The sequence below is a fragment of the Mustela erminea genome, chromosome 21, assembly GCF_009829155.1.
Source record: "Mustela erminea isolate mMusErm1 chromosome 21, mMusErm1.Pri, whole genome shotgun sequence".
Lineage (NCBI taxonomy): Eukaryota > Metazoa > Chordata > Mammalia > Carnivora > Mustelidae > Mustela > Mustela erminea.
In genome coordinates this window covers 22,211,352-22,355,530 of record NC_045634.1, presented here as the reverse complement: position 1 = coordinate 22,355,530, position 144,179 = coordinate 22,211,352, and the positions used below count along the sequence as shown (strand labels likewise).

At 44.3% G+C, this 144,179-nt stretch overlaps 1 protein-coding gene and 1 non-coding gene across 3 annotated transcripts; one reads left to right on the top strand and one right to left on the bottom strand.

Moving 5' to 3' along the window:
• Positions 1–46,544: 46,544 nt before the first annotated feature.
• On the top strand, positions 46,545–143,694 carry MFHAS1 (malignant fibrous histiocytoma amplified sequence 1). 2 transcript variants are annotated; one of them, XR_004282143.1, is made up of 4 exons: positions 46,545–49,707; positions 130,000–130,126; positions 136,194–136,304; positions 140,971–143,694. XR_004282143.1 is itself a non-coding variant. In XM_032328800.1 (3 exons), the coding sequence occupies exons 1-3, from the start codon at positions 46,710–46,712 to the stop codon at positions 141,002–141,004; spliced, it is 3,159 nt and encodes a 1,052-aa protein (XP_032184691.1). In that variant the 5' UTR covers positions 46,547–46,709; the 3' UTR covers positions 141,005–143,694. The 2 variants fall into 2 exon arrangements, 1 of the variants encoding a protein (XP_032184691.1); XM_032328800.1 differs by lacking the exon at positions 136,194–136,304 and having other exon boundaries at positions 46,547–49,707.
• LOC116582067 lies at positions 120,250–120,353 on the bottom strand. Its single transcript, XR_004282366.1, has one exon. It is a non-coding gene; the product is annotated as a U6 spliceosomal RNA (small nuclear RNA).
• Positions 143,695–144,179: the final 485 nt, after the last annotated feature.

Here is a 144,179-nt window from a genome sequence, read left to right as displayed (position 1 = left end):
AGCCACATCCTGGGCTCCAAAGCAGAATGCCTGTGCCTTGAGGCTCCCCAGTTCATTCTAGAACAGCTTCTATCTCTAACCCATTTAACCACGGGGTTTCAAAACTGGCCTGGGAACTGTGAAGAGAACCAAACCAGGCCAGCCCCCTCTATCGTCTTAACTTGTTCCCCTGGATTCTGTACCAAAAGACTGCCTAACTGCTTACTTCAGCTAAACCTGAGAAGCAAACATGGCCATTTACTTGAATAGTAATCCAAAGTGAGGAAGGAGATGGCTAGGTCCTTCCCCAGAGTCCTGCTTAGACTCGGCCAGAATGATCTGGTTCCAGGGAGCTCCGGCTGTCCATTAGCATTCACAGTATTTTTTCTCTTGTACAGAGAACTGACCCAATGACTGTTATTGATTAATATTCCTCGATGTAGTCCAGAACAATCTGTCAGAATGTGACAGACATCCCAGCAGTCAGGAAGTCAGCGTGGGCTGTTGGGCTGCAGGGGAGTGGGATGAGGGAGGGACTGGGTGCTTGGAGCAGAGCAGCCGCAGGGGGGTGGGGTGGGGGGTGGAAATACTTCCTCTACAGCCCTCAGGGTATGAGAGAGAGAGACAGAAAGACAGAGAGAACGTGTGAGAGACCTATAGAGCTGAACTGTGTCCTCCAAAAGAATGTGCTCAAGATCTACTCCCTGCTACATGCAACTGTGACCTTCCTCGAAAATAGGGTCTTTGCAGATAGAGTCAAGTTAAGACGAGGTCATGCTGGATCAGGGTGGGCCCTCAGTCCAATAACTAGTATCTTTATAAAAGAGAGGAGAAAGATGGGGTGCCTGGGTGTCTCAGTGGGTTAAAGCTCTGACTTCGGCTCGGGTCATGATCCCAGGGTCCTGAGATAGAGCCCCACATTGGGCTCTCCCCTCAGCGGGGAGCCTGCTTCCCCCCCCCCCTCTCTCTGCCTGCCTCTCTGCCTACTTGTGATCTCTTCTCTCCCTGTCAAATAAATAAATAAACAAATCTTTTAAAAAAAGAGAGAGTGAGAGAGGAGAAGGAAATTTGGATACAGGAATACAGACACACGGAATAGAAGCCCATGTGATGAAAGGCAGAATTTGGAGTGATACAGCTACAAGGCAAGGAAGATCAAGGGTTGCTGGCAGCTCCCAGAGGCTAGGAGAGAGGCATGCAACTGATTCTCCTCAGAGTCCCCAGAAAGAACCATCTCTGCCAAGCCCTTGATTTCATACCTCAGTCCTCCTGAATTGAAGAGGAACACACTTTTATTGTTCTAAGCTCCCTGCCCCCCAATCCGTTTGTAGTAATCTTGTTATGGAAGCCTGAGGAAACTAATATAAGACCCACGGGAGAAGGTTTACTCAGAGCAAGTTTGTAGAGAAGGCTTTACTTTGGTTTGCTATTGTCTTAGGAAAGATGTGAGTTTAGTGACCATTGAAGATTTTTTTTCAGCTTGGGTCCCCAGAAAGTTCTGCACAGACTTCGTGACGCAACTATAGGACGTTAAGGAATAAATTCGTGTGTGTTCATCTCTTTTCTCTTGCTCTGATTCTGAAATGTTAGTGTATTTCTCTGTTATGTTTTTTATTTATTTGGTACAAACTCTTTTTTATTTTTTTGGACAAAGGGGAGAAAAAAGTAGTAACTGGATAAACCTGTCTTTCTCCTCCTTCCCCAGGGAAAAGAGCTATTATTAGCCCAGATTATTAGCTCTGAAAGAAGCTAGACTAATGACCTTCTCATTTCAGACCTGAGAAAATGGAAGCCTAAGGTTATATGAGTACTTAGTAGATGTCACCATCTGTGTCTTTGATTAGTCAAAACACTTTGTCAGTTGGGTATCAGGTGTCTGACAGGGAGACAGCAGTAACTGGACCTGTACATAGTGTATAGACGAATGATGCCAATTGAAATTATTTATGTTGTTGAATATTAATAGTAAATATTTTATCCCTTAGCAAAGTCAGGTGGCTACTCACCTACATTTTTACTGTCAGATTCTCAAAGCAAAACAAACAAACAAGAAACTGAGTTATTCAACTTTTTGTTAATTACAAAATTATAAACTTCTAGCAGAAGATATGTTTCTAGAAATGGAGGGCTGGATTATTTGGATCACCTTTTTAAAAATGGGAAGTTGAAAAGCATTGACAAGTGGTGACTGACTAGATTTTTAAAAGGCTGTTTTCAGGATAATATATAAAATGTGGGAAGGGAAAGGAGGGGCCATCAAAGCTCAGATGCCCTAAGGGAACTGAAGGCAACACCCACTTGGCTAAATTGATTTGCCCAGTGAGTAAGGGGGACAGAAGTCTAAGTCCAGCGTAGTTCTAGAAGACTGTCCCTATAGCAAAGTGGAACATCTTCAGTGTAAGAGTTAAACAGAGTTAGAGGTGCCTGGCAGGCTCAGTCAGTAGAGCGTGTGACTATTGATCTCAGGGTTGTGAGTTCAAGCCCCACATTGGGTGCAGAGATCACTTTTTAAAAATCTTAAAAAAAAACCCAAAAAACCACCAAAACACCAGACAGTTAAACAGAATTAAACATGCTCTTCCACCTCACAACCACAAGAGACTAAAAAATGTTACCTTGGAGCTGAATAGAATAGGGGAAAACAAGAGAAAGAAAAAAGAGGTCTTATGGAAAATTGGCCGCAGATCCGTCCTCACATGCATTTTCATTCTGGGTACCTATAGTCTGAAGGAGCCGCACACCTTAAATGTGATTTGAGGTTGTTCCCAAATAGTAGATGGTGAAGAGAACAAAGGCAAAAGGAACGTAGATAAAATTAAATTTCCTTACAACTTGCAGCCCAATGACAAGTACTTGAAACAGGCAGAGTGACCTTCCTCAAGGAACTCAACGGCCTTAATGTTAATGCTTTTCTGGAGGCAAAAAGCAACCTTAGCTTAACATTAGCCTGACAATCCAGATTTGTAAATCTTCTTTAATATAAGAAAATCACTTTGAAAACTTACTTTATCTCAAACCCCACCCCACCCCCACCAAGATGTATGTTAGCAATCATCCTTCAAACATATGGCCCACGGATACACATCTGAAGGGTCTCATGACTAAGGTTATACTAGACAGTAGTGAATACCCTTACCTTAACAGCAGCTAGCCCCTCAAGGTTCTGGAAGGCTTGCTTCCAAATTCCTTAAAAATTTATGCTGTCACTAACCCCCACTAGCTAAAAAGTATATAATCAGCCACTCCTCATAATCCTAGCGCTGCTCTTTGTGCCCAGGGGTCCTGCCCTGTGCTTTAATAAAACTACCCTTTTAGAACCAAAGACATCTCTCTCAAGAATTCTTTCCAGCCATCCGCACCTGGACCTCATGTCACCCCCAGCATCACATCAGTGGTCCTGCTGATGACATCTGATGACAGCAATCTGATGACAGCAAATTCAAAGACTCGCAGGAGAAGACATACTCAGCCTAGACGTTAAGAAAACCTCACAAGCAGTTATCAAGTTCCAACACGCAGTTACAGGTAACCAGGTGCACAAGAGAGCAAGACTATGCAAGGGAGAACCAGCAGAAATAACATTGGGAAAGGGCTGCCCAGACTTCAGGCATCATTTTAAGGCTATTATAAAACTCATTATAAAACTACTTCACTTCAGTTTAAATAAATAAATGACAAAATTGAAAATACTTGCAGGAGACTGTAAAAATAACATGGATTGGTTAAGGGAACAAACAGAATGTGTATGTATATATTATATGTATTATAAAATCTATGTATTTATTATAAATCATATTCATAAATGTCTAGGTGAGCATCTTTGACAGTAGGTTGGATACAACAGAAGATTAGTGAACTAAAAGTAGCTCAGGATATATTATCAAGAATTTAGAACAGGGGCGCCTGGGTGGCTCAGTGGGTTAAGCCTCTGCTCTCAGCTCAGGTCACGGTCCCAGAGTCCTGGGATCGAGTCCCGCATCGGGCTCTCTGCTCAGCGGGGAGCCTGCTTCCTCCTCCCTCTCTCTCTGCCTGCCTCTCTGCCTACTTGTGATCTCTATCTGTCAAATAAAAATAAATTTAAAAAAAAAGAATTTAGAACAGAAAGTCAAAAGTACGGACAACACAAAGCAGAGGAAAGAGACCTGGAAGAGACAGAAGATCCAACACACATTTGAAAATCGTATATCTTTGGGCGCCTGGGTGACTCAATTGATTAAGCCTCTGGCTCTTGAGCTCAGCTCAGATCTCAATCTCAGGGTTTTGAGTTCAAGTCGCACCCCCCCCCCCCCCCGCAACTGCATGCCAGGTGCAAAGCCTACTTAAACAAAAAAAGTGTTGAAAAAAAAAATTGTACGCCTTCCCTTTCCTGAAGATGGCGCCGAAAGCAAAGAAAGCCCCTGCCCCTCCCAAAGCCGAAGCAAAAGCCGAAGCCTTGAAGACAAGGCAGGGTGCTGAACGGTGTCCACAGTCACAAAAATTTTAAAAAAAGAAAGAAAGAAAAAGAAAAAGATCAACACATCACCTACCTTCCAAAATCCCAACACACTGTGTCTCCAAAGGCAGCCCAAATATCCTTGAAAGAGCGCCCCCAGAAGAAACAAGCTTGACTTCCATGCCATCATTAAGATCCCCCCAACTCACTACTGAGTCAGCCATGACGAAACTAGAAGACAGCACACTTGTGTTCATTGTGGACCTCAAAGCTAACAAGCACGGGATCAAAGGCTTTGAAGAAGCTAGATGACATTGACAAGGCCAAGGTCAACACTCTCATCAAACTCGATGGAGAGAAGTCACGTATGCTGGACTGGCTCCTGACTATGATGCTTCAGATGTTGCCAACAAAATTGGGGTCATCAAAACTGAGTTCAGCTGGCTATACCTCAATATAAAATTTTTCATCAAAAAAATAATTATGTCTTTTAACCATAAGGACTCTTAAAACAAAATAACCACAACATCATTATTACACCTAAAAATGTATAATAATCCCTTAATATTATCAAACATCTAGCGACCATATGTTGGATCAAAATCCTAAAAGGAGAGGAAAGAGAGAAGAAGAGAGATGCAGTATTTGAAGAAATAATGATTTAGATGTTTCCACAACTAGTGAAAGACACTGTTTCCAGACTCACTAATCCTGTTATATCAAGAAGGATAATTTAAAAATCCATGCCTAGATAGGGCAGAGTGAAACTGAAGAAAACTGAAGACAGAGTGGTGATTAGGGGGAAGGAGAATGGCCAGAGGAAACGTCAGATTACCTTTGTAGAAAGTGCGTTTGGACCTTGACTTGATTTCTGAGCAGCCAGAGCGGTAGCCAGAGAGCAGCAGTGTGATATTTTCAAGACGCTAACAGGAAACGACTGCCCGTCAAGTCTTACATCCGTACCTCCGAGATGCAATCTGCACAAGAGACAGAGGGAAGATCTAACACACAATCGCATTTTGCGATTCTGAAGTTTTGTATTTTATAAAATCACCTACAAAATTATGCACAGATGCATGTGACTTGAATCAGTTTGGTTTATATTACCATCAGTAGGACTAAGAATCAAGTTGAAAGAATCATGTGGCTAAAATGGTCCCATTGAAACTTTCTCATCTATGTGCTTTGAAATAGAAAAAAATGAGTTCTATGTTTACAAGCATGTTGTGAAGGTGTGCTCTCAAAATTACTACTTGCTAGGACCTTTTGGGAAAGCAGTTTGGTAGCATGTACTGAGAATTTCAAAGTTCTCATTTTCCTTTGGTCTGGTGATTTCACTTCCGGGACATGCATTTAAGAGAAGGTAAAATGCACAGTATACATAAAATACACAGCAACACAATATGAGTCTTTATGCAAAAGATATGCATCAGAATAAGTTTATAATAATGAAAAATTGAAAGTAATTTATAAGTCCAACAGTTTAGGGAACAGTTTAGGAGACAGTTTAAAATTTATGAGTCAGAGGCACTTGGGTGGCTCAGTCCCTTCAACGTCTGCCTTCAGCTCAGGTCATGATCCCAGGGTCCTGAGATCCAGCCCACTGGACTCCCTGCTTAGTGAGAAGCCTGCTTCTCCCTCTGTCTGCCCTTCCCCCTGCTTGTGCTTTCTCTCTCTCTCTCTCCTGCTCTCTCAAACAAATAAATAAAATCTTAAAAAGGAAAAAAAAAACCCAGAAAATTCATGAAAAAAATAGGAAGTTTAGACTCAGTCATACAATGGGATATTTTGCAGCTATTAAAATAGATGTCTACAACAGTAGTAATAGAAGAAAATACCTATGATTCAATATTAAGAATAAAAGGCAAGATACAAAGCTGTTTCTATAATATGATTTTCTGCAGAAAAATATTTGATGGAAGCATATAAAAGTAGTATGTTGGTTGCTGTTGGGTAATAATATCATAGATGAATTTTCTTCTTCCTAATCCTTTCCTATCCATTCTGAAATATCTGCAACAAATATGTATTATTTTACATTCCAAAAATTACTTTGGAATCTAATTGGTATTTCTTAAGTAGGATGGGGAGACTCAGATGGTCATTTTGTCATTTACTTTTATTCCTACATTTGTCTATCATATTTATGTGATATAACAATTAACAACAATATGAACAGATGAGTGGCAAAGTTAACCACATATAATATTACTTAGAAGTCAAGAATCAAAAGATACGAGGTGCCTGGGTGGTTCAGGAGGTTAAACGGCTGCCTTCAGCTCAGGTCATGATCCTGGGGGCCCTGGGATGGAGCCCCGGGTTGGGCACCCTGCTCAGCAAGGAGTCTACTTCTCCCTCTCCCCCTCTTGCCCCTCATGCTCTCACGTTCTCTTGCTTGCTCTCCCTCTCTCTCAAATAAATAAATCTTTAAAAAAAATTAAAAGATGCCGCATCCCTTATTTTGATTATTCACAGAGACTATAACTCACGACTACTAAAAACTAAAATGGAATAAAGAGAAATGTATCATTTGTAAATCAAATATTAATTTAATAAATAATTTAATTTAATAAATTAAATTAATAAATTAATTCAATAAAATAAACTAATTTAATAACTAAAATAAATTGATTTAATAAATAAGAACTCATTTATGTGCCAGATTAAGAATACATCCAAATTATGTATTTAAATAAAAATAATCTCGTGTTATAGTTTAATGACAAGCAATAGACTTAATAAAAGAAAAAGTTTATCTCCTTTAGTGGTGAAGGAAATATTATCTTCTCTGAAATAAAACCACTTTCCTAGATTATAATTTCAATATTATTGCAATTATATACACACACACAAACACACATATACATATACATGTACTTAACAAGAATTTCAGGGAGCCAAAAAAATGAAAAATATAAAGCAGAGAGAAAAGACCTGGAAGATACAGCGAGAAGGTCTAATATACATTTTGAAATAACATGTATTATTTAAAATGTATACATATGTAATGTACGCATAGGTATACACATATGTATTCTAACTTAGAATTTCATTCTAACTTACGTAATTTCAAAATCATACAAATGTGGCTCAAATTAATATGACAGTATGGATGTGACTTGAACGTTTCCTGACTAGGTGGTCCCAGAGAGGGTCAAGGGTGATTAACGAGATGGCCGTGGGAAAAAGATCTTATTAAAAGCCGATTCCTAGCCACGTGGGTGTCTTCTGTTTTCTCCTCTCCACCCAGCCTGCTCCTGCTCTGTATTCTTTATCACTAAGAGTAACCCTAGTCCATCTTTCATCTCCTCCATCCAACTACCAAGTCCTGCTGATTTTACCTTATACACATTTCTCGAATATGTTCCCTCTGCCCTATCCTGCTCTCATTTGCCATACTGAGGTCTCATTCCCTGCCTGGAATATCACATGAGCCTCATGACTGGTTTTCCTCACAGCTCCCACACAGCCACCAAAGTGATTTTTTTTTTTAAGATTTATTTATTTATTTGACAGACAGAGATCACAAGTAGGCAGAGAGGCAGGCAGGGAGAGAGAGAGGAGGAAGCAGGCTCCCTGCCAAGCAGAGAGCCCGACGCGGGGCTCGATCCCAGGACCCTGGGACCATGACCTGAGCCGAAGGCAGAGGCTTTAACCCACTGAGCCACCCAGGTGGCCCACCACCAAAGTGATTTATATGACATCCGTATCTAATGGCATTATTGCCAGGTGTTCGTTCTATTCTACACACATTTATTTAGTACTGCTTAGGTACCAAACACTGTATTAGGCACTGAAGATACATCAGTGAACAAGACAGATTAGGTTCCTACACTCAAGGAACTTATATCCTAATACAAATAAGCAATTCAAAGACATGCTTTGTTGCCCCTTCTAAACCCTGAGCCTATAGCTTTCACCATCCTGTGTGTAGCTGACCCTTAAACACAAAGGTCTGAACTGTGCGTGTCCACTGACATACAGATTCATTTTCGATAAATACAGTATATACTGTAGATGTATTTTCTCTTTCTTATGATTTTCTTACTAACATTTCCTTTTCTGTAGCTCACTTTATTGTTAGAATACAGTATATCAGACATCACACATTCTAGGTCCTTGTGAAAATTTGTGGGAACCAGGGAATGTGGATACTTTGATCTGGTCATAAGGAAATATAAGCCCGGTGCAAGTAAGGATGAGATGCTCCCGTCCAAATTTACATTTTTGTCTTACCTTCTGCTATTCTTTAAACTATCTGGCTGCTAGGTTCTTTAGCAAGTAATTAGGAAGCATTAAGTAATTAACCAGGAGCAGCAGAGAACCAGTGGTGATGATCTCCAATCCCTAAGTAGAGAGAAAATTGCAGCAAAATAAATAAATAAATAAATAAATAAATACAAAGACTTATTTTAGTCACGAATGAATGAAGAAAATAGGCAGAGCACCTAACCATGATTGCTAGCTAAGCTATTAACCAAACAGGATCCACTGTCCTTACGCTGGGTAACATTGAATGCCAGAGATAAACTGAATAAAATAAACAACAGCACAACCAAGAAGCCACAGGGCCATCATAAGATGGGGTGCAAATCAGGATCTGTATCAGCTCCCATGTTCTAAGTAGTAAGAGAAAAACCCAACCTAAACATGTTCACTCAACAAGAAGGATTTATGGGATAATGAAACAGAAGAATTAGAATAGAAGTAAGGAGGTGAGGGGGGCACCTAGGTGGCTTGGTGGGTTAAGCCTCTGCCTTCAGCTCAGGTCATGATCTCAGGGTTCTGGGATCGAGTCCCACATCAGGCTCTCTGCTCGGCAGGGAGCCTGCTCCCCCCCCACCTCTCTGCCTGCCTCTCTGCCTGCCTCTCTGCCTACTTGTGATCTCTCTCTGTCAAATAAATAAAATCTTAAAAAAAAAAAAAAAAGAAGTAAGGAGGTGAACCAATCAGGGAAGGTCAACACTCTCTTTTATAACTTCAGAATTCTGGTGACTTAACTCAGTATAAATTCGTTTCTCCGTGCAACTTTTCAGTCCAGGGTTCCTCAGCAAGCAATCGTCCTGGGAAGCCGTCCTCCAAGCGCTTACGCAGGCGCCTTCCCTCATGGTTCTCCACTCAGTGAGAACTTTGGAAAAGAAAATGGAAGATCAGGCTTGAAAAATGAGATGTCAACTTGGCCACATTCCATTGGCTAGAACTCGGTCATGTGGCCACACATGACTGGAAGGGAGCTAGGAAATGTCATTGAGCTGTATGGCCAGAAATAATGGTGAATGTTTCACTAGTTTTTGCCGGCTGCAGTGGGAGCTAAATGTTCTGTAGTTCGTATTCAATGAGAAACAGAGCAGCTCAGCCCCTGTCTTACAAGCATAAGACTGAGATTCACCTTGCTTGGCTTGCTGAGTCACAGGCACATCCCTGAGCAGATGAACTGACCGAAGGATTGCCACGGGCTGGTGGCCTTCAGCCCACCTGAGCCCACCTCTTGAGCTGTGAGTCGGGTCCACTTTCCTGAAATTTCAGGACTTCACAGGAAATAGGAAATATCAGAAAGACAATGTAAGTACTATTAGGAAATGAGAATAAGTTGGTGCTTCCACCAATGCCCACCAAGGGTCCTAGCTCCAGAAAAACTGGGAATATCAAAAGGAGATGCCCAGAGAGTTCAAGGATCTAGAGAAAGCTATGGGAGAGATGTGTGACCTGAGGACCAAATCTGTGCTTGGGGGTCACCTGGGTGGCTCAGTGGGTTAAAGCCTCTGCCTTCGACTCAGGTCATGATCCCAGGGTCCTGGGATTGAGCCTCACATCAGGCTCTCTGCTCAGCAGGGAGCCTGCTTCCCCCTCCTCTCTGCCTGCCTCTCTGCCTAATTGTGATCTCTGTTGGTCAAATGAATAAATAAAGTCTTAAAAAAAAAAAAAAAAGAAATCTGTGTGACTCCATAGGGAAGGGTGATTCCTACATGGCTGGAAATAAGAGAAAGTGATGGTGGAAAATATGCCATGCCACTATCTTTCATGAATCACATAGGGATTTATTCAAGGAAATGGGTTTACCGTTTTTTTGCACTACCACCACCAAAACTCTACACATTATTTAGGGTTGATAGATTTTAAACCTGTGGTTTCTTCTGCTGGTACTTTCAGTCTGTTTATTATTTCTAGAGAATGTCTCTAAAAACAAATGAACTAATTATGCATTTGAACCCCTCTAAACGCAACATATTCACTATCCATTCTACCACATATAGATAGAAACAGAACCTTATTTCTAGAGCCCCATGCTCCTTGATCTTGTGAAATTTCTATTCACTTTTAATATTCTTTGTTTTTCAAATTCACCACAGCTTAGTGTACTCAAGACCTTCAGATTGCCAGCCGTCTTTCAAGTTTTAGGTTTGGGACTTTGCCGTCCTTGATTCAGAGAATGAATGTCCAGGAAACTTCCCCCTCTTAAGTTAAAAGTGCTTTGAAACCTAGAGCACATTCCTGAAAGACCAACTTGTGCTCTGGCCAAACCTGTTTAGTGAGGTTTGCCATCCTTCACTAAGAGCTAGGCCGGGTGTTGACAGCTGGGGGAAGTGGGAGGGAAAAAGGCTCTACAGGAGAAGGACAGGGGAGGAACCAAAGAGTGAGGCTTTGTTCTCTCTGTCACAACTCCAGCCAGGGCTATCTTCAAAGTAGAGATCACCATCTTTTAACTCTGTCAAATTGGGAGACTATACAGCTCAGAACAATGCACCAATACGACAAACATTCCTTTAGGGCTTATCATACTCTGGGCTCTGCTCTGTAAAGCGTCCCCCATTCAAAGTGTGGAAATGATTTAAATATCTTTCAGTAAGAATATAATGGATATTGGGACAAGCACAAAGTTATTTTACAAGGTGAACTAGGATCATATGTATTGGCAGGGAAGGGTACCCAAGTTACGCAGTTGAGTGGAAACAAGTTTACAGAAGAGTCTGTAAATTACAGTCCCTGTTTATATTGTTTTTAAAACTATAAATAATGACCAGAGTTAGATTTACAGTGAAGCTAACAAAGTTTATGGCTCAGGAGCTCTCGCTTACACAAATCTCTTTCAAGACCCTGAAATTAATTTTGTATTTTTTGTAAACATGTTCTCCAAAACAACATAAGCGTGAGGTGCAAAACCTGAATAATTCCCTAATATTTATATATGACAAACATGGCCAACCATGGTTGTTTTGGACTGTTGGAGGGCGGAGACTCTATAATTTGCTATTATCCAAGAGAACCTACTAGTCCTTTATAGCCATCCTTTCCCTCACCCATAATCAGGGCAACCCCTGCATTTCTACACATTTTCTCTGACTGAGATCATTCATGGGCTTTGTAAACAGAAATCCATTATTCAAGTAGTAGACTTTTATGCCAGCCAGCCGATAGGACACACTCTACCATTATCTTCCTCCGAGTTCTACTCTTCCCACTCTTCCTACTGACTAGGGTCATGATCTTTCAGTTCTTTCCCTTTACGTTATATTCCCTTAGTTACCATGCTCTGTTTCTCTCCTACTCTGCTAATTTTCCAACAATAAGCAAAGACGAAAAAATGTGTTTCTAGGACGAGACTTTATTTCTTACTAGTGATGAAAATTGTCTAGCACAATAAATGTGCTGTTTAAAACTTAAGACAAATAAAAATAGCTCATAAAATCTATAAAACCAATAGTGATGCTTTTATCTTAAATAGATTATGGTGCTTTTTTGCCTAGCTTTTCCTTAGGAGTAATCTTTGGTGCCCAGAGAAGCTTAGGGCTATTGACTACTATCTAAAATTGACTTTCGATCAGCTATTGTTTTTTTTTTTTTAAAGGTTTTATTTACTTATTTGACAGAGATCACAAGTAGGTACAGAGGCAGGCACAGAGAGAGGAGGAAGTAGGCTCTCACCGAGCAGAGAGCCCAATGCAGGGCTCGATCCCAGGACCCTGAGATCATGACCTGAGTCGAATGTGAAGGCTTTAACCCACTGAGCCCCATAGGTGCCCCTCAGCTACTCTTTCTTAAGCATCTTAACCCTTCTTTTATTCTTCACTATAAATCAAAATACAACATTTAGTCAGCAGTCCAGTATAATTAGTAGGCAATAAATTATTTGATAATAATGGAATCAGTGCATTACTTATCTGTGATTAAATCTCATGCATGTGAATTGAATATGAGAGAAACATAATTTGGGGCGCCTGGGTGGTGTAGATGGTCAAGCATCAAGTTCAGTTTCAGTGTCCTGACATCGAGCCTGCATGGGGCTCCGGGCTCAGTATGGCGTCTGCTTGAGATTCTCTCTCCCTGTCCCTCTGCCCCTCCACTCATGCTCTCTCTCTCTTTAAAATAAATAAATCTCGAAAGAGAGAAAGAAAAAAAGAAAGAAAAAAAGGAAGGAAGGAAAGAAGGAAGGAAGGAGTGAGTATAATTTAATTATATCTTATATCAGTTCAAATTGGGTTCAGCTATGGGCACCTGGGTGGCTCAGTCGGTTTAGCATCTGACCCTTGATTTCAGCTCAGGTCATGATCTCAGGTTTGTGAAATCAAGCCTTGCATCAGGCTCACATGCTAAACATGGGGCCTGCTTAAGATTCTCTCCCTCTTCCTCTGCCCCTCCCCCTAAAAATGTTTTTAAAAATTAGGTTCAGCTAATGTAACAGTTTATATCTAGCATATAACAATGGCCACTTTCTCTTGCAAAGGGATTTTATAAGTAGGCAGTTTGGGGTTGGTGTGGCAAAGTGCTCCAAATTCATGAAGGACTCAGTCTCTTCTGGCTGTCAGGTGTACTGTCTCTAAGGTGTGGCCCTGTACTAATGGTCTAAAACAGTAACTGCTGCTCCAGCCATTTCATCTGCATTCCAGGCTGGCAACAGATGAGGACAAATAAACACATTAACACTTTATTTATAAGGAGATTCCCTCAGAAGTACATCTCTATGGTAACTATCAGTCACCTGACACAGTCAACTACAAATGAGACTAGAAATTATCATTTTTTTTAAACTGGACTTCAATGTACCAACTGAAAACTTGGGATCTGTTACTGAAGAGAAAGGAGAGATTCCACTGGAGGAAGATATTTATATTCTCTGCCATTTGTTAACAGAAATAACATCATGATGATGTAAGGATGCACTCTCTTTTCATGATATTTTGAATTCTATTTAAAGTTAAAGCACATAAAAATCTGATGAAGAAAAGAGTAAAACCTGTTTCGATCAGTATAGCATACCATAAGAGCTTAAATGGATTCATAGTATCAGCAGTGCACAGATGGGCTATATTTATGGAGAGGGTGCTTGGAAGAAGGATGCAGAATCTTCAAGAAGCAACCACTCTTCCCTGTCTGAACCATTTTGTGTACTGATATCTGAAAAATGCATATCAGCTCTGTGTGTCTGACTGCAGAATTCAGTGCCGGGGGATAGAGAGAACAGAAGGTTCTTGCCCCCCAAAGTCATTTCCATTTGGCCTTGGGAATAAGTTAAATAGATCCTTCAAATTTTCATGTATTCACTATATACAAGAATTCTCGATATAATGAAAGAAGACCATCCACAAGTCAGCGTGTGATTTTTTTTTTTTTTTCACAACCAGTGGCACAGAACAGAAGTGTTGTAACTGACTGCCTATGGTTTTAGTGATGGGCAGTAAGCGTGTAACTAAAGGAAGAAAGGCTTTCAAGAAGAGTGGGTAAGGAAATCCAGATGGCAGTTTGGGGAGCTAACATTTATTGAATGCTGCTATGGGTCAGGCGCTTTACCAAGTGCTTCCTATAAACTACAGGATAAATCCTGCTATCCCATTTTCAGATAAGGAAGGTGAAATTCTGATAAATACCTTCCCAAGGCTGAACAGGCAGCCAGGAGAGGGAGCAGAATTTGAATGCAGGTCTGTCCCCAAATCTATGCCCATCTCAGTACAGAATTGTCCATGAAGGGTGGTGTGACTACTGCATTGCAATCCCAGCCTCACCAGCTGGGAGCTTCTGGACGAGGTCCCATTGATATATTCGGCTTTCACTAGCTCTAAGTCCCTACTACCCATCTAAACATTCTACCCTGTGAATCCGTCTGCACTGCTGCCTTCCCTGGCCTTTTCCACCGGGGACAACTCAGCACCGCTGACCTTGACACCGCTGACCTTGACAGCTCTAGACAGACTCATCTCCCCGCTCCAGCACGATCCCCTTAGTCCTGAGTTCAGCAGCCTCCTTCACTGTCCGAAGACTGCTCCCCTCTTTCTAGATCATGCTCCGTTGGTCTAGGGCCACAGATTCGGAAGTGATCTGGTGATCTAGCAGGGTTGGTTGGTATATGTGTTTCATTAGCTCGAGTATTTATCGAGGGCCTCTGTAAGAAGGAGAGGGGAGCATGAGCTATGAACCTGGCTCTTACAGAGAAGGCGCTGTTGGTTTAGTGAGAGGAGGCAGACAATAAGCATGATAATTGCTAATTGCAGCAAATGCTATTAAGAAAATTAAACCGAGCGCTGTGATAGGAAATAATGACAGGTAATGGGAAAGGAGGTGGCTGGGATTTTTGCATTTAGGTGTTAGAACTTCTAATAAGATAGCTATTTCTTTTCACGAAAACAGCTTTTGGTTTTCTTTTTTTTTTTTTTTTTTTTAAGCTCCCCAGAGCAATCACTCACATCAGGGTAGCTGGGCAGATAGAAAATGGAGGCATAATCATGATGCCTTCCCTGACACCATTATTCCCCTCTAATGGCCACACACAGAGTCCACTTTCATCTAGTCATTTCTCTCATCCCTCCAGATCAGTGGCTCTGAAACCACGTTATCAGGATCACTAGATTTTAAGAATGCACATGCCTAGCCCCTGCTTCTAAGGACTAGAGTGAATGGATTTGGGCTGGGTCTTAGTCATGGTTTTTTTTTTTTTTTTTTTTAAAGATTTTATTTATTTATTTGACAGAGAGAGATCACAGGTAGGTAGAGAGGCTGGCAGAGAGAGAGAGAGGGAAGCAGGCTTCCTGCTGAGCAGAGAGCCCGATGTGGGACTCGATCCCAGGATTCTGAGATCATGACCTGAGCCGAAGGCAGCGGCTTAACCCACTGAGCCACCCAGGCGCCCCTTAGTCATGGTTTTTTAAAGCTCTCAGATGTTTCTTGTATGGGGGTGGGGGCACATCTCGTTTCTCTAGAGCGGTGGTCCTCAAGCTTAAGCACGCACCAGAATTGTCTAGCAGGATTGGTCGTGGCTCTGCAGGCTGCTTCCCATTGCCTTGCCCAAGTAAGGGGCCCAAGTAAGGGGCCTGGTTGTTTCAGTAAACTCACTGTGGCTCCTGATTTTATAACCTATGCTTCTCCTATGTAGGGCCGCGCTGCTCAGACTTTAATGGGCATATGAATCATGCGGGGATCCTGTGAAAATGCAGATTCTGGGTGGTTGCCAGAGGGAAACAGGGAGATGTTATTTTAATAGGTGTAGTGTTTTAGTTTTGCAAGAAGAAAAAAGAGTTTTGGAGATAGGTTGCATAACAACTTGAAGGCATTTAACACTACTGAAAGGCACAGTTAAAAATAGTGAAGATGGTTAAAAAAAAAAAAAAGTGAAGATGGGTATTTTAGCACCCCCCCCCTTTTTTTTTAATGTAGATTCAGTAGGTCTGGCGGGGCCTGAAGTTCTGCATTTCTTAAAAGCTTCCGAGTAATGCCAATGGTGCTTCCCAGGGCCTGTTTCCAAAGAAGCAAGGGTTCAGGGGGCATCAGGATCACCTGGAGAACTTGATTTAATGTCGCTTCTCCATGCCCATTTCAGAGATCTTGATTCAATGTGTCTGAGATGGGGCTCGGGGTAGCTGTTCAGAATTCCCCACATTAAGAGATAATGTAGAGATAACCCTCCATGGGCTTCACCTCCAAAATGAAGAAGATAATGTACAGGTACAAAACTGATTCTGGCATTTTATTTCAGGTCCGAAACAAAAGCTTCTGTGTTTTACAGCTCTATAAAATGCAGCGGCCTTCGCTAGTTCAGCGAGCTGGGAATGGAAAAGAATTTCCTCTTCCACTGGAAGAGGGAGTGGAGCCCCCCGAATCATATCAGCCAGCATCCCCTTTGGCGGGCTGTGGGTCATGGTTGTCCTGGAGCTCTTGGAAAATGGCAGACCTCGCCAATCACAGCTCAGGATTCCGTGTTGTGCCATACCTGACCGAGGACCCCCCCGCCTCCTGTCCCATGCCCACAATCCCCCACCCAGCCCACACCATCTCCAGTCCAGAGCCAGACCCAGTAACCCTCCAATCCACACCCACTCCCATGAAGTGGAAGGGGCCCAGGAGGCATGCGCACACATAGAATAGTTACTACTTCTGTGCACCTGCTGTCCAACAGCCTTCACCCCATCATTTCATTTAATCCTCTTACCAATTCCTGAGGACTCTACTGCTGTTATCACTATTTTATGAGTGAGAAAATAGAAGCTTGGGTAGTTTAACAACTTATCCCAAATCATAGAGCCAGGATGTGACAGAGCCAGGATTGAAAACTAGCTTTGTCTGGCAAGGATGCCCAGGCTCTTTACACTACAGAGGCTGGCTTTGCCTGGGCCAGGAATTGGGGCCAAGAGTGGTTTAATGCTCAAGGAGCACTAATTAGCATTGGAGCTGTGGCTCGGTTACCAGACAGGAGCCTTCCCATTCAAAGTGCGCTTCTCCACTGCTCTCTGTAAGAGGATTTTTATTTAGAGTAAATGGCACTTAGCCTCCCTAGCAAGTAACAAAGATTTTAAACAGTAACTTGTTAACCTAAATGGGTCCACGGTTGATAGAAAGTACAAGAGAAATTCATGGAACAGGGTGTTGGGTGGGATGTTGAGGGAATTTCCTTAGATAAGATTTTGAGACTGAAAGGAATTCTGGATCATCTGGTCCCATTTTACAAACATGGTTTACTATAAATTCCTCCCTGTCAGTTTACAACACTTTTTTTGTTTGTTGTTTTTTTTGTTTGTTGGTTTTTTTTTTTTTTTTTTCATTTAAAGCCCTCTTCCCCCACCTTGTTCTAAACAGGAACTGAATATGAGGTTATTGAAACACAGGTCTAAGTATGTGTTCAGGATTTATTGAACACTCCTTTGCCTGATTCTGGGCTTGAAATAAATAAATAAATAAATAAATATAAATAAAATGCATGACCCCAAGGAACCCAGTGTCCTGGGTATATTATTTTCTTGAGTGCTAGGCAGCTCTGAGGAGGAAGAAGTACAGAGCCCGGAAGAGACATTGTAGCTGATTCTTGAAGGATGGCAGGTGCACGCGTTTACCACGCCGACAGACAGGGCAAGAACCTTCTAGACAGAGAGAGCCAGGGAAGCGTAACTGCCGCCCACGGCAAATCATCTTCCAGGAGCTAAGGGTAGTGGGGAAAAGCAGCAGGATATACACTGAGAGCAGCAGGCAGGGTCAGAGAGGTTTTAGGGATGGACGAAAGCACGAGGGACTTTAGTGGAGGTGTGCTGACCAGACTAGCCAAGCTGCTTGGAGGGTTGACTGGGCCCCTGGGCTGGGGCTGGGTCGGTGAGTGGCAGAGGAAGAGGGGTGGGAAGGGAAGGCCCTGGCTCTGAGGCTTGGGAGACCTGGCGCTGGCTTTCACTCACGCAACTCTCATAGCAGTGCTTGGTAGGAGTTGATGCACCAGCCTGGGTCTCAGATTCAACAGCCAGGCTGGAGAAATACCGAAGGAAGACCTAAGTAACTGCTGGAATCTGAAAGGAATCTTAATGCCTTAACAACAAGTGGAAGTATTGCAGTTAATTGTTTTCAAGTCTCAATGAAGGGGAAGCGAAGTTCGCTTAAGTTAATGGGAATCTTCCCCTCCCTGAGTCATTCTACTGGCTCATCAAGGGATTTCTGAAAGCGCTAATACTGACCATAAGGCAGGTGTTAACTCGGCACCCCCTCGCCCCTTTACAGCTTTACCTCGCCCCTTTACAACTGCCCTCCTCCTGGCAGCTTCCTCTCTGCTCTGCCAAATGTGCTGTCTCAGCAGCCCTGGACGGACTTTGCAGGCTTCCTGGCAGTCTCTGTGGGACCACGAGGTCAGGGTGGCCTGATTCCTGTTTGCCCAAACACAGGAGAGCGTTGTGTTTTTTTTTTTTTTTTTTCAATCTGTTTTCAACTGCTGATGGGAAGAGAAGTGGAAATCTCTCTTCTCACCCACCCCTCCACCCATACCCACCCCCACACAAATGCAGTGCCCTAGAAGTAACACAAGATTTAGAAGCCTTTTCTTGGTCAGTTGGCCCCCAAAAGATTACTGCGTCCGGTGAGGAAAGGCCTTTGCTCCATACAGAGCCACAAAATGTTCGTTAGATTGAACTTCTGAATTGAAGAAACTAAAGCTCAAACAGGGTAAGTAACTTAGATCTGGTCATACAGCTAGTTAGTGGCAAATCTGAAACCATAAATCAATTCTAACTCTTGGCCAGGACGTGTCTGATAGCAGACAAGTCCCTCTCAAGTCATTAAAAAAAAAAAAAAAGAAATATCTAGAGAAACAAAATGAGCCCCGGAGAGCTAACCATTTAATGATCAATCACATTGGCCCCTTAATTAATGATGTAAGTATTCCCTTGCAACATCTCATAGGGAAAGTTTTTACTGAACTATATTAGTTTCATAGATATCTATTTCTCCTATGACTCTTACAGCCCTCCCTAAAGAAAGGGCCCAGAGGAAAGCAGAATTTCAATTCAAAAAAGAGTCTTTTAGGCAGAGAGAACTCTTGCCAATCTAAGCATTTAAGCCTCCAAAAATGGCATTGGATAATAGAGAGTAAAAGCATTTATATTCAGGAGTCTAGGAATCTGCATATATTTTATAAATATTAAGATAATATTTCCAGAAAATTGGAACAGAACCTGAAGTATATATTTTCATATTTTATATATGTACGGCACAGAATTCAGCTCCCTAACTTTAACCTAAAATCTGTGTAGCAAATCATCCTTTATCAAAATTACTTTGCTCTGAATCTGGGGGGAAAAAAAAAAAAGTAGAACTGGAAGAAAAAAAAAAAGGTGCCTGAATTCTTGATGGGAAGAAATTTATCCTCAAAAAATGAGGTCTCTTGTAAACAGAGGCTGCTAAAACTGGACAAGAAGGTTCCCAGGTCACGGTCTTGGCATTTCATTCTTATCCTGCCACATTCCACAAAGGATTTGTAGCGATTGGAAGTCATGTTCCAGGATCGGAGGAAATTTAATTATTTGAAAATTATGCTGATGTGGTTTTATATGTGCTGAGTCGTTATCGTCGCCAGGATTAGATTTAGTTTTTTAATTCATCTGAATTGCGGTGCATCATAATTAACTCGTTTTTTGGTTTTGAAGTTTTTTTTTTTTTTTTTTCCTGGACTAAGAAGATGTACATCATTTAAAGAAGAATGTTCCAACTACTTGGATCCAGTTATTCTGCTTCCAGGAATTCATCCTAAGGAAATATTTCAGAAGGGAAAAATGTTAATCATGCAGATATGTTTATAATCAACTTTATTTATGACGGCGAGGAAGCAAGAATGAGTAGCAACTGGACAACGGTTAAATAAACTATGACAGTAATTCAGTGAGAATAGTATGTGGTCATTAAAACTGATACCCGGGAAAGCATATAAGAGGCAATCACATGTGAGCATTATATCCCATAATTTTATACTTCAGAGTTTACAAATTGTGTTACTGTTACATTACCTCATTTATTCTTCACAATAACCTTGTGAAATAGAAGCGATTCCCTCCATTTGCTGATAAGAAAACAGACGAATGAAACTGAAGTGGTTTGTCTGAGGTCACTCATGAAATATTCAACCCAACGAGCACAATGGTTTAAAAACTATACGTACATAGATCAAGACTGGAAAGACTTTAACAAGTTGCCAATAGTTGTTCTCTTTAAACACTGAATACTTCCAGGATTATTTATCCTAATCATTGAAGCTATGTTCTTCAGCTTCTTTATGAAACATCAAAATCTTGAGATTACCTCTGACATAGGGTCTCTGCTTTTTGCAAATATACACAAACCATATTTATGTCCCGCATTCCCATGCAGACAGGAAAATTCTCCGGGATGGCCAAACAGTTGTCTTTCACATCTGCTTGCCTATTATTCCTTCTATTTCTTTCTTTCTTTCTTTCATTTTAAGTAGGCTCCAAACCCAGCATGGAGCCCCACACGGGGCTTGAACTCATAACTCCATGATCAAGACCTGAGCTGAGATCAGGATTCAGACACTTTGAGAACAGTCACCAGGAGTCCCATAAGCCCGCTATTTCAACATTGCTGTGGTCTCATGGGAGCCGTTCCCCACTCAGTCTGGCTTGAAGCATTTACTTATATACCCACTAAAGAGATTCCTCTCTGAAAATTAAGGCCTCAAGTCCTTCATGTTTCGAAGTTCTCAGAGGTGCTTTTGAAGAGAGGTGCCCTGTAGCAGCCAGAGCAATTTGATAGATAATATGTGCTAAGCTTTCAGTCTGTGCTGCTTCTTTAATATGACAAGTATCTCATCCCCAATATTTTGTTCGCACTGTTTCTCTTTGTTCTCACAGTCTTTTCTAGAATATAAGCATTCTCCATTGGGAACATTCATTCTGATTCAAACATCTCCAAAGCTGGAACAAGCAGCCTAAGGCTGGATCATGGGGTGCCTGGGTAGCTCAGTGGGTTAAGGCCACTGCCTTTGGCTCAGGTCATGATCCCGGTGTCCTGGGATCGAGCCCTGCTTTGGGCTTCCTGCTCAGCAGGGAGCCTGCTTTCTCCTCTCTCTCTGCCTGCCTCTCTGCCTACTTGTGATCTCTGCGGTCAAATAAATAAATAAATAAACATCTTTAAAAAAAAAAAAAAAAGACTGGATCATGACCCTCCTTGTCCACACAGAAACAGATGTTCACTGCCACGGACATCATCCCTTCTCTCATCAGGCACGAATACTTTCCGTTCAAAACGTATCTTTGAAGGGTTCCTGACTGGCTGCAACTTGGTTGTGAACGCAGGTATCACCAGAGGAACTGAAATCCTCAAACAGTTTTCATTTATAATCGGGCATCCAGCGGATATGGTGTGTGGGGGTTAATACTCTCAGATCTTAGGGACCAAGAGTACTCCCAGCAATCCCAGTTTGAAAAGCATTGCTCTAACTCCATAACTTTTTGGCTGGGGCCTTCTTTTTCTCCTCCCCTTCAGAATCAACCTTTTTGAAAGAATTGTCTACATGTATTGTCTTCCCTTCTTTCTCTGAAGCTTTCTGGTTTCAACCCCTAGCCCTCCACGAATACCAGCAGTCCTTCTAGCAACATCTTGGGAGAAATCAGCGGGGCGGGGTTCAGTACCTACAGCAACGCTGTGCCTCTTTTCGACTCTTTTGACCTTTCCTTGCTCCTCTCTAGTCTTCCTGACCTAATAGATAGTGTTCCTCCTAAAACTGTACGCCTTTGCATCCTCACGTACAGTGTCCCTGGACCAGTCTTCTGTCAATGACAGCTAGGAATTGGTGATAAAGACTAACTCCCCACATCTCAAGTGGGACTGCTCCAGTGCATACACTTCACCGTTGCTCCCAACAGATTAAACCTCAATTGTCCGTAAGGGTGACTTCCTTGATGGTACTGTCTGTTTTCTTCTCTTCCATGTTTCTCCCTCTCACTTCCATGCCACTCTTTCTTGGGATCACCTTCCAAATAAATTACTTGCATTCAAGTCCTTTTTCAAGATGTGCTTTTGAAAGATCCCAGAAAAAGACACCATATTTCTTCTGGGAAGTAGTTATCTCTTTGGGATTCTGGAGATGTGGAGTCACTAGTCTTTCCGTTGGCTGAACATACCCAGTAGTCAGGGAACCGAGATGACACAGTACAAGGTATTTCACATAAGTGAAATCATACAATATTTGTCCTTCTGTGTTTGTGGTTTATTTTACTTAGTATAAGGTCTTTAAGGTTTATCCCTGTTGGAGCATGCATCAGAATTTCATCTCTCTTTAAGGCTGAATACTATTCTATTTTTTATATATAGCACATTTGTTTGGCCATCATCTTCTAATGGACACTTCAGTTGTTCCAGCTTTTGGTTATTATGAATAATGCTGCTATGAACATTGGTGTACAAATATCTGAGTCCCTGTGAATTATTTTAAATATTTTAAAATATTTTATTGATTTATTTATTTGAGAGAGAGAGGGAGGGAGGGAATGAGCATGTGTGAGCCGGGGGAGGAGCAGAGGGAGTGGGAGGGAAAGAATCTTTTTTTTTTTTTTTTAAGATTTTATTTATTAATTTGACAGAGAGAGACAGCGAGAGAGGGAACACAAGCAGAGGGAGTGGGAGAGGGAGAAGCAGGCTTCCCACAGAGCAGGAAGCCTGATGCGGGGCTGGATCCTAGGACCCTGGGCCAAAGGCAGATGTTTAGCGACTGAGCCATCCAGGTGCCCCAAGGAGAAAGAATCTTAAACAGGCTTCCACGCTGAGCATGGAACCCTGTGTGAGGCTTGATCCCACGATCTTGAGATCATGACCTGAGCCGAAACCAAGAGTCAGATCCTTAACCAACTATGCTGCCCAGGTATCCCAAATTTTATTTTATTTTTTAAGATTTATTTATTTATTTATTTGACAGACAGAGATCACAGTAGGCAGAGAGGCAGGCAGAGAGAGAAGAGGAAGCAGGCTCTCTGCAGAGCAGAGAGCCCGATGCAGGGCTTGTTCCCAGAACCCTGGGATCATGACCTAAACCGAAGGCAGAGGCTTTAACCCACTGAGCCACCCAGGTACCCCCCAAATTTTATTTTTAATAGAAATTTCATTTCTAGCCCATATACATGTGTGATGTGTATTTAAACTCTATTGAAAGGCTTTCCTTTTGAGAGGTTAGAACCCCAAAGATGCCACAGAGTAATCATACAGATGAAGTATTTTTATGATTTTTGAAATATAGATAGAAAATAGGTATAAACAAGGAGAGGGGCTTAACACAAAGGAAATAAAGGTGCAGCTTAATGATGGAATATAATTATCAAATACCACCAGCCCTGAACTATAGCCTGCATTTCTGTTTTTATAGGTATTTGTCTTAGTTTCCTGGAACATAAATAGGTGAAAACTTGAGAGGCTAGGTTACAGTGTTCTTAGAATATGTAACAAAAAACTTCTAATTTAATACTGTTTAAACTCTTCAACCTTATTCTGTAAGTTTAAGGAAACCCAATTTTCTTACTTAAAAGTGGACTTTTAAAATTTTATTGATTTATTTTTAATCTATGTCTTCACAGAGCTGCCATTCCTGGCATCTAGGAACTTTAAAGAGATTTTGTTTTGGCTTCAAATGCTGTCAGATGTTATTCACACCATGAGTGGTTTCCTATAAACACAGAAAGCACATTCACCCTGTCAGAAGGTGAGACAGGACAAATAAAACAGATGGTCCGTTGTGCACCAGCCCATGTTACCCCAAAAGCTGTTTCTTGTTTTGAAAACCATGCAGACACAATGTTTAGGGGAGCAAGTCTGTAACTCAGCGAAGTTTTCCACTCTAAGTCACTGGCACTACTCCTTTTAGCACTGGCTCTAGCTGTTGCTAGGTAACCATTCTGAAATGGACACCGAGCAAACTACTAACTGCCATCTTCCTTTTCTGATCCATCATTCTTTGAACAGGCTTATAGTTCCCAAATCCAGTGGAACATCAAAGTCCAAGGGGAAGAGGGGAGAGAGAGATCTTAGACTCTTACTGCCTAACCTTTCGTTTTTAAAGGTGACATTTCTTGGCATTTCTCCCCCATTTCAGGAAGTATGTACATTTGATATAAAGGAAACAAGAGCTCAATGTATACTGTTCGGCCATTTAAATAACTCTTTTGTGAGGATGATGAGTTAATACAAATTATGCTCCTGACGATTGTTATTATTCCATGCAAGGGCACAGACTTTTTGGGAGCAAGAGTCCACTTTAGGCATCCCTTTCATCGGCTGGGATAGGCGCTTACTGATACTGCAGAATGGCTTACAAGAGAGTTATACCCTGAAAAGTTACGCATCCTCGTTTTTTTTAGGGATCCAGGAATTGGTGAAATGTTAAAAGGCAGGGAGGAAAAGGTACAAGTAAAATCTATATTAGTTGGGATTAGATTCATCTGGGACAGAAAATTCAAATTAAGAATGAGTTGGACAGGAGCGCCTGGGTGGCTCAATCGGTTAAGTGTCTGTCTTTGGCTGAGGTCATGATCCCAGGGTTCTGGAATCAAGCCCTGCGTCAGGCTCCTTGCTCACTGGGGAGCCTGCTTCTCCCTCTCTCCCTGGCACCCCGCTGCTCATGCTCTCTGTCTCTCAAATAAATAAAAAAGATCTTAAGAAAAAAGAGTGTGTTAAACAAGGCGGAAGTTTCTTTTTCATTCTACATAAATTCAGCTGGCATGGTGACTCCATAATCATGAAAAAAGATACGCTTCTTCTATCTTCTTGTCCCTCCTCAACGCTTGTCTTCCACCTCATGTCCAAGACGGATGTTCCCCCTGGGCCACGAGGACTATTCTACCCAGTAGGAAAGGAAAAAAGAGAGGAGAAGGGCACTACAGGAAGTTTCGCATTTCGCTTCCATCTAGAGCAGAGTGTGAACATACACTTTCTGTTGCCTGTAGCCTGCCACACTCCGTACATTTCCAGAGTTACTTAGGTTGATGCTTTTTCCCCTCACCTCCCACCCTGGGTGTGAGGTTGTTTCATACAAGTGTGAGACGGTTTTGTCTCATTCTGCATTCCATCCTGGGATCCCTCGACTTCCTAAAGGATTTGTAAATTTGCATGCATTAAGTTTCTCTCTTTGTGCTAAAAAATTCTACAGGGTTTGTCACACATCATTTTAAATATTAATAAAATACACCATTTTGATATTATTTTAAGGAATTATATTTAATATTTTATTATCATTTTAATATAAACGGCAGCAAATGATTTACTTAGGGTTGCACAGCTACTCTGTGGCAGAGCTAGGATTCAAACCCAGATGATCAAACCTCCAAAGCCCCATTCCTATGCGTCATTTTCTTTTTTCAAGAATCTTAATCTCTGAATCTTCACATGTGATAGGGAAAACGTCATATTTCCTTGTGTAGAGTTGCTTGTTCTTTCCCATATGTTGGCATAACAGTGCCTAGATATCAGGTCACGTTTGGAGAGTGGGTATGGAAGGGTTTGTTCTAGAACTGCCAACTGCCACTGGATGAAAATAGCACATTGACAACTGATTTTTTAAAAAATATTTTATTTATTTAATTGACAAGAGAGAGTCAACGAGAGAGAGGGCACACAAGCAGGGGGAGTGGGAGAGGAAGAAGCAGGCTCCTAGCAGAGCAGGGAGCCCAACATGGGACTTGATCTCAGGACACCAGGATCACGATCTGAGTCGAAAGCAGTTGCTTAAGGATTGAGCCACCCAGGCGCCCCACTACAGACTTGATAATAGATCAATGAAGGGGCACAGTTTAGTCAAAGTTGTGGATGGGGCCTCACTAACCGTCATTTGGAAAAGCCATTCCATCACCTATATTTCTTTCTCCTTGTCATAGGGTCAGTCAGCACCCATTTGCAAACTCTGCTGCCTTTGCCACCGGGCAACCAGGGGACACTTCCATTTATCCATCCCTCACCATCCCATTGTCCCTGCTGTGCCCTTTTACATCTCCCTTTATAATGTGCTCAGTAGGGTTGCTCTTCTTACATCTGTTAGCGATGGCTGATGGCTGTGGAAGCCGAAAGAAGATGGAATTGGTGTTGTGGCCAAGGAAAGAAATGAGTGTTGTGTCAAAAGGTTGCAGTCTGTAGAAGAAAACAATCGATTTTCTCATAGAGACTCAGCCAAAATTCACCATAAACCTGCTGTATTTTTCTCTTTTGTGACCTGTCACTTCAATGCATTGTATGGTGGAGACCATTGTGTTCCCTTATTGATTCTCCTGTTCTCCCCTAGTAACAGAACTGCTGTATGATACCAGGCTTATGGCATCCAGAAAAATGTCTTCCAGACTCTCTGGAAAACTTGTATGATATCACTTGTATGATAAAGTTGCCTTGCAGACTCTCTGGAAAACTTGTTGATAAAGATACATGTTAACAATCTGGGTACTTCTGTACATGTGTACTGAAATTGAATAATTAAATAAATGGACGGGGGATGGTAGGAGTCCAGTCCTGTTGGAGCAAAGGGAGGTGACTAGAGTGATCCATGTGGTAACAGATTGAAGTTGGAGACCGCTTTATGAACTCATGTTTGGCTTAATATAGATACAAATAGTTACATATAGAAATAGTCATGCAGGGGCGCCTGGGTGGCTCAGTGGGTTAAGCCTCTGCCTTCAGCTCAAGTCATGATCTCAGGGTCCTGGGATCAAGCCCCACATCAGGCTCTCTGCTCGGAGGCGAGCCTGCTTCTTCCTCTCTCTCTGCCTGCCTCTCTGCCTATTTGTGATCTCTCTCTGTCAAATAAATAAAATCTAAAAAAAAAAAAAGAAAGAAAGTAATGTATATGTGCAAATCTCTGGTTTAGTATATGCACATATAGTCCCTTTCCCTTTCACCGGAGAAACAAAGAAACTGCAATAACAATGAGCATACCTAGCATCGGGATCCTGATGTCTAATACCATTCTCTAGTAAAAGGAACCAGGGTTCCATAAGGAAATAATTGGTTCTAGGACTGGGATATGAAATATACAAGATGAACCGGGAACATCTTATAGACCCAGAAATTAAGGAAATGCTTCAAAAAACACAAACACACACACACGCAAACACACATACACACCCCACAGTGAAGGAGCATGTTAAAGGGACGAGAAACCAAATAAAAGAGCTCCCCGTGGGCAAAGCTGGAAAAATTTGATCAAGAAAATAAATAAACAAGGATTTGGAACACTATAACTCAAAGTAGTATTTTAAAAAGCCTTGAGTCCATTCTGATACAAATAAACGACTGAATTAATAGGAAGTTCAAATAATTTGTGCAGATAATCTGCCCTCAAACAGGTGGACCCTAACTTTCTACTCTTTAAGTATAAGCCACGCTTAGTGACTTCCTTCCAAAGAATATAGAATAAAAGGGGGAAGAAGAGGAGTTACTTGAAAGTTACTTGAAAGGTGTGGTGGAGAAATCTGACTAATACTACCTTGGCCAGATGATCAAAGTTAACATCAACAATATAAATCATGTAGATAGCATACACCCTTGACATCATGTTTTGCAAATGTCATTCTATCTCTATGGTCTTCCTCTCAAACACATTTAACCCCAATCTGATGAGAAGAAGATTAGACAAATCACGGTTAAGGGATGTTCAGCAAAATATCTGTCCAGTCCTCCTCAAAACTGTTAAGTTCATTAGGGGAAAAAAAAAAAAAAGGCTGAGAGTCTGTCATAGTCATGAAGAGCCTGAGAAGATATATGATCATTAAATGTAATGTTGCATTAGGGTTAGGATCTTGGAACGGGAAAAGAGCAATAGGTAAAAACTAAGGAAATAAAAATAAAGCAGAAATATTAGTTAATAATGTATCAGTTGATGAATTATTGATTTATTATCATCAATATATTATTATATTAATGTAACAAATATATCACACTTATATAAGATGCTAATAATAGGGAAGACTAGGTATGGGATATATGGAAATTCTACTGTCTGTAATTTTTCTGTAAACTGCCATTTTTTAAGAACCCTAAAATAAACCTTATTTTAGAACAACGATATATAAAAAGGGCTCTGCATGGTAATATTCATTATGAGTGCGTTCACCTGAACTAGTTGTATTATCAGTACAATTTCCCCAAATGAGGGAGCAAATGGCTTCCCCGCCCTGGCAATTCTGCATAGTGAGCTAGCACTCTGGGAATTTCTCCAAATTCCTGTGGAGTTAGTTCCACTCCCGCGAGGGAGTATAGAACATGTTTTAAGAATGAAAACAAACAGACTTTTTTTTTTTTTAAACATCTAGAGTCTGGAACAAATATAGACTTGAACATCAGAGGGTAGGGAGTGACATGGGAGCACAAAGCTCATGTTGAAACTGACTCACTTCACAGAAGATAGAGATGCAGTGAGCTGACTAATTAGTCACACCGCCCTGCTTTAATTGTGATTACAAAAGCCAAACTTTTTATGGGCAACACCCAATGAGCCAGACTAAACAGGAGGAATTAGGCGTGTGATTATACTGGGAGTGCTGAACGATGACACTTACTGCTTCAGAGAACCTACACCGAATGGGAAAGCCGGACAGCCTGGAGCAAAGGAGGGAAAAACAACTCTTTAAAGGGCTTAACTAATGAAGTGACAGATTGTCAAAGCCCCACAGCCTGTGAGGGAGGGAGGCAGGCAGGGGAACAAGGTTCCAGGAGCGCCCAATAAGAGGCCAACCGACAAGCCCCTGATCAAGGAAGGTTTCTACTTCTTGCTCTTACATAGCTGAGTTCCTGAGCTTTTTCCTGCTGATTTTTCCCCATTTTTCTTTTTTTAAAGTAGGCTCCAAACCCATCATGGAGCCCTATGTGGTGCTTGAACTCATGACCCTAAGATCAAGACCTGAGCTGAGACCAAGTGAGATGCTTAACTCGCTGACCTGTCCAGTCACCCCTCTTGCTGATTTAAAAAAAAAAAAAAAATTCTTTTTCAGTCATTCTTTCCTCATTTGTTGCTATTTTTTCTATGTCACCTTTGCTACCAATCACAACTAAGCAAGCAAGCAAACCACAGAAGTTCCAAGGGTAAGAACTTGATGGAAAACAAATGAAAACCATCTATGGGTCTGACTCTTCATAATGGTTTTGCTGTGGTTACGGGAAAGTAGTGGGTTACAACAGGGTTCTGGTTTCCTTTACGCTATAGGTTTTAGAGTTGGTAAAACTTCCAGATAGGCATAAAATATTAAATTCACTATCTTCCAAGTGCAAGTAATTGATGATGAAGGCACAAAGTCTCCCAAATAAACATGATCGGACATATTTTGAGTGAATTTTGTTTATTACTAAGAACCATTTTGAAGGCATTTTATAATAGACACGTTTATAATATATAAATGGCCTTTGGTTCTGTATGGCTTATGTAGTGTGTCAGCAGTTGGAAGAACATTAATTGTATCAAAATTTGTATAGCTTGCTATATTTTAATATTTTAAATTATTTTATTATATATTATATATTTTATTATATATTTCTAAATATTTTAATATTTCAAGGAGTGTTTTTAATATACATTATTCCAGTTGTTGTCATAAAATCCTTTTCATCTTAACCCAATTTAACTTAAGTCTTAGATAGTTGGGGAATAGGGTTGGTGCAGTCAGTTACGCAGCTGACTCTTGATTTTGGCTCAGGTCATGATCTCAGCATTGGGTGACTGAGGCCCTCATGGGGCTCCACAGTTAGCGTGGAGCCTGCTTGAAATTCTCTCTCTCTCTCCCTCAGCACCTCCCACTTATGCTCTCTCTCTCTGTAAAAATACATAAATCTTTAAAAAAACATATATCTTAGTAAAACCAGATCCAAGAAATAACCTCAGAGTGAAGAATGCAATAAGATACTAAAGATAATACAATAGTTTAAAATATCTGGAATTATAGACAAATCTAGAAAGCGTTATATTCACAGTCCTCTAGCTTTGCTTCTTTCCTGGATTTCATTCTTGGGTCATGTCAGGATATCCACAAAAGTCTCCATCTTGGCTATACTTCAGAAGCTTTTAAGAATCATAATGCCCAGATCGAGTAAATCAGTATCTCAGGGGGTGGAATCCAGGTATCAATATTGGTAAATTTTTCAGATAATTTCAAAATGCAACCAAATTTGGGAACCACTGTCCCTATTTAAAAAGGGACTTCTGAATAAAAAAACAAAACAAAACAAAAAACAAAGTTGTGTGATCCTCTGGTATACTGAATTTTGGGGTCAAATCACCTGCAGTAATGTTTGAGGAATCAAAAGTAAAATTAGACTTGAGACAATCTTTTACTGATACCACATAAAGAGTTTCCCTAATGTTTGCAATAGATTTGGAGTGGTAGAATTCATTTAAAATTAAATGGGAGACAAGCGCAATGAAACTAATTGGTTAATTACTTACAAACCATATGTTTCTGCTAAGACAGCACCTTACTTTGTGAATTACTTGATAGGGATTAAGGAACAAGTTCTTGAAAGAACATTTACAGTAACTGAGTCACCTGCTGTCACAACAAATCAGTTTCTTACCTGAGAGACTTTCAAATTCAGGAATAGTAAATGCTTTTAAATGAATTATAACAAGCACAAGCTATAGTTAAATGACTTTGGGAATCAGTTGTTCAAGACCAAATATCCAAAATTCTCTAAATCAAGCTCCAAAATTCTCTAAATCATGCATTGATCTTCAGGGATTTAATCTTCCCATCTATAAAACAGAGTACTTACATCTATTTCATGGAGGAATTAAAAGAATTAATTCTTTATAAGGTGCAAGGAAAGTGAAAAATACATGTAATGAAATTCCGTAAGAGTTTCTATGGAGGTTGCTGAAGATATGACTGAAATTCATTGTTCTAGCTGGAAGTTATTCTCCGTAAGCATATGTTCATTTTCAACTCTTTGTCCATTCATTGATTCAACAAGTAGTCACTTGTGACCCAATATGTATCACCGCTAGATGATTAAAAAAAAAAAATTTCCTGTCCTCATGAAATTGTAGTCTTGTATGGGAAAGAGACAACAAACACACACACAAACAAACATATACCAGGTAGTGATAAGTACTTAGGGAACAGATAGGAGGGGATAGGCAGAAGGATAGAGAGTTAAGCAGAGTGGTAGAGGGGATCCAGTTAAATGGGGGTGGTTATAGAGGGTCTCTAGGAGAGACTACAAGAAAAAGGGGAGAAGTTGTTCATGCAAACATTTTATTTTATTTTATAGATTTTATCTATTTATTTGACAGAGAAAGGCACAGCGAGAGGGGGAACACAAGCAGGGGGAGTGGGAGAGGGAGAAGGAGTCTTCCTGCATCGGGAGCCTGATGCCCGATTTGGGGCTCGATTCCAGGATCCTGGGACCATGACCCAAGCCAAAGGCAGATGCTTAACAACTGAGCCATCCAGGCACCCCTCATACAAACATTTTAGAAGAAAGATTTCTTTTTCATTTCTCTGTTTCCCTTTCTTTCTTTCTCATGCCCTCTTTCTTTCTTTCCTTCTTTCTTTTCTTTCTTTCATTCTTAAAAGAGAGATTTCTAAACAGAGGGAACCATAAGTGGAATGTGTTTAGGATCTTCAAGAAGAATACAAAGGCTACTGTATCTAGGTGAGGAGTGAGGTGGATTATTTTCAATTAATATTAGTATTAACCTAAGACCAAAATACCTAGATCAAAGGACCTACTGTTCCAAGTAGAGGGTAATGGTTTCTAGGTCAGCACAGCAATTCCAAAAAGGGAGCCTTGAGTATTCTTAATCAAATATTTAATAGTTTCCATTATATTCTAGATTTTAAAAACCTGCAAATGTTGTTCTCTGAAAAGTATATACTTTTGAGAATATATGTATAATTTCACCCTTAGTTTGGATGAGCAAACTCAACCACGTTAATATTAAAGTTATATTAGGATTTAGGCAAATCTATGGTGATGCTACATCATTTATTTTTAAACTAGCAAAGTTGCAAAGGAAAAATGACTCCTAAAAAGTAATGACACTGCAATGAGACTCTAAAGAAATAACATATTTTCTATATGCTCTCAAACACGTCACTACATTTATTGATTAAGCTGAAAGATCATTCAAAATAACACTGAATTCTTTCTAGAAGCTTAAATCTTACAAACTATCATACTGAAAAAAGAAAACATATTACGATATTTACAATCAAACTAGGAAGGAAAATTTTTAAAAGTATTAAATATGGAAGGTAAACCAAAAAGTACAGAAAATAGTATAGTGGACAATGCACTTTGATAAAAAAATATAATCTACATTTTTATCTCATTTAGCAGATTAACAGCAATGCCTGCTTATAGTTTTGCTCTTTTCTTCCTCTTTCTTTTTAAATTTAATCAACGCATGGCCAAAATTGTTTCATCTATACCCAAATGACAGGTGACACACCATTTTATCTGTAAATATTTTATTATGTATCTTTAAAAGGTTATCCTTAGGGGCACCTGGTTGGCTTAGTGGGTTAAGCTTCTGCCTTCAACTTGGGTCATGATCTCAGGGTCCTGGAATCGAGCCCCGTATTGGGCTCTCTGCTCAGCGGGGAGCCTGCTTCCCCCTCTCTCTCTGCCTGCCTCTCTGCCTACTTGTGATCTCTGTCTGTCAGATAAATAAGATCTTTAAAAAAAAAAAAAAAAAACCTACTTTGAAAATAAAACTCCACAGTTTGTGAAGCTGGCTACTTTTTTGTTTAGTGGGTATGATATCTGTCACATGATGAGACATCATTGCTGAGACTCCGCAACCAGCAAGGCTGGCTTTTCCTGCCCAGTTTGGTGGGTCAAGAAAAAGAACCAGGCTCTGGCATGTTGATTCAGCTCCCCTGGCAAAGATACAGCCTGTGTTCAATCCCAGACAGAATTTCCCAATACATCTGCGAGTCAGCTTGCCGAGCAAGGAGATGCCATGTGTCTGTACCACCATCAAGACACTTCCACTGTGAGCTCCTGAAAGAATAGAGAGCATCAGGGAAGCCGACGTGAATAGGTATTTTGCATTATTGATGTCAAGCAGGAAATTGAAACCTAGAGATCTGAATTCATTAACGTTAACTACATATTGATGGGCTTCGGGACTTAGAAATACAGTTCTATGACTTCTCCCAACTCTTTTCCAACCTATTCCTTAAAAATGTTATATATCTATCTATATATATATAGAGAGAGAGATATAGATATATTTTAAAGATTTTATTTATTTACTTGATGGACAGATATCACAAGTAGGCAGAGAGGCAGGCAGAGAAAGAGGATGAAGCAGGCTCCCTGCTGAGCAGAGAGCCCAATGCGGGGCTCGATCCCAGGACTCTGGGATCATGACCTGAGCCGAAGGCAGAGGCTTTAACCCACTGAGCCACCCAGGAGCCCTTAAAAATGTTATATTAAGATTAGCATCAGGATTCTATAGAGATAATACAATATAAAATCGCTCTTAAGATCCATTAATTTTAAAATATTTTAATTAATTAAATTACATTAGCAAATTGTGTCCAATTCCACGTAATTGCAGAGTTTCCGTCAGTGATGTGAAATATAATTGGTTAACTACTTTAATAAGTTTTTAACATTTTGTAGCTCTGTGTACCTAAACAAATCTCTCCTGTAGCAAAACTCCATGTACATGAGAGAGGAAAGAATAATATTTACCTTATATTCCAATATTATAGTTGGAACACACGATAATAGTCACCAACTTGAAGTGTCAGTAAACTGAACATAGTATAAAATACAGTTCTTTAATCACTAGTTAGTTCTCTAATGCCACTAAATAAAAGTGCTATCCAAAATATGCATAAATGGAGACTCATCAAATATAAACGGTGAATGGAATTTTAAGATTATGTAACTCAGGGGGCCATAATCACTTTGGATTCATGAAATGAGAATCTGAAAAAGTATGCATCTTTTCTCTCAAAAAATGCATATAGTTTTGCTTAAAATGTCATATGTTCCTGGACTGTCTGATGCCCTAATTAAGCATCTGAGTAATTCAATTCCTTCCTTTTATGGTTAATGGATCTGAGACTAGTTGCGGCTACGTGTCTCACTCACAGCTACAGAGTAAGGTAGCGTAGAGAACTCACTCTAGTTAAAAAGTGATTTTTTTTAAGGTTTTTTTTTTTTAAGATTTTTATTTATTTATTTATTTATTACATTTTTTTTTTAAGATTCTATTAATTTATTTATTTGTCAGAGAGGAAGAGACAGAGAGACAGCACACAAGCAGGCAGAGATGGAGGGAGAAGCAGGCTCCCTGCTGAACAAGGAGCCCGATGCGGGACTCGATCCCAGGACCCTGAGATCATGACCTGAGCTGACGGCAGCAGCTTAACCCACTGAGCCACCCAGGCGTCCCTAAGATTTTTATTTATTTAATTGACAGACACAGATCATAAGCAGGCAGAGATGCAGGCAGAAAGAGAGAGAAGGAAGCAGAGAGCCTGATGTGGGGCTCAATCCCAGGACCCTGAGACCATGACCTGAGCCGAAGGCAGAGGCTTCAACCCACTGAGCCACCCAGGCGCCCCTAAAAAGCGATTTTTGCTATCACTTGGTTATGAAATGTCTAAGCAAGAGTTCATCTAAACTTAAGCAATTGACAGGAGTGGCCCCATTGGCCTACATGTCCTGACCTCGCCTCTGACAGGGCCTCAAATTCTCACACGTGGGGTCTTCAGGTCGTGTGTTTGCATTACCATGGACATCCATTACCATGGACACTGTCCTCAGTTCAAATGGCTGAAGGCAAATCTGATAATGATCACTAGCCCAGACTCTCTTTCTCTCCTGCTGAATTCAGGCTTTGAGACTCTCGGCTTCCTTACCGGCTCCTGACCTTGCATCTTGACATATTTGCCTACTTTGTCTGTGGCACAAGGAGGAGGGGCTAGAGAATGTACCTGTGGGGGGAGGCAGAAAACTCTCTCGGGGCGCCTGGGTGGCTCAGTGGGTTAAAGCCTCTGCCTGCGGCTCAGGTCATGATCCCAGGGTTCTGGGATCGAGCCCCGCATCGGGCTCTCTGCTCAGCAGAGAGCCTGCTTCCTCCCCTCTCTCTGCCAGCTTCTCTGCCTACTTGTGATCTCTGTCAAATGAATAGATGAAATCAAAAGAAAAAGAAAAAGAAAACTCTCTTTACCCAGATTAAAATTAAGCAAGGGCAACATTTTCAAAAGCTTCCTGTGCTTCAGATATTATTTTGTAGCTAGAAGTGAGTGTTCTGGACATGTTTTATATTGTAATAGTGGGCAACCATATTCCCAATGCTATTGAAAGGTATTTTAAAATGCCCAGTTTTAAGAGTCGCACACAATTAACTCGGAGAAACTACACATGTTGCCTAACAGTTGTGTTAAGGCCAAGAAGGAAGCCTGGATTGATATTCCAGGTCAGAGGGGGATTTCCTTGTGAACATATTTGCTCTCAAATTATAAAATGAAATCTAGAAATATAACATAAACCCAACAAGTGCTTTTTCTGATTGCTTGAGCAAAACATATACTTTTTTGCATGACTTTCTTTTATTTTTATTTTTTGTTTAATTTTTTTAGAAGACTTTATTTGAGAGAGAGAGAGCACAGGGGGAGGGGGAGGGAGGAACAGAGGCAGAGGGACAAGCAGACTCCCCACTGAACCGAGTCTGCCAGGCTGATCCCAGGAACATGAGATCATGACCTGAGCCAAAGTCAGATGCCTAACAGACTGAGCCCCCCAGGCGCCCCTGCATGATTTTCTTTTAAAATATAACTTAATCTAATGCTACAGGTAATACCTGTTATAGGAAATTTAGAAAACAGAAAAAGGAAGAAAATAAAGTTGTAATCCAGCAGGCGGAGATAACAGCTACTGAGAATTTGCTACATATATTTTAGGCCTTTTTCTATTAACATGTATTTACACACACGTGTACATATTCATACATGTATGTACATTTGTTTACATCAAAGTCAGGTCATGCTTTAGATGAAGAACTTTCTATCATTCTTTTCTTTTCTTTTGAAGGTTTTATTCATTTATTTGAGAGAGAGAAAGTGTGCTGGAGAGAGGGAGAGCAGGAGCAGTGGGGAAGGGCAGAGCTGAGAGCGAGAAGCTGGAGAAGCAGGCTCCTGGCTGAGCAGGGAGCCAGGATTGATTGGCGACTCAATCCCAGGACACTAGGATGGGGAGCTGAGCTGAAGGCAGACCCTTAACCAACTGAGCCACCCAGGCGCCCTAGATCTTGGTATTTTCAACGAATGTAACAATGTAGGATTTTTAAAGTTGTTACATTTTCTTGGAGAACAATTTATTTCTTATTTATTTATTTAGAGAGCGCCTGGGGTGAGTGAAAAGGATGGGGTAGAGGGAGAGAATCTTAAGCAGGCTCCGCGCCCCGGGCAGAGTCCCATACCGGCTTGATCTAAGACCCGGAGAGATCATGACCTGAGCCAAATTCAAGAGTCAGTTGCTTAACCAACTGAGCCACCCAGGCACCCCTTGGAAAACAATTTCTAATGGCTACATGGATTTTTATGAAATAGGCATACCAGCATTTACTTAATCATTTACTCTATTATTGGAAATCCAGGGTGTTTTCAATTTTTCTCACTGAATATTATTTTATGCGGATCTTTGGGTATATCTCTTTTAGAACAAATCCCAGGCATAGAATATTTCTTTGGGATTTTGCTGCATATTATTACATACCCTACAAAAAGTTGTACCAATACACTCCCAGCTGTAAGTCAACCTGAGAAGTCTCTCTTCCCTTATTCTTCTATTTATATTGTTTGTTCAGTTTTTTTCTTTTTATTGTATTTGTATGAGATGACAGATATTAACTAAACCTACAGCGATAATCACTTTATAATACATGTAAGTCAAGCCATTATGTAGTATACTTTAGGCTTACACAGTGATGTATGTAAATTATATCTCTAAAATATTGGGAAAAAAATAAAGTTCAGTATATATATTTAAAAAAATGTATGGCAGCTTGATAGGCTAAATATGGCCTTCTATTTTAATATTATTTTGATTGCAATCAAAATTAAACCATTTTTCCTATATTTGTTATCTATTTGTGTTTTCTCTAATGCAAGCTGTTTGTACTTTTAATTATGACATTTGTCATTTGCAAACTGATTTGTAAAAAATTTGTAGGAATTCCCTATTTATCTTGAGTATAAACCCTATGCTTTATGTATTGAAAATATTTCCCATTTTTCATTTTCTTTAGCTTATGATGGCGCTTTTTTCCTCTAATGCGTCATGAAATGGCACCCGTAACTCCAGATTTGTTCGAGCTGAACTACTTTACAGTGGGGGCGGCCCTCATTGTATTTATCTGAGAGGACGAGTGGAGGGCACACACGGAGGGTTTGAGGAGTTAAAGGTGAGGGTTTGGAAGTCTTCAGCACCTCTGGTTTCCCATGGCTATTTCCATTCTAATTGCTGAGATTATACCTTTTTCTAGATCAACTCACAAATTATAGTTTCAAAAGCAATCACAACACAGAATCTGGTTGTATTGATCCATACGTTGTCTGTGTAAGTGCTGTTCAGGCTGACGTTGAGCAGGCTAGGTGGCTGGCTACAGTCAGAAGGCCTTCTGGTTCATAATTGTATTCTTACTCTGCTTTGTTCCAGACGTCCTGGCCCAAAGCCTATCTCCTTGCTCTCATTGTACTTCCTTGAAAAGCTGCAAGAACTAAACACACTTTAACATATTCTCCTTGTTTCCAGATTATTCACTTCTTACTCCTTCAGCTTTGACATGACTATTTTCTTCAATGGTTTGTAACTGGCCCACTCACCTCCAGATACAAATTTCTAGGGTGAGACGAGAAAGCAATTCAAGGTGCTCTAGCACAAGCTGGGGATTTATTATAAATAAGCCTTTAGGGCAGGAAAGATAGCTCAGACTCATGAATACCAAGCAAGAAACCAAACTGTTGTTGGAAATTCAAGATATTTTATCTTCTCTCTTGTATCTGCTATCATTTCGTGTCTGCCTTGTTCTTTCTTGACTGGCTTTTTTTTTTTCTAGACTGGAAAGATAGCTCAGACTCATGAATACCAAGCAAGAAACCAAACTGTTGTTGGAAATTCAAGAAATTTTATCTTCTCTCTTGTATCTGCTATCATTTCGTGTCTGCCTTGTTCTTTCTTGACTGGCTTTTTTTTTTCTAGACTGGCTTTCTTCTTCTCTCAAGTCCCTCCAATAGTCTAGGGATAGCTGCTCATGGTTTCCAGTTTACGACGGGGGTCCATGAAAAGACTCACTTTCTTCCTTTCAGTCTTGAATATTTCACTCAAGCACAAGGTTTATTTTGAGCTGAAGGCAACTAAGAGGCAGATAGAAGAAAAGCTTGTATCTTCTCCCGTTTGCCTAAAAAGCAGGACTTGAATTTACAAAGGTATCTCACTCTACCAGTAATTGTTACTCCCCAGGGACAACTTTAGAGAAGGCTCACTGATTTAAATGTGCATATCCAATCCCACTGCCTCTCACTGGCCTTCCCCCACCTCTTTCTTTGTCTTCAGCTGAAGATGTGATCTAAACCATAATTCTAAGTCACCCCTTTGAATCACTCATTTCCCCCTGGGTATCTCCCATTTATACATGAGGTACACATGTTAATAATCTTCCGTTAGTTTTCTCTTGTCAATCAGTCTTTTTTTTTTTTAAGAATTTATTTATTTATTTGACACAGAGAGAGACAGCTAGAGAGAGAGAGAGAGACAACACAAGCACAGGCAGAGGGAGAGGGAGAAGCAGGCCTCCCGCAGAGCAGGGAGCCCGAGGCGGAGCTCAATCTCAGGACCCTGGGATCATGACCTGAGTGGAAGGCAGACACTTAATGACTGAGCCCACCCAGGCACCCCCTCAATCTGTCTTTTACTACAGACACCTCAGCCAAGACCTCAGAAGGTTACAAGGAAAATTATTTTTCCTCCCTTACAAACCTAAACCCCTAGGATAAAGCTCCTCTAACTTTTCCAGTTAATCTTGAGCATGTATTATTATTTAATTTGTACATCATGTTAAACTTTTTTTTAAAAGGCTTATTTTAGAAAGTCAATGTAAAAAAAAAACAAACAGTAAATTTAATATTCTGTTCTAGAACAAACCCCAAACTCCTAACATATAAACTTCATATTCTTAGTTTTGAAAACGTAAATTAGATGTCAGTATCCTTGTACTCAAGAACCACAAAGACCAGGGAACAGTATTATCTTACAAAGGAAGGGAAAAGCTTCCTCAAATTGTTCTTTAACCTCTGAAGACCCACTGCTGTTTGGGAACAAAGGAACAAAAACTTAGGAGACTTCCCTCAAATCTGCTCTGAGAATTTTGAAAAGACACTAGCTTTTTAACTTCTCAGAGGACCACACTTTTGAAGGGTCTTGATCAACAGTAGACAATACTTGATTTTTTCCACCCTGATGAAGACAAGAGAGACCAAAGCCTTCTTAAGTGATCCTGTACTCAGGCACTCTGCACAGAGCCTTATGGAAATGTTTGTTGGGTGAATAATGAAGCCACAGCTAATGGCTTATGTTTGGACACACCATAGTTCCTTATATTTACATGGCCCCATTCCAAGACCTTTTACCATTTCGTGGGATGAGGTATGGTAAGTAGGGAATCGAGTTTCATTGTTCTATATTTTGGAAGAGGAAACAGAAACTCCTTTTTGCTACAGGAGTAATAAAATATCAGGAAGAACATAAATGGTAACTTTGGCTTCCCTGTTTTTTAATAAATACATGGTTTTATTACAATAATCATCAAAACTCTAGTTCTGTGGGAAGACTTCCCATTTTTGATGGTGCGCTGTGCTGTATGAGACGTGTTCTACTGTGTCGTCGTAGAGGACACTGGACTGTATTTTTTTAGAAATAGAATGTTTCACAAGGAGGTTGCAAGAGTCCCATGTCATTTATTGAAAAGCTAGCAGTTAACTGCATCTGATTTAAAAACGAAAAATATTTTTCAGAACTACGGAGACAAAGGCGAAGTCTCAAACCATTTGTCTCACTGTCGCCAGATCCCATGAAGAAACTTCTTTCAGACTAGTAACTGAAACTCCATGGCCAGAGCTAGGCACACCACCCTTGGAGGGAGGGCCCGGAAGCTGAAACCATCTGTCACTCACCACGCTAGGGAGCTGCTAAGTCGGCGGGAGTGGTGCCTTGTTCTACCATTCACAAAGGCACCCAGATTATAGTGTAAAACTATATAAACACACTAGAGAGTGTATATAGTGTATAGTGGCTCCCTGTTCATGGCTTAACTTTCAGCATTAGACAGAGAAAGGGTGGGAGACCTCCTCTCTGCTCCACATGTGCCTTATTCCCTCCTCCCCGACATGCTTCATCTCCAAGTGCCAAGTGTGCTCTGGTTAGGGCCATTTGTCATGACTAGTTCACAGATGTTTTTCATTTCTCTTTTTCTGGAATGACTTTCCTTCTTTTTCCCTGAAAGAGGCTGTTTACAACAGGATTGGCTTTGAGAATGATGGGTGGTAGGGTGAGGGGTTTAGGGGCACTGCTCCCTATAGAGACCCCCAGGGCAAGTTCTAGAATTCTGGGTGACATTGTGATCAATCCTTTGGCCTTCGGTTAAATTGTCTGGATCCTGCAGAATATCTTTGGCTGAAAGTACTTCCAACGGGTGCTAAAAATACACGGCAGTTTATTTTCCTCAGTAGGGAGCATATGTGTTCCCACTTGACCTGGAAACACAAAAAGAGCCAATGTTAAATTGAATGTTGCCCATTCCAAGATAAATTTGTTTTCTGTAGCTCAGGGGAAAGAAAAAACAACAGACATATTGGTGCAATTTTGCCTTTGCTCTCTGGGGGAGTCAGGGTCTTGAACACATTTTTTTTTTAACGCTCTGTTGGTAGTTAAGTGACCACTCAGCCTTCTTAGCCAATGCTGATATAAACCGGCTTGCATTCAAATAAGATGGTGAGTCCAAAGATGGATAAAACTTCAATTTTTTTAAATGTAAACAAAAGATGTCAGATTCCTTGTATCTAACCTTAGCTTGATAATTTAGTTTTTTACCATTTTCGTTTTTTTAAAAAATGTTTAATGTTTTTCCTAAAAGACAGATTCTGAAATGTCTTCTATTTGAAGTATAGGTTTTATGGACACTTGTATTAAATCCTTTCTCTCCAAATAGACAAACAAATCAAACACAACTTATCTACAAATGGCAGAGAAGTTCTCTTTCTCGCTGGAACATTTAAGAACAGATGTTAAAGCCATTTCTTGTAGTTTGGAGATACTGTTTGTTTCGAGCTTTCTGTTGTCCAGTATGACATTCTTCAATATTGTAAGAACAAAGTTCAATTTCTCCAGCTGGTACCACTTCTCTATAACTAAAAATACACAGTCTGCTGACAGTGAACAAGACCCATTCCCCTCCCAAGAAATAGCACAGTGATTAAAACATGAGCTTTGGACTCTGCCTCCTTTGGAGTCTGGATTGTACCACTCAAGGGTTCTGTCTTCATTTTTCTCCATCTCTAAAATGAAGAGAAAAATGGAGCCTGCTCTTCAAGGCTATTGTGAAGATCAAATGAAATCCTGCACAAAAAGCTTACGGCACAGTGCCTGAGCACATAGACAACCTTTAATGCACATTAGCTACTGATACAGGTGATTCATCTTCAATCTTGGTTAGTCATGCCCAGTAGTGAAGACATGACATGACTTCCAAGCTTCTCTGTGGCTAGACTGTCCTATGCCAATTCTCCTGGCTTTATTTCTAATCCTCTTCTTCAGGATGAGCCTAAAATGTTCTTTGCCTCTTTGTTTTTCCCTTGATTTCCTCCACTTCTGTCTCCAACAAAGAATACAGCTCGATTAAAATCATGGAGGTGACATGTTCTCTTACTTACCTTTATCCATGCACCAAGGAGCATTTTGTTGTTACTGGTTTTTTAAAGCAAAACATGAGCTGGATCTAAAATTATGAGGAAGGGCAGTGTGGGAAGCCCTTCCCTCTTTTTATGATAAGGGCTGCAAATACCAGCCTCTCCAGACTTCAAGGAGAGAACTAAGCAAATGTTGTAACCCACTTCTCTAGGTCTCATTTGCACTGAAGGCTTAAGGGATAGCCAAAGTTCCTTTTAAGACTAGACAGATAGTTTCCATACTCCAAAGTCAGTTAGAACCTCAAGCTTGTGACTGTCCTCGCTGATAAGTTAGTGAGCATTTATTTACTAAGTAAATCAGAACTATTTTGAAAGTCTGAAGCAGTGAAAGCAAGTAGAATGCTGCATTTCTGGAAAGCTGTGCTTTTTGAACTCCTGAAGGGTCAAGAGAAAGCAGGAAAATGGGCTCTCTTGAAAGATCCAGTAGGTTAACTAATTGCGCTAGCTTCCTGGGATTGGCCTGGATCTAGGTGGGGAATGTCTCCCACCCTGGGAAACCCCTCAGTCTTGGGCACACTGGAACATTTGGTCACCCTAAAATAAAGACTCGATTAAGCTGTGGTCGATAAAATTAAAATTCAGTGAAAGAGCTTATGTGACTTCCCAAATTAAGCATTTTTAATATAAATAGGATAGTATAAACATAAACAGGAAAAGCATAATGACTAAATATTTTCATAAGAAGTTGTCCATAGCTCCGTAAGTCCTAGCAGTCTTGTCCTTGTAGTTGCTGTAGTGGTTCATTTCATAGCACTTACTCTAACTGCAAACTTAATTCCTACAGGAAATAATCAGCCTTTAGAAGGCTCTTTTTGAATACCCCAAACTTAACGTGACACCAAATATCCCAAGGGACAAAGTTTCCAAAGGGAGTTGCACACCGTGTTTCACAATGGGAGGTCAAAGAAGGAGAAAGGGTGAGTTCAACTTTATGGAGCAATGTTGCTGGTGTAGAGGGGATGGAAGCCAGATTATGGGGCCCAAGGAGGGAACCAGTGGAAAGGAGCCTGACCACTGGCTCCAGATCACCTATATAAGATATATGACATGGCAAAGAAGTAAAGCAATGAGGCAATAGCTAGGGGGTTAGCAAGGTCAAGAGAAAAATCTGTCAAGATGGAGGAAAGTTGAGTATGTTGAAGACACAGTGAAAGAAACCAGAGCTTACCTGGAGTTTGTTTCTAGGCTTAGCAGGAGTAGGGTACCACTGTCCCCAGGGCCACTTAGGCCATTATTGGCAGATATTTAAGTGGAAGACTCTTGCTTGAGTGCCCAGGATTCTCTCCTCTAGCCAGCCACCTCTCTCAGGCCTGGCTTAAGACGAAGCCTCCTCAAGTGTGCCTTCCCATTCCCCCAGGTGATTGAAATGACTGGTACCCAAGCAGGGTCTGCACATAAGCCCATCTACATGGAATGTTATTACAATCATGACAGACCTTAAAATGAAAACAACCTCAGAGTAAGAAAAATAGGGTCAATGAGAAGATTTGCAAATTTTATAGATTAGGTCCATGACATTAAATATTGAAGGCAAAAAATTTCGAAAAATCAGGACACCTCTTTTCCAAACTGAGATGATTACTTTTTGCTTTTAGGAAAACCCTAACGTGTAGGGCCATCCCTAACTTTTGCAGGACCTGGAGCAAGAGAATAAATGGAGGTCCATATAATATATGCCTAAATATCTAAATATGTTACATTGGGCTCACAAGGGTGGCCCACCCACGCCCCCTCTCATCCTAACCTGGGTCCCCTCCAGCACAGGGGAGAGACTGTGGCATGCGGGGTTGGCTTGGGATATACATACACATCAGCAATTCTTGAATGACTGTGAAAGACTGCCCCCGCTTCCCACAGCGGGCATGAGGCTGTTTGTACAAGGAATTTAGGGTCCTTCATACCAAGTGTATTCTAGAAGGTTGAGGGGACATGTCCATCATTCTCCTTGGCCCATCAGGAACTTTTCCACAAGGCGTGGGTGGGGGTGGCAAGAGGAAGACAAGATATAGCAAGGTTGGATGCCCAGGGCAGGAATTTTCCTGCCTGGGTTTTAGAGCCATACTGGACACAATTTATTTTCCTGGAGTTTTATTTGATCTCCTGATTTGACTTTCTAGAGCCTCACACAGAGCTCTTTCTGAAGACCCTGTGATCATAACTGGAGCTGAAAATCAAGAACTGGTTATTGGATGCTCAACTGACTGAACCACCAAGACGCCCCTGGAAGGATAAGTTTCTGATAGCTTCTATCTATCTATTTAACAGAGAGACCCAGTGAGAGAGGGAACAAAAACAGGGGGAGTCAGAGAGGGAGAAGCAGGCTTCCCACTGAGCAGGGAACTGGATGCAGGGCTTGATCCCAGGACCCTGGGATCATTACCTGAGCAGAAGGCAGACGCTTAATGACTGAGCCACCCAGGCACCCCTTCTGATAGCTTCTAAAGAGGACCAGTTCAGCATAGTCATTTAGATCTAATCCAAACCACTTTAGGACTTCAGTTTAGACACTGAAAGTGGGGTAGGGAGCTGATGCCTTCTCCAATCTCTTTCCTCAGGTTGAGGTTCACATTTGGGTTGGAAGGAGCTAAAGGTAGAGAATTTAGGGTCTGACTTAAGAACACTACGAAGGTGAGGTACTCAAAGGAATAAACCACATGGGGAGTTAGCACACCTGGGTCTGCCCTTTACCTGGCTGGCCGATTGAGAAGTCACTTACGTGGGGCCTGTTTACTCTGCAAAATTAAAAGTTCAGCATGGGTAATCTAGAACTTTTGTTGGGGTGGGAGCCTGGGGGAATCCTTGAGCAATGTGATCTCCTTCAGGACACAGCTCAACTCTTCCCATCAACCACCCACATTTCACCTGTGGTATGGTAGCTTCTGGGACCAGTCTAGCCCCAGGAGCATTCTCCAGTTACAAGGTGTAGGACCAAGGCTGGCTAACCATCCCTGGGGCAGATTTCCAGACCAAGACGTCCAGTAGCGCTCTTTGAAGAAACAAACTATTTCTACTGAAATAACTGGACCAAATATGGGTCCCGGGAGGACAACAACCTCATGTGAAGGGAGAGCAACAGTGCTCGGTGGTGCATTCAACAAATCACATCTAGGCTCATGTCTCGGAAAGCTCTCTTCATTATTAACCAACTTAGAATCAGTGATGGAGGTGACATCCAGACACCTAATAGGCTTCCAGGTTCCAGTAAGTTCTGAAGACATTATTTATTTAGTGCGGATGTGAGCTGAAGGAAACGTCCTCACAGAGAAAAAATAAACCTTAAAATTGAGCACCCTTTCCTAGAACGAACAGTAACAGAACTGTGCAATGGGGGTATGGGATTTGTTTCAGGGCGGTGTTGGGAAGATAAATGGGCTAGCCCACATCGGAAAGGCTTTGCAGGGCCTGGCCCCCCACCCCTCTCCCCCACAGTGAAGCCAGCAAGAAACCTGCTCAAAGCCTTCCCCAAGGGAGTTGAGAACGTCTGTCTCAGCCGGTCTGGCACAAAATAGGGCCTCAATAAATATTTACCAGATGAATGAATGGTTGCCTGCTTTAGTCCTTTTGTTTGGTCACACTCTGGATCTAAGCTCCTCCGGTGGAACCCAGGCCCCTCAGTTCTGCCCTTTCCATTTCGGTGTGGACGCAGGGAAAGTGGAACGAGAAGACTGTGAGGATGAGGAAGGGAAGCCCCCGGATCCGACACGGGAGGGAAGAGAAAGAAATGCTCAGAGGCAGGGGGCCGACAAAGAGCCCGATGCAGGCGAGCCCCACCGGGACCACGCCGAAGCTCTGCGCAGCAGCCCGCCCCCGCTCCCCGCGCGCGTCCAGCCCGCCGCGGTCCAAGGTCCCGCGCCCGCCCCCGCCCCGGGCGCACTCTGCCCCGCAGCCGGCGCTCGCCCGCCGCTCCCGCCCCCGGGGCGGTGCCGGGAACACGCGGCGCCTCCGCCGGTCACGTGGGGGCCGCTCCGCCGGGCGGCGCTGCCGCTTCCCGATCGCGCCCTCCCAGCGCCGGGGACGCGGCGCCCGCGCTCCCGCCCGAGCCCGGGGAAGCGGAGACAAGGAGGCGCCGCCGCCCCCTCCTCCCCGGCTGCGCCCCGGCCCTGCGCCCGCAACATGCCGGCCGCCGAGCCGAGCGCCGCCCTCCTCCCGGGGCTCACGGAGGCGACGAGGCTGCCGGCCGCGGGGCCGCGGCGGCGAGGGTAGCGGGGCCGGAGTGGGCACCGAGGCGCCGCCGCGAGGCGGGGAGAGCGGGAGGAGGAGCCGCAGGCATCCTCCGCGGCGCGGCGGGCGGCGGCCCTGCTGCTGCCCCGGCGCGCCCATGGCCCGGGAGCAAGGAGAATGCGAGCTGCACTGCCCGCCGGCCGCCGCCGCCGCCGCCGCCTCCCTCCGCGCCGCGCGCCCGGCGCCCCCCGGAGCTGCTCGCGTCGCCGCCGCCCCCCAGCTGCGGGCGCCCGGCCGCTGGCTGCGCTAGGACCCCCGGCCGCCGCTCGCCGAGGGCCGGTGCGGAGAGAGGAGCGAGAGGGCCCGGGAGCCTGGCGCCCGGCCGGGCGCAGCGCGGCATGTAGCTGCGGGCGCCCGCGTGAGGCTGCCGGCCCGGGGCCCCTGCCATGGCTGCGAAGGACAGCGGGAACCTGAAGACGGTGAGGCTGTGGCGGGACGCCGCCCTGCGCGCCAGGAAGCTGCGGAGCAACCTGCGCCAGCTCACCCTCAGCGCGGCCGGGGGCTGCCCGGGGGCGGGCGCCGAGCAGCTCGACTCCCCCGACGCCCCCCAGCTCGTGCTGCCGGCCAACATCGGGGACATTGAGGTGCTGAACCTGGGCAACAACGGCCTGGAGGAGGTGCCCGACGGGCTGGGCTCGGCGCTGGGCAGCCTGCGCGTCCTGGTGCTGCGCAGAAACCGCTTCGCCCGGCTGCCCCCGGCCGTGGCCGAGCTGGGCCACCACCTCACCGAGCTGGACGTGAGCCACAACCGGCTGACCGCCCTGGGCGCGGAGGTGGTGAGCGCCCTGCGGGAGCTGCGCAAGCTCAACCTCAGCCACAACCAGCTGCCCGCCCTGCCCGCCCAGCTGGGGACCCTGGCCCACCTGGAGGAGCTGGATGTCAGCTTCAACCGGCTGGCACACCTGCCCGACTCCCTCTCCTGCCTCTTGCGCCTGCGCACCCTCGACGTGGACCACAACCAGCTCACGGCTTTCCCCCGGCAGCTGCTGCAGCTGGCGGCCCTGGAGGAGCTGGATGTGTCCAGCAACCGGCTGCGGGGCCTACCTGAGGATATCAGTGCCCTGCGCGCCCTCAAGATCCTCTGGCTGAGTGGGGCCGAGCTTGGCACCCTGCCCAGCGGCTTCTGCGAGCTGGCCGGCCTCGAGAGCCTCATGCTCGACAACAACGGGCTGCACGCTCTGCCCGCCCAGTTCAGCCGCCTGCAGCGGCTCAAAATGCTCAACCTCTCCTCCAACCTCTTCGAGGAGTTCCCTGCCGCGCTGCTGCCCCTGGCTGGGCTGGAGGAGCTCTACCTGAGCCGCAACCAGCTCACCTGCGTGCCGTCGCTCATCTCGGGCCTGGGCCGGCTTCTCACCCTCTGGCTGGATCATAACCGGATCCGCTACCTGCCCGACTCCATTGTGGAACTGACGGGTCTGGAGGAGCTCGTGCTGCAAGGGAACCAGATCGCCGTGCTGCCCGACAACTTCGGCCAGCTCTCCAGGGTGGGCCTGTGGAAGATCAAGGACAACCCGCTGATCCAGCCCCCCTACGAGGTCTGCATGAAGGGGATCCCCTACATTGCAGCCTACCAGAAGGAGCTAGCGCACTCCCAGCCCGCTGTGCAGCCCCGCCTCAAGCTGCTCCTGATGGGCCACAAGGCCGCGGGGAAGACCTTGCTCCGTCACTGTCTCACTGAGGACAGAGTGGAGGGAAACCAGGGAGGAGGGGACAAGGAAAAGAGCTGCCCTGCTGCAGCTCCTTCTGTGAGCAAAGGCATTGAGGTGACCAGCTGGACGGCGGACGCTTCCCGGGGGCTGCGGTTCATTGTGTATGACTTAGCGGGCGATGAAAGCTACGAGGTGATCCAGCCCTTCTTCCTCTCCCCGGGAGCCCTCTACGTGCTGGTGGTGAACCTGGCCACCTATGAGCCCCGCCGCTTTCCCGCCACAGTGGGTTCCTTCTTGCATCGGGTCGGGGCCCGGGTTCCCCATGCCGTGGTGTGCATCGTGGGCACGCACGCAGACTTGTGTGGGGAGCGGGAGCTGGAGGAGAAGTGCCTGGACATTCACCGCCAGATCGCCCTGCAGGAGAAGCACGACGCGGAAGGACTGAGCCGGTTGGCCCAGGTGGTGGACGAGGCCCTGACCCGGGACTTTGAGCTGCGCTCCGCCAGCCCCCACGCTGCCTACTATGGGGTTTCAGACAAGAACCTCCGGCGGCGCAAGGCCCATTTTCAGTACCTGCTCAACCACCGGCTGCAAATCCTGTCTCCGGTGTTGCCCGTCAGCTGCAGAGACCCTCGCCAGTTACAGCGCCTTCGGGACAAGCTGCTCTCCGTAGCTGAGCACCGGGAGATCTTCCCCAATTTACATAGAGTACTGCCTCGATCCTGGCAGGTGCTGGAGGAGCTGCATTTCCAGCCGCCCCAGGCACAGCGGCTGTGGCTCAGCTGGTGGGACTCGGCCCGCCTGGGCCTGCAGGCGGGTCTGACCGAGGACCGGCTACAGAGTGCTCTTTCGTACCTGCACGAGAGCGGCAAGCTGCTCTATTTCGAGGACAGCCCAGCCCTCAAGGAGCACGTCTTCCACAACCTCACCCGCCTCATCGACATCCTCAATGTCTTTTTCCAGAGGGATCCTTCCCTGCTGCTGCACAAGCTGCTCCTGGGCACCAGCGGCGAGGGCGAGGGTGAGGGCGACAGCTCCCCGCTGATGGCGACGCCCACCCCAGGCCAGGAACTTTTGCGGGCCACCCAGCTCCATCATTACGTGGAGGGCTTTCTGCTTCACGGGCTCTTGCCAGCCCATGTCATCCGGTTGCTGCTGAAGCCTCACGTCCAGGCCCAGCAGGACTTGCAGCTGCTGTTGGAGCTGCTGGAGAAGATGGGACTCTGTTACTGCCTCAATAAGCCCAAAGGCAAGCCTCTGAATGGGTCCACGGCTTGGTACAAGTTCCCGTGCTATGTGCAGAACGAGGTACCCCATGCAGAGGCCTGGATTAACGGGACCAACCTGGCCGGGCAGTCTTTCGTGGCCGAGCAGTTGCAGATTGAATACAGTTTCCCCTTCACCTTTCCACCCGGCCTGTTCGCGCGCTATAGCGTCCAGATCAACAGCCACGTGGTGCACAGATCCGACGGGAAACTTCAGATCTTTGCGTATCGGGGGAAGGTTCCGGTGGTGGTCAGTTACAGACCGGCCAAGGGGCTCCTGCAGCCAGACACTCTGTCCATTGCCAGCCACGCGTCGTTACCAAACATATGGACGGCATGGCAAGCCATAACCCCCTTGGTAGAGGAACTGAATGTCCTGCTTCAGGAATGGCCTGGACTGCACTATACCGTGCACATTCTCTGTTCTAAGTGCCTTAAGAGAGGGTCGCCCAATCCACACGCTTTCCCAGGTAAGTGGAGGGAGCGACGTGGCTCTTCTGTGGCAGTGGTTTAAGGTGTGTTCTGTTTTTTTTTTTGGTTTTTTTTTTTTAAGGTTCTTGTGGTTCATTTAATTGATTATTTGTTTAACCTCACAGGTTCCCTGGGAAAGTTCTTTAGGGTAAATTCAAGGTGGCTGAGGGGGTAAGCAAAAGACAGTACATACATGAGCGAGATTAAATTGTCCCCAGGATCACACTCTCCTAATAAAAACCCAGACTTCAAAAGTGGTTTCCGGTCCCACTTTTGGATTTTGGATCTCTTTTTCCCCAGTGAGCCAACCTTTCATGGAAGGAATTTCAGCTGGTTGAACAGAAGATGGGTCGTGTCTGACATGAGCCTCATGCCGAGCCCTGAGGTACTGTGCCTCTTAGACTCGTCTCCAAGGGGAGGCTTTCGGCTGGAGATGTCATTTTCACCATCTTTTGTTTGGATTCAGTGTAATCGTAACGTAAAGATTATTGCTCATTTTTTCTTAGGAAATTCTAGAGAAGAATGTTTTGTAATCAGGTGAATGTTGGATTAGGAAGGACCAGAATTTCAGTCTGAAATGCGTGACTAAGTGCTAAGATCACTGTTACCCAGCACACTGGCAGGCAGGGAGGACGGATTACTGAAATCTCCGAGGGGAGTTTTCTGGGTATTTCCTGCCAATTTCGTGCTTTATAGAGGTCTAAAGGTTTGCTTTTTTGCTGAGTCGTAGAGAGTGGAGCTCTTTGGTAATATTTGGTTGGAGATGGAAGGGACAAAAAGCTGACAAGAGGTGTGTGTGTGTGTGTGTGTGTGTGTATGTGTGTGTTTTCCTTTTTCTCTTTTGGGGAATGTTTTGCCACAGACTTTTTTTCTGTTTTACTTTCTTAAACCATGATAGGTGAGTGGAAGAACTCCAGGACTTGTAGTCTGGAATTTTCGGAGCTTGGTTAATTGATATCCTGAGTCTTTAGTTGGGAATGTGTCCATTTTTCACACTGGAGCATTCTTTAAACAACTCTGATTTTGTGGGTGTAGGCATCGTTAACAACATTCCAAGTGACCTGAGGACAAACCCGCATGATAGCATCATAGCCAGTTTCTCCCCTCAGTTCCCACCCTCAGGGAGCAGAGCCGTGCTGAAATGCAAGACTGCAGGCCACTCAGATCTTTGTCCTAGTCTGAATGCAACTCGTAATAGTATCAGGAAGCAACTGGACACCTGTATTTCCAAGGGTAACATCTTCCTGTTGCCCTAGATCTAGACGGGGTTTAATTCTCCAGCTTGAAAAAAGCCACCTTATTCAGTTACCAGTCCATTGAGCTGTCCTTTGTGAGTGATTATCTGGTGTCTTGTCATTGTCCCTGACACGGTAGACTCTTTAGTCTGTCTTATATTTGCCTTTGTATCTTTCTCACAGAAGCAAATACTTCTTTATTGTGTTACTAGATTGAATAAAGTGGTGAAGAGTTACATAGTCACAGAGTTGCTTAGTGAAGGAGCTACCTAAAGCTGATTCCTAATGTAAAGATGGAGCATTAATAAATCTGCTATTATCAACAAAGGGAAAGACCCAGATTATTGGACAAGTGAAGATCTGTGTAGGGGAATTCCAGGAACTTTGAGGAGTTAATCATGAGGCCGGATTTTTTTTCCCCTCTAAACTCATCTCTTTATTTTTTATTTTTAACAGTCATGAGTTTCACCAACAAGCATGTGCCATGCTATGGACCCTGAGAGTCCATTATCTTGCTATTGTTTTGCCTGTTTGCCTTTCAAAGGAGGCACACCTGGTTTGCAATCTAGGCTATAAGGAAAGGATGATTTTTCTCAATGTAGAAAAAAACCAACAAACCATAAATGGTTGAAAATTATTGAATTATCTTGTCTATTGAGTAAGAATAAGTCATTAGGTGTTTTGGTAACAAAGACTGTGCATTTCTGTCTTATTTGTGGTCGGAGAACCAAGTTATCTTTTTTTTTTGCTTTGTTTAGGATTATATTTCTTTGAAAACTAGCAAAGGGCACAGAGTAGTGGGAAAAAGATGATATGGTACCTTATGGTACATTCATGACATTAAGAAGACAGGGAGGTAGCTGTATGGTGACAGACTTAGCATCGCAATCATTTTGCGATATACACAGATCCTTATGTTATTTATCTGAAACTAATATTATATGTTAAATACACTTCAATTTAAAAAAATGAGTAACAGAAGATGGGAAAAAAACATATTTTCCTCTTTCAGATTGTTCTGTAGCAGCCATCATTTGATAGTATTTATCACAATTCTGAACAACTTGGGAAGAGCTAAAATAATAAACTAGAAGGCAATGTACAAGCAGAATTATAATGTTGAGTGTTCCGTTAGGGCATCCATGTAAAAATACGTTTGAGTCCCAGGGTCATTAAAATAGATTTTCACTCAGCAGAAACCTTTGAATCTATTGGTAGACTTTTTGTCTTTTTAAGAGGTCATTTTGTATTTTAGAGACATTGAAACAATTTGTTACTTAGTTTTACATTCAATTAAAGTATCAAGATCCTTTGTAAACTATTTTTTTAAAGGATTTTATATATTTGTTTGAGAGAGAGACAGAGCACATGGCCACAGGGGGAGGGACAGAGGGAAAGGGACAAGCAGACTCCCTGATGAGCAGAGTTCCCAATGTGGGACTCAATCCCAGGACCCGGAGGTCATGACCTGAGCTGAAGTCCAATGCTGAACTGACTGAGCCACCCAGGTCCCCCTCCCCTGTAAACTCAATAATTTTAGATATGATGACATAAAATCGAAGGAGAATGTTTTGTGGGCCATTTATTTTGTGTATGTGTGGCAATTTTAAGTTATTAGTTTTTAAAATAGGTGCTTTTTCATAGAAATGACTTGAGCAGACAACTGTCAGAGAAATTTGAGACCCATTAAAATAAAGTTTACTGGCGGAAAAATTCATTTATTTTTTCCCAGTGGTGAAAAAGTGGATTTTTAATTTTTTCACCTTTAAGACATTAAAATAAGAATCAATAGCAAATTACTGTCTCCCTTGATTTTATACAGAAGATATGGAAAATTGCATTACTATCTTTTAAAGGTGTTTTGGGGGGTGGGAGGGTGAAGGGCCTGATTGGTCCTGTTCAGTGTTGAAACTAAAAGGAAACAGAAGGATAGTTGACACTATCCTTTCTGGCCTGAGCTGCGCTCATGCATTTGGCCTAGAGAGACATAATGCTGGATTTCTTTTTCCTGATTTCAGTTTACAATGTGATGTTTTAAAAACTCCTCAGCCAACGACCACTTGGTTTTAAAAGTTCTAGTGAGAGGCGCTTTCGGCTCGATCACGATCCCAGGGTCCTGGGATCGAGCCTCTGAGTCAGGCTCCCTGCTCAGCGAGGAGTCTGCTTCTCCCTCTCCCTCTGCCCCTCCCGCCCCGCTCTTGCTCTCTCTTGTCTCTCAAATAAATAGGTAAGTAAATAAATAAATAATCTTAAAAAAAAAAAAAGTTCTAGTGAAAAAAGATCTCCTCATGTTGTTAGAGAGATGACCTCCTTAATCTGGTTTAAGCCGGAAGGGTTGTGCAACAGAGATGCTTTTGGAAACTCGGAAGAGGTTAGAGTGTCGGTGTGTGTTTGCCTGCTTTCTCCAGGTACCGACCTCCTGTTAGCTTCTGCCAGCCAGGTGTCCTCCTCCGTACTTGGTAGGGTACATTTCTTTCTTTCGGTGCTTTTGTTCTTTTCTGCCAATAGGGCATCTAGAGCAGGAGAGCTGAATACCCCTGAGGTTGCATGATGTGTGGCATACTGAGTCCGATGTGGAAGCTAGGATATAGGTCCTAGCAAGACGCCTGTCTTTCGAAAATTCCATTCAAGGGATGGAATGGAGGAGGGGTGTGTGTGTGTGTGTGTGTGTGTGTGTGTGTGTTGTGTGTGTGTGTGTGTGTGTATGTGTGTTTAAGATTTTATTTGTTTATTTGACAGACAGAGATCACAAGTAGTCAGGCAGACAGAGAGAGAGGAGGAAGCAGGCTTCCCACTGAGCAGAGAGCCTGATGTGGGGCTCAATCCCAGGACCCTAGGATCATGACCTGAGCTGAAGGCAGAGGCTTTAACCCACTGAGCCACCCAGGCGCCCCAAGGAGGTGTATTTTTCAATTGGAAGAGTGGGTCTTAGTGAGTTGAACTTGGCTTGCATGTGATTTTTCACTAAATATCCTACTCTCCGAATCTTTAAAGGTCATTTTTAGGAACAATTAGGAAAAGCCGCCCAAAACAGTAGACAGATAATTAGCATACAGTTGCTGTTATATTTGGTCTCTTTCCTTCACTCAGTGACTCGGAGCCTTCCCCTGTCTCCTGAGTGCCTTTCGCCCTTGTTCCATTTCTTGTGCACTGTGTATACCTCTGAGGCATTCAGCATCCTTGCCTTGCTCTGTTGGGGGTTTCTGGATGTCACACTATCTCTTTGATTAGGTTGTTCGCTGGCTTCCTCAGAGCAGGAGGCCTGCCTGAGGCTTTGTGGCTTTTGTAAGAGCTCAGATGTTTGCTGAATGATTGTTTGGTCTTTTATGAGAAATACCTTTTTTTTTTCCTTTGTTATTCACATTCTCTGTCAAATTCCCAGGTGGCCCAGGAATGATCATCTCGCTTTGTCCTGTGTCCCAACTTCCCTCTTCCACCCCAGAGGACACCAAGTGTCCCTCTGGTGTGCCCATTGTGTGTGTGTATTACTGGCCTTTCCCCTGAATGGGCCCTTCATTTTGACCACTGAAGCAAAGGAGAATTCTTGCCTTATTATAGCTCAGTTTTAGAGTTCCTGGAATTTGAGCATGACCTAGTTGTTTGGTTTGAATTAGTCATTGTTTTTAATTTCACAAAGGTTATTAAGTATCTTTTTTGGTTTAGCTTTATTAACACGGATGCCTCTTGGCTTTTATTTTGTGAGCAGTGCTCTTTGAACTCTCGTGGGCTTTGTTTCATATAAAAATCAAAACCTTCATCATGCTCCGGGAGAAAGAACTACGGGGCAACATAGAATTCAAAGACTTGAAAAGTCTTTGGAGTATTTAAATTATTTTAAGTATTAGGTGCCTCTTCTTTAAACTCTCGAATAGAATCCCAAGCCCATCTCTGCACAAGGAGTTTAGAATTAACTTCAAGAAAGTAGTTCCTATTCGTCAGCCCGTGTTTCACGTCCTGTTCTGATCCGCGCTCACCTTACCTCCCGTAAACCTCACTTGTTTTTGTTCTTAATCACATACTTCACTTTACCACCTAAAATGCTGTTTGGGGGATTAGGTGAGAAAATGTGTTGAGGAAAAGTGGTTTTCTGTGTCTTGGAAGAAGTGGGGCGGGGCCTGGGCCTTCTGCTCTGCAGTATAGGAGAGGGGTGCAAGGCTGCTATTGGGGTGAACACTTCTGGATGCTTTCTCCATTCACCCATGAACTTCCTTCTCTCCATGGGAGCCTGTTTTTTTTGGGGGGGGAGGGGTGCTTCTTTAGATGAAGGACATGGTCATCCATCATGGACAGTCCTTTAAAAAAAAAAAAAAAAGGCCAGGGCAGGTGTGGACCTCCTCTCTTGGGCTCACTCTCCTGCAGCCCTGCACTCCTGTGCCTTGGGGTGGAGAGAAGAGTTCTTTGTGTTTCCGGGCTCCGTGGAAAGGGCACTGGGTCGGGTCTGCTTGGGGCAGGCCCCACCAGCTCTCTGCTCTCCCTGGTTCAGCAGCTCTGATTACAAAACCAGGGGCTGGGCCATCAGACTTACAGTCCTCTGGGGGCTGGCTACCTTTGCATTAGTGGGTTAGGAGGACGGGGCCCCATTCTGACCCACATTCCCCAGTTCTGTTCTAGCATTAAAGAAGCTGCCCTCTGATCCCCGGTTGGCTTCTGATGTCTGCACAACTGTAGCACCCAGAGCCATCCACAGGCATCTCAGACCACCACAGAGCACGCGTAGTGACATTTTCCTCAAAGACTGTCCCACGTAAGGTATGGCGGTATGATTCTGTGGTTACATCCTTCCTCCGAGTCCTGACGTTCCCTGTGATGGCCCAGTACTCCTGGACAGTGCGTGGCACAGGGCTCAGAAGCTTGGATGGGGGAAGCGGGTGGGCTCAGTAGAGATTGGTTATTTTTAAAGAACTCAAGAAATTCTAGTGTTTCTTAATTGATTCCTCGGCAAAGAGCTTTTTTGGGTTGTTTATAAGGTTCTTCACCTTAACGTGTGTATTTTAAGGTAAACGTATGTAAGTTGCTCATGTGATTTTCCTGGTTCCTCCATTCCTGCCTCCTCTATGGGTCTCCTAGCTCCGACAGACATGGCGGAGGGGTGGGCAAAGGAGCAGCTGGCTGGGAGGTCAAGGTGAATGAAGGGGCAGGAGCTGCTGTCGAAAAGCCCTCTTCCCCTGATCTCACATTTGCTCTCCTCCAGGAGTCAGTCAGTGAGCTCTGCCACCGCCCTGCAGCCCCCCACTTCTCCACAGCCTTCTCCCCAACCCTCCTTGACTCTGTCCCCCAGAGAGACCGAGTGTAGGTGAGGAGAGTGACGGGGCGCTGGTGGTGGTCCCGGGGAGAGGCTCTCCCTGCTTTGTGCCAGCCGTTCTCCTTCTCCCCCATGCTGTCGCTTTCCAGAAGCTCCGCACGGAGTTGGGGTTGCAGGTTGGAGTTCATGGAAGCCGGAGGAGTTACAGGCTGTCGCGAATGCAGACGCGTGTCCTGCCTGTGCCCTGGGTGACGGAGAACAGCCCCCAGACACCACGGCCAGCCAGCCTGACTTCTTTGAGGAGAGGCAGGAGGAACATTTTTTAGTTATTTTTATTTTTGGCACTGGAGGCTTGAAGACATTTTCTCATTTTTCCTTTCTCAGCACGATCTCTTAGCTGCCCATGCTGGCGCTTGGTTTCTTAAGGAGTGCATTAGTGAAAAGCCATCAACAGACTTTTTTTCTCTTTAGCCTGGTCATTTAGAGATGGCGAAGAGCACGGGATGAGGAGGAAGGCGGGAGTGGGGGAGAAGGGGCAGGAGGGGGGGCCCGGGACACCGCTGGGCAGTGGCCATGGCTTCCAGAGGGCCTGGTGGGCCTGGAGGCCGTTCCACTCCCTTCAGGAAGGAACTGCTTGCTCTAGACAGCAGCCCCGGGCACCCGGGCTGTTCCAGCTCTTTCCGTTGCTTTTGCAGCTCTGTGCACAAGGGCACTTGGGAGGAGCACAAGGAGGAGAGGAAAGTTGGGGTCGTCAGATCGCTCTTTGGAGGTTCTTGTTTCCTGTGGGTCATTCTGCCTTTTGAGTGGCATGGCTTACTGCTCCTTTCTCTTCCTCTAACTCCTCCTTTGTTATTATTTAAATTTTTAAAATTATTTATTTATTTAAGAGAGAGAGCACAAAGAGGGTGAGAGGCAGACAGAGGGAGAAGGAGATTCCCCGCTGAGCAAGGAGCCCGACGTAGGACTCGATCCCAGGACCCCGAGATCCCGACCCGAGCTGAAGGCAGCTGCTCGACCACCTGAGCCACCCAGACGTCCCAACCCTCCTCCTTTTTTAAATCAATATCCATATGACAGGAAATTAACTCTTTTTAAATAAACAATTCCTTTTTTCCCCAAGATTTTTATCAATTTTTTTGTCACAGAGGGAGAGAGCCCACAAGCAGGGGGAGCGGCAGGCTGAGGGAGAACCAGGCTCCCGACGGAGCAGGGAGCCCTATGATGTGATGTGGGACTCGATCCCAGGACTCTGGGATCATGACCAGAGCCGAAGGCAGATGCGTAACCCACTGAGATGCCCAGACGCCCTTAAGTAAACGATTCCATGGCATTTAGTGCACTCATTGTCAGGGCCCCCACACCTCAAGTCAAGAGCGTCTTGAGACGAGCAGGGGAGGCTGCTGGCTTCCTTTCTGGGGCAAAGGGACTGGAAAAGTCTCTCACCAGGCTCTTTGTGGCAACTTTCCTTCGGAAGCATGACTTGAGAAGAATAGGGCTTTTTATGCTGGGCCTTAAGATGCCATGTTGTTGAACATCTTTTAATATGGCTGCAGTGACCATCCTCTTACTTGGTGTCGATGAGAGGATAGAGAGAAGCTTGTGGGCCTTCCAGTCTGTTCTGTGGCATTTTGATTTAATGGGGGGGCTGACTGTGAAGGTCACATAGAAGAGAAGCACGTATAAGTACTGTGTAATCACTTGTCTTCTGTGCAGTGCTGTTTTTCTACTCTTTCTTTCTTTTTTTTTTTTTAAAGATTTTATTTTTATTTATTTGACAGAGATCACAAGAAGGCAGAGAGGCAGGTAGAGAGAGAGGGGGAACCAGGCTCCCTGCTGAGCAGAGAGCCTGATGTGGGGCTCGATCCCAGAACCCTGGGATCATGACCTGAGCCAAAGGTAGACACTTAACCAACTGAGCCACCCAGGTACCCCGCAGTGCTGTTTTCCTACAAAAATGTTGAGTAGAACTCTGGAAGGATTGACAAGACCATAGGCAGGAGAGTTAAGGGGATGGACTTGCATTGAAACAAAATTAGGTTATTACCAGATTAGACAGACAAGTGTACCATAAGTTTATTAGCCGGATTCTGTCATTAATCACTGGAATGCCTGCTGTATGCAGAAGTCTGTACTGAACTAGGAGTTGGAAGAGAATAAAATAAAAAAAGATATATGGTCTAGGAAGCTGAATTGGGATTTGGGTTGATTTAATTTTTGATTTTTATATATAGGGAATTTGACTACATATGGAGAAATTCATTTGCAGGTTTGAATCATTACTCAAAAAGAAAACCTGGCTTTTGATTTTTTCCTGGAAAAAAAAAATGTGATTGTACTGAGAAAAGTCAGCTACCACTTCGAATTTGCTTGATGTAGAATAGTAGGTGCAAAGTGGTGCCCAAGCCATTCTCTTCCATTGATTTTCAGTCTGGATCATTTGTTTGCAAGAAATCTCAGGCAGATCTTGGAGAGAAATCTTGAAGAAAATGCACTGGAGGTGAGGCTTTCTAAAAATTTTGAAAACAAATCTGCTTTTCTGAGGAGGAAAGTGCCTTCTGCTCAGGAGACTTTACATTTCTTAGAACCCTTTATGGGGTTCAATCCCTCCTGAGAGGGATTGAAGTGATCAGTCATTTCTGACACCAAAGATTTATGAACACCACGTCCAAAGACAGTACAAATTAAATTGGATGCTGTTGTAATAAAAAATATATGGCTGCTGCTTATAGGTTTCTTTGTTGAAGGAAGTGTTGCGGAGGTGGCGTTCTGTTCTTAGCATGTTAAATGTTGATAGAATTAAAGAGTTAATTTTCTTAGATCCTCCCCACCCTGGAAATGAGGAGTTTGTCTTAGTACGGCATCACAGTAGTCGTGAATTTGAGTGTCCCAGAACAAGCCTCTTTCTTGACTTTATTTTTTTCTTTCCTTTTTTTTTTTTTTTTTGAAAAGAGAGTTTTAAAAAAAAGTAATAGGGAGAGAAAATAATAAAATCAGGAAAAAAAAAGGTATTTTCCCACAAACTGTTGTTTGACTTAGCAACTTTTTTGTAGTTTCAGTATGATTTTTATTTTTCATGCCATAAAGGCTGTGATTGTATTAATCATCACTCCAGGCTTTCTAAGGGTGTAGGCTTGGGAAGACTCTGGGAGTCAGAAACACTGTTGAGTTCTCACCGTGGTGGAGAGACAGTGCTAAGTGCTCCTTAGGGATGATCTCGTTTAATCCTCCCAGCAATGCTGGGGAGGTATTATCACCGTCCTTGTGTTCAGGTGGAGATACTGAGCTTTAGAAAGTTAAGGGACTGTCCCTGAGTGACAGCGCCCTGAGATTGCAGCCCTGATCCTCTGCTCCTACCCACTGTCCTGCTCTGTCCCTGCTTCTTACGTGTGCGACTCCCTCCATGTTCATTTTGTAGCACTGAATGCTGGGCTGGGGGGGGTGGTCTGCTAATGCAGGGGACCCACCCACTTGGAGATCAGCAAGGTCCCAGTTAGGTGCTGGGGGGGGGAATGGGGTCCCAGAGAGGTTCCTGGAAGGACCACAGTGCAGCTGAGCATTAAAGGGTGATTTCCAGTTAACCACCTGAAGGAGGTGGAGAGGATATTTCAAATTAAAGTGGGATTTAAAAAGTTAGGGTTGGAGAGTGATACAGCTGGTTCAGTGGGCCGTGCCTGGGGGTGGGCGTGTGCATGAAAGCATTAAGCAATGTATTAAGAAAGAGGCTTCTTCATTTACATTACCCTTATGACCTGGTAAAAGTTTGCCAGGGATCACTGCCGGCCCATACCCTAGAGTTGGAAGCATCATCCTGGTCCATTCCTGTTCCATCCAGCACTGCTGTGTTGAGACCACAGAAGAGATTTACGGCTCTGAGAACGGAAGGGCAGTTTCCAGTGATTTGCTCAGACTTATAATCAAGTTGTTGCCGGGCAGACAGAACACCTGCCCCCTAGATCCATGTCTAAACCTGCCACCGGCCACTTTCTCCATGTCTGAGAGCGGGGAGAAAGGCGAGTTGGTTATTCTAACAGCTGGATGGCTGCATGCCTCCGTAATCCCTGCGAATGTATCCGAGAACATCGATTTTCCTTCCTCTAAATCTTACCATAACAGATCTTGCAAATAGAGCTGAGTTTGGACGTAACACAATTAGCATTTGATTGTGGACTAAATCTCAGCGTCTTATCTTTGTGCTTTTTGTGGCACTGACCGAAAAAGCTTTTTTTTTTTTTTTTAAATTAATTTTGCAGTAATGGGAAGCTGTATTTCAAGCGTCTCATGTGTTCTGATGCCGCTGCCCACGCTCTGACAGGCTTACGCACATTGTTAGTTACAGTGTTCTACTTCCTCTTTCCTCGCCCCTTCGTTGATCAGAGTTACATTGTCACTGAAATCCTAGGAAGTGCACGATGTTTTAACTGTTTATTTTCTATTTTGTTCAGATTTCCTTTCTATTTTGAGTTGGTTGAAACACGTGGTATTTCGTGGGGCATTTTAAAACGGAAGCAGTACAATATGGTGGTCAGCTGCAGGGGCTCCGGAGTGGAGGGCTGGGCTGGGTTCCCTGTTCCCCCTGCTTGTTAGCGGTGTGACTTGGGGCATCATAATAGTTTCTGTGTCACAGGGTGGTCCCAAGGCCTGGGTTTGTATGTGTGAAATGCTTTGAACAATGCTTGACATATTGCAGGAGCTCAGTAGATGTTAGGAAGATTTCAGAAAGCACAAGTCTAAACATAACACTTGAAAATCTAATAAGCTTATGGGTAAAACTTCTCTTATTTTGTGGAAGGAGTGTAAGTACAGTGTGATCGCTAGTCATAAACACCTTAGGCTCTTTTAAAAGTGCTTTTTTCCCCCTTTATTAAAACATACATAAATTTGAAGGGTAAAGGGAAAAAAATTACTCATGACTGTTATCTAATGTCATAAATTAACATAGATTACTCAAAAATTTTCAGCTTTTCCCCCTTTAATCTTAAATTTATTAAAATAAGTAGCTGTGATTCCACCGTATAAATAATTTAAATAGATTTTTTAACTTAAGTGGGCTATCATGAATACAGTTTCATGTTATTGGTATCTACACATAATTATAAATATTCACATAACAATACATCAAGGGGATTTTTACCTTTACTTATTTTACCATAGGACTCTTAAGTTGTTTCAGGTTTTCGTTGTTATATGTAATTCTCTGATGGCTGTATTTCTTTACAAAAGCTCTTTCTTATTTGTTATTAATCCCTAAAGTATTATTTGCACTAATCCCCAAAGTGGAATCATTGGGTCAAAGGCAAGGATGTCTATGGTCCAATAGGGTCATGTCTCCATTGCTCTCCATGATGGATCCCAATTCATATTCTTATCTGTTGAGGACACTAGATTGATTTCACCGTACTTCCTCAGTATTGGTTATCATCTCAAAAATGCACTAACATTTGATGGAAAACAATATTTCACTCATGATTAAAACTTTTAATTAGTGAATGTGAGTGTTTTCCTCTATGAGTGTTGCCCGGTTTTATTGCTTTTGTGAATTGCTTGGTATCTTTTGGCATCATCTTCATGGTACTTTTCTTTTTTCTGTTTTTAATCACAGTGGTTTCTTACCTCTTAAAACCACAGACTTCAATTTATATTAACTCTTTGCCAGTATTCAAGATAATAACCTTTTGTGTCTTACGTATAAGGTGTTTATTTTCTAGTGTGCTTCCCCTTTCAAGGTTAAAAAAGTTTTGATGTCTTGAATTTTATTCAATATAAAACATTGATCATTTCCTCATGATCAAATGAAATACCATTGTTATTTTTCTAAATTCAGAGAAGTAACAGAAGGACTCATAATCTCTCCACCCATACAACCTCTACTTATAATAAAAAAAAAAACTAACATTTGTATGTGGATGGTATATTCAAAAGCAAAAATCCCATCTCTCATAACCCTCACCCTGAGTTTTCTTTCTCCTCTGTAAAACGTTTCTTTTGATTTCTTCCAAGAAAGCATGTATTTGCCTATATTTTAAACTGAAAGAGGTAATGCTACTCTAACAGTTTTGCACCTTACATGTGGCCACTTAAAAATATATTTTGGAGACGTGCCTGGGTGGCTCAGTAGGTTGGGCCTCTGCTTTTGGCTCAAGTCATGATCTTAGGGTCCTGGGCTCGAAACCTGCTTCGGGTTCTCTGCTCAGTGGGGAGTCTACTTCCCCTCCTCTTTCTGCCTGTCTCTCTGCGTGCTTGTGATCTCTCTCTCTGTGTCAAATAAATAAATAGAATCTTTAAAAAAAAAAATATATATATATATATATATATATACACATATATATATAGGAGATGCTCTCACGTAAGTAGTTACAGACCTATGTTTGTATTTCAGCTATATTCTACCAATGGCAGTCCTGTTTGGTTGGTCATATACTGAAAAACCTTTGATTCTCTCAAGGTTGTTTTATAAACTTTACAGTAAGTAAATTCTCCAGTTTCCAGAATTTTGAGAAATACTCACCTTTTTAAAAAGATTTATTTATTTGTTTACTTATTTAAGAGTGAGAGCAGGGGGAGGGGCAGAGGGAGAGAGCGAGAATCCTCAAGCAGACTCACCCCTCAGCGCCATTGTGCTCATACTGCAGAAGCCATTGCAGGCCCCTATCCCAGGACCTTGAGATCATGACCTGAGCTGAAACCATGAGTCCAGCGCTGGAGTCACATTTATTATGTGACAGAGGGAGCCACGCGGGTGCCCAGAGAAATACTCAATTTCCTTTGGGGTTGGTAACCCAGTTTCATGCTTAGAACAGTGTAGAGATACAATTAGAAAAAGGCAAATATATGAGTCAAGATGGAGGGACTTAAAAAGGGGCCTGGGAGTTCTGAAAGTTTAACTTTGTGATTTAAAATAAGGGCAGTCTTTTAAATTGGCTTTTGTGATGCCTATTGGAATACCATTGTTTTCAGGGTGATTATGCATTTCACACCCATTTTGTTACTATTTTTTTAAGATTTTATTTTTTTAAGTCATCTCTCCACATAACATTGCTCGAACTTACACCTGCAAGATCTAGAGTCACGTGATCTACCACCTGGGCCAGCCAGGTGCCCCCCATTCATGCATTTTAACGTGATGTCATGTTTAGACAGCCATACCAACAAACCTTGTGTATCTGCAAATAAATATGCCACGGGTCAGAATAAGACTGTGACAAGAATAATGCTGTGTCCCTGTGTGCAATTAAAAAAGAATTGATCATGATTAATAATCTCATTAATCCAAAACATTGCTCCTCCTTTTACCCCAGCTGTCACCTAAAGAAAAATCTGTCTGTGCTAGTGGGATAATCTTCATTTCTGTCCCATAACCTCGTCCTAGGATTCCATAATGTATTTTCTAGACCTCAGCTTGGTTGTAATGCACAGGAGATGTGCCCTGGGTGTTTTATTCTGGTACCAGTAAGGGTTCAGAAATTAAGAGATAATCTGAGCTGTTGGCTCTTCTGTGTGTGTAGCATAAAGGATGGGTCCAGCCCAGCACACTAAAATGTCTGACCTGTAAAAATAGTAAAGAATTCAATCCTGTTGCTTTTGTGTTTATTATTATTTTTTTTAAAGATTTGGTTTTTTTTATTTTGGAGGGGGAAGGGCAGAGGGAGAGGGAAAGAATCTCCAGCAGGCTCCCCACTGAGCACAGAACTGGATGCTGGGCTCTGATCTCAAGACCCTGAGATCACGATCTGAGTCAAAATCAAGAGTTGGAGGCTTAACCAACTGATTCATCAAGGTATCTGGTGTGTTGAGAAGATACTTAATTGATGGAGCACCTGGGTGGTTCAGTGTGTTAAGCCTGTGCCTTTGGCTTAGGGCTTAGATCATGATCTCAGGGTCCTGGGATCGAGGCCAGCATTGGGCTCTCTGCTCAGTGGGGAGCCTGCTTTCCGCCCACCCCTCCACCCCCACCTCTGCCTGCTTCTCTGCCTGTGATCTCTCTCTGTCAAATAAGTAAATAAAATCTTTAAAAAATTGAAAAGATACTTAATTGTGTATTTTGTTTAATGCTAACAAAATTTCCATTTTCTTAGAGGAAGATTTATTTATTTATTTATTTATTTTTAAATATTTTATTTATTTATTTGACAGACGGAGATCACAGAGAAGCAGGCAGAGAGAGAGGAGGAAGCAGGCTCCCTGCTGAGCAGAGAGCCCGATGCGGGGCTCGATCCCAGTACCCTGGGATCATGACCTGAGCCGAAGGCATAGGCTTTAACCCACTGAGCCACCCAGGCGCCCCAGGAAGATTTTTTTAAAAAAGATTTTATTTATTTATGTGACAGAGGGAGACAGAGTGCAAAGCAGGGTGAGTGGTAGGCAGAGGGAAAGGGAGAAACAGACTCCCTGCTAAGCAGGGAGCCTGGTTCAGGACTTGATCCCCAGACCCTGGAATCATAACCTGAAATGAAGGCAGACGCTTCACCAACTGAGCCACCCAGGCACCCCTAGAGAAAGATTTTTTAACAGGGCTCCTTGAAAGGTTTGGTCTTTAAAATTTGCCATCTCATATTAAATGTCCGAATCAACGCAGGCAGTATGAGGAAAAGAGTATGCCACATTTTCTGAATGTTATTAAATATATATATGTATAGATATATATACATATATATCTCTCTCTATATATTCGTTGGAATGCTCTTGTCCTACCTTGGCTGCACATTGGCCTGGCATTGCCGTGGTGCTCTTCATTAGGGGGACTCGTTGCTCATGAATTGCATAGGGAAGAACTAAAAAGAGAGGTAGGAATTTTCCAGAAGATCACTGTAATGCTCCAACAGCTCACAGGTCTGCTGAGAGCTGGGCCATTTTGTGCCCAGGGCACAGTAACAAGAAAAAAAAAAACGGGATGCAAAGCCCATGTAAGGATGCATCTGTCCCTGTTTCTGATATTGCGAACCCCAGCTGGCGGGTTTGCAGCCCAGCCCTCTCCAGATTAGGGCAGGTGTTCTTTTGAGGTTATTTCTTTCATTAAGCCTCTGTGACTCTGTAGCCTTTTCCCTTCCTGGAGAAAAACATATGCATGCCGTCTGGTTACTATGTAACCTAACGTGCATTCTCCCTGATTACTACATTGTTTCCATCTCTTTTTTTCCTTGGCATAGAGAAAGGGAAAATTTGCTTGTTTTCTGCTTGGTCATTTCAGGAATTTGCCTTGGAGGCTGTGGGGCCAGGCTTTGCTGCAGGCGGACAGAGTTTATCAGATCTGTTAGCCTGCTGCTATTTCTTGAAACCGGTTCTGGCCTCTGAGTCTTGTCCGTGTGGCTTAGGGCAGCGTTACAAGCTTACCCAAAGAGCAGGGAGGGCTGCAGCTCACTGATGACCAGGGCAATTCAAATTCTCCCACCGAGCCAAAGGGACAAACAAAAAACCAAACAACAACCGGGTGCCTGTTGCCAGTCCAGAGAAACTGCTGGATATCTGGCCCCAGGTAGTCCCCACGCAGACTGGAATACTCAGGCCATCCCTATTCACCGCCTGTAGGTCTTCTGCTTTATTGTGCCCTTTGTGATTCAAGACACGGTTATTCATGGGGGGATTTCCATTGAAATCAGAGCCCACTGTGAACCCCGGGCAGGAATCAGGAATTAGAATGGCACGCGTTGTCCTTTGTTAGAAAAGAACGCTGATTCTTCGTTGCAGACAAATACTTGCTTTTGAAGAATCTGGTGGTGTGTAGGTGGCTTTGTTCACACCCAGGCAGAAACCCCGGCGCTCCCTCTCCCTGCAAGGGGGCAGGCGCACGCGTCAGGCAGATAATAGTACGGTGCTTGGAATCTCGGTGTGAAAGTCAGAACAGCTTCTCACTCCTTTCACTACCCCCTTCTCCTCCAGCACATCCTATTTCCGGAATGGACAGGTCTTCACCCCAAGGAGTCTGCATAGTGTCCTGGGGAGGGTGACCTAGGACAAATGTCCTGTTAACTCCAGGTGGAGATGAGCATGGCCTTGCCGCTTTCTTGCCCTATGCTAAGGCCGCATCAGAGAGAAAGAGAGAGAGGGCTTACATCTTTTATTTTTCAAAGCCAGTGGATTAAGGAGCAGAGAAGCCCGCACCTCTGGGGAGATTGCCCTGAGCCTCAGTTTCTCCATGGGAGCCTGAGGAGAAATCATTCTAACCTTTCCCTAGCACTTGTTCTTGCTCTCACAGCCTCCCTCGATGTTGTGGGGATTAAACGAATTAACGGGTGCCCGGTATCCATTAATCCATACAGTAAGTGCTTAATACATGTTGGCTCATGAGCCCTGTTTGTGGGCGAGGAACACTGAGGTGTAGGTTGGCTGAGTAACAGCCAGGTGACAGACTATGTCCCAGGGCCCGGGCTCCCCTCGTCCGGAGCCTATGGCCTCTGTCACCCCGCCCATACTGCCTTTCAGGAAAATGCTAGCTTCCCCCCTCAGACATGGGTGGTTGGTTGAATGAAACACAGAGTAACATGTGGGGAAATCACGAGCGTTCCACCTGTCGTGCTGGCCCGGAAGCATAAGCTGGCCGTCTGCAGTGACACCTCGGGCAGGCGACGGGGAGTCAGCGGTGAAGAAGGCTCTGATCCCAGGAAGCTGCAGTGCTGGCGGGTGGTGCCTGTGCAGTAAGGGCCCAGATGAGCCCGCCTCTGGGGGCCAGGAGGGGGCTGAGGCGGGGACTTGTCTGGAGGCAGGTGGGTGGGGTTGGATGCCTGAGGACAGATCTCCGCCGAGCAGAGGTGGTGCCTGGGGACTCGCTGCCACCACCAGGGCCACCGAAGTGTCACAGACACTGCAGCCAGGGTTGGGGGGAGAAGGTGGGACAGATTATCAGGAGTCCGCTCTGTCCACTGCACAGCGCCAATGCCTGTCTACCCAATTAGCTAAGATTCTTGGCACAATTCTTGGCAGATCAATATAAAGCTGAAATATTTTGATTTGATTTGATTTGATTATTCCCCTCCCCTCCCCCCAGGGTGAGAGGGAAATCCTGAAGGGCCAAGTGGCCCTTTTCTAAGACGGGTCAGGGCAGCAAGGAAGATGGCTTGGGTGGAGGGATAAGAAAGGAGTGGGGTGGGGAGAGGTGCTCTGAGGTCAATCCCACACAGTAAATGTTGCGGGTCTTGGGGGGCGAGGGCAGGGCATGCGGGAAACTGTCCAGGATGTGAACGACTAGAGTCTTAACCCTCTCTGCCCGGCTTGAGGGCTCAGGTAGGTCAAGTAACCTTCCTGGGCTTCCGTTTCAAACCTGTCTGTGAGGTGCACAGCCTCTCTCCTTGATCTGAGGGGATGGGGTGGGGTGAACTGGAACCACACTGGGCCGTCTGCTTGTGAAACACAGAGCCAAGGTGATCGGAGAAGGTGAGCTTCAACAGGACCCATGCATGTTGCTTGCTCACTGAATTGGTTTATGAGGGTTGCTAACCCCCCCTCCTGCGATGGATACCTCGTGAGTCCTAGAAGAACTTACAGTCTTCGGTTGGTCAGTAACGACATTTGCAGAAAAATAAAGTTCCCCATTTGTTCGTGACTTTGGAGGGGTCTTGTAGAAATCAGAGACTTTCTGACTATCTAGTAACCTTTCACCACTTTAAATGATGGCGAGGATAAATGACGCTGACGGCCGCGTCCTCTGCATCGTGAATTATGTATTCAGCGGGCCCTGGAGTTCTTGATGGCTGCGCAGGACGAACCGTCTTTTGTTCTAGCTTATTTCCAGTGGTGGTGCTTGCAGATGAAGAGGTCAACGCAGATGCATTATGGAGCTCTGTTTGGTGCTGGGTGATTGCCTTTTGCTGTCCTCTTCTGTTAGTTGCTTTTGTTTGTGCTTTGCTTATTCTCTATGGACTGGGTCTGCAGTAGGGTGGGATGTGGGAGAGCGGGAGAGGAAGCCTCCCACCCCCGGTGGTGAGAGCTGTAGGTCGGCTCATGGCAGAGCTCAGCGCGGGCACACCTCTTCTGGGCTCCCTGGGCTTCTAAAGTGGATCTCGTCTCTCCCCGACCTCCCCTTCCTCCTTGCTGTGCCCTCTTCCAGTTTGTCAGGACAGTGAGTCCCACCAAGATCTTCATGCTCTGTGTAAGAGCAGGTTGGACCTTAGCTAATAATAAATAAATAATAATAAATAATAAATAACCTGATAATAAATAAAATAAAGTGGAATACATTATGAAGAGCACACCCAGGATCTGTTCTCCCATGAATTTGCTCTAGACTTTTGCAAGTAGAGAGGATTTAAAACACGAAATCACAGCAGAGAATTAGGCTGTGCCTGTTCTCGCCTCCCGCCCCTCCCCCCAGCAAAGATTTCTTTGGGATCTGAGAAAGGTATCAAAGGTACTGTTTAAATTTCACGCATGAAGTAATGATGACTAAAAGCAGAAGCCTGTTGTAACATTGCTTATTTTAGTCATTCACAACTTCTTTCTGTAGTGAAAGCGGCTCCCTACTTTACGAGGGGGAGCCTCCCAGACGCAGGTGTCAGACCTTCCCCACCTGGAGCTAATTAGAAAGAGCCTGCCCTTGTATTTCATGGTGGTGGGTGAGCTGTCTCCCCTTCCCTAAGACGATCCCTGGTGGGGATGATCCAAGGCAAACATCTGAATCCTTGGGAGGGGCTCCACATTGAAGCAAGCTCGAGGCCCCTGGCCACGCCTCGAAGTTCACGTCTACTGAGGACGGATTCTGCTATACACGTCTACTGAGGACTGATTGTGCTGTACTAGTCCGTTTAGTTTACTGTCGGTTGAAAAATGTTGCGGCTGGTCATCTCCGTGATTAATTATGGTTCTAGCTCATACTAAATTAAAAAAAATCTTTCCAAGAAAAATCATTTTTTTTTTAAAGATTTTGTGTATTTCTTTGGCAGAGAGAGAGAGCGAGAGCGAGCGCACAAGCAGGGGGAGCAGCAGGCAGAAGGAGAGGGAGAGGCAGGCTTCCTGCTGAGCAGGAACGCAATGTGGGACTCGATCCCAGGACCCTGCGATCATGACCTGAGCTGAAGACAGACGCTTAGCCCACTGAGCTACCCAGGCGCCCCTCCAAGAAAAATCATTTAACTCTGTTTGTCAACATTATTAACCCAAAGCTACAACGCTGTGTTCACGCAATATAGAGAAATGAGATAACACCTACTGTTAACATGTAGGTAGACATTTGTCAGGATGTTCGTTTGCTTAATCCTGCATTCACTCAGGAGAAATTCACTGTGGCCTTCCCGCATTGTACAGGCACCGGGAAGATCTAGTAGGAAGCCCGCTAAGAGATTTCCTCCAGGACCTTGCTCTGGAAAGGGAGATGAGGCTCGTGTATAACTCGGGTAGATTCTAGAGTGAATCTAGACAAAGGGCCCTAGGAATCATGCATCTCTGGAAGAGACTCTTTCCAGCTGATCAGGTCATGGAGAAACTAGAATTCCACTTAGTGGTGAGAAAGGTGTGTTGTGAATAAAGAAGTTATGCGTGGTCTTTTTTCTTCTAGAGAGATCAGCAGATTCCTGGGCTTTAACTCATAATTTTTGAATGACTGTTAGCTCATTCTCATTGAATCATAGTTTGCCTTGCTTTTAAAATCCTGGGGATAAATTAATAATGCAGGATGAGAAACATTGTTATTTAAACATTTTTTTCCTATGTGATACATGTAAGGTACACATGTACCTCCTTTTATTTTTATGCTATTTTAGGAAACTCTTGAGTTTGGTTTGTTTTTGTTTTTGCTATCTTAGGAACAGCTAAAGGCATACTTCCAGTAGTGTGAGATTAATTTTTAATTTGTGCCATAATAATGTAACAAAGATTATATGGTGAAGAATTCAATTGGGTCTACCTAAACTATTAACCATTGTGATTTTAATAAAACCATCGCCTTTGTTTAATTGCATTCTCTGCCAGTACAGACTTGAAGAGCTACATCTATCTGCTTTATTATCATGTTTCCTTCAATCTGAAGTCCTGTTTTGTTTCCCTTTCTCTCTTATACTAATGCTTCTTAGCAATGAACACAGTGTGACTATGATGTGTAGCTGAACTGTGTACTGAAAAGAGTCCTCTCTGGCTCGGTGTCACCTTCTAAATTTTTAGTTATTTGCAGACGATGGGATTCTACTTTAAAAATGGTCTGGTGTCAGATAAATACCTCCCTGTTCTCTATAGAAGGCTAATTATGCAAGTAAACTCATATCAAATTTCACAATCATGATTTTATTTTAGGATTCCTCGAGGTAATTGTTCCGTAGGGCAGTTCACAAGACCAGAGACATCCAAAGAGGGACATGAACATTTTCCATCACATTCATGCAGTTCTGTCCTCTGCAGAAGACAAATGAAGCAGTTACGGTGTTACGGTGTGTGAGAACATGTAGGAGATTGGAGGAGGATCAGTGGCCCCTTTGTATCACCAATCCTTCCTACCAGCTCTCAGAGTGATCTTTACTAGGTAACCGTACATAGATTCCTCTTCTAAATCCCCATTTGTAACACTGGAGTTCTACCTTCTGCGAAAACAGTGTTCAGTTAGAGTGCTTGGGGCAGGTAAAGTGGCTAGGTCAGTGCTGGTAAGTGCAGGTAAAGAGGCTGGTACTCTGTGTGTAATCTTCCCCCCAAATTGCCCAGCCAAGTCTTAAGAGACCCAGGCATGGAGCCTCTTTGTCATCCATCACCTCCTTTTGACATTGTTTTGGGGCTTTTGTGTGCCGCATTATCAGGGCAGCATCCGGAGCAAAGTGAGTGAGGAGCAGGTGTGGATGGAGGACCTCTGCTCTGTCGTGGGAAGAATTCCTGTCCTCGTGCTTCTGCCTTCCCGAGTGAAATGATATGACACCAACCGTTACACAAACCGGGCTTCTGACCTTTTTTTTTTTTTTTTTTAGATTTTATTTATTTATTTGACAGAGAGAGATCATAGGTAGGCAGAGAGGCAGGCAGAGAGAGAGGAAGGGAAGCAGGCTCCCTGCTGAGCAGAGAGCCCGATGTGGGGCTCGATCCCAGGACCCTGAGATCATGACCTGAGCCGAAGGCAGAGGCTTAACCCACTGAGCCACCCAGGCACCCCGAGCTTCTGACATTTTTGGATTCTGAAAGTTACATGCTTCTGAGATCCTGAACATCAGATTTGGGAACAAATAGGAGTGGGGCTAGGGGACTGTCGGTTTAATGTTGGCAAGTGGATTTCTATAACATATACCAGCAATTCCCGAGAAGCTGCAGGCCACTCACCCTGAGTAGCCTGAGATTTGACAGTTGAGTGATAAAAAATTGTACTCGCCAGCCACGTTCTGAAATGAAGAGCAGTCATCCAGAGAGGAATGAAGGTCATGTGTCACGTGCTGTTTCTCAGCGTGACCCTCAAGCCTTTCCTGGGTTGGGTTTGGTGAGCTAGTGTGGCACCTGACTGTGGGTAACTCGTAATGTCCTTCTCTGTCTCCCTTCCGGCTGTGAACCGTCGGACCCAGGAGCCTTCCAGCTTTTTTTTTCTGCCTTTGGAGTTTTGTTTCTTAAACAAATGGAGCTAGGAACAGCCTCCAGTCTTCTCATTTTGAGGGTGAAGCTTTTTTTTTTTTTTTAACCTTAGGTGGACCCCTCATTGAATAGTTTGGAAACTAGATATCCTTTTGTAGTAGCTGATCTGTGATTCATACATAAGCCAAAAGAAATCAAGTTATCTTTAGGATGAGGAAACTTCAGGGCTCTGTAATATAACTTCATATCTCACTTCCTACTTTTCTCTTTCTTTTCCTTCTTTCCTTCATCCCATCTATCTGCCCGCCTTTCTTTTTTTAAGCAGAACCTAAAGTGCACAGGTGATTTTAAAGGTAAAATGACTCACAGATCCTACAGGTTTTATCCTGGGATGCAGCTGGGAAAATTCGTTTTACATAATAAAGTAAATAAATTACAAAACCATCTGGTAAAAAGCTGGTATACATCACAGGAAGGGAAGAGCTAATTTCATGCTTATCGTGGTTCTTATGAGGTAAGGTAAAAATATATCTGAGTATTTTAGGAAAAAGGGATTTGGAAGTGATTTACCAAACCAGTTATTTCAACGGTTCCGCATTTTTGCCCTGCCCGGAACATATCAAAGTTAACATGAGAATATTTAGGCCCGAGGGACATTAAATGTATTTTTACTTGGCAATTTTTAATATGAAGACATTGTATCTAATGTGAATGAGGAGGGGAGCAGAGTTGGTGGAGTGGGGTCAGGGCCGTTGTGTTGCGCAAATCCATTGCGTCACTAGAAACCATGTACCTAGAGTTGGGCAACGCACAGCCCTCAAGGCCATTAGCAGCAGGCCTGTTAGGAATGCAAGTGGAAGGACTTTGTTCATTGATTCATTCATCTGTAAGTTATGGCTGCTTAGGGGTAAAGTACAAATTCAGAGTGAACCAGCTTCCAGTCTGGATTTAGGACCAACACCCAGGGACGTGAGCCTCTGAGATAGGCCAAAGTTGTAGGAATCAGATGATCAATACAGAGGTTAAGAATTTTTTGGTAATATGATCTGAAAAAAATCTAAAGAGTGGAAACCAAGAGTCGAGGAGGTCCTGGGTGGTAGAACAAGAAAAGAGCTTTGGCGGTAACAGCATAGTGGAGAGCCCATTCTTGGTAAGGTCGACGGGGTTGGAATTCTTTATGCCTGGTCTTAGTAGGCAGTAGATGAAGGGCTTTGAAGCCCCACTGATATGAATGGAAGGAACCACTGTTAATTTAAACAAAAATGGGGGTGGGGGTGGTGATAGGAAGAGCAATAGCTTCAGTTAGAGGTCTTAGGATATGTCCATCAGGAGTGAACTGTCCTAGGGAGAATCAGTCACAAGTTATTAAATTATTTAAACATAGGTATTCTGGGGCACCTGGGTGGTTCATTGGGTTAAGCCTCTGTCTTTAGCTCGTGTCGTGATCCCAGGGTCCTGAGATTGAACCCCACATTGGGCTCTCTGCTCAGCGGGGAGCCTGCTTCCCCCTCTTTCTCTGCCTGCCTCTCTGTCTACTTGTGATCTCTCTCTCTCTGTCAAATAAAAAAAAAATAAAATCTTTAAAAAAAAAAAAAACACTTGGAGATACTGCTACATATCACCTAGAATAGCTAAGATTAAAAAGACAGACTATATCAAGTATTGGTGAGAATGTGTAACAGCTCAGGCTCTCCTGTATTGCTGTTGGGAAGGCAACATGATATAATCACTTTGTGAACCTGTGGTCGTTTCTTAAAAAGCTAAACATCCATTTACCCATACAGCACAGCAACTACATACCTGCATATTCACTCTAAGGGAGATGAAAATGTTTGTTTAAAAAAAGACTTAAATGCAAATGTTCATATTGGCTTTTTTTTTTTTTTTTTCATTATGGCCGATTACTGGGAACAACTTGTGGGGAATGAATAAACACATTGAATGAGTAAACAAATTGTGGGTTATTACTTAGGAATAATAAGAGATGAACTACTAGTAAAACAAGAGAGTTGAGTCTCAAAAGCTTTGTGCTAAGTGAAGGGAGCCAGACACTAAAGATCACACACTAGGGGGGCCTGGGTGGCTCAGTCGGTTGAGAGTCTGACTCTTGGTTTGGACTGGGGCAGATCTCAGGGTCATGGGGCCTCTCAGGGTCATGTCTCTCCCCCTCCCCCGCCCCCGGGCTCCATGCTCAGCAGGGAGTCTGCTTGAGACTTTCTCTGTCAAATAAATATCTTTAAGGAAAAAAAAGAGCACCTACTATATGAGTCTATTTGTAAGAAATTTCTGTAGAAAAGGCAGAATACTACATTGACAGGAAGCTAGTGATGTGGAGAGGGGATGTGCTACAAGGGAACCTTTGTTGGGTGATACAAATATGCCACACCATGGTTGTGGTGGAGGTCACGAGGGTGGATTTGTCAAAACACATCAAATTCTACACTTAAAATCAACGAATTTTATTACATGGAAATTAGACCTCATTAAAGCTTCTTAAAAAATGATTTCCTTAGATCTCTAGAAACATACCCCCTTTTCACATGAACGCAGATATATGGCGTGTGATCATATCCTTTTTAGATGAATAGTTTGGTAAGTGAAACGTGTTACTGAAGATATATCCAGATTTTCTACCTTAGCTTGTGTGGTTGATTAATAATTTATTAGATTGAACCACAGGAAGTCGTTGATATCTAGTAATTTTTGACCTACAAAACAGCAGCAATTTCATATGGTTCAACTAATAGAAGACATTTTGTTTGCTTTCCGATTCATCAGGAAGACTTTGGGCACAGGTTACAGCTCAAGACTATGTGCGGTAGTTAAATTCCAAGGGTTTTGTAGGACAAGAAGCCTCCATTTTTCGTTCTAAGTTATGCGTTTTATTTTACTTCATTGTACTTTAATTCAGCTCCGTAGATACTTTATAAATCTCTGCCATTTTCAGGGCCTTTTGCTTGGAATTAGAGTGGATGGATATACAGATGAGCTTACCACTCCTGCCCAAAGGAATTTAGGTGATGAAATTAAAAGTCAGGTGTGGACTTTGTTGTAGTCATAGACAAGAGACTGAAATACAGTGCTTGATTGTCATTGTCTCCATTGTAGCAACTATAAGAAGGTATCTGGGTTTTCTTACTGAAGAAATAAGGGGTTGTGGATTTGCGTACATAAACATATGCATATATGAACCTGAAGAAAAAGTGGAAATAAGACCGACAATTCAGTTTGCTTGAAAATTGACCACTCTGCCAAGAGCAAGCCTCTCTTATGTTTTCAACTGGAGTCGGTATAGTTTGCCCTCACTTAGTGCATGACCTCCTACTGACTCATTAGTTATTGGTTGAGTGTATTGGGCCATTGTCTTGAGTGAGATGATGAATGCTTGAGACTTGCTTCTGGGTATCTTCATGGTCTTTCATCTGGAGTGCAGAAGATGTTGGACAAGTAGCTGCCACTTCATTCTATGACTGAACTTCATTGTTTGCTAAGGTGGTGACAGGACCCACACTCCATGGAGAACCCTGGGAGACTCACTCCTAAAGGCATGTTCTAGAGAACTCAATGCAGCAGTGACCAGTGTCTGGTCAACTCGAGGCCCAGTTTTCTTAGGTTTCTAAGTGGAGACCCATTCAAGCAAAATGGAAAAGAAGAGCAGAATGTATGCTCTTCATAGTTAGGGAACGTGTTTCCTAGCTATGTTGTATTTTTTTCTCTTTCTAATAATGGAGTGCAGAGCATGGGGAGGGCAGGTGGTTCTTCTTTTGATGTGGAATGGAGTTATCCTAGCAATTAGGGATTAGATTGTTGACACATAGGCTCTTGTTTTTGGATATCTGCCACAGAAGAGAATGTACCCAAGAAACGATGTTATGGAAATGGGATGGGTTTCCATGTTTTGTTCTTGTGCTCTCTTTATGGAATCTCAGGTCTCTGTGTGTGTGTTCCCTCAGACAATAGCCTTTTGATTAAGGATTTGCAGCTATGAGAAGGGGCAGGCATATCCAAATGAAGCACTTAGGTAGTTTTTTTGGTGGTTATCATGGAACAGTAGAAGAGAGTACAGGCTTTGGAGCCAGATAAATATGGTTTCAAACCCTATATCCTCTGTGTAAGAAGTTTTAATTCTGAGCAAGTTATTTAATTTCAAGTTGCCATTTTCCTTATCGGAAAAATGGGATTAATATCAGACGTCACTTGAAGTTGTTGAAAAATACACACCAAGTGCTAATATTCTTTTTTAAATATTTCTTTTTTTTTTTTTTAAAGATTTATTTGTTTATTTGAGAGAGAGAGAGAGGGAGAGCAAGCTCTCGAGCAGGGGGAGGGGCAGAGAAAAAAAGTGGGTAGAGAGAATCTCAAGCAGATTCCATGCTGAGCACAGAGCCGGACACTGGGCTCGACCTCACAACCTTAAGATCATGACCTGAGCTGAAACCAAGAGTTGGACACACAACCCACTCTACCACCCAAGCATCCCCATTAAATATTCTTTTTAAAATTATCATACAGTAGGGACGCCTGGGTGGCTCAGTTGGTTAAACAGCTGCCTTCGGCTCAGGTCATGATCCCAGCGTCCTGGGATCGAGTCTCACATCTGTTTTTTTGCTTGGCAGGGAGCCTGCTTCTCCCTCTGCCTCTGCCTGCCACTCTGTCTGCCTGTGCTCGCTCTCGCTCCTCTCTCTCTAACAAATAAATAAATAAAATCTTAAAAAAAATAAAATAAAATAAAATTATCATACAGTAAAATTAACTCTTCTGGGCATACAGTTCTATGAACTCTAACTACTATGTAGATTCATATAATCATCACCGCCATCAAGATACAGAAAAAATGGGGCACCTGGGTGGCTCAGTCGTTGGGTGTCTGCCTTCGGCTCAGGTCATGATCCCAGAGTCCTGGGATTGAGCCCCGCATTGGGCCCTCTGCTCTGTGGGAAGCCTGCTTCTCCCTCTCCCACTCCCTATGCTTGTGTTCCCTCTCTCATGGTCTCTCTCTCTCTGTCAAATAAATAAATAAAATCTTAAAAAAAAAAGATACAGAAAAATTCCATTACTCCCCAGAAAACTTCTCCTGCTGCCCCTTTATAACCCTCCCTCTGTCACAAAGCCTTCTTCCTGAAAAGGGTCTTGGGGTACAAATTATGCTTAATTTCTATTTTATATCACCCCAAATTTAGGAAAATCTTCAGCTATGATAAAATACAGCTATATGTTAGGAATTACTTTTCTAGGTTGTGGCAAGAAGGTTGGTGGGGGGGGCAATATGGAATTTTTTTCTTTTTTTCTTCTCCCTTTCCACCTTTTTCAGGATGTACTTCCATATTCCTGTGCATTGGTGACGCCAAACTGCAGAAAGTCTAATTCCAAAACTACTTCCTTTGCTTTGAGAGATTCTTTTTAATGGAATCATGCATTGACATGAAATTTAACAAAACTGTGTTTTGTGCCACATTTCACATTAGCCCTACCAAATTTGTAAAATATGTATTTGCGTATAAAATCCCTCCATCATTAGAGGCACGCAGAGTTCTTTGAAAACGGCTCTCTGCCCTTAGGTTATCTGCGTTCTAATTTAGGAGACCAAACTAAGATAAAGAAGCCTTACTGTCTGTTATAGCTTAAATTCTGCCTCCTCCCCCCAAGATATGCTGGCGTTACCCCCAGGACCTCAGAATGTGACCTTATCTGGAGACAGGGTCATTACAGAGGGAAGTAAGTCAAAATGAGAATGTTAGGATCTGTCCTAATCCAGCGTGACTTGTGTCCTTATAAAAAGGGGCAGTGTAGACTCGGACATGCGCGTAGGAGAACGCTGTGTGGACAGGAACCAGGGGGTGCAGTGGAAGCCGGGGCACACCTGGGATTGCCAGCAGCCCCCAGAAGCTTGGGGGGAGCCTGGGTCAGCCCTCAGAGTTGGGACCACTCAGCCAGCCCCTGGGTCTCAGCTTTCCAGCCCCCAGAAATGAGACAATGACACTGTCTTCCACTTGCATACCCTGTCTGTTCACTTCGGTTCCCTCAGCCCCGCTTCCTCGTCACACTGATGAAGTTCTTGAACCTAGGTGAGGTTCGGTGGGGTGAGGTTTGGAGCCGAGGGCTAAGAAAGAATTATTAAGACGTCTTTGGTGCAAAGAGGTGGTTTATTAGAGCACGGGGACAGGACCTGTGGGCAGACGGAGATGCTGCTGCCCCGGGCCTGTGAGGAGTGGCTGGTTATATACACAGGAGTTGGGTAGGTGAGGACAAAGGGGTGTTCAGAAGGGCTATTGGGGTAAAGAAGACTGTCAGGATATTGAAGGCCTGGTTACTATCAAGCCAAGGCCACTTTCCCTCTAATGAGGCACTAACAGAAAGACAATTGGGAGTCTCCTGGTGGAATGTCCCATTCCTGCTATCAAGCGTCCTTGTCAGTGAGATTTAGGTTTAGAAGAAATTTAACTTTCTTTACTTTTCCTTCTACCTCAGCCTCCTTCAGTTTTTATGGAGGGGAGGGTGACATTAGGGCTTGAGGAATTGAGTTCTGTGCCTTTGGAAATTGGGCTATTGATAAGGTAACTTCTTTGTGGTAAATCTCAAGGACATTTGTAAACCAAGGGAGGCTCCTGCCTTGCAGGATTGTGATCTCTGCAAGCTAACTATTTGTTTTCCTTCTAGGGTAGTCAGGGGTGCCTGAGGGATGTGACGCATATTACTGAGGGGAGCGGGTGGAGAGGGGGTGCAAGGTGCCAGCTTTTGCTTTGTCCTCAGCCAGCCTCCTGCTCCCTCATCAACACGATCTTTTTGGTGTTCAGTGTTTGAATGTAGCCGAAGGCAAACAGCCACGCGGTGTGGTTTCCGCTTCAGCGTACGACCTCACCGCTCTCTAGTGTCCCCTGAGAATGCGAGACCGCCCTCGGCAGTGTGCCTTCTCCCTCTCTGGGGTGACAGTTTCTCCTCTCTGTGAGCGTGCAGCAGCCTTCGTCCCTCTGTCTGCTCATGTCTTTTGTTTTTTATTTTACTGGGAGAAAAGGAGTAGGATGAGAATGTCCTCATCTGCCTGACACTACCTCTGTCCGCTGAGTGTATCCGTCCCCATATCCTGTCTTCGCCTTGCCTGTCCCCTAGACGAGCCACCCCCGTCCCAGCCACTTATTCAGGGACATCTGTGCTTGTGTCTTCTGGAGCATTCGGTTCTTACAGGGAGTGTTTTCCCGCTCTCCTGAGCATCACTTTCCCCTGCACCCGATCATTCCCACCCGCCTCTAAGATCTTTCTGGAACAACCAAAGCATGTTTTACCTGGTGGCCCTCTCTTGCTCTCTCCACCTTGTTTGTGGTCAGTTTCCTCAGAAACATTGTTCGTCTTCTGTATTTACTTCCTTGCTTCCCATTCTTTCTCTGAAGCCCCCCAGCCTTTTGCTTTAAAGGATTTTATTTACTTATTTGAGAGAGAGTGTACACACAAGCAGTAGAGCACAAGCAGGGGGAGCAGCAGAAGGAGAGGGAGAAGCAGGTTTCCTGCTGAGCTGAGAGCCCGATGCAGGGCTGGATCCCAGGACCCTGAGATCATGCCCTGAGCTGAATTCAGTTGCTTAACCGACTGGGCCACCCAGGTGACTCTCTCTGAAGCTCTGTCCCCACCATTTCTCCAGGGCTTCCCTGGTGATGCCTGTGTGGTCAGTGGCCTTGTCTCCCACTGTTGTTCCCTCCATCCTTCTGGAGACACTGCCTTGCCCTGGCTTCCTGTTCCTTTGCTGCTTTGGGGAATATTCCTACATGTGGTGGTCTTCTTGCCGCATGGTCTGCTTTGCCCAGTCACCTTTGCTGGGGCTGCTTCCTCACCCCAGTGTCCCCGTGTTGCAGGCCACCGGGGATATGTCTGTGAAGGGCCACATAATGAGTCTTTCGGGCTTTGCGGACCGTTCCGTCCGGCTGTAGCTACTCTACTCGGGCACCATAGCACAAAAGCCCTTGGAATTGCATACATTTGAGTGAGTGTAGCTGTGTCCCAGGAAGACTATTAGGGACCCTGATATTTTAATTTCAGATTTTTTTTTTTTTAGTTTTTCAAGCCATCTCAAAAATGTTGATACCACTCTTAGCTCACAGATCATACAAAAGAAGAGCTGGCCTGTTTGGCTGAACTGCTTTGCGGACAAGCGTCCTGTATCAGGGAGCAAGGTCACCCCCTCCTTGGTCTTCATACACTGTACGTGTGCTGATGACAGAAACTTGGGTCTCCAGCTCTACTCTTTCTATCTGGAGCTACCATATTTAGCTTCCTATTTCGTACCTCCCCTTGAATATCTCCCAGGCATCCTGTGTCTAAAATAGAGCTCTTGATTTTCCCCCCCTTCTCAGGACGACTTCTTTCCCTGCCGACTGAGTTAAACCTCGGTAACGGTGTCGCGAGAATGCGGCTGCCCCAGATTTAGAACTGGAGTGTGGTGGCGAGAATGAGTGAGGACTCTGCAGCCAGACTCGGATCCACAGCCCGACTTTCGGCTCCTTGCTAGCCGCGTGACCTTGGGAAAGTTACCGGACCCACCACTCTCTCTTTAAATGTGAAAAATACTGACTTTAATGGGACGTGACGATGACAAATAATGTGCCTGACGTACGGGGTGGGCTCGGGAGATCTTTAACAGAAACCATAGTAAAAGCTACTCAAAACGTTGATATCAGATGAAGGAAAGCTTTTTTCTAGTCTATTTCTATAACAATAAAGATAGCTTACCAGACCGGAGTATCAGTGAGCGCATCGGGGAATGCAGAAGGATGTTCGGAGAGAGAACGCCATCTGGCAGGTTACAACTTCCACAGGTAGGGCACGTTTGTGAACTGGAAGTCTCACCAATCTCCTGCCCAATGAGAACCATAATGAAGGGTGTTCTGGGTTGCCTGTGTCCCCGCAGATTCCTGTGTTGAAGTCCTAAGTCCTGGTACTCTGAATATGACCTTATTTGGAGACCGTCTTGAAAGAGGTAATTAAGTTCGGGGCGCCTGGGTGGCTCAGTGGGTCAAGCCGCTGCCTTTGGCTCAGGTCATGATCTCAGGGTCCTGGGATCGAGTCCCACATCGGGCTCTCTGCTCAGCGGGAAGCCTGCTTCCCTCTCTCTCTCTGCCTGCCTCTCTGCCTACTTGTGATCTCTCTCTGTCAAATAAATAAATAAAATCGAAAGAAAGAAAGAAAGAAGAAAGAAAGAAAGGTAATCAAGTTCAAATGAATTCATTAGAGGGACTCAATCCACCTGGGCTGGTGTCCTCAGAAAAAGTGAGAACTTGGGGACAGACAAGCACACAGGGAGAACACAGCCATCTACAAGCCAAGGAGAGAGAGAGGCTTGGGATAAGGTTTGCCCTGACAGCCCTCAAAGGGAACCGGGCTTGCACACACTTGGATTTGGGGCTTCTGGCTTCCAGAACCGTGAGATGGTGCATTCCTGTTTCAGTGTCTGGTACTTTGTCACAGCAGCCCTCATACACTCATTTAGATGTGATCAGGAGGACTTCTGTGGCAGGATCTGACTTAAGGATCTCGGCTCACACCTTCCTTGTCCTCTGTTGCCTCTGAGCTGTGCTTACTGTCCCCTGTTGCTGGAAGGAAGCAGAGATTCATGAGCAAGCGAGAGCCGCAGTTACACTTGGGGCTGAGATCGGAGAAGCCCAGCCTCGCTGCTCTCTAAACTCTCAGCCTGTCCGACCCCAGGAGCCCGTGAAAGAGAGCAGCATTTCCCACAGTGTGTTGTGTGGATTAGCAATCCCAGGAGATCCTCTGAAAAAAAGGTTTCTGGTCAAATTAGTTTTGGAAAAGCTATATTTTTGCAAAGCTGTTTTTTTGAAAAGCACCAGGTATCTCAGGATGCGAGAAAGCCTCTGAGAAGTTCCACAGTTAACAAACATGGTGAGCCTTGTCTAGACAAGCATTTCGCAAACTTAGGTAACCCCAGAACCTGTACGTGTATGTGTATGTGTGTGTGTGTGTATGTGTGTGTGTGTGTGTACATGCACATATGCATGTGTGTGTAACACTTGCTAACATTTCTTAGGGCTGGTGTTATATGGTATATACTTTGAGAAATGCTGGTAGAGAAATCTTGCTTATATTCATTGTATAGCTTTTTTTTTTTTTTCATTATATAGCTTTTTTGACTCAGAATACCAGTTATGAATACCAGAATATCAATTATGGATATTTTCACTTTCCTTATATCTACTTAGCTCTGATTCGTTGCATAAACTTTCTTTTTATAGTTTTATTTAAGTGCAATTGACCTATAATAAACTGCATATATTTCAAGTGTACAATTTGATACTTTTTTTTAAAAATTATTCTCTGTACTCAATGTGGAGCTCGAACCTAACAACGCCAAGGTCAGGAGTTGCATGATCTGCCAAAGGGGCCAGCCAGGGGCCCCAATATAAGGAGTTTTTTGTTTGTTTTGGTTTTCGGTTTTGTTCTTTTTTTTTAATCTATTAAGTGAAGATACAGAAAACTCTTGCAAGAGTGAGGGGGGTCCTGGGGTGCCTGGGTGACTCAGTGGGTTAAGCCTCTGCCTTCGGCTCAGGTCATGACATCAGGATCCTGGGATCGAGCCCCATATCAGACTCTGCTCGGCAGGGAGCCTGCTTCCCCGTCTCTCCCTGCCTGCCTCTCTGCCTACTTGTGATATCTTTCTCTCTTTCAAATAAATAAATAAATAAATATTTAAAAAATAAAAAGAAAAAAGAAAAAAGAGTGAGAGGGATCCCAACAGTGTTGCCCCCGATACAAGTTTTGATGTGTGTGTATACCCATGAAACCATCACCACAATCAAGATAATGAACATGTTTATCACCCCAAAAGGCATAATCATTTTAATACAGTAATTTTGGTATCACATCATCAATTTAAGTAGAATAGACCTCGTCTGTAGCTCTAGTCCCAATAAATAGTTCAATATTGAATCTTTCTTCGTCTCCAAAACTGGATGGGCCATTTAGAATTTTCTTATATCTCAAAGGGTAATAAAAAATGGGGTGAAGAAAAGCACTTTGATTTATTTATGTTTAAATGACACAGAGACATCAGAGTCTTTTCCTTCAGTGTATATGAGCTAAATCTCTTGCATAGAGCTGTTGTACACAGCAAAGAGGAGAATGTGTGTGAAAGTGCATCACCATGCCTGGCCCGTTGTAGGCACTCACTAGACCATTTCCTTCTTTCCCTTCCTGGTTCCTTAGTCACCCCCTGTCCCCCTTCCAGTTGGTGTCCAGGTGGGTCAAAGGTTGGATCAAAGGTTGTCGGGCTTGGAGGGAGGGAACTGACCCAGAGCAGTGTTAGGCATTTTGCTTGGTGCAGCTCAAGTATCTGGGTCATCTTGGTTTTTCTCAATCTGTTTAAAGAAAGTTTTACCAAAAGTTGGTGTTGCTGGATTATTGGTAAGTCGTGCACATATCAGTAAGTGGAGCAGAGGAGCAGATGGTACTGGCTAACTAGAGAGCAGCACTTGCTTTAGGTTTTAGGCAGCTTTTAAAATTACTTTGTAGATGTCACACTTTGTTAGGTTAACAGAGTTAAAAGTCATATATATTTATCAAGGTCACAAAACAGAAGACCGATTAATTTTGAACTCATTTTTTTAAAAGATTTTATTTTAATTTTTATTTTTTTTAAAGTTTTTATTTATTTATTGGACAGAGAAAGAGACAGCGAGAGAGGGAACACAAGCAGGGGGAGTGGGAGAGGTAGAAGCAGTCTTCCCGCCCGAGGGCAGGGCTCGATCCCAAGACCCTGGGATCACGATCTGAGTCAAAAGCAGATGCTTAATGACTGAGCCACCCAGGTGCCCCTAAGAGATTTTATTTTTAAATAATCTCTACACCTGATGTGGGACTTGAACCTACAACCCAAGATCCGGAGTAGCATGCTCCACCGACTGAGCCAGCCAAGGCCCCTGAATTCATTTTTAATTAAAATTATTCTTAGAATTAATTTCATTATTTTAATTAATTTCACTTGTCAGTTATTTGTACTCATTTTTGTTTTTAATTTATATGCATGTTACTTGTGTTATCTATATACTACTTATGTATATATATGTTATATACAAACTTTTTTTTAAAGATTTTATCTATTTATTTGACAGAGATCTCAATTTGGGGGAGAGGCAGGCAGAGAGAGAGAGAGAGAGAGAGAGAGAGGAGGAAGCAGGCTCCCCACTGAGCAGAGAGGCTGATGTGGGGCTCCATCCTAGGACCCTGGGATCATGACCTGAGCCGAAGGCAGAGGCTTTAACCCACTGAGCCACCCAGGCACCCCAAACATATATATGTTTTTATTTGAACATTACTTATTGAATGTGGTTGAGATGACTAGATTATTTGTAGCTAAATAAGAGGAAGAAGAAAGTACCCTTAGGTACTAGAAAGTACCCTTAGGTACTCTAGAAAACTGACTTGTTTATTCAAGTCAGCAAAAGTTGGCATATTTTGGCTTGCAAGGAATCTCATCATGGAGTCAGAGATTTGAAAGGGATATTAAATTAGAAGTAAACCTATCCTAACCAATGAACGTTAAGTTGACTGTTTAATAGTTAATTAGTGGGGCCACATCTGGAATCAAATCTTTCACAAACTTTCTGTTTAAATTTGAATTTAATGCAGTCCGCCCCCCACCCCCAACCATGCCTACTTTGTTTAATGGCCTTTGTTTAATTTGTTTTTGGCTTTTAAAAAATAAATTTTTTTTTTAAAAAGAATTTGGCAGTGCTTTCCAAAATGTTTTCTTCTGCACTGCCTCCAAAACAAAATTACAAACAGGTTGACTTTTTTGGAGGCGTGGGGGGGTGCGGAATGCATTATGAAATCATGTTTTTACTCTCCTGACTTGTAAATGTGTGTGGTTTGAATGAGTTCTAAGGTTGGACCTTGAAAGCTGAGACTTTGAATATACTTCTTTTTCTTCACCGCGTAGAGAGTGATGCCAGCTGTTAGGAAAGTGTAGCAACAGAACCTGCAGAGCCGCCCGCGTGCAGTACCCAGGGAGTGCCCATAAGAGGGGCCCTGGCTGCTAGGGTTGCAACCTCGAGGGCCTCATCCAGGAGCTCGTCAGTTTACTGGACATCATGGCATCTCTGCTATGCGCTGTGACAACGCCACATGCTGGGGATGCACAGATGAATGGGCTGGGGACAAAAGGCCAGTTTTATTTTTTAAAGTGTTAGTATTTTTTAACACCGAGACATGAGACCTTGTGAGTAACATGGCATTAAGCTAATTACCCAGTCATAAGTGAACTATTATCTTAGATATGTTCTGGGTTTTCCACCAGTGGACCCCAAAGCCTTACCTAATGCATCTGGCAGCCGTCATGTCCACCTGTTTCTTAGCTTTTATGCTTTCTTTTCACCTTCTTGTTGCTTTTTTTCCTGTGCTCTAGATGTCAAGGGGAAATGAAGTAGCCCTTCATAAGTAGGTTCAGGGGCCTGAAGGCTGGAGGCATGTCTGTGCCAGGCTGGGCAGGGGCCGCCTGCCAGAGCACCATTAAGAGAGAATCACGTGGCCAGGTCATTCCAGCATTGTCCTTGCTTGACCCCACCTGCCCTGTCCACTCTCTCCCTTGCCCAACTCCCTTGGCTGCTGGCACCAAAAAAAGACCTTAAGATATAAAAGGGAGAGTTAATTTTCCAAATATGGGCCCCCAAATCTTACTTCCAGAGCTGTGTACATGAGTTGTGTGTGGGGAATCCCTCATTTCAGCAGAGGTGGCGAAGACCATCCTCTAAATTGTACCTAAAACAGGCAAACCATGCTAACTCTCAAAGCATACGAGTCATGACGATTATTTGGCATTGTAAATAACTCGGTTTATTTGTTTATCTTTCTTTCTCAGATACCATGGCCAGTATGCTCTGACTCCTTTTAGATTAGCTCCACACTAACCTGCTTCAGATGCAAGGAATGGCAGAAAGCCTAACGAATGTTCTTCACAATCGTTGAGGTTTTTGGTTTACACATGAAGATGATGTGGCATTGGTACAGTTCTTTTCCTTATCCAGATGACCCTTACTGAGCACCTGCTGTATGCAAGCCCCTTCCCCCATGCTTTCATATGGGTTCCTTTGAAGTTGCCAACACAGCTCTCTGAGTTTTAAGCAATTCCTGGAAGTTTCCGAAATTTCAGCCAGCTTGGGGATTACTTCTTAACGCTGTAGGTAATACTCCTGAAGGAGGAATGGTGGGTGATGTCCCACTGCAGGGGAAGAACACTTGAAACGCTTAAGCAAGTTCCTGAATCAGGACGATAGAGTCTATAGAATATAGAGAATTCTAGAATAAAAAAAATTCCACAGTATTTTTTTTTATTAGGAAGGGTAGATAATTTATTGGTGTGCTGCATTAGGATTTAGTGGCTCCTTTACCTGTGTTTTTCAAAGTACCTGGTAAGTGCCTGTAATCCTTCATCCTAACCTTGTTCTTGTTCAGGTCTGGTTCTCACCGGACAGTGAGCTCCTGGAGGACAGATACCGTATCTTACTCATCATTGTTCTCCAGAGCCTAGTGCAATGGTAGGACTGTCAGATAGTATAAGGATGGGCAGTTGAATTTGATTTTCAGATAAATAACAACTAGTTTGATTCTGAATATGTCCCATATATCCACATATCAATAAACTTGAGTTTTATATAAACAACAAATAATTTTTTAAGATAACTATGTCCCTGGCCATATTCAGATTTAATTGGTAATCCTGTATTTTTATTTGCTACATCTGACAGCCCTCTATAATGTCCATTACTTAGAAAATATATATATATTTTTTAATCCAAACGGTAAAATTCTACAATGTCCACAGCTAAGGCAAATCAAGGTGTTCAGGGGTACTGGTCATGTCCATGAAAAGTAGGATGGAAATTGCAAATAAGAGTAATTAGCCCCTTCACAAGTTGTATTAGTGCAGATGGACCATTTCACCTGCAACAACTAGATAGCCTTGATTATAGAAATATGTAGCGAGGACCCGAATTAAAGGATTGGCTCGTGTTCCTTGCCTTCCGTGAGCCAGGCACTCTCAATCCAAGTTTCTTAGGTTCCCAAGCCGCCATCTTGGGAGATCATGCCTGTGGCCAAATGAAGTAGTTGTCTGGGATTATGGAACCGGGGCTGCGTCAGGGACTGGCCCCCTTCTCCCTTTCTGCTTTTCTGTTCCTCTCATTGCTGGTCTCCAGCACCCAGCTTCCTTCCTGAGAGGTGAACAGGGACAGGCAGGAAGGGGGATGGTCATCTGTTGAGCTAGAGGAGATCAGAGCAGAGTATGACGGTGCTGGGTATTTTAAACCTCCAGATTTTTGCGGCGTGTGTGAGTATGTGTGTATGGGTCAGTGTATATACAGAGTGTGCATAAGCCTTCACGTAAGCATCCGTGAATGATAATCTCCCCATTTTCCTGGTAGAGAAAGGGAGCAGGTAGGGGTGAAATCAGGGGCTTCAGAGCAGAGACACAGGCTGATTCGAATGTGGTTGCTGCTGAGACTAGAATCAGGAGCTCCTGCCTCCTTTGGGGAATACTTTTTTTTTAGGCCATCTTCCCATCCACAAAGGAAGACTCTGAAATAGGTCTGGGTATTAATGGTTTTTTTTTGTGGAAATGTAAACAGTCCTGACCTTAAATATTTGGAAGTGAGGACTTATGCCCTTCTCCCAGAATATAAATTTGACTCAGTAAGGCTAAAAACAATTGCAGCCTAATATAAGAAACCATTTAGCCGACTTTGTCCGGATGTCAGCCAAATTAGAGCTTTGCATGGTGGGGTGTATTCTGTTGGCTGCACTCTATTAGGGAAAGCAAAAATAGAAAGCTTTTTCTCTAGACTTGAGAACCAAATCAATGTATGGGCATTAAGAGCATCAGTGGCAAATGGCCACGGAAGTCGGAATCTCAGCCTTAAGAGAGGGCATGCTGGTGTCCTGAGAACACAATTTGCAAAGAAACAAAATGCCACCAGTGGTTCTGAAGCTGTCGAAAGCAGCAGATACTGGATAGAATCCGTAGTTGGGCTAATCACACATGTAATGTGCCAGGCAATGAGGCCACCTCAGCTCTCTGGAGGAGAATTCCTGGTAGGGGGCTGGCTCCCTTGAGAGGAAGCTGGCATCCCACCCCCAATTCAGCCCTTTGTAGGGATGCACTCGATGCCTGGGAATTTACACTCCAGCTTCAGTTGTGCCCAGAGAAAATATTTATTCTCCATCTCCGAGGCCTTACTGAGCATGGAGGGCACGGTGATTGTTCTTGAAGTCTTACCCATGCCAGAAAACCTTGTTCACTGGAGGCATCAAAACTTCCTCTTTTCCATGTGCCTTAGTTTAACATCATTGGTAGTGTTTTGCTCAGATTAACTTCCCGTGTTTGTTTTTATTTTAAGCCTATTCTTTGGTTAAAGTGTTACTTAGTGAATGGAAGGAGAAAAATAAAGCAAGGGAAAGGGTATAATGTGGAAGAATAGAGTTTCTCGTTTCTGTTCCTGTTCTGCAACTACAGATAAGTACCGTAAGCTTGTTATTCCCTGGTTGTTGAACAAGACACTGAAACTGCATTTTATAGTACTACATGGTGTATTTAACTTGGTTAAACAGCCAAGCAAATCAGTCGTTTAGCCTAGACTGCAACTCCACAGGCACTTTGAGAGCCTGTCTTGCGGCATCCAGACCTTCCTTCCTGCGGCTGTCTGCACCGATCTGTGCACTCACGGAGCAGGAGTTTTGCTAACTGTTCATCGTGTGTTGTCTGAGGCCCATTGTCCTCCTCACCTGCCAGGGTTCTTTTCATTTCAATGACAGAAACTATGCAAATATTAATGACCAGAAATACTAAGGATACTAAGCATCAGTGTTTGGGATCAGACGATAAACTGAGTTCCTGTGCCTCACACCCAAATCTCAGTCATTGCACAAATGCAACGGGCAGCTTCTTCGGGAATCCCTAAAATAAGCAGAGCTTAATTGGGAAAACACACTTTGGATGCGTAATTTTTGTAATTCATCTGGCTCTGGATTGTTCTCCTAAGCCCTTGAGGCAGATTTCAGTTCATAGCCCTAGGTGAGATTCTGTATTATGAAGCTTCTCCAAGGAGAAGCTGATGGGCTACAGGCCATGAGTTCCCAGAGCAGTAAAACCATCCACGGAGCTGTTGGAGTGTATCTAGGACTTGCTAGAAGAGGGAGTTGCTAGGTGGGAGGTGGAACAAAGAACAGTTCTGCTGAGGGTCGCCTGGGTGGTGCAGTCAGTTCATCACCTGATCTTGATTTCAGCTTGGGTCATAATCTCAGGGTCATGAGATCGAGCCCCAGTGCGGGCTCCACACTCAGTGGGGAGTCTGCTCCCACTCATGTTCGCTCTTTCAAGTGAATAAATAAATCTTTAAAAAATCATAATAAAAAACAGAAAAATTCTGTTGAGATTACACTAGCAGTGAAGGGTTAGGTGGGTTAATGGATGGTGTGGTGGCCTGGGTATTCAGGGTCCTCAGGTATTATTTCTACATATAAACTCTGATTTTGGACATTTCCACTCTCAGGTCCTGCCAGTTAATCTTCAATCTAAGCTGCTGGATTAAGTGACCTCTCAAGTCTCTTCCGGTTTAAAATTCTGCTCTCACATGGAAACACACTATCAGGAAAATATCAGTGCCAAAGTCTCTAATACGGGAAGTATTTTCAGGTTCTAGCTCAGTGAGAGTTACTTTTGCTATCAACATTTTATAAAAGTTACTTTTGCTATTAACATTTTTATAAAAGTTACTTTTGCTATTAACATTTTTATAAATGTTACTTTTGCTATCAACATTTTCTAAAAGTTACTTTGCTATTAACATTTTTATAAAAGTTTACTTTTGCTATTAACATTTTATAAAAAGTTGGAAATTATTAGTGTGTGTGGTCACACCCATGTTAAAGTTGTTTGTATTTCAGTTAATGAAAGAGAACTTGAAGTGACTATTATCATTTACTAAGGGGTGTAGCTGAGGGTTGGTGGTTTATAAGGGCAAACTCGTGTAATAGTGAGCCATGGCCACTGGGTTGAAAAGTTTACAATTTGATTTTTTTTGTTTTTGTAGCCTCAAACCTGGTCAAAGGTAGATGATTCATATAAAATTATCTTCATTAGAACAGGCACAATATTGGCCATCACTGTTGCTCAGGGTGAAGATTTCAAAGTGTTAGGTTTCTGTATTTTAAATTGCTTTGATTTTCTAAAAGTTTCTACCTAATCCTGAGAAAGTCTAGTGGCCTGACTGCTTTCTGTCTCAGAGTATTTAAGGAAAGTACATTTTCTCAAAATGGAATTTTCCCTGGGTCATACCAGGCAACTAGGGCTTTGAGCCATAAATTATCTCCCAGGGTTTGGTTCCCTTTGAGAGAAAGGGAAAGGAGATAACTTTTGCTCTTGCTGGAAAGTAAAGCTTATCTACCCCTACCTATTTGTGATTTAAAGAAAAGAGTAGTGTATTTATACAAAAGCGTAGGTCCCTTGACCACAGTAAAGCAGCTAATTAGGCTGTACATTTTGTGTCCAAGAGACAGAATGTATTTTCAGGCCCCAGGAGGCTCTTTTGGTGCCAGACCCAGGCTGAGGATACAAATGTGCAACTGAGTAAACTCCTTTATAATAACCTCACATTCTTCTCATTGACATAGTATGTGTGTGTGTATACATAGATATGTGTGTGTATATATGTATATGTATTACATATATGTGTATGTGTGTATATATAATATACATACTAACATACATATATACACCGTATGTATATTGCTAATATAATATAACACAATATATATGATGTTACTGTGTAGTTTTATATGTTACTAAATATTATATTGCTATTTAGTAAAGTATCTTACTATTCTTTTTTTTTTTTTTTAAGATTTTATTTATTTGACAGAGATCACAAGTAGGCAGAGAGGCAGGCAGAGAGAGGGGGAGAAGCAGGCTCCCTGCTGAGCAGAGAGCCCCATGCGGGGCTCGATCCCAGGACCCTGAGATCGTGACCTGAGCTGAAGGCAGAGGCTTAAACCATTGAGCCACCCAGGTGCCCTGTATCTTACTATTTTTATATTATTTTGTCATTTTTTTAAAAAGATTCCTTATTTATTCATTTGAGAGCCCTCTCAAATGTCTATGTGAAACATAGAAAAAAATGACAGAGAAAAAAATGAGAGAGTACAAGCAGGGGGAGCAGCAGAGGGAGAAGGAGAAGCAGACTCCCACTGAGGTGGGAGCCTGACGCAGGGCTCGATCCCAGGACCCAGAGATCATGACCTGAGCCGAAGGCAGACGCTTAACTGACTGAGCCACCCAGGCGCCCCTATATTACTTTGTCATTATGGTACTATATGTTACCAACATAGAATATACCTACGCATGTGTATGTAGAGATACAACCTATGCATATACGTACGTGGCTGGCTCGGTGAAGGAATGAAAGTCTGTGACCTGCCCACTTTCTCAGTGTTTTCAGAGTGCTCTACTTCCCTGTGTACTTTTACCCACGGTGTGTGGGGTGGCGTAGTAAGTGCAATAAGCAATTTAAGAGGAAAGTAGCTTTAATGGATGCTTGGAATCAGAGGTAAACCTCCTTCCCACCCTTCAGGGAAAAAAGAGAAGTTGTTTGATTTAACCACTTTTTTGCAGACCAATCTTGTGCGTGGAAGCCAACATTCCACTGTGTTTGCTAGAAGGAGCTGTGTGGACATTTAATTCTTTGCGTTAGGTGGCCTGTGGGCTAGTAGCTATAGTCGGCTGTGTTTTTCAGTCATTTGGGGTTTTGTTGTTGTTGTGTTTGTTTTTTTAACCTAAAACAAAAATCCTTATGTAAGGGCAGAAAAGCTTTTCCAGTTTTCTCCTGAATGGTTTACTTGCTGTTTAGAAATGATTATCCAGCTCTGCTGCAAGTCAGACCGCTGGCCTTGATCTCATGGAGTATTTTAATATTTCAGTTTCAAGTTTAATAATGGGAGGATTTTGAGTTCCCCATGAGTTCTGTTTGCTGATATATTTGTGTCTCGAGATCGAGAAGGAAGTGAAATTGGATGACTCTTATTTTTAAGCCTGACTGGCTCTTTAGAAAATGACAGGGGAGTCACTCCCTCAAAATGGCTAACATGTTGAGCTGTGCAAATTGGGGTCATAATCCTTTCTTTGAAGAAGGGGAGGAATGCTATTAGGATAAATGTGCTGGAAATCATTAAAGATGAGAGTACAGTGGGACACAAGTGGCCATCCCAGGGCATTTGCCGTCGGGTGGGACACCCTCTGTGTCCCTCTGCGTGGAAAGACCCAGCAGTGGAGGGATTAGCCGTTGCCCTGCTGGGCTGCCTGTGTGTGAAACCACAGACCCCGGGTGAGTTTCCAAGGTGCAGTTACCTTGGTGTCTAGTTGATGCTTTGTCTTTTCTCACCTCTGATCACAGCAGGGCGGAAGACAGGCCAAAATCCGGGGGGGGGGGGTGGCTTGTGTACCCGTTTGTGCCTACTCACACTGTACCAAATATACTCCCCCTCCCAGTGGCTGCCGATTTTTTTTTCTTAAGCATGAATGTGGTGGGAAATTGCGGTATGCAGCTATACGGGGTGGACCAGGTATCAGTGATACGAAGCAGAGTGATGTGCCTTTAGATGACTGCTATCTGGCGTGGTTGAGAATGGAAATATTCCTTTCATCCTTTATGATAAGGCAGAATTTGAGTCAATTCATGATTTCTGAAGGCCTGGAATGTGTAGGGAATTTTCTGCAAAGTTGTCTTATATACATGCAATGAGATGTCTTCGTTCAGGTAGTTAATACATGATGATTTTAAACCTGGGTGGTTTTTATTTCTTAGTATATAACCGCTGCTTGCTTATCAACAATGAATTTCTGTTCTATTTCATATTTCTATATTTTAAGTAAATCGTTTCTACTTCTGAGAATCTTTATCTCTCAAGACTAGTTTATTGGAAACAGAAACTGAAAATCCTGTGGCTGCCCCTTCTAGGGACAATAAAATACATTTATTGTCCATGCATAAGTAGGAAGGAGAAAATAAAAGACCTTTGTAATCTCACCAACTCCGTGAGAGTTGAGAGGCCAGTGGCAGGTTTTGAGCTGAGACTATTTTAAATTAAATTAGAAGACCCTAGAGGTTGTATGGGGATAGGCAACAGTAAATGCAAGGAGGTGAGGTAGGACTCTTGCAGTAGTCCAGGCAAGAGACAGTGGTACCTTGGTCTACATACTAGCCAACGAGCTGGTAAGACGTGGTCGTAGTCTAGCTCTGTTTGGAAAATAGAGTGAAAGGGTTTGTTGATGGTTTGGCCCTGGGTTATGAGAGAAAGCAGCAAAGAGAGACAAAGGTGGGTGCCTGGGTGGCTCAGTTGGTTAAGCCGCTGCCTTCGGCTCAGGTCATGATCTCAGGGTCCTGGGATCGAGTCCCGCATCGGGCTCTCTGCTCAGCAGGGAGCCTGCTTCCTCCTCTCTCTCTCTCTGCCTGCCCCTCTGCCTACTTGTGATCTCTCTCTGTCAAATAAATAAATAAAATCTTTAAAAAAAAAAAAAAAAAGAGAGAGAGACAAGGGTTTTTGGCCTGAGCGACTAGAATGATGGAGTTGCCATTTATCAAGGCGGGTAAGACAGGGAGGAGAGGAAAGTCTGAGGGGAAAAAATAAAAAGTTGAGTGTGGAACTTATTTATTTTTTATTATGGTAGTTACTGAAAGCTATTATTGGCTCATTTAATCTTCCCAGTGCTTTTCTATAGGCATAAGTGTACTTTTACTCATAAATCTCAAGGCAGTGCTAAGCTTAAGCTATGTAAACACTGAATCAAGGAAAGAAAAATTTAGGCTAAAGATCAGAAAAGGCCAGTTAAAAAAAAAAAAAGAAAAGGCCAGTTAGGAGAAAGCACCCTCGCGAGCATGATATGAGCCCCAGCAAGAGAGTCTCATAAAATGCAATTTAATTAAACCGGGGGCTTCTAATTGAGAATCTTCTTCCAGAAGGCAAAGGGTTCCTGTGTCTGGCTCTAACTGGGTACGCAGCAGGTTTGGACTTTGCCACCCAGTGTGCTGTGTGACGGGGCTAATACTACTAAAAAGGAATATGGATTTTCTGATACAACATAGATGGATCAATTGCAATCTTGCCAGTGTTGGTTTTCACTGTGAAAATAGCTCCGCCCCTTTCTCCACCCCTTCCTCCCCCTCCTCCTCCCTCCCTTCCTTTCAGAACTGTTTCTCATTTTTATGCGAACTGATCTAGGAAACTCCATTATTTGTTTAGCTGACAAAGAATCACAATATTGAAGGTAGAGTATTTTTTTTTTTTTAAATCTACTTTGTTGTCTTTGTACATGGATGAAAGCAGGCCAGTTTAAATCTCTGTCCCTAGCTTTAAGGGAAAAAGAAGTATCTGCATTTATGTCCCTAGAGTTAAGGGAAAAAGAAACATATCTGCATTTACTTATTTTTTTTTAAGAGTTTATTTATTTATTTGACAGAGAGAGAAAGAACACAAGCAGGGGGAATGGAAGAGGGAGAAGCCGGCTCCCCGCTGAGCAGGGAGCCCCATAGGGGCCTGATCCCAGGACCCTGGGATGATGACCTGAGCCGAAGGCAGATGCTTAACCACTGAGCCACCCAGGCGCCCCTATGTCTGCATTTAAAATGCTGAAGGAGGTTATAGCTTAGTCCATTCTGAATGTCCTCTTATTCCTCCTCTTACTACAACTGAAATGAGTTCTCATTTTCTTCCCTTTACGTCTTTTGCCGTTGTTCATAACTTCATCCAAGAGTTGCTTTGTGATGCTGACAGTATTTGGACCTTCTTTTTTTTTTTTTAAGATTTTATTTATTTATGTGACAGAGAGAGAGAGAGAGGCAGTGAGAGAGAGGGAACACAAGCAGGGAGAGTGGGAGAGGGAGAAGCAGGCTTCCCATTGAGTAGGGAGGCAGATGCAGGGCTCGATCCCAGGACCCTGAGATCATGACCGGAGCTGAAGGCAAATGCTGAACAACTGAGCCATCCAGGTGCCCCTTGGGCCTTCTTCAAAAAAATAAAAAAAAAAAAAAAATAAAGTGACTAAGTTCTAAGTATTAGAACTTAAATTAGCTGATTTAGCAGTGTTTGCAGAGCACCCCTGTGTGCTAGGCACTGTGTGACGGCTGGGGATGCAGCAGTGACAGCCAGTACCCCCGCACCCAGGAGCTGGAAATCTAGTGGGGGGTGGGTACTAGTCCAGTATGCAAATATGTGACTTCGTTTGGAGAATAAATACAGAGAGCCAGGTGTAGTGAGGGATGGCAGTGCATGGGATGGTCTGAGAAGGGAGCATCTGAAATCAAGATCTGACCCTGCATGGCCTCCTGGCTTACGGTCAGCTGGGGGATGGAAGCCAGCTTGCCTCTGCAAAACTCGAGGCTCTTGGGGCTCCTGGGTAGCTCAGTCAGTTAAGTGTCTGCCTTCAGCTCAGGTCATGATCCCAGGGTCCTGGGATCGAGCCCCGTATCAGGCTTCTTGCCTAGGGGAGCCTGCTTCTCCCTCTCCCTCTGCCCTTCCCTTGCTTGTGCTCTCTCTCTGTCAGATAAATAAATAAAATCTTAAAGAAAAAAAAAAAAGAACACAAAAATAACAAAAACAAAAACTTCAAGCATCTTAATTGTGTAGCTTGAGATCTTCTCAGATAAGAACCCAGTACGAGTCATGCTAATTTGAAACAATGTCAGGAGTGATGTATGTCCCCATGCATGTTTTATTTGTATTTTTGTAAAGAAACCTGCTCAAGTGTGAATAGAGTTGTATTTTGAAGAAGGTTCTACTGTTTTCCAAAGCGAACGAATAACACATTTGAAGCCTGCATCAGGTGAGAATATCTGTGGGTTGTTTTTCCCATTTTTACAAGACTTAGTAATGTTGGAACCATGATTATATGACTTAGAATCTTACTGGTTTGGGGCTGAAAGGGAGGAACTTTTGGGGACTCTCTGGTGTGATTTCTCTCATTCCTTCTAATGACTAAGCTGATGGCAGATGGACCGTCTGTCCGAGGCTCTCCTTCTCGTGGGCAGAGGGGCCGAGACTACAGAGAAGTCTCACTGCTCTCCATCCCTCATGCTCTTCTGAGTGATTAGAATTTGTGTCTCCATGTCTTTCAGCATGACGCCCAAACAGAGCCCTAGAGAAGAGCAGATTTTTAACTCTATTAAACTGATCCTACAATCATTCATAAAAATAGGGTTTTACTATTTATAGCTTATCCTTTTAGGCAAGTAATTCTGGTCCAGATAATGATAAAAAGAGAGATAACTCTTCAGTTTCTTTCTTTCCGTTTTGGGTTCCTTATCACTGACATTAGGGTAAAAGGCTAAATTTAAGATTAATGTCAGTCTTGTGTTTCTAGTTTGTGAGATACGGCTGAGTTTCCTAGTGCTTGTGGGGAGGGGGCACAAGGTGAAGTGCAGGGCAGAAATAATCACACTCGTCCCCTCCCTCCTCTCCTCTTCCTTTTCATGGCCTCGGCCATCCACCCTGAGCCTATCTTTCGCTCTCTTTCTCTCTCGTTTTCTTGCATGCAAACCAGATGCCTACTTCCTTATTTTCCTGTTGGCTAGAGCCAGACCCCTTGGCAAACCAAAATTGCTAGAACATAAGAGAGAAAACTAAGAGATGGTAAGGAATGTCGTGAGCATCCTTATGTCTTAACATGCCAGCTGGGGAGAAATTCAGGGTAGCATCCTGGGATTTCTTTGGGGCAATGCAGGTGGTTACCAGGATGAGGCAGTGCTTCTCAAACTTGAACATGCACACAAGTCACCTGGGCACCTCGTTCATATGGATGATAGTGATCTAGGAGGTCTGGGTCAAGGCCCGAGGTCCTGCATTCCTCACCAGCACCCAGGTGCTGCTGGGCCAGACCACACTTGTCCGTGTGCTGTGAGGGATGGGCTTTTTAGCAGTGTTTATATGTTCCTTGTAAATCATTTAAAAGTTGAGTGATATACTGTGTACTGAGGGAGCATTACAGTGCCTAAATTAGTCACTGGAAATTTTGGTCTCTCAAAAATGTGTGGAGGACTGGACGTGCTTCTTCCTGAGCTTCCCTTTAAAATCTGCTTCAGGAAGTCGATGACTTAGATCAGGTTATTAAAAAAGGAAAAGCCTGTGTATGCGTTCCCTCTCATTGCTGCTCTCACGGTGGAATCATGCCCTGATTATTTTTAACTGCATGCCTCGCTGACACTGAGGAAGCCTCTTTATTTCTAGTACCAAGACGGAACACATACCCCTCTTTCGTTAAATTCAGAAAATCTTACATAAAGTTGCCAAAACAGGATGGCGTATTTCCCAAAATCGTGCAGCAACAGAAGGGGTGACATATTCTGGGATTAGAGTAGTAAGATCAGGGTTTTTGTATGATCAACACAGAACAAGTACGGAGTGGTGTGGTGTCGTGGGGGTCGGGGAGACGGGGAGCAGTGAAGGACAGGGGGGCGGCCTCCTTATTCCTGGTCCGTCTCTAACCTAGCCTGAGCTCCTTAAGACCCTACAGGTCTGAGTGTTGCCATTTCTGAGATAAGGACCCTCCGCTTGGTTATTGAAAAGGTCTTGGCGAACTCCTGCTGCCTCTTGCATGAAGTGTGCTTGCTTATTTGGAGCTAGTGTTTTGTGTGTGCTGATTTCATTCCCACAAGACAACAAAAAGAAGTGTCTTTGTACAGTCTGCTGTCAATATTTTTAGCAAGTATCCTTTTTTTTTAGGTTTTATTTATTGAGAGAGAGAGAGTGTGTGTGTGTGTGTGTGTGTGGGCGTGTGCATGCACATGTGTGTGCACACAACTGGTGGGAGGGAAGAGGCAGAAGGAAAGAATCTCAAGCGGACTCTGCTCTGAGCACGGAGCCCGACACAGGACTTGATCCAACGACCCTGAGATCATGACCTGAGCCGAAATCAAGAGTCAGACACTTAACTGACTGAGCCACCCAGATACCCCTTAGCAAGTATCTTTAAGGAGATATTGCATTTGAAGCTTGATTTTTATTAGGGAGCTTTGCTTTATAATTGCCCTGCATTTTATTATTTTCTTTAGTTATTTAGGGTTAAACGAAGGTATTTAAAATATTACATACAAATAAGCTTTTTTTTTTTTTTTAAGATTTTATTTATTTATTTGACAGACAGAGATCACAAGCAGGCAGACAGTCAGGCAGAGAGAGGGAGAGGAGGAAGCAGGCTCCCTGCAGAGCAGAGAGCCCGATGCGGGACTCGATCCCAGGACCCTGAGATCATGACCTGTGCCGAAGGCAGCGGCTTAACCCACTGAGCCACCCAGGCGCCCTACAAATAAGCTTTTAATGCTTAGCTTTACCCATAATGTTAAACCAACCCAGTGGGTGAGTATACTTTTGTATAAGAAGTGGATGAGTTTACAAAAGGATTTATAATAGGTGCGATATGCATTATCAGCAATTTCCTTTAGGAATTTTTTCTTAAGTGTTCCCTTTCATACAGTCATTTTTGGAGCACACTTACAACCCAAAACAAAACACATCACTAAATTAGACTTCCAGGCAGATAGAATGACAGTAGACGGGCAGTGATGTGGGGTTTGGGGAGCAGGGATTCTAAGTCTCCGTAGCATCCAACTCATGGAATAGTCCCTGCAAGAAAGTTTAAGAAATGATCGTCCATTCAAAAAGTCTGTGTCTTACAGCAAGTGGAGGACACTTTGCTCTCATGTGTAGGCCGATATGTTCGGAGGTAGTCTTGTGACCAGGGATTTCATGGCTGCCCCTCCCTTGAGGTTTGGGCAGGGCAGTGTGGATGGTAATGAGCCATCCTGTTACATCCTTGGAGCCACCCAGGCACCCCTTATTTATTTTTTGTATATAATCTTCCTCCCCTCCCATTATTGGTCCTGTTTTTCTGGAGAATCTGACGACTACACCATATTAAAGCAGACCATCCAAATAAATAAATAAAATCTTAAAAAAAAAACACAAAAACCCTAACTCTCTCTCTGCCTGTCTCTCTGTCAAATAAATAAATAAAATCTTGGGGTGCCTAGGTGGCTCAATGGGTAAAAGCCTCTGCCTTCGCCTCAGGTCATGATCCCAGAGTCCTGGGATCGAGCCCCGCATTGGGCTCTCTGCTCGGCAGGGAGCCTGCTTCCTCCTCTTTCTCTCTGCCTGCCTCTCTGTCTACTGTGATCTCTGTCAAATAAATAAATAAAATCCTTAAAATAATTAATTAATTAATTAATTAACTTTTTTAAAAGGAGGGGGGCACCTGGGTGGCTCAGTGGGTTAAAGCCTCTGCCTTTGGCTCAGGTCATGATCTCAGGGTCCTGGGATTGAGTCCCACATCGGGCTCTCTGCTCAGCAAGGAGCCTGCTTTCCCCTCTCTCTCTTTGTCTGCCTCTCTGCCTACTTGTGATCTCTGTCTGTCAAATAAATAAATAAAATCGTAAAAAAAAAAAAAAAAAGGCAGACTGTCTGGCTCATGACGGTAGCTTTGAAATGTGTAGCACTTTACAGTTTGACAAGTCTTTCACATTCACACAAATACCGTCTTTTCTTCACAAGTTGAATGATAAAGTTATCTTTAAATGACTTAATGGCTGTTGAGTCTTGAGAAGAACCAGTTTTATTTCATTTTCTTTTTTCAGTTAATTATTGCATAAAATCTAAACTTAAAATCCTTATTTCTTATTGTCTTTATTTTGTTCTTTTTATTCATTTTACTTATTTATTTTTATTTTTATTCTTTTTATTCCTTCCCCAGGCGTGATTTTCTTGATAAGAAGAACTACTTATAACAGGAACTACTATCCAGAACAAATAATTCCTGTAGGAAATGTGTTTACTGATCTCATAAAATTTAGGGCTCTAGTTTGTCAATATTATTCTCATTTCTTAATTGCATTTATGTTTTAAAGCAGCAACTTGTGACTGAAGTTCAAGTCTCTCTTTAACATGCAGAGAGTTAAGCATCAGCCAAGTCCTGTGTGTATCACTATGTAGTCCTTTGCTTAATTTTCATTGTGTTAGAGCAAAGAAAGAGAGAGTCCTCTAAAATAATGTCAGGATGGGTACTCAGGAAGGGAAAAGAGAAAGTTGAGGATATCATATGGATTTTGTGTGTGAGGTCTTTTAGAAAGATGAGGGTACTCAGAGAAGAAGGACAGGCCATTTACTTTGCTTTTAAAACTTTTTTGATTCGAAAGCCCAACAGAATAACTTTAAAAAATTATTAATGCGTAATTTATGTAAAATAAAGTATACCATTTTAAATTTACCATTCAGTAAGTTGTGGCAAATTGATACACATGTATCATCATTGCTATACTCAAGATGATACAGACTCCTAAACATTCCCCCTTTCCAGTCAGTTGTTTCTTGTTCCAGTCTTACTGACCACCAGTGTGTTTTTTGTTACTATAAACGAGATTTGCATTTTCTCGAGTTTCGTGTAAATGGAATCATAAAAGATTATTTTTTGTCTGGCTTTTGTACTTAGTGTGATGTTTCTGGGATTCATCCAGAATCAGTATCAGTAGCTGGTCCTGTTCATTGCTGAGTACATTTCATTTGGGACTTTACTACAGTGTGTTTGTTCATGCATCTGCTGATAGACATTTAGGTTATTATAAGTTAAGTTTTTATGAGCATTCAGTTACAAGTCTGTGTGTGTCAGGTGTATGTTTTCACTTCTCTTGGGTAAACATCTAGGAGTGGAATCACTAGGTCACATAGTAAGCATGTATTTAATGTATTATAAGAAACTGTCAAACTTTTTTTGAAATGGGTTGCATCATTTTATTTTCCCAGTAGGACTGTATGAGTGTGCTTAGGTACATTGGGTATGATCTTAATCTTAAGCCATTCCAGTGGATATGTGATTTTAATTTGCATTTTCTTGACTAAGGGTCTTGAGCATCTTTTCATGTGTATTGTCTACTCACATGTCGTCTTCAGTGAAGTGTTCATTAAAACCTTAAGCATATTTTCTGTTGGATAGTTTGTGTTCTTATTGAATTCTAAGGGTTCTTTATATACTATGAATGTAAGACCTTTCTTGCATTACTCTCCCCCCCCTTTTTTTGTTGTGGTAAGATACACATAACATAATATTTATAAATTTAGCCATTTTTAAGTGTTCAGTTCAGTGGCATTAAGTACATTCATGTAATTGTGCAACAATACCACCATCCATCTCCAGAACTTCATCTCACAAAACTGAAACTCTGTACCCATGAAATAACAACTCCCCATTCTTCCTGTTCCCCAGCCCCTGGCAACCACCTTTCCGCTTTCTGTCTCTATGTATTTGACTTCTCCAGGTCTTTCATATAAAGGGAATCATACAGTATTTACTTGGTTTATTTCACTTAGTATAATGTCCTCAAGGTTCATGCACAATGTAGCATGTGTCAGATTTTCCTTTCTTTTTAAGGCTGAATACTATTCCATTGTGTGTGCACACCTCATTTTATTTATCCATTCACTGTTAGTGGACACTTGGGTTGCTTCCATGTTTCAGCCAATGTGAATAATGTGGCTATGAATGTGGGTATAGCAGTGTCATTTTGAGACCCTGCTTTCAATTATTTTCTTTTTTTTTTTTTTTAAGATTTTATTTATTTTTGCAAAAGAGAGAGCATGCATGTGCATGCACACAAGGGGCAAAGGGAGAAGCAGACACCCTGCCGAGCAGGGAGCCCAGTGTGGGACTTGGTCCCAGGATCCTGGGATGATGACCTGAGTCAAAAGCAGAGGCTTAACTGACGGAGCCACCCAGGCACCCAACCCTGCTTTCAATTCTTTTGGGCATTTTGAGTATATTGCTGAATCATATAGTAATTCTGTTTTTAATTTTTTAAGGAGCAGCCAATACTCTGGTTTCTCTTCAGATCATATAAATCTTTCATTTTTTAAGGAACAGCCATACTATTTTTCTCAGCAGCTGCCCTATCACACATTTCCACCAACAGTGCACAAGGCTTCCAGTTCCTCTACATCCTCTGTAACACTATTTTCTGAGTTTGGTTTGGTTTGGTTTGGTTTGGTTGATAGTAGCCGTCCCAGTGGGTATGAACCATTGTGGTTTCGATTTGCATATCTCTAATGATTACTCACGTTGAGTGTCTTTTCATGTGTTTATTGTCTATTTATATATCTTCTTTGGAGAAAATCAAGCATTGCCCCATTGCTTTTAAAAATCTTTGTCCTAAAAGGCCAGCAGTATAACTTGTTTGGCCATCTGTTTAAGAAGAGCTTGTCCACCTTAGCAGAAAGCTTGTAAAACTTTCATTTAAAAACCACAGTGATATGAACATCTAGTTGCTGACTACATATGATAATAGTTCATATTTCAAATGCTAAATGAATATTTTTAGACATGGAACACAGCTACATTTTGTCAAAGTCACAGGGTCACCATTCCCCCATTCCTTTCCCTAACCTAGTTAAACTTTTCTAAAAATATCTAAAGGGTTTTTTGTTTGTTTGTTTTGTTTTGTTTTTTTAACATAAAATGTTTTCACATGGAACTATGTTTTAGTCCCTACATTTAGAGAGAAAATGAGTTTCATACACATGTAAAGAGCCAGTTTTTTTTTTTAAGATTTTATTTATTTATTTGACAGAGAGAGATTACAAGTAGGCAGAGAGAGGAGAGAGAGAGAGAGAGAGAGAGGCAAGCAGGCTCCCTGCTGAGCAGAGAGCCCGATGCGAGACTCGATCCCAGGACGCTGAGATCATGACCTGAGCCGAAGGCAGCGGCTTAACCCACTGAGCCACCCAGGCGCCCATGTAAAGAGCCAGTTTAAATGAACAACAAGAGAACTGTTACTGTGGACAGAGAAGAGGAAAACAGAAAGTTTAGTTCACTTACAGAAAAATGATGAAATTCAAAGAGGAAAAAAAGAATCCGATTTTTCAGACCCATGTAAATTGAAGGGGGACAAAGGAAAGCCATCTCCACGTCATTGTTCTTTCCTGAAATAATACTGCGCAGAAGACCTTGAGTTCATGGACATACAGATCCATCACCCAGGAAGTGTTTAGAATGGAAATCTGGGTACTCTTTCTAACAAGTTTAGAGCCTGAAATTTGCATTTGAAATAACAAACTTCTCTCCTCAATCACAACGTGCATGTCATCTTTCATTTCAGTGTTTGGTTTTCTCCTGTCTTGCATATGTTTTAAGTCAGATATATCCCAGATCAGGGCTCAGCAAACTTTTATGTAAAGGGTAGATAGAATACTTTTAATTTTGTAGGCCATAGAGTTTCTGGCAACTATCCAACTCTGCTGTTGAAGCAGAGTTGAAAGCAGGGTTTTACCATCTTGAAAAGAAGCCACAGATAATATGTAAAGGACTGACAATAAAACTTTATTTATAAGAACAGACAGGAGGCCTTACTTTGCTGATACCTGTTCTCTCAGGAGGCCGTGCATAATTTAATCTCAACACATGGTTAATGAGAGCTGTCTGTAAATGTTGACCATTCTACGTGGTATTTTTGGGATCCCAGAAGCCATCAGAGGGTTAAGTGATTTTTGCAAAAATCTTAATTTGAACCTTTATTCTCGAACCCCTGGACTCGAATCCAGGGGGAGTAAGGGAGAAAAGCTTTATAAATATTTATAACTGCTAAAAATTAAATTGCTGAAATAAAAATTGGTTCTCATAAAAAGATAATTATATAACGAATTTGGAATTCAGTTTCTGTTTCATTCATTTCCTTGTGGAAACATCTTCATTGTGAAGACAATTGGGAAATTAACAAACAAATGTTTTCCTGAGCATGAGGCGATGCTTGACCGGGTGCTGAGGTGGCTACCAGGATATTGAATGGCTGTCACACGGTTCCTGCTCTGAGGCGCTTACCATCTTGGAAAGAAAATCAAGGCCCATGAGAGAGGATATTTTTGTGAATGTATGTTTTTAACTTTTGGAGGGCATTTTCCTTGAAGATGAACTTTTTTGAGGTATAGTTTGCATACAGTACAAATGTAACTTTTTAAAGTATATGACAGATTCCATGAGTTTTGACATGCCACCGCCTTCTCCATAAAGAGAAGGAGCATTTCCATCTTCCTAAAGGTGTGTCAGCCATCTCCCTCACCAAACCCCAGACAGTCATTGGTCTGCTTTCCGTCACTGTAGATTAGGGTTGCCCATTCTAAAATTCATATGACTGGAATCATACAGTGTGTATTCTCTTGTATCTGGCTCAGAGATTAATAACTTTCTTGGTTCATAATGTGCCCTTAGAGAATCAATAATTTTTTTTTTCATGGTAAGTCAAAAACAATACCCTAAGAGTTCCATTAGGTCCAGAGAACTCAGTTGAAGTACTTGGCATGGTATTCAGTTGTTGCTGTGTTTCCCTCCTAAATTTGAGGTATTCTGTGGTACACCCCTGAGTCCGCTATGGTGCCCTGGGTTGATTTTAGTCCACAGTTTGGGAACCACAGATCTGGCTTCTTCTTCTTCTTCTTTTTTTTTTTTTTTTTAAAGATTTTATTTACTCATTTTCAGAGAGAGATACACCCAGAGAAAGAATGAGCAGAGGGCGAAGCAGGCTCCCCACTGAGCCAGGATCGATATGGGGCTCGATCCCAGGACCCCGGGATCATGACCTGAGCTAAAGGCAGACTTTAATCATCTGAACCACCCAGGTGCCCCCAGATCTGGCTTCTTTTACTCAGCATCATGTTTCTGGGATTTATTCATGTTGTTAGATATATTAGTATTTCATTCCTTTTTCTCCCCCCTCTGAGTACTTTTCCATTTTCAGAAATATCACAGTATATCCATTCATTTGGTGGGGGACATTTGGGTTGTTCCCATTTTTTGGCTATTATGACAAGGCCATATAAACATTCATGTGTAAGCCCCCATGTGTAGGCCATATATTTTCATTTCTCTGAGATTAGAATTATTAGCTCATATAATAACCCTTGACTGACTTTATAAGATACTGCCAGACTTTTCTGAAGTGATCATACCATTACTCCTACCAACAGTGTTTGTAAATTCTTGTTGCTCCAATTCTCGTCAGAACTTGGTATTGTCAGCTTTTAAAATTTTAGCTATTCTACTACTGGGTATGTTGTATATCTTTGTATGGTTTCAAGTTGCGATTCCCTGATGAATAATGTTGAACATCTTTGCATATGCTTATTTTACCTGTGTGTGTGTGTGTATGTGTGTGTGAAGTGTCTGTTCAAATCTTTTGTCCATTTTTTAATTGGGTTGTGTATCTTATTATTGAGTTATAAGAGTTTTTATATACTTTGAATGCAAGCCTTTTGTCAGATGTTATGTACGAAAAGGTTTTTCCCTTCGGGCGCTTGGGTGGCTCAGTGGGTTAAGCCTCTCTGCCTTCGGCTCAGATCATGATCTCGGGGTCCTGGGATCGAGCCCTGCATTGAGCTCTCTGCTCAGTGGAGAGCCTGCTTCCCTTCCTCTCTCTCTGCCCGCCTCTCTGCCTACTTGTGATCTTTGTCTGTCAAATAAACAAACAAATAAATAAATCTTTAAAAAAAAAAAGGTTTTTCCCCAGTTGCTCTTACTTTTTCATTTCCTTAACCTAGTGTCCTTTGAAGAGCTAGTTTAAAATTTTACCTAACCAGGTTCTTTTCTGGCTAGTACTTTTTATTTGTTTCTTTTTGCTCTCTCAAGATTAAGAAAAATTTCCCCTAGATTTTCCTCTAGAAGGAAATACCATGTTCTAATGTCACAGTGTTGACTTTTACACTTAGGTACAGGTTCCATTTCAAGTTATTTTTTGTGTACAGCATGAGATCAGGGTTGAGATTTTTTCCCATCGGATACTAGTTGTTTTGGCACCATTTGTTGAACAAACTGTGCTTTCCCTTCTGAACTAACTTAGACCCTTTGTCAAGACTCGATTGACCATGGATGGGGTTTGTCTCTTTCTGAAGTCTCTTCTGTTCCATTGGTTTATCCGTCTGTTCACATTACCTTGACCGTTGGAGCTTTATGATCAGTTTTGAAATCAGGCAGTATACTGGGGCGCCTGGGTGGTTCAGTGGGTTAAAGCCTCTGCCTTCAGCTCAGGTCATGATCCCAGGGTCCTGGGATCGAGCCCCACATGGGGCTTTCTGCTCATCAGGGAGCCTTCTTCTCCCTCTCCCTCTGCCTACCTTTCTGCCTACTTTGATCTATCTGTCAAATAAATAAATAAAATAAATAAAATCTTTGCAATCAGGCAGTATAATGGAGAAGGATGTATTTTTACCTTTGATTTCTTTTATACAACTGTTTTTTCAAATGTATTATTCAGTAACTGTACCTGTGAAAACGGAAATTAGCATATTTCTTTTCAGATTTGGATATTAAACTGCCTTTAAAGGCTGAGAAAGTATACTGAGCATAAGGGACAAGTGATAACTGCTTCAGTGTCAACTTTGATGACCTTGGGTCTCAGTTTCCTTGCCGGTGAAATGAGAAGGTTCTCAGCTTAGAGGATTCTAGAACAGTGCCCACCCATGTCCCATCTGAGTATGACTAACTTGTAATTTTATATGGATCATAAACCATTTTCTCTTTAATTTGCACACTATGGGGTGATTAGCTTTAAAATAGCCAAGCAAAAACAGTGCTGAAGACCCAAAGAGTTTCATGGAAGCGGTGGCTGGCACTTCCTAAGTTTGTACCTTCCAGTGGTACTTTTCTGAAATGCTTCAGGAAATATCAAAGCGCAGCTAGACTCTTTATTTTAGGAGTTTTGATAGTTTTTCCTTCCTTTGGCCTAAATTCTAGCTTGGTGTTTCAACACATAACTCTTTTTTTTTTTTTTTTTTAAGATTTTATTTATTTATTTGACAGAGAGAAATCACAAGTAGATGGAGAGGCAGGCAGAGAGAGAGAGAGGGAAGCGGGCTCCCTGCCGAGCAGAGAGCCCGATGCGGGACTCGATCCCAGGACCCTGAGATCATGACCTGAGCCGAAGGCAGCGGCTTAACCCACTGAGCCACCCAGGCGCCCCTCAACACATAACTCTTAAGTTATTAACTCAGTTAATGGCTCCCCGGGCCAGAGGCTGCGGGGCCGGCTACTTCTTATGTCAGGGTCCGCGGATAAATCTCCGAACTGGAGAAAAGCAGAGGCCAGCTAGCCTCCTGTTCTACAAAGTGTTCTTTGGCCCAGCTGCTTTGGCCTCACCTGGGAACTCATTAGAAGTGCAGACTCTCGGGCCACATCCCAAACCTACCGAAGAGACATTCACAGGTGTGTGTATTAAAGGTTGAGAAGCTCAGTTCGAGTTGGACAGTAAGAATCATCTTCCTTAGCCTTCCCACCAGACCATCTGGCTTCTAGACATTTCTGAAGGTAACCCCACAAAGAGACGGTCTGTTCCATGGGTGGATAGTTCTGTTCATGTTCCTTTTTTTTTTTTTTTTTTAATTGATTTGTAGTCTGTGTTCCCAGTGTGGCCTGTGTGCCAGGCACGGAGAACACAGAGATCAGCAAGACACAGTCCCATTTTTTGAAGAACTCCATCTAGTATAGGAACAGGACTGTCCATTCGCGCCACGTATAACCTCCGTGAAGCTCATGGGTCGGGTGCTGGGGTCGCACGGAGGAGGCAGGGACTGATTTCTGTCCGAATTGGGGCGTTGGGCAAGGCGTCCAGGTGAAGGGTTGAGTTGGAGTGTGCTGGGTGTGGGGAAGGGGTTCTGGGGAGAGACGAACGTGGGATGGCTCAGACGGAGAGCGGGGCTCTGCAGAGGCCATGGAGAGGGGTCAGGTGCTGGGGGACAGGGAGAAGTTTGATACTGTTGTGTAGGGAGACTAGAGACGGGGACAGAGGCACCTCACAAAGGCCCTATCCGTGCAGTGCTCAAGGCGTTAACTTTATTTAATCCAGGACAGTGGGGGAGTTAGACGTGTGTTTTAGGAAGGTAAGGGCTAGCTGCGCGATGCGAGAGGAATCTGAGGGCGGTGAGTTGGAGGCAGGGGACACTCTCAACCTGTCGTTGACAGTCGGAAAGAAAGATGATGAGGACCGAATTGGGGGTGAGCAGCTAGGGCTTGGCCTTGAGGGCCATGATGGCTCTGCCTCAGAAGACCAAAGAGCAAATCCTTTCCCCTACGTTCCTCACGTTGGTTCAATACCTAGTTATTACAGGCCAGTTCTTTCCAGTGCCTTCACTCAGGCTGGGGGATATATAAATAAAGAAGGCTTGGGCCTTGCCCCCCACCCCAGAGTTTCATTGTTTAGTGGGGCAGGAGGACATCTCAACTTGTTCCTTCTTCATGTGATACTGTTTTATTTTTAATTTTTTTTGTCATTTAAAAACTTTTTTTTAATGTGATACTGAAACTTTAAATTTATCATTTGCTTTCTTCTTCATGGAGAGGATCTAATAAATATTCTCATTAGAGGGTGGCGTCCAGAGCAGAATTAAGTGCTTCAGATAATGTAGGCTACCTGAGCAGTCTGTTACCTCCTTTCTATTAAAATGGCCTAAGATATGGACCTGCTTCTTTTAAGATCATGTATCATCACTTTTACTTTTTAACAACCGTACATTCAAAGCTACTCACAAAATTCCAAAGAACACTTGACATGTCTTTGCTTCCATGTTACCTCCCATTCTGAATTTGATGCTGTTAATTTCACTGCATCTATCTGTAGGCTCTAACTATATTTCTATCAAACATTATCTTAATACATGTTTCCTGTTGCTCCAGGCTTTTGAGCTTTGTTTTGTTTTTTTAATCTCTGGTTTCATCCTGTTAATTCATTGTCTTGGTTATAAGCTAACTGAATGATTTATGAGCTCCCTTGTATATTTTCACCAGCATCATTGAGATGCCTTTTAGGATAGGACCTGAATCTGAGTCCTGCCAGATGTCGCCTGCTTTGCACTATGCCTTTGGGTGTGAACAACATGGCATTTCTTATCAGTGGGAGAAGCAAACTCATCACTGCAAGGTGTTTGGGACAGCTGGATACCTGTTGGAAAAAGAGAAAGCTAGAGTCTGTCCTCATACTTTAGATAAAATATGTAAAAATAAATACAGATGGCTCCAAGGGTTAAACTTTAATAAAAAAATCATAAAGACTATTGGAAGAAGCATGAGTAAATTTTAAATATAGCCTGCAATGGAGACAGAAGATGTTTCCCCCCCCCAAACATGTCCCAGAACACAAAAGCTGTAGAGGAAAGACAAACTTTCCACATTTCATATGAAAATTAAAAGGTTCTGTTTGGCAAAAATTCCATGAATGAAGTCAAATGACAAAGAATGTACTTGGAAAAACAATTGTGGCATGTATGTCAGAGGGCCAGTTCTTTTCATGTGGAAATTCTTAAAAATCAGTAAGAACAAAGATGGACAATGAGGATGTTGAACTGATATTGACAGAAATGAGCATATTAAAACATCCTAATCTTTACTCTGTTTAGAAGTTCAATTTAAAACAACAAGATCTCACTTTTCTACCCATGAGAGGACCATGACAAAGTTTGGTAATATCCATTATTACTGAGGATACAAGGAAAGAGGCAGATGTATATAGCTTATGAGTGTTTCTGAAGGTCATTTGTACAATATCTATCACAATTTAAAAGGTTGTTATCCTTAGACTCAGGAATTTCACTGACCCTGTAAATATTTTCCAGCAAGTATGCAAAAATAGCTACAGAGATATTTGATGTAACAGTGTTTGTAATAGGAAAAAATGAAAGCAAATCATGTCAGTTAGGCACACAGTGGGATGCTGTGTGATGATTACAATGTTGCAATTCGGGCTCAGTGGGTTAAAACCTCTGCTTTCAGCTTGGGTCATGATCCTAGGGTCCTGGGATTGAGCCCTGCATCGGGTTCTCTGCTTGGCAGGGAGCCTGCTTCCCTTCCTCTCTCTCTGTCTGCCCCTCTGCCTACTTGTGATCTCTGTCTGTCAAATAAATAAATAAAATCTTAGATTTAAACAAACAAACAATCAAAAAACAAATATTGCAGTTCTCTGGGGCGACCTGGCTGACTCAGTCGCGACTTGATCTCAGGGTTGTAGGTTTGAGCCCCATGTTGGGTGTAGAGATTACTTAAAAATACAAAAAAAAAAAATTTGTTTTAAATTTTAAACGTTGCAATTCTCAATATCCTGACTGAGTCAAGATATTAAATGGAAAAGGAAACCAATGTGTATAGTCTGATGTCATGTGTTTTATAAAAAAAGATGAGTATCGGTCAGGAAGGTATTAACTACAAATCATAAAAAGCCTGAGTGGCTGTATTTATCTTATGCTGCAAGAAATCTGCCTGTGATGGCCGTGCACGGTTGGTACAGGGACCCAAGTATGCCACCATCTGTGCCTCACGCACGCTCCATCTTTTATTTCCATGTTCCTAGTTGTGTGGGCCTCTGCCCTCATATATTTTTTTCCCCTTCATCACAGCAAGATGGCTGTACTCTACCAAGCCCCATCTCTGGATTTCCAGGTGAGAAAAAGACAGAAGGAGAAAAGTAGGAGGAAGGGAAGGCGTCTTTATCACAAAAGCCAAAACGTTTCAGCAGACTTCTGCTTACCTTTTGTTGGTTAGAACTACTCCATGGCTCTCTAGATCTTTAAAGGAATCTGCGAAGGTAAGAATTTTAATTAGGCACATGTTTCTTCCTCTTGTGTAATCCAGGGTTCTGTGATTATGGAAGAAGAGGAGAAGGAATATTAGGTGGGCAGCTAGAAGTGTCTCTCTCTCTTTCTTGTTTTCTCTCTCTCTCTCTCTCACACACACACACACAATATCTGTGTTTGCATACAGTATTTCTAGAAGGCACTAGAGAAATGGATAACAGTACAATCTTCCTTGACCTACAATGGGGTTATGTCCTGATAAATCCATTATACGCCCTGATAAGCCATATCATAGTGGAAAATGCTTTCAATACACCTAATCTCCCGAACATCATAGCTTAGCTCAGCGACCTGAAGCAAGCTCAGAACTCTCGCATTAGCTTACAGTTGGGCAGACTCGAACACAATGCCTATTTTATAAGAAAGTGTTAGATACCTCATGTAACTGATGGGCTACCAAAAGTGGGAATCAGGGTGCATGCGTGGGTGCAGAACGGCTCAAGCGTATGGCTTGCTTACCCTCGTGATCACATGGCTCACCGGGAGCCACAGCTCACTGCCATGGTCATGCAAGAGGATCACACCACAGGTCGCCATCCTGGGGAAAAGATCCAAATTCAAAATTCCAAGTATGGTTTCCGCCAGATTCATATCGCTTTCGCACCATTGTAAGTCCTGGACTATCTTTAGTTTCCACTGCGGGACCAACCAGCAGTCAGGAGAAAGAAGGATATTTATTTTTCACTTTATGTTGTTAATTCCCACTGAGTTTTTGGGCTAGGAGAGGTCAGGCACTGCCCTGTCTCCTCTCCACGTAGGTGCGCAGGTTCTCAGGGTCCTCCAGTCCTGTGTCCTCCTCGCCTGCCGCTGGGATGGACTGCACGGCAGGGGCTCCCACGGGCTCCCCGACAGCTGGGCTGGGGGGTGGCGGGCCCTGACATCACAAACCCCGCCCACTTCCGCTGCCTCCAGTTTCCTTCCCTGCTGGAGTGCTAGGGTGCTCTAGCTGCTGGTGGTGCCCCCAGCAGGTGCCTGCGGGGTCAAGTCCTGGGACATTTTTAAAAATAAAGAATAGGTATTAAATGTAAAGGAAGAAAGTTGATGGGAAGGTGACATCAGTACATCATCAGAACCCCTTGGGTACAGCTGTCCTGCCGGTTGTTGGGATCTTGGACTCCTTCGGGGTCTGAGCCTCCTCAAAATATTCAAGTTATAATTTATGCTTCTCCAGGAACCGAAGAAGAAGATTAAGAGTTGGCCTCTTTAGTCGCAAAAGAAACCTAGCATTTTGAAGATGTTCTGATTTAGTCGTCTTTGTTCTGGGCTGAATATGACCCCCTCCCCAAAATTCATATGTTGAAGTCCTAGCGTCCAGTACCCTAGAATGTGACTATATGTGGAGATAGGGTTTTTCTTTTTAAGATATTTATTTATTTATTTAAACTGAACGTGGAGCCCAGTGCAGGGCTCAATCTCTCTACCTTGAGATCACGACCTGAGCGGAAATCAAGAGTTGGTTGCTTAACTGACTAGCCATCCAGGCATCCCAGAGATAGGGTCTTTAAAAATGAGATTAAAGGGGCACCTGGGTGGCTCAGTGGGTTAAAGCCTCTGCCTTTGGCTCAGATCATGGTCCCAGGGTCCTGGGATCAAGCCCTGCATCGGGCTCTCTTCTCAGCGGGGAACCTGCTTCCTCCTCTCTCCCTCTGCCTGCCTCTCTGCCTACTTGAGATCTCTGTCAAATAAATAAATAAAACCTTTTAAAAAAAGGAGATTAAAATTAAATGAGGTCATAAGGGAGAGCCCTAACCCAGTATGACTGGTGTTCTCATAAGAAGATGAGATTAGGGGGCACCTGGGTGGCTCAGTGGGTTAAAGCCTCTGCTTTCGGCTCGGGTCATGATCCCAGGGTCCTGGGATCGAGCCCTGCATCGGGCTTTCTGCTCAGCAGGGAGCCTGCTTCCTCCTCTCTCTCTCTGCCTGCCTCTCTGCCTACTTGTGGTCTGTCAAATAAATAAATAAATAACTTTTTTAAAAAAAGAAGACGAGATTAGGGGCCCCTGATGGCTCAGTCAGTTAAGCGGCTCAGGTCATAATCTGGGGGTCCAGAGATTAAGCCCCTCATCAGGTTCCCCCACTCAATAGGGCTGCTTCTCCCTCTCCCTTTGTGCACGCACCCCCCCAGCCCCCCCGCTCATGCTCGCTCTCTCTCTCAAATAAATAAATAAAATCTTTAAAAAAAAAAAAAGGATGAGATTAAGACCCAGACACAGACAGAGGGAAGACCACATGAGGCCACAGGAAGAGCAGGGAGAGGACAAGATGGCCATCTGTGAGCCCAGGAGAGAATCTTCCAGAGAAGCCGACCCTGTTGACCCTTCCGTCTCAGACTTCTGGCCTCCAGCATTATGAGAAAACCACTTTCAGTTCTTGAAGCTGCTGGTCTGTGATACTTTCTATGGCAGCCTTAGCAAATGAATACATTCTTCTGTCCCTTTAAACTTTGGTGGGAATAGGTCTGGGGTTTACAGAAACTTAGGATAGGGGTGCCTGGGTGGCTCAGTGGGTTAAGCCTCTGCCTTCGGCTCGGGTCATGATCTCGGGGTCCTGGGATCGAGCCCCACATCGGGCTCTCTGCTCAGCAGGGAGCCTGCTTCCTCTCTCTCTCTCTCTGCCTGCCTCTCTGCCTACTTGTGATCGTTCTGTCAAATAAATAAATAAAATATTAAAAAAGAAAGAAAGAAACTTAGGATAGTCAAGAGTGCCCTAGGCAAGGCTACTCCTGTCTTCTTTTCCCTGGTGAAAGCTGGTCCCCAGGGAGTCTAGGCTGGGAACCTGGAAATCCTGAATGTGTGCTGGGACAGAATCTCTGACAGGCCCTACCAGAGGGCCTCCGTGCTGTGGGCGCACCATTCCCGGGTTGCTTGGAGCCCTGCCTCCAGCTTGCTTGCCTGGTCTCTGATCCCTTTTCTTTCCTTGAACTTTAGGACCAGTGGATGCTGTCCCTCACTCTGGCCTCTGATGGCTAAATCCATCTTGATCACACACAGTTTTGTCTCTTACAGATGATCTGCCCCCGATTGGTTGGGATCCCGTATTATATGCATCGCCTTAAAGTACATATTGACAGGAATTATATTCCACTTCTGATGGAGCTGGGATAGTGTGTGTGTGTGTGTGTGTGTGTGTGTGTGTGTGTAAGATAGAGAGAACTCTTGACCTTGAAGTCTCAGTTTTGGGGTCTGCACACCTCCAGCTTCGTGCTCTCTGCCTGACCAGGACCTTGGCCTCTGCCAGGACCAGAAGACTCTGAAGTGGTTTGCAATGGTCCTTATTTAAGGGAGACTTGAATTTTGGGGAGGGGGGGCATGTTCCCTGCCCCAGTGGACAATGACTGCGGGGTTACCCTTGCGCCGTGTTTGGAGAGAGCCAGGCCTCTCTCCAGACATCCAGTAGATGTCAGTTTACAGAAGGTGAGCAGAGGTCAGCCTCATGGTCCCTGCTAAGCCTCTGGACAGGGAGGCCTCGTCTGTGGGGTCTGCTTGTCTGCCCGCCAGTCTCTTCGCAGGAAGTGTGTAGCCTGGGTAGGACCTGGCTGCCTCGTTGGTCAGCTGGTCTACCTTGCAGGCAGGCCGGTGTTAGAGCACAGAGCCAAACACGTGGACATATTTCGGTCTGGCTTGATGCGCACAGCTGTGAGCTCCTGAAAGCTACTGGTTTTTACTAAGTGGGGAATGAAAAGCACTTTTATTTATACAGAAAATTAAATCTTGCTCTTTTTGGACAGTTTGTGGTTGTTTTTTTCACTCTGGGGAACTTGCCGTGTTAGAGAAGAGTAACAGACGTTTTCTGTGAGCACTCAAACTCCTATATAGAGAGGTGGCCAAGTTCTTTGAAGCCTAGGGAGACAGATGAATCTCTGAGAAGGCTTTACTGGCCATAGGATTTCTTTTCTCCGGGCCCTGACTGTTCTCTGTGCTGAACGTGAGACTGAGCCGTGGGTAGCTTCCTTCTGGGTACCAGTGGGATGCCGTTTCTTGTTTGGAAGCATGAGGGCCATAAAGTAGGGAAGCAATGAGAGGGTGGCTGGCAGGGGTTGGGGTGGGGGGTGGCTGGCGGGGGTGGGGGGGGGCGGGCCATGTTCATTTGGCCTCTTTAAGAGATTGTTCTACTTCCTGCTAAATTTGCGAGTGTAACTTGAGAAACCTAGAAAATTCAGTAGAAAATACATATTCACAGTATTTTAAGCTGGAATGGACTATTTTAAGCCTAACAGACTCTGAAGATAAACCAGTTCAGCTTCTTCCCTTTGCAGCTGATGGACCGGGGCCCAGAGGAGTCCGGGGTTGTCAGGAACTTGCAGGAAGTCAGTACGGCCCTGGGAGCAGAACCCAGGTCTCAGCGTGGTCCCTCCTCTCTCTCCTTTGCAGCAGCGACGCTCACCGGGCTTCCCCGAAGCACCTTCCTAGATGCAGAGAAATACCTTGTTACTCATAAAGCCAAGTCTTCAAAGTGGTTTTTATAATAACTTATGAGAGCTTTGTAATTAGTTGTAAATAATACCCTGTAGTTAATGAAAGAAATGGCTATGCTCAATAAGAGCCATTTATTAATTATGATGTTCCAGTCAGCATTTGCGAGTTAATTTAAGGGAAGAAAAGCAGGATTATGTCAAGCGTACAGCGATCCTCAGAATCCAAGGAAAGGAAACAAGTCAAAGTTTTCCTTACGTTGATTTGGAACTTGGGACTGGTTTGTGTCATTCCGTCCCTCTGGACCAGTCTCTCTCAGTCCCCCTCCCACATCCCCTGTCTGATGTGCCCTTAGGTCCTGTCATTCAGCTTGTCAGTCACCGGACTCCCATCTCTGATCCCCTGACTTGATCCCCTGCCCCCATCTCCGTCCCCTGCTTGGTTTCCCTTCCAACTTCTGTCCCTCTGCCTCTCCCTAAGGACTTGCCCCCATTTTTTCTCCCCTCAGACCAGCTTCCTCTGCAGCTGACATGTGAGGCAGGTGACCGCCCCAGCCTTGGTCTGCTTCACTCACTAAATCTGTCGCTCACCCCAATTTCCAGTTCCCCACGGAGCCATCTGACCTGCCTCCTTCACCTCTGCAAGTTGCTGCCACTCCTCGGAGGGGGCCGCCTGTGGTCGGGGGGCCAGCCCTGGGCAGAGGCCAGGGACCTCCGGGGGGCTCAGGAGCCCTGGGAAAGGCATCTGGCCTCTAGCTGGGCACCCGTGTGTATGACCTCATTCTGGCCTCACAACGGGCCTGTGTGGCGTGCAGTGTCCTCTCTCTGTGGGGTGGTGGTGGTGGTGGTGGTATGTGGAGACCTGGGCTTAGTGTCCTTAAAGCCATTTGCTTAGGGACCTGTGGCCGGTAGGTGGTCCAGATGGGAGCCAGCTCCTGGGGTCAGCACCGTACCCTCCTCCTCCTCAGGCTGGGCTCCTCTGGAAGCAAATCCATGCCCTCCCCAGAAGTCGCTGTGCCCTGACGCTAGGTAGACCCAGCTGTCTTCTGCATGTGTTTAAGAAGTTATTGTTAAAGCCCCTGGACTGTCAGTAGACTTGAGATCAGTAGGATTTTCTGAAAACCTTGCTTGAGACCCTGCGTGATTCTGCTAACATCTTCACACACTTGGGGTCCAAGGAGGTTTTCTTGGATCTAGGTCAAGTCCTTATAGAAATGCCGAACTGAGATTTCAACATGACAAGTGGCTTGTCGGGGTTTTTAAAAGCCCCACCCCACCTCTTTTAAGGAAGACGCAAAGCTCTGGCAGAAATCAAATTTTTAATCAATGGAGCTTGATTTATATTTTCATAGCCCCTGGCATCAGGAAAGATCTTACATGGACAGACCTGTAAGCGTATTTGGGAGGGAGGTGATCCTTTGTCCACCCTCCTCGCTGAACAAGGATTGTTAAGTACTTCCTTGAATGCCGTGAAATTTGCTGCCATGAAATCTAAGAACTGGGAAGCAGAGGGTGGAAATGGGCTTATCAGTGAGCGAACCTCTGTTTCCACTCTCGCCTCGTTCTTTGACCTCCTGCCGCAGGGACCTCAGAGGCACCGTAAACTCCGCACAGACGCCGCTAATTCCCCAGCCTTTCCTCCTGGCTCCTCCGGATCCATCCGGCAGCTGCTCCCTCTCACCCCAAGGCCAGGCAAGGAGCCCCTGAGACGTGGCCAGGGGCCAGCTGTGTCACCTAGACTGGACCTTCCCCTTCCTACTCACACGCTGGCTCATCTCTGCTGCCTTGTGAAGGAAGAGGGGTAGGGAAGGATACAGAAACCAGAAGCCTCTGATTGCTGGAGGAGCTTTTCTCTGTCACTTGTGCTGTTTTTTTCTTAGGTGTGTGATCTGGGTTTGTGAGAAGCTCCCAGGGCTTTCTCCTTTTTTTTATTTTTTTTTTTAAAGATTTTATTTATTTATTTGTAAGAGAGAGAGAGAGTGAGAGCGAGCACAGGCAGACAGAGTGGAAGGCAGAGTCAGAGGGAGAAGCAGGCTCCCTGCGGAGCAAGGAGCCCGATGTGGGACTCGATACCAGGACGCTGGGATCATGACCTGAGCCAAAGGCAGCTGCTTAACCAACTGAGCCACCCAGGCGTCCCGGCTTTCTCCTTTTAGATCGCTCTGTTCGATGATGCATGGGGCATCACCGCTGAGTCTGAAATCGTACTTGGCCAGAGCCCCGGCTTCTCTACCTGGCCAGCTGGCTGCACTTTGCCCCAGGGCTCCCCTGACTCCGAGAGGCCCCCAGGGGCTGGGACCCAGGAGACAGGGCGGTAGAAGGTTTGCTGCTTGGAATTGTTAAAACCATCACTGCTGAGAGCAATGAGGCCACTAATTATTTTCATAAAAGTCAAATATTTGTAGGTTGGCAACCGCCCACACTTTTTTGTCTCAAATGGCTTTATTAGACTAGTAAACCCAAATGCAAATTTGACTTCAGTATGGGGCATACTTTCTCAGCTTAAGAAATAAAGGAGATTTTTCCCCCCATAAAAAGCAGGGCAAATTTTCTTATAGATGCTAGAGATTATTATGGTCTCTTTTTCTGGTGTACTTTCCAGTCTAAGTGGAGAGACAGTAGTGGTCTCTTGAGTTGACTTTGTGGGTCAGCCCCTGGACTACTCCTGTGCTTCAAGACTGAAAGGAGCCAGTGTCTTTACCCTTAGTCTTGTCTTCTAGAAGTTTGGTATAGCGTTGGATGAACTAAAGTTTATGTCTCACTTCGTGTGATAAATACTCTTAACCTTGTAATAGGCAGAGAGTAATTTTCTGAAGTGGAAGAGGAGAGGAGAAAGAAACCAAGCTTCCATGCCTCTAGGTGTTTACAGGTGTGTGATTCAAGGTGTGACCCCCTGACTTACCTTGTAGGTCAGCTCTTGCATGTGTGTCCTCTAGAAGCTGCCATTGGTTATTGCCATATTATTGCTGTTCCTCAGAAGTTGACAACCATCAATTCCCTTTAACTACTTTGACCTGCTAATTCTATAGCCATTGGTGGGAGGCATCACCTACCAATTATTATTAGGTATTAGATGGTATGTTGTTTCTTTAAAAAAATATGTATTTATTTGAGAGCAAGAGAACACAAGCAGGGGGAGTGGCAAGCAGAGGGAGAGAGAGAAGCAGACTCCCAATGTGGGGCTTGATCCCAGGACCCTGGGATCATGACCTGAGCCAAAGGCAGTCACTTAACCGACTGAGCCACCCAGGTGCCCCTATTTAATTTAATTGATTTATTTATTGCCCATTTTAAAAATTGGGTTGTTCATATTGTTAGTGAGTTTTGATTTCTGTTCTTTATATAATCTAGATACAAATCCTTTATTAGATATATCCTTTGCAAATACTTTCTCCCCATCCATGACTTGTCTTACGATTCAGTGTCTTTAGAAGCACTGGCGTTTTTAACCTCAATGACAGGCTAACCATTTAGAAAGAAACGACTTCATTCATGATGTAGAAAGTACTTCAAACCCAGTAGCCACACTTCCGCTTACAGCTGGGACAGAGTAACAGAGGCCGTATTGACCCTCGCACCTGAGAAAAACAAAACAAAGCAGCAACATATAAAATGATGATTTTCAAGACCCCGAGCAGCAGGCAGCAGAGGACCGTGAGCTTGAGAGATGGGGAACAAAGGACATGAGCCCCGTCACTTCCCCAGCTTAGCGCCCTGTGCCGCAGGGCAGGGAGGGCACAGGGCCTGCTGGCAGCTCAGGGGAACCAGAGCTTTAGAATTAGCAACACAGAGGAGAGGGGGAGAGAGGCAACTCCAGGGATCCGCGGGAACATCCCCTTGGAAAACCCAGCATGATACGCCCATGAGAGGAAACGAGGCGACTGGGAAAGGAAGGGGCTCTAAGAACTTACTCCCGCTGGAGTCTCCCCTACCCCACATCCAGAGCACTAAATAATTTGTGATACCTCTGCTCCCTCCTGTCTCCCCCGCTCACCCCTACTACTCTCAAACAAACCCCTTTTCAGCTATAGTTCAGAAGAAGACGTTTTATGCTACACTTAGAGGTTTCCATAATGTATCTCTGAACTATGCCATCGTTTAGAAAATACTTTAAGATGTTGGCCTTAGATTCCTCCCAAATGGATTTTGACTTTGTCGTGGCTTTTTTTTTTTTTTTTTTTTCCTTCAGTTTGAAAATATGGCAGGATCAAGTAAGACCGAAAAGCAGGGTGAATTCCTGGAGCCCTACGGGTGATTGCCTCTGGCCATGGTGCTTGGAGGAGGCCGCATGTGGGGGGATGTTTGGAAACGGCCCCTGGCTGGGTGACTTGTATACCCTTCTGAAGAAGAGGCCATAGACTTGGGCCCTGAGGGCGTGATTGTGCACTGACCAGTGTCAGATTTGGAACCACAGACCTGAGGGAACTTGCAAGGCTGCCATGTATGTGCCCTCTGTCTGTGGATTCCGCCATTGCTGCGGGCCTACTGTGTGCCGGGTACTGTTCTGGGAGCTTGAGATCCAATATGAGCAAGAAAAATCTCCATAACTGTGGAGCTTACGAGCTATAACAAGAGACACACCATCAACCCTTCTATGTCAGGTGGACACAAGTCCTGTGAAGAAAAATAAATCAGGAAATGGAATATGGAGGGACTGGGAGAGTGGGGATGCTATTTTGTACAAGAGACCTGAATGAAATATATATGGGGGACGAGGGCAGGGTGCAGATCAGAGTCAGGCAGGGAGCCAGATGAAGGTGCTTAGGCAGGAAGTAAACAGGAGCAGATCACATGGGACCTTGGAGACCTTTGTGAGGACTTGGGCTTTGTTCCCAGTGACACAGGAGGCATTGGAGGGTTCTGAGCAGAGTGGCATGACCCGATCTGCGCTCTAAAAGAACCCGTCTGGCTTCAGCAGGGAAGTGGACCAGTGAGGCCAGACGTGGGCTAGAAGAGCACCATGATAGTCCCGTTGATGGTGGTGTGGGCAATGGAGCTGATCAGGTGGTCTGATGGGCTGGCTGGGATTGAGTTGGAGCAACAGGACGTGCCGATGCTGTGGGCTGTGGTGTGGGACGTTAGGGGAAAGGAGGGTCAGGGCTGGCTCTGTGTTTTTTGTCTGTAGAGTCACTGCAAGAACACAGTGGACATTTATGGACATGGGGAAGCCTTGGAAAGGAGTAACTTTGGGGAAGTAGGGCTAATGGAATCAAGAGTTTGATTTTGGACGTGTCAGTGTCGAAGTGACTGTGTTTAAGAGGTTGTCAGATCTTAGTCCCATATTCAGTGAAAAGCTCAAGACAAGATAAATGGAGGCCCAGGGAAGGCAAGTTGGCCTAGTTGAGTGGCAGGTTCTACACAGACCGAGCTGCTCGGAGAACTGGCTTCTCCCTGGCGCTACCCTTTCCCCATGGGAAGCCAAGCCCATTTGGGCAATCCCATACTTCCTAATTGGCTTTAATGCTTTCATGATTATGTTCCTTCCTTCCTTCCTTTCTTTCTTTCTTTTTTTTTTTTTTTTAATATGGAACCCTTCACAAATTTGCGTGTCATCCTTGCCCAGGGGCCATGCTAATCTCTGTATCGTTCCAGTTTTAGTATATGTGCTGCCGAAGCGAGCACTGTGTTCTCTTCTTTCTATCTGTATTTAGCCTTCAGTCTGGAAGCCAGCTGTATGTACGTCAAGATGAGGTGCCATTGAAATATGAAGAATTCTTTCTTGTTCATAACTGCAACTTGTAAGAGGTTAGAGTGGCCAAGGAGTTCTGGGTTTCTACCATTAGGGTCATTTAATACTTTTCAGATCATCACGGACACTTGTTGTTTGCTTCTAATGGCCCCAAGTCCAGTCTGGATCTTCTGGGAATGAGACTTGGGCAGGGGTGGGGTAGGTAAAGGGACTCTCGTGTTGGGGGGGGGCAGTCCTCCCCCCACCCCGGCCCCCGCGCATGCGCTATAGGTTCTCCTGTAGTGTTTGTTTATGTGCATGGGAGATAACAGCCGTGTGCACAATAAGCAAGAGGGACATCTCAGTGCTCCTCCCGGCCCTCCTTTTCTCTGGTCTCCCAGGCCCCTGCACAGCCTCCTTGGCTCCCTCCACCTCCCCCAACCCTGCCTGACATTCACTCCTTTTCCCCCCAAGAAAAATGAATTTGTGGAAGTCTTGTCATCTTCGCTATTAGGAGACAAGCAAATCTGTGGCTTCTGATCATCCCATCCCTTCCAGATCAGGTCGATTTTGATAAGGCTGTTGGGCCTTCCCTGTTTCAGTTCCAGTCCTAAAAGTTCCTTCCATGTTCAGCGGACAGGAACGCTGTGGCTGGAGAGAGTTCTAGTCGGAATGCTTTCGTGTTGTCTGCAATCACCTCTCTGAGCCTGGAACCGTTTCCAGTAAGAAGTAGGTGACAGGCTATCCAAATAAAGAATAGCCTTTCGAAAGCACTTCTGTCCAGCAGTGTGGGCTTTTTGGAAGCCTCGCCTGCCTTTTGAGAGAGGGAAGGCCGGTTGGGTTTGGGCCCTGCTTCCCCCCTCGCCCCCCTCCCCCGCCACCGTCCCCCCTACACACTTTGATCTGTGAAGCATGTCTAATCCTTAGCCAAGTCTCTTGGAACTTTATCCAGAGCAGGAAAAAGGGAAATATTTTTCCTTTCTTGGGTGGATTTGTATTTATATAAACCCTTAGCAGTGAAAATGGAGCCAAGTGGCGGGCGCGTCGTCTGAGGAGAGGCGAGTTGAGTCTGTGGTGGAAGAGTCAGGGGCAGTCAGGCCCTCAGCCCCGGGCCAGCTTTGATTTGGGTCAGACCCTGGCAGACCTTCTAAGGGTCAGTGAGGACATAAGTCCTTATGGGCGTTTTCTGAGGGACGCGGGGCCATCGCCGAACAGCACGCCTGAGCCAGCAGCCGGCCGGCTAACTTCAGATCGCAGCTCGGGTGGGATGTGTGTGCACACAGAGGGGATTCATTCGCTTCATGTTTGTTGTTGCTCTGAGAGAACCGTGTCGTAGGGGGCCCTGCTGTCCTCTGTAGCTTCAGCTCTGGATGCCTCACCTTCCCACAGTGTGTCCGTGATTGATTTCCTCACATGAGTTTGTCGGCACTTTCTGGACCAGCCCTTGGCCCTCCCTTTGGGTAGTGAGTGTTTACCCTGTGCTTGCCGTGGTCTGAAAGCTTTCCTGTCAGAAGCCTGCCTCATCCAAGCTTCAGGGGGTGCCTCCTGGTTCTGCCTTTTCAGGATGCAGGGTGCTTTATTTTTAGACACTCGAGAGAAATCTTGTATATAATCCAAAGATAGGGTGTCTTGTTTTCGTGTTGTTGCAATTTGTGTGTTTTCTGGGCTAATCTGGGACTGATAACGGCTCTGAGACCAGAAAGGGTAAAGAACTTTGATACAATCTTTTATTTTGCTCGCATTCACTCTTCTAGATCCAAAGGCAGAGTCTTTGGAGCTCGGGAGCCCTTGGGAGGAGGCTCCCAAGCTCCCCGCAACTTGGCTGGAGTCATTTCTCATCCGTGTAGTAAAGGCCACCATGGCCAGGTTCGCCTGCTGTTCCAGCCCCAGGAATGTTTATCTTGTGTCTTCTGGAACCTCACTTGAGAGGGGAATCCTCATGGAGCTTCTACCTGGCTTCTCGTCCCAGTGCTGGGATGAACACTGGGGGAAGGAGACTGTAGGTTCGGAGACACTGAGGCTTTTCCAGCAGGTGCGGAGTCTAGGCAGAGCAGCAGCCCGGAGGAGGGGGTAATGGGGCTCGAATTCCACGGCCGGTGATGGAAACAGGGGCTGAAGGAAAGGCGACTGCATCGAGCCAAGCATGAGGAAGTGAGTGGTAGGAAAGAAGGGTACCGAGGATTGGATGTGTGTGAGTAAAAAAAAACAAAAAAGGAAAACAGACTTGATGGCAAGGAAGTGTGAGCTTATAATGTGAAGAAAGTGACAAAATTCAGGCAGAGATTTGAAAAGAAATCATGTTAACCTTTTTTGTTTTTCTTTTCTCCTGGTTCAACTCCAGTCAGACGCTTTGGAAGGGGTGCTGTGATCTTAGGTCACAACTGTTTAGATCCAGAAGAGACCAGAGTCCTTCTCCATCAGGGAGGGTCTGAATGCAGCCCCGCTTGGCATAGCTTGCCCGAGATGCTAGTCACCTCCTCCTGTCCCTCAACAAACAAGCAAACAAAGCTTTATGTAGTTAGTAAGCAGACATTTCTCTTAGGACACTCGTCTCTTGGGAATTGGGCCAAACAAGGAAAAGCTGAGCGTGTTCACTCCAGATGGAGCATCTTCCCTAAAAGGCAGAATTAAAGGTATCAATCGTTTGTGCCCAGTGTGGCGCTCCTGCTTGGCTTGGCTTCTGTTACTCATTAGGACAATCTGAGGACTCCGCAGGTCAGAATCATTGTGTGAGTCACAGAAGTCATCAAGAGCGTGATCTCTGTTTCTCCTTCTGCCTCTGTCACCGCCACCACCACCTTGGAGGATGTTGGGCAGAAATGGAAGCAAAAGTGTTGAAGTTCACTTTGTTTAGTGCGGTCTGATGAGCAGGCTCCAAAAACTCGCTGAATGTGGGATCTGACTTGCACCTTTAGTTCAAGGGCACGTCCAAGAACCCCAGTTGACCTGCTTCTGTTTGGCTCGTAGGTTGTGCTCTCTTACTGATAAGACTTTACAAATTGTCCCCGAAGCATTGAGGCACATAAGGGCATTTGCATTTTTTCTTTCTTTCTTTCTTTTTTTTTTTTTATAAGAAATCCCGGCTTTCAGCATCAAAACTAGTCTTGAGAATTCAGCAAATGGCTGGAGACAGAGATGTCTTCATCTTGTTAAATTGCTCAGAACTCGGTAGATTTCCACATTTTGAAGAATTGCAGGGCTGTTTGGTGAAAATGGAAACACAATTTACGAGAAGCTCATCATTTCTGATGGTGGGAGTTTCTGTGGCTGCCTTTGGAATTCATCCCTCAAGAGGGATCCCGTTATTAAGTGGTCTTATCATCCACTGACTCATTTCCAAGAGGTACTAATTGAGCCAAAAGCAGACCCTGCTCCCAGGAAGCGTGGAGCTTCCCTGCAGTTTTGGGGAGCCTTCTCAGAGTCCCAGAACTCTCTACAAGTTCATGTAGCCAAGGGCTGGACAATGTGTCCAGGCATCGCTGCTGACTTCTGGAGAGCCAGCCGGAAGATGCCCGCTGAATCTCCGGGGACCCAGCCGCTTTCCTAGCAGGCTCAGTGGGTAGCTTCTGGGGAGTTTTGAGGCTGTCGCAGCTGGCTTTCCCATGAATTCAGCAGACCATGGAGGTAGCTTTCCAAGGACTCCAGCTGGTGCCCCCCCCCCCCCCAGCTTCTGAGTGAGCTTGACAGCTTGCTCTCCAGCCCCTAGATAGCTTCCAGAACCCAGAGGATAGGTGCCACAGCCTACCGGCTTCCGCCAGCCAACCGTGGACTCGTCTGACCTGTGGTTCCAGGGTAGATCCTCCCTGTTCTAAAAAAGATGACGGTGAGAAAGATGACTGCCAAAGATGAACACAATTCTGGACTCCGAAACAGAAGACCCAGCTCCATTTCTGCTCTTTACAAAGACTCGTTACCGTCCTTCCTGTGCGTCACTTTCTCCCCGCCCAAAAAAAAAAGGAATTCATAATCAAAGGGCTGAGACCAAAGCTGCTTAAGAAAATGGAATTTCTTTTAAAGACTACCAAAACACACAGCCAGGTCTATTTACTTTATTTCTTTGGAGCAGCAGCCAGTCAGGAGCCACCCAGCCATGATCCTGAGGGAGGCACCGGTTGGAGGGGGTACAGGCACGGGGGACCTTCCTCTCAAATGCAGCCGAGTCTACAAATGGTTATGTTGGAACCAGCAGGTACCAGGAGATCTCCTCTGCCTTTTCTCACACTCAGAAGTGTGCACGATGGCATGTTTTTAAGCTGAACGTTTGGATGTTGAAGGTTTACTTCTCTCTTGTATATACTTTCTGGGCTTTATTTCGTCTTAAGACAAGGTTACCCCTCTCTGGCTCTCCTCTTCCATATGAAGTGACCATGGAGTTCTCTGGTCTTTGCTGTCTCTGACAACTCAGTAGGCTTGCCAAGCGGGGAACCTTCTTGCTCATGGTTTCAGACGATGCTGCCTTTGCCCTATGGAGATATGGGAAACAGGCATTCACATATCTCATAGCCGCTACTCAAGAGTTACACTTAATTACAATACAGCAGTGGACTTGGGGGCAAGGGGTGTGAATTTCAGAAAGTAGAGCTCAAGACGCTCCGAAGACTTCCAGATCATTCCTTCCTTAATAGAAACTTTATCATTGTTTGTTTTACTATCTAGACCTCTTTGGCTGTTTTGAGGGATATTCATAATTTAGATCTTTATCCCGGATCAGGAAGTGGGTTTCATTTGCACTGAAATGTGCAGGGCGTTTAATATTATGATTTGAGTCATTAGTATGATCACTTTGTAGTATTTTGAGTAACGTGCCCCACATTTGAGAATCCTGATGCTTAGTAGAAAAAGATGGAGAAGAGTTCGTTCCCCTCACCTTCTGTTGATTTTTTTTTTTTAAGAATCATAATAAAACTTAGTGTTCTGTTCTTGTATGGCAGGGGTGGGAGGGGAAACAGTTGATGTGTTAGCTTTTTAATGCCAGAAATCTTGAGCCAGAGTCATTAAGAACAGTTCTTCATAACTGAGTGGCCTAATACTGCTTCAGAGAATGCAGTGTTCTGTGCGTCAGGCCAAATTTCTGCTCCTTCGATGGCTCTGTGTGCTTACTGCCCACGGACAGAAGATCTCCGACAGAAGAGAAAGCATTAGCATTTACAGCTGGCCTGGCCCTTCAGTTGTGAAACATGCTTACCATCCTGCTTTGCTACAGACTCAAACATAAAAATAAATAACCTCCAGGCCATTTCGTCTTGAATGACCCGTTTCACTTGAAGCTCGTTTGTGAGTTTCATATACTCTAATCAGAGGGTACTTTTCAGTTGACACTGTCACCCAGAAAGGTCAGTCTCATAATTTTTAATGACCTCAGAGGAAGGATCCCCTCTTAATAGCGTGTCATAGTTTTTCATCATGTCCCCATTGTTGGACACTTGAGAAGGTTACCAAGTTTTCACTGTTTTATAAATACTGTGGCCATGCAATCATTGCATAATTTTTGTCAGAGAGGAAAGGGCTTGAAGCAAGATCCTGAAAATGGGAACATGCCAGGTGACATGTACATCTGTCCTCACTTTACTAGCATATTTTCTATAAATGTAGCTTTTTTGTTGTTTGTTTTTTTACAACTCCTACCAACTTTGGAATTTATTTCTTATTTGCTTTTGCTAGTGATGACAGATGTGTAATAAATCTAATTTTTCTTTTTCATTTGAAGTTTTCAAATCTCTGGGGACGTGGTGTTTTGCAGGCAGATAACTTATGGTCTGATCCTTGCGTATTACTTTACTATAGAGAATCTGGTTACTGATCATATATTTGTAAATGAATTTTTTATATAGTTGGAAAAGTGAGCTTTTCAAAAAAAAATTTTCATCACGATAGTAAGAGTGTCAGGAACTTACTAGATGCCAGATACAACATTTAGTACTTCTTATGTTGTCTAATTTAATTATCACAATATCCCTGCCCAGGACAGTAGTGTACGGTGGTTAAGAGTAGAGTCAGATAGTCCTGGGTCCAAATTTTGGCCCTGCCACTGCTTCCTTGTGTATGTTGGTGAGTAGTTAACCCCTCTGAGACTCTCTCTCCTGAAGATAAAAATTGTACCTACCTTCGTAGGGCTGTATCCGAACTAAGTGACATAATGCATTTATAGCATAAGCACATAATAAATGCTCGATCAGTGTTAGCTGCAACTGTGATCATCGTTTTTCCTTCTGGGATCAATGGGTGTCATTCACCTTGATGTATATAACAGCATGATGATAAGGTAGAACACATGGTCATGAGCGTTACTGGGCTTCTGAGGTGGTGTCCTCCAGTCTTTGAGGTTTTTTCTAGTCCTGCAAATCAGCGTTAGTCTGTCCTTCTCATTGCTCTTCTAACATTTAATAACTTTGCGTGGGGGTCCCTATCACAGGGACTGTAGTTCTTTTTATGGATATTTGACTTTCTCGGATGGGGGGGACCCTCCATATCAGAGGCCTTGACTTAGACTCCTGTATCCCCTGCGTCTCCTCACACGCTGTAAGATCTCCCTATTTAGATACTCAGTGAATCTTAATTCAGTAATTTCAGTATTTTAGGGTTTTTTTAAAATAATATTTTATTTATTCATTTGAGACAGAGAGCATAAGTAGGGGGAGAGACAAAGGGAGAGGGAGAAGCAGACTCCCTGCCCAGCCAGGAGCCAGATGTGGGACTTGATCCCAGGGCCCAGAGATCCTGACCTGCGCCCAAGGGATGGTACCCTTTAGTTTGAAAATCAAGTTTGTTTAAAGCAATTTGAGACTATGAGCTTCTATTTCAGTAGACAACACGAGTTATGTACCACTTTTTGTATTTGTGGTACATTTTTCGAGAAGAACAAGCTACTTGCCTTATTTTCTCAGTCTAGCAACAGCAATCTTAGCCAAATCTCCCATCCTAGGAATGCCGGCAGCATGCGGTAGCCTGTGGGAGAGCACAGACAGGCTGGAGACCCGTGCGGCCCCACTGCTCCATGTTCTGGAGCACTGCATGGATTTTTTGTATGCGTGAGCCCTCTTGGTGCCTCCAACTTTCATGCCGCCTCTGTGGCTGGCGGTGCTGCTGGGAGGAGGGGGACCCAAACAGAGCCGCTTACCTGGTTCTGTCTGATACTAGGAATCTGGGAAGGGGAGTACTAAAGCTGTTGGTTTAATAAAAATTGATAACGGATGCTTAGTACTAAGTCTACTACAGATTATTTCAGCTCTGGCAAACGGGTCTGCTCTCGGAAACCCGCAGCAGAGCCAGCAAGGGAGCCCCTGTGAGGGGGGTGGGCGCCTGAGTGGGGGGCTGGGCACCCACAGCTGGATCCTGGGCTCTTGGGCCACTGAGAGGCTGCGTGAACTTCCAAGCAGGAGTCTTTTCAGGGGAAGCTTCTGGCCTTGGCGGTAGTCTTGGGACAGAAAGTGCAAAATGAAAATATTCCTTAAGGATCCGGGGAGAATGGTCCAGGACCAGCGTGTTACCAGGCCTGCGGTGTTCAGGGCACCCTCTTGTGGTCCTGGTTGCGTGGCGGCTGGGTTGGGTCAAAGACGCGCTGGTCACTGTGAGACTTGGAACAAATGCGTTAAACTCAGAGTTTCTGACTCTCTGAGAGTTTCTGAGAACATAGTGTTCGGGCCAGACGACTTCCAACTTTGCATCCAGCTCTTAACGTGCTATTACTTTGGTTCGTTTTATTGCTTTAATAGCATTTAGCGCTTGCATTCTTAACTTGCATTTTTATATTTTGGACTCTTTTCCTAGCTGGTGTCAGAGCTTAGCTCTGATATCTATGTATCCATGACATAAGCTAGTCATGCTAAATTAACTTTGCAGTAATTGGGTGTTGACAGTAGTTTGGTTAAGGAACTTCGAATTATATTCAGTTCATATCATCCAAAACCATATAAAAATGCTCAAAGCAGGAAACGAATGCCTTATCATAAAAGTACAAATATGTCAATGCTTAGTTCATTATTTAAAAATAGTTGTTTTTTAAAAGTACTCTTCTAGGAGATGTGCTCTGGCAAGAAGAAGCAGTTCCCACTCTGTCTCGGAGGGTGAGGGCGAAGAGTAAGCTCCCCAGAGAGGACTTCCCAAGGTCACATCCCGAGTCTGCCTGCTTGCTAGCCCTTGACTCAGGGTACACCATATAACGTCCTGACCATTAGCTTCCTTATCTGTAAAATGAGGGTAACCCTTATAGAGACATCACACAGATGAAACGAGATGTACATTTAAAGCTCTCAGTTTGGGATGCCTGGGTGGCTCAGTGGATTAAGTGTCTGCCTTTGGCTCAGGTCGTGATCCCAGGGTCCTGGGATCATACCCTGCATCAGGCTTCTTGCTCAGTGGGGAGCCTGCTTCTCCCTCAGCCTACCACTTCCCCTGCTTGTGCTGTCTCTCTGACAAATAAATAAATAAAATCTAAAAAAAAAAAAAATTTTTAAATTAAATTTAAAAATAAGTAAATAACATTTAAAGCTCAAGGTTCAAAGTTCAAGGGTCAGCACATGGCCGTGCTTTTATTACTGTGGGTTCTGCTGAAGGTGGAGCCTTTAGAAATAGGATATTTTGAGGCAAAGGATTTTTTTAAAATTATCCTTTGTTGGCTTAACTTGGGGATCGCTAGAATCTCAGATCCATTCTCTAAGTGATGGCTGCCAAAGAATTGACATCTTATTTTCAGTAGTATCTTTGCCTAGTTGACATACATTTTTGTGTCCTTGGTTTGGTTTATTTAACGTCCCGGTTTAAGTAGGGGGACTTAGGCAGTAACAGCTCCCATCCTCAGCTAGAAGCTGGTTATTGCATCTTCTCTGAGTGAGAGCACTGGGGTAGCCAGAAGAAGAGAGAGGGCAAGCAGCTGCCCAGTAAGTGGACGAGAGAGGGGAAACTAAGGAAGGGAAGTCTTAGGGATTTAATGATCTAGTCGGAGAGAGATTATATCCCAGGCATGCAGAGCCCCGGGGCTATTGTGGTGATCCATTAAGTTAATTGTCTGTTTTTACTAGACCCCTTTACTCATCACATAGTATTTAAGCTGGTGCTTTCAAATCCGCACACACACCTATGGAAGAAATCCTCTTGCCCTCTTGCCGGTGTGGAACTGGGCTGTTTACCTTTATAGTATTTCCAGTGGGCTGCATTTCGAGACCATTTCTGCAGGTCTTTGTCAAAAGGCTGCTGCGGTCTGCCCCAGTCCCATCTGTCCCGAATGCTAATTACAGGAAGCTCCTTGGCAGACCTTGCTTGCCAGGGCTCTAGGGATCCTGGCTCCGTTCTTGGCCGTGACATCTAGATAAAGATCTCCGGCGCCAGTCTGTGAAAAAGAAGGTGAGGGAAATGGTGGCAGAGGCTGTCTTTGTTTGGAACGATGGCCCTTTTGCCACAACCACAAGAACATTCTCCATGGTGATGCCGATGAGAATTTAGGCAGCAGCGGAGTGGGAGCGGGGCCAGTTTTGTGATCCCCAGGGGCATATTTGTTCTCGGACCCTTTGCTTCCTCTGTACCTGCCCTCCCAGCGCTGTAACGGTGAAATGGTCCCATTCCTAAGGTACATCTCATGGATGCATTTTCTCTCTCTTCCTGCAGGGGAGCTGCTGAGTCAGCCCAGACCGGAAGGAGTGGCAGAGATCATTTGCCCTAAGAACGGCAGCGAGCGAGTGAATGTTGCCTTGGTTTACCCACCTACACCGACTGTGATCAGCCCCTGTTCTAAGTGAGTTCCAGATGTGGTACCCCCATCCCTCACTCCCCATCCTGCCTCAGTGGTTGTGACAACAGAAAGCCAAGTTCAAGTATGTGTTGGCAAACCCTGACCACTCCCCCCGGCAGACCTAGATCTCTAGGTGATAGAGACACTATGGCTTGCTTATTCCTAGCAAACTAGGAGGGGTTTTTTTTGTTTGTTTTTGTTTTTTAAAGATTTTATTTATTTATTTGACAGAGAACACAAGTAGGCAGAGAGGCAGGCAGAGAGAGAGAGAGAGAGAGAGAAGCAGGCTCTGCACTGAGCAGAGCGCCCGATCCGGGGCTAGATTCCAGGACCCTGGGATCATGACCTGAGCCAAAGGCAGAGGCTTTAACCCACTGAGCCACCCAGGCGCCCTGGAGGGGTTTTTTTTTCTTGTTTGTGGGGTTTTGTTTTTGTTTTTGTTTTTTTGCTTTGCTTGATAAAAGAGTGTTTTGCAGCTTTATTGAGCTATCTGTCATTCACATACAAGACAATTCACTCATTTAAAGCATGCAGTTAATTGACTTTTAGTATATTTGCAGGTATATGAATCCAAAAAGAGGTTTTTGGTGTTTTTTTTTTTTTTTAATGGATAGTGAGAACAGTGAGAGCTCATTAAATAAGAAAAGCCTACAGAAAATCTGTCGTAAATTATTTTTCTCTGTGGGTCTCTGATTCTCAGTCCTTAATAATCAGGGGTTGTGCAGAAGGAAGCTTCCACCTTTCCCCAGACAGACTTAAACACGGAGAACGTACACGTATGAGCTAACTCGGACACAGGGTTAGCTTAGTAATTATACATCAGACTCATCCTAGGTTCAGTTTTTATTTGTCTCTTTTTGTAGTATTAGGAAGCAAACAGGGTACTGCTAAACTGAGGTGAAATACCTTTTCACCGCAGATCTTAGAAAGTGGCAGCCACAGGCTTCTTGGAGCAGATCTCATTATCTGGGGGCCGGCAGCGACGTGATTTGTCCCGCAGAGTAGTCAGACAGCAGACTTTCCTTTTTTCTTTCTAATTGACACATAGAATTTTTTTTTCTGCATATATATAAGCTTTTTATAGGGTGTTTCCAAAGTTTGCGTTTGAAAACAGTGACCCGTCCTCCTCATCTTGAGAAACTTGCTGTGAAGCTGTGTTCCAGAGAGACCCGGGTGGAGTGGGCTCGTGCTTCTGCCCCGAAGTGTCCCTTTTCCTGACTCTGGTGTGTCATCTGCAGAGCGAAGGGTCAGCGGGCGCTCATTCCATCGTAGCTGTGGAAGAGGCACCCCTTTCTCTAAATGGGGTGACTCATTCGAACACCCATAATTCGTCTTTGCTGGAAAACATCACTGAGTGCCTGAGGGGGCCGCTTAGCTAAGGCTGGGTGTGCAGAACGCTGCTTCAGCGAACCTGCTGCACACGGTCTCCTTTGTCACTAACGGGTCCCCGAGACTCTGTGCCATCGCGAGGCGCTTCTTAGGATTACACAGTAGCTTCATACTAACCAGAGCATCCCCTGCCCCGAACCCGTCAAACGACAGCAATGGGATTGCCCCTTTCTGTCAGACACACGTGGGGAAAGGGTAAGGGCATCGCGGCTCTGACCTAGAGGGCAGTAGTTTGCACTACGCTTTGCGCTGGCGGAGATCTTCCTGAGCTCAACCAAGTCTTGTTTTGCCATAGCCGCATGGGATTAAAGAGGCGAGAGAGATAGAGGTAGAAGTTAACACGTCCATTTGCACAAAAACCGCCGCGGCACCGAGCCTGCTGATCGACATTCTCCCCAGGGCTGCTCGCTGTCCTGCCGCAGAAAGGCATTTGGGCCGGCCATAGGCTGGCCGGGAGAAAGCACTCTCAGCCCGTCTGTCTTGCACACTTTGTTGTACCTACATGAATAAACAGCTTGAAGGTCTTGGGTCATCAGAGCCATGTAGCCTCCAATGTCTGGAGGCTGCAGAGAATACCTATAGGGATCAAGCTACTTTTGACCTAGCTATGGGAATAGTTTTATTTCAAAATGGATTTTTTTTTTTAAAGTCTCATACAGTGGACGGCAGGGTTGACGTGGAGTCTCAGTTCTACACAAAGGAATATCCATGGAAACCAACATACAGGCAGGCCTGGCCCTGCCCAGCAGAGGTCTGATGTACACACAGATGACAGGGCATGGAAAGTAGGAGATTGAGGGTACTGAGGAGGAAAGCTGCCACAGGAGACAGTTATCGTGGGGTCACCGCTTGGGTCTGACCCCTGACAGTTAGACTTGGGGCTACCAGCAGGCAGGAGAACTTGGGAGGCTGGGCTGTTGCTGCACTGCCTTTGGAACTCCAGCCAGGTTAACTTGAGCAAGTCGTGGCAGAGAGATCTTTTACTTCTCCGTCATCCCAGAAAACGCAGGTGGGTGGAGAGCTGTCTTTCTGAATCAGGCCTATGGATAAGAACTTCCAGGAGGAAGGGCCAGGCGCGGGTCTGAAAAATGGTAGTCCCCCTGCTGATCACAAATGTGTGCATGCTGCGCTTTCTGGTCATTGGGGTCCCCTCCCTGACTCGAAGGGGGTGCTCCCTTGCCAGTGGTCTTTATCCTTGGCTACAGAGGCTCTCTCTGGTCCGTAACCAGTTGTCAGCACCAAGGCAACGCTGATCCGTGCTACATGGGTCAGTATTTTACTGCTAAAATCAGGAAAGGGTTGAGGGTGACAGGAGCATTCTTAGTAATTACGCCAGCACAGCAGGCCTCAGCTCGAAAAGTCTTCCAGAATCCCATCAGAATCATCACCCTCTCCTCCAGCACCCTCGATCTCCATCTCATGGTGGTTTCTGAAAAGACAGTCCAAGCTCTTTAACGAACTTACTCCTCTCCTTTACCGGTCAGAACAGAGACTTGCCATCTAACTTGGAGCCTGCCTCTGACCATGAATAAAATAATGGGACTACCATGTGCTAGAAAAATCATCGACCACTGTTCTTTGATGGGCTCTTTCTTAAAAATTCCAAGCTTTTCTATTTCTCATTTTGAGATTTTTTTTTCTGTGTGTTATTTCCCTGTGGGAAGAGACAGAGAATAAAAGAGTAGGTTAGTGGGCTTTTTAATGTCCTTTTCCCTTTTGCTTTGGTGATTGGCGAGCCAGCTTTCCACTGGGAAAAGGTCCGTGAATGAGATGCCTCTCTTCTCCCTCATCCTCCCGGGGGATAACCGAGCAGCTCAGTGGCTTCTTGTGCTCTTCGCCGATTACTGATAGAAATGTGAGTCACCTTCAGACTTTGGCTCTTCGGGGCTGATTTTCAAGGATATTTGCCTTTGAGATGAGGGGAAAGATCATCTCGTAGCACATTGGCTGAAAAATTCTGTCCTCCTTAAGGTTATATGGATTCTGTCTGGTGTGTTTTTTTAAATAATGTGGTGGCTATTGACACATTATTTTGTGGTACACAGCCATCACCACGGTCTAGAGGTAGGACGTTATTATCACTCCTGAAGGAAACGTGTGCCCGTTGGCAGCCACTACCGTCTCCCGCAACACCTAGTTCCACGCAGTCAAGAAATGTCTCATGTCACTTTCAGGAATGGCTTTGCCGCCTGGTGTGTTGGTATGAAGCAGATTTATGAGCTTCAAAGCAATTCTTAGAAAGTGTTCTTCTTGGCCTAGTTCAGTCTTTCGCCCACCCTGCTTCCAGCCCCCCATTTGTTGGACATCAGCGGTGAAGTGGGGGACGTCCGCCTTCTACAGATCGTTTTTTCTTTTTCTTTTTTTGTAGTATAGATGACATTTTTTTTTTTCAAAACACAAACTTTATTTTGTAGAGCAGTTTTAGGTTCACAATTAAACTGAGCAGATGGTACAGAGAGATCCAACATCCCCCTGCCCCCACACACCGCGGCTTCCCCCGCATAGATGTCCCCCAGCAGACAGAGGGGCACACTTGTGACAGTGAACGACCCTGCACGGACACATCGCCATCGCCCAGAGACCACAGTTTACATCCGGCTCCACACTCGGTGCTCTCCGTCCCGGGGGTTTACGGAGCCTCCATGATCGTGCCCAAACCGTTATTTCCAGTGCCCTGAACGTCAGAGGACGCCTCTCCCTCCGTAATCGCTGGCAGCCACTGATCTTTTGGGTTTTTTCAGCGTTAGTGAAATCTAATTGACAGTGAAATTGTAAGATATTTGAAATGTTCATTGCGGTGATTTGATACACGTTACGTTGTGAGCAGTTTCTCGCCATCTCATTTGTCAGCCCCTCCAACACCTCACACACTCGTCCTCCAGGAATTCCTAATGGTCAGCCTAATCGATGCCGAGACACGAAAGGGATACTGAGTCTTGGACATTACACGTCTCACAAGAGGCGAAAATATCCTTTCGGTGGGGAAAGTAAGGAGAAAGTCAGTTCATTTAAGTTTATGTTTAAAAATTTTATTTGTAAATTCGTACCTTTATCCCGCCTGCCCTACACGTTGAGACGCATAAAATTCCAGTTCAGAAGGGGCGCGTGAACTTCTTTAGGCGAATGGCAGCTCACTGTTCGTTTTTTATTTTTAGGTGCCTATAGAATGTTCCTCTCTTTCATTTCCAGAGAGGTTTAGACCAACCCACCGCTAGCGAGTAAAGTATAGACTCCAGTAAATGGCCAGATGACCCAGTATCTCCTGAGTTTCATTTAAAAGACAGAATTCAGTAGGTCAGTGTATAAAAACGTGTTACCTTAAGGCATCCTAAAATGCAATCTACATTCATCTATGTGGTTGGTTGGTTGGTTGGTTGGTTTCTTTCTTTCTTCCTTCCTTCCTTCCTTCCTTCTTTTTTTTAGATTTTATTTATTTACTTTCCAGAGGGAGACACAGAGAGAGAGGGAACACAAGCACGGGGCGTGGGAGAGGGAGAAGCAGGCTTCCCGCTGAGCAGAGAGCCCAGTGCGGGGCTCGATCCCAATCAGGACCTGAGCCGAAGGCAGACGCTTAACAACTGAGCCACCCAGGCATCCCTTCCATGTGGTTTCTTAATGGACTTACCCTTGAACATACAAGAAATGAACCAGATCATTTTTATCTCCTGCCAGCTGCCATTTCTTTTTTTTTTTTAAAGATTTTATTTATTTATTTGACAGAGAGAGATCACAAATAGGCAGAGAGGCAGGCAGAGAGAGAGAGAGGAGGAAGCAGGCTCCCCGCTGAGCAGGGAGCCCGATGCGGGACTCGATCCCAGGACCCTGAGATCATGACCTGAGCCGAAGGCAGCGGCTTAACCCACTGAGCCACCCAGGCGCCCCCCAGCTGCCATTTCTCTGGTGGAATCCCACATCTGTGTGGGGTGGCGGACACAACCATGGAAGTCAGTCGGGATCGGGGCAGTTCGTGTGTGGCCGGATTGGAAAACACTGGCTGGCTTGAAGATTGTTGAGCTAATAAGCTTTCTCCTTTTCCAGAAAGTATGACCGAGGATGAAAGGCAGGGCCAAGACCCTGCCTTTCAGAGCCACTTTTGAAACTTGGGTCATTGCGTACATACTGTAGCGTTCCCATTCAAGCAAGACCCCAGTAAATTCCAGCTTCTTACTGTTTATAAGTAGTCCCAAAGATATAGTGATGACCTAGCATAAGAATTTTGGCATTCTTCTTGTTATGACATAAGGATATTTAAGACCAATGGAAACAGCCTTTTATAAAAAATAGGAGGAAGACTCTGTGGCCTTTATTTCATCCGATAAACAGGCAAAAATGTTAGGCTGCCCTTAGATTAGTTAGTAGGGACTTGGTCATTTTCTTTCTTTTCTTTTTTTTTTTTTTCAAATCAGTAGAGCAACATGACTTTGGCTTTATAACGATGGAGAATCTTTCACTGACCCCAGAGCAGTAAAACACAACGGGTGGGGATGGTATTTCAGAAGGAAGGGAGCTAAATGTGGAAGTGGCCTGGGGAGCGTATCACACGGATGTGCTTTGTTTTCTGTAAGGAGTAAGACAGCTCATTGCCTCGCTGTGCTCACAGGCCAGGAGAAATAGTGTCTCTCGGGTGATTTAGTGCCCCGCCAGCCACACTGATACTAGAATTTGTTCCCTCTCTGCTTAGGTATCTCCATACTTTCTTGGAAAATTAAGTGGAAAAGATAGTGCTTCTCTCCCCTTTGTCATCATTTTTACTGTATCCAATCTGTGACTTTAAGAGCGCCAGTTTTTAAGGGTAAGTCTCTGGGAAGCAGAGAGGGTTTCTTAAATAGATAAGGGCTTCCTGAGGACTCAAGAACTTAGGGGGAAGACAGGGGTGGGTAGGGTTTGGGATGAAGAGATGTCGTACAGCGGTGCGTTTCAAGATGACCGACCCTTTGCTTATCCAGAATCAAGAAGCCTCTGGGAATTACGAATAAAGAAACCTCTTGATTCTTTTGCCTGAAACGATGCTATTGCATGCATGAGTCATCTTCGTTCCTTGCTGGAAAAAAGAAGTCATTTAAAAAAAGTCATGATGCATGGATGTAACATCAGGAAAATCTCAAGCAGATCACACTGCAAATAGCTTTTTATTTTTATTTTTATTTTTTTTATTTTTTTGCAAATAGCTTTTTAAAAGGAGTGTTTACGTTTCGTTTCTCAGGGCTGTTTGGGCTCTGGACTTAACGCTGCCCGAGTTTGAATCTTCGCGATTTCTTGGTGCCGTGACTGTAGACCCTGTCAGCTGCAGGGTCCAGAAGCGTTGTCTTGGGGGGCTGTTGGGAGCATTGAGAGAGACCATTGCGAGGGGAGCGGTTGGCACGGCCAACAGAGTGCACAGCGCTCAGTAAACTCGGCTGCTGCTTTTCCTGCCAGGAATGTTGGTGGTATGCCCTGTGGGTAGCATATCAAGGTACTCCTAAAAGACAGAATTTCGAAATGCAGATCTAGATCCTAGAATGAAATGTGCTCACTGACTTACCTAGCAGCACTTGTCCTTGCCCGGGGAAGGTAAACATGTGTGCTGGGTAGGTAGGGAAGAAGGTTGGCTTCCCTTCCCCTTCACCCCTTGAGGGTCTGTGTCTAAGGGCCCCTGCGGTGTCCTAACCCCGTCTTCATGGGAGAAAGAGGAGGGGAGTGGTATCATTTCTTTCGTACCATCATCACCAACGCCTGCGGTGCCCGATGGACCCTCAGAGCAAAGCCCCCTAACCCATAATGCTCCCAACAACCCTTTACGTTCTATCGGGTGGGGAAGCTCTGGGCGCCAGACCGAGCCACATTCTGACAGTCACGAGTACCGAACGGCGCAGCTGGGCCTAAAACCCATGTCGTGGCTCCGAGGTCGGTGCTGTTTTCACACCAAGTTCTTACACGGTTGTTGGAAAATGTAGTGTAATAACAGAGTGCCATGGACAAGATAGCTTGTGATGGACAGTGCCCTGGGGAAGCGCCGGGGTCGGGCCTGAGGCAGAGCGGGAGGAACTGGGCAGGAGCCTGTATTGTGTTTTCTGTGGGAAGGTGCTGGCCGGGTGTGGCCAGGCAGAGTCGTTTCAATGGGCTGTGGGGCACGGCAGTAGTTGCTAGGTGTCTGGTACATGGCCCCGGAGTGAGGAAGGCAGATAGCGGCCTGTGCTGTCGCAGCCTGATAAAGGAAGTGGTCCTAGGGTGTGGGCTCTGCGGGGTTGGCCTGTATTGAGAGGCACACTCACACTGGAGTTGTTCGCTATCTCAGTCCCTCCAGGGTCCGCCAGGGCCCAGATGTCAAAGCATCAGAACACAGAAAACAAGAGACCTGTTGATATGACACGGGAGAGCTGCAGTTTCAGCCTAAGCGTCTCACTGCCTTGAAGAACTGTGCTGTGTTCCAGGGAAAGCCGGTTCGATCACCTGGGAGGTGTGTGGGGCTGAGCCTCCGGGCGGACCTCTCTTTCCGGCGGGCCCTGCAGCTCCCTGGGAGGCCCCATAGGCTTCGTAGGTGTGAATTACGGCCTTCGCCCTCCGTGTTCTCCATCAGCCTGTGCTTCCGGCCTCGCGAGTGGCGCTGCTTTGCCCCCGTCTGCTGTACTAAGAGTCCGTCGGCTGCAACGCCTCCCTCTCCCACTTCCCCCCATGCGGCCGTCTGCCGAGGCCTGTCCTTCCTTCTCTTCAGTGTGCCTTGCCACGAGGCCAGGTGACTTTCTCTTTGGCCCTGATGCTCCTGTCCCTACCAGGATATCTGTGTTTGAGTCCCAACTTGCCTCCATCTCTCTCATCTTTCTTTCCTTCAAACCAATATTCTCTTTCAATGTCAGATCCTGCCATTTCTCTGTCTAAAAGCCTTACATGGCCTCCTGGTGATTACAGACCCCCGTTTAAACCCCCAGGCACGACTCACAGCCCCCAGCGACCCTGCTGACACACGCGACACTCCCTTACCGTGGGAAGGGTCCACCTTAGGGCACGCCTGGCTGGCTCTCAGCTCTTGGTGAGCTGCCACCCCTCCTTGCCTACCTGGTGAAGACCCATCGTCCTGAGGGCCAAGGTCATGTGTCCGCTCCTTGGAGACACCATCTTTCACCCTTCTGCCTGGCGTCAGGGACACCTCGCCTCACGTCTTATGTGCCACCGTGACAGTAATGGTCTCGTATCTGAGCTGTTTCTCACCCGTGACTTTCTCATCACATCTTATTCATTATTCATTCAGCAACACTTTGTTAAGGATTTACCCTCCAGGCATCATGCCAGGCGCCGAGGCTGCGGAAATAACCAGCCAGACCCCGCCCTCACGAATCCAGTTGTCTCTTTGGGGAGAAGGGGAATCAGAGACATAACCAGACAAACTCAGGAGGCTCTAATTACAACCAGAATGTGATCCCTGCCACAGCGGGCGTATCAACAAAGTCCTGTGGGCACCGAGAGCAAAGAACGCTGCCAGGAAGGATTGAGAAAAGTTCCGGGAAGTAGCGTTGGCGGCGGGTCTTTTGGGATGGAGAAGCCGTGTGAGGGGGGGAAGGTGGGTGAGGTGACGGCTCTTTCCTTTCCTCGAGGGCCTGAGCATGAAAAGTGGTATCAGTGGGGAAGTACACTCAAACTGGTCTTCCTCCCCCCCCCCCCTTGAAGAGTGGACTATTTCCCTCTGGGCACCCTTGCTTAGACATTCTTGTGTTTCTGTCCTACGTGTGGCTCAGGGGAACAGACAGCCGGACACAGCTGTCTGCGTTGCTGAAGGCCCATTCGAGTCGGCGGGAAAACGTTTGCCCAGCACACCCCCCCACACACACACACACACACAGCGCTCCGAGGACCAAAGGCAAACTGCTTGGCGGAGGCACGAGTTTCCACACTGCCATCCTCTTTAGAATTAGATTTATTGTATTATGACTTGAATTTGCGTCCGTTTTCAAAACTTTTCCTACTGGGACGTTTACTATAATGATAGGCCTTCACAAGTCCTCAGGGCCAAGTGCCAGAGAAACAGGAAACTATCCGGAGGGCCCCAAACATCCCCACCTTGCTCTGAGCTGTCCAGCGCTCTCGGGAGTCCAGAAACCCTCGTTAAAGGCTGCCCTGCCGCACACTGTTACGTCCCCGCAGGCAAGTTCTTTACCCTCTTGGAACCTTAATTTCCTTCTTGGTGAAGGCAGAGGGGATGGGGTTTACCTCATGGGCTTGTTACAGGATCGAGGAGTCATCAAATACGGCTCCGCAGTGAGTGGTGTGAGTCCTAGCATGGAGTAAGCAGTCCACAAACGGAAGGTGCAGACTTTTGGTAATGTTGCTAATATTAGACTCAGTCTCCTTAAAATCAAGCAGCCCTGAGAGAGGGGGAGCATGGAGGGTCTGCGTGTCATTGTAGGAAAGGGATGGGGGCCTTGGACATTTTCCCCTCTAACCATTTGGTCTGAATTGAATGCCACTCGGTTTAATTAGGTGGCGGTGCAGGCATTTCTTCATTTTCTGTTCATCTCTCTCTGCCTTTTGGTTTGACAGCCTTGCCTCTGACGCTTTAAGGGTGCCTTTTAGGTGAGAGAGACATCCTAAACCAAGAGTTCTCCCTTTTCAGGATAGATGCCTACTCCTAGCGGGTTATTTCATGCGCGCACGCACGCGCGCGCGTGTGTGTGTGTGTGTGTGTGTGTGTCCCCGTCCATCCATCCGTAGATGTTTCTTGAAAGGACCCAGGGTTAGAGTTTGGGCCTCTTTTTTTTTTTTTTTTTTTTAAAGATTTTATTTATTTATTTGACAGACAGAGATTACAAGTAGACAGAGAAGCAGGCAGAGAGAGAGGAAGGGAAGCAGGCCCCCTGCTGAGCAGAGGGCCTGATGTGGGACTCGATCCCAGGACCTTGAGATCATGACCTGAGCCGAAGGCAGCGGCTTAACCCACTGAGCCACCCAGGCGCCCCGAGTTTGGGCCTCTTGATTAGAAGTCTAGTTCAGCTGTGAAATGACAATGGATTAGGTGATTATTACTGATTAGTAGAGTTCGCCTTTATGTCTGAACTTCGGGTTATGAACGGAAGCCTTTGCCTAGCTTTCTAGGAAAAGACGTTTTCCTTTGAAGAATCATGAGTTGCCTGACATTTACATTTTTTAAAAGATTTTATTTATTTATTTGACAGAGACAGAGATCACAAGTAGGCAGAGAGGCAGGCAGAGGGGGAGGGGGAAGCAGGCTCCCTGCTGAGTAGAGAGCCCGATGCGGGGCTCAATCCGAGGACCTTGAGACTGACCATGACCTGAGCCGAAGTCAGAGGCTTAACCCACTGAGCCACCCAGGTGCCCCTGACCTTTACATTTTTATAAGGAATTCCAGAAGTAGAAATTAAAATCTGCACAAAACCCAAGTCCTATGATTGCTTCCAGTTCTTATCATTGAGACGCTCCTCCTGTCACCTTTTGTCATTGCTCTGCCTTCTTCTCATCTACCCATATAGGAAGAACGTTGGTGAAAAGCACAGAAACCAGTGACTTCTATGGCTGTGGAATTTCCGTGAAGAAAAGACAGCATCCGAACTCACCTGGACCATCTTTCACACCTGGCAGACCCTCCACGCTGCCGCGCGCGCGTCCCATGAACTCCAGCCAGTCGACGCGTGGGGTGCTTGCAGAGGAGGGCACAGACCTGGCCTGTAGAGGGAGCGGGGAGGGCAGGGGGGAGGCTAGGGGAGAACATGGAGCAAATGTTTTACAACCTGAACCTCAGAACTGTGATCCTCCGAGGAGAGCGCTACTTGAAGAAAAGAAAAAAAAAAAAGTCGAATGGCTTCTCAGGGATTTTGTTTTCTGTCCACATAAAAGCCATAGTTCGTTTAGGTGGCCGTATTTTGAGCACTCAGATTTCAGTTCTGTTAAATGTGAAAGAGGGATCGACTGACCGTTCATTGCTGTTCCGTGACTAGTGTAAAATATGTATATGTTTATCTTTATTTTTATAATATGCAAATACATTTAAATTTATACAGTTTGATGCTTCTAGCGTTAGTTCACACTGGGTGCGATATTCTGCATGAGAACTGTGCCAAGATGGGGCTGGTTTCTTATTTTAGCATAAGACCTTTTTGTTCATTCTTTATTCTTTAATCCTTCTGAGATTACAAAAAAAAAATATCTCTCTGTCCACGGATTAAGTGTGGGGTCCTAGAGGTGACCAGTAATCAGCAAGAACCTTAAATGTGGTTCTTGGCACATTTAAATGTGGTTCTTGGCAGGCAGTGTCTCCTCTCCTTGTTTTAAATCAGGGTCCCCTGCCTGTAAGCCGGTTTGTTGGGGGGCCTGGTGGGATTCCGGGGTCGCTCTGCCCGCCTGTCTGCCAGCGCCGGGCCAAGTGGTCATTGCTCCGAGCTGGGTTTCCTCTCGACAGTGAGTTGTTACAGGCTGGTGTGCTGATGGAGGCCCCGTGCTGGCGTTCTTCAGGGGACAGGGACAGTCCATGGGAAACCTTAATCTTTCAATAGCGCAAGGTAATCGGGAGTGAGTTGTGAATTGTGCAGAGAGCTTTGCTAACGAGTCCTTTTCTCTGTCTCTCTGCAACAGTCTGTGAAACTTAGCATAGCACCCTGATAGCCCTCCACGTCTGGCTGTCAGACCTTAAGACAGTGAGTTGCCTCCAACAGGATGGTCACCTGCCAGGAACTAGTAAAACCTTTGTTGTTCAGTCTCCACAGAGTAGAACATGAAGAGCAGAGCAAATTGCTCTCTCATCCATTCCAAATCGGGGCCAAACGTATCAGCCACAGTAGTAACACGTTCTTTGACGAAGGGAGAGGACTCTGTTTGCAGCTGTCTCCTCTGCATGTGGATGGAAAAAGGTGTAAAACAAACTGTTAATCTGCAGTGTAAGGCATGAAAAGTGAGTCAGCTGATGTTTTTCTTTTCCTTCTTCTATAAAGTATTGACTCTTGCAATGCCAGTATACGAGGTCTCGACGTATTTTTAAAAAGAATAACCAGCTAGCAAGTGGCTGCCCTGGGAAAGTTCCCTAGCTGACGTCCGTAGATTGGGTGCCCCAGGAGTCGACTTGACTAATGCCAGAACCTCGGTTAAACGAGTGTGATTTCTCACGGTCATAAAATCAAATGGGATCTCAGACTATTTCTGCATTTTTGGATACTTGAATATGCCACCTCGATTTTGAGATCTCATGTCCTGTTAGAACACAGTCACAAGTTCACCTGCTTAATCCCTTGGTCACAGTTCTTGTGTGTGCGTGTGCGTGCGTGCGCCTCTGTGTGCGCGTGGGTGTACGCGCGCGTGTGTGCGTGTAAGCCAAATGGTAACATTTAATTGCTTTAGGGACCATCGAGTTGTTGGGCATAGGAGTTTTGTAATTGGCACGAGAGGGTTCCGAAACTGTCAAATTAACTGACTTTGACCAGTTTTTTGCAAGGGCTCTGAAGGATGTGACTTTGGGCTAACTCCCCAGGGGACCATTTTAAATGGGGAAAAAAAAAAAATGTTCCTTTGGGTGACATACCCTGCAAAATGTGTATTATTCTTATGAACTTAAATGCCCACCTTCTTAATAACTGCTATTTTTGGACAAGTGATGTTTTGTGCTGTCATCTGAACCCTAGAGAAGCGGTATAAGGAGAAATCTCGGTGTCACACGTGACCAGAAGCAACTCCAGAAAAGCCGGAGACCTTGCTTCGGGGTCGGGGGAGGGTTGGAGATGACGGAAAACGCTCTGCTCTGCTGGAACGGTCAGGCTCGATGCAGGTGGTTGCGTACCTGGGATGACACAGCCAGCCAAGGCCAAGCACAAGGGGAGACTTTGCAGATCGAGTTGTCCCTTGCCTCGCAAACAACCTACACATTAGTTACAGTTTCTATTCCTGCAACCCGTGGTATCAAAACCACTTCCTAGAATTGTAACAGTCCTGCCAGGATAAATGTTTTTCCCCCATTCCAAAAGAAAGAAAAAAATGACAGTGCTCATGTTTGACATTTGTGCATTTGGGCTCTTTTGAATGAATAAAAAGGAAAGGGTTTGGTATAATTCCCGATGGGGTGTGTGTGTGTGTGTGTGTTCTTTTTCATACCACAGTTTGTAAATTGTAATTGTGGTTTCTCCTTGAATTGTCTTGACTGGGCAGAAATTTAAAAAAAAAAAAAAAAAAGTAAAAAAATTCAATAAAAATACAAAGAAATGGTGAAACAATTCTATTTGCAGAGTTTCGTTATTTGGGTTTTTTGGTGGTTGTTGTTTTCTTTTGTTTCAGTTCTAGGAATAACTTGTATTTTTTTTAGTCGCTTTTGAACTGATGGGAGATGGCTGGTGGCCGTGCTACTGGGGGATGAAGCCCCCACGAGGAACACTGACAGGTCCCTGTTTAAAACCCTGCCTCTTTCCAGAGCGCAGATTCAGTGCTTGAATATGGGCTCTCTCTTCAATCAGACCTTTTATCAGCAACTCGCGGTACTCTTCAGTCTAACTTGGGAATTGAGCACACATTTGCAAGTTCCCTTTGCAGACCTTGCTTTCCAGAGAGTTCCTTGCCACCACTGCGCACATTGCCGGGGCCCCAGGGAGGGGTCTGTAGCTCCCAGACCTGCAGGTACCGGCTCAGAGGCAAGGGAAAGTGTCCGCTTCCACAGGAGCCCAGCCTCCGGGGAGGGACTGAGAGAGAAGCCCACTCTGGGCCC

Coding starts and splice junctions, on each gene's coding strand:
- MFHAS1 (XM_032328800.1), top strand. CDS start 46,710: ATGGCTGCGAAGGACAGCGGGAACCTGAAGACGGTGAGGCTGTGGCGG. Junction 49,708..129,999: donor CAATCCACACGCTTTCCCAG/GTAAGTGGAGGG, acceptor CTCTTCCTGCAG/GGGAGCTGCTGAGTCAGCCC. Junction 130,127..140,970: donor GTGATCAGCCCCTGTTCTAA/GTGAGTTCCAGA, acceptor CTACCCATATAG/GAAGAACGTTGGTGAAAAGC.